The following is a 144,179-nucleotide window of genomic DNA, read 5'->3' on the forward strand; positions in this document are numbered from 1 at the left end:
GTTGTACTTGTATTTTTACCCATAATTGGGATTATTTTAGTTTAAAATCAGGCCCTCAGAATTACAAAGAGCAATTTGGAAACAAAGGGCCTCTTGGAGCTATGTTGATTTATACCAGTTGAGGATCTGATATCAAAGCTTTAATGCATTTTGTATTCTTTTGTGCAATGAAGCATGGCATTCCAGTACAATATACAATTAATTCTATTCTTTTCTCTTCAGGTTCTGTGCTATCATCAAGATATCTGTCATACTAGACTTGTATGACATGGGCTATGTCTATACTATGCACCTTTTAGTCACACAGCTGTGCCACATCAGCTGTACTGCTAAAAGGTGCGCAGTTTAGTTGCTCTTTGTCCGCAGGAGAGAGCTTTCCTGCCAACAAAATAAATCCATCCCCAACGAGAGGCGGTAGCTTTGTCAGCAGGAGAGCTCTCCTGGCAACAAAGTGCTGTTCACACCGGCGCTTTTCGTTGGTAAAACTTTTGTCATTCGTGGTGGGGTGGTGTTTTTTCACACCCCTGAACGAAAAAAGTTTTACTGACAAAAGTGCAGTGTAAACAAAGCCATGGTATTGTTATATGCAGTGTTGTTGTAGCCATATTGATCTACTAATGACCCCCTCCCACTGCTTCCTCCCACCATCCTTTCCTCCCTAAGACTAAAGGGATGGTAATGGGCTACTTCACTTTGAATGGTCCCTGGAAATATGTTTTAACTAGTTATGCTAAACAATCTCTTCCACCTTGTATTTAGCTGTGACACTCTGATTAAGTTTTCCAGACCTGAGAAGCGTTCAGTGTAAGCTCAAAAGCTTGTCTCTCTCACCAGCGGAAGTTGGTCCAGTAAATGATATTGTTAATCATTTTGTGCCAAAGAAATTCTTTTGGCCTCCAATTTTTCCTAGTTATTTTGAGGTGATGGATGGTTTTTTTCTTTTCCTTTCTTCTTCTTTCTCATGTTGCTGACAAATGTGTTGACAGTTGTTATGAATCAGCATGTGTAGCAAATCAGGCCAAAGCTTTGTGAGTGATATAGTAGACATTGTTTTCCAAAAAACTCTCCAGCGTTATCATTCTTACTTTTATTAATAATAATATTAATTGTCATCATCGTCACCACAGTGCCTGGGATCCCCAGTCATGGACCAGGGCGCCATTGTGCCAGGCGCCATACAAAACACAGCACAAAAAGACAGTGCCTGTCCAAGAATTCAGTCCTTCCTATGAAACAGTGTCCAGGTTACTTTTTAAACAAAACTAGTATATATATATATATTTATATATAAGCAACTTTTAGTGTAAACTGACTAGTTATGTTCAAGTGTCGGCAGCCATGAAGTATCCTTCCAAAGCATTGATGTGCACCAGTGACCACAGTACTTGGGTAAACTATGCATCAGCAAGTCTACAGAGGTCTACTTATGCACCAGTAGATATGCAGACGTGGTTATGCATCAGTGAACTACAGCTGTTATGTACCAGTGAGTCTTCAGAGAATTTTAAATGCATAAAAGTGATTGTAGAATAGCATGGAACATGCATTAGCAAAGTTGCAGTGAATGAACGGAGCATGGCTTTGCAGCAGCAAGAGTGCAGAGATTAGGCTATGCATTAGAAAATCTGCTGTCAACTGCTGGTTATATCTTGTCAAATCTGCAGAGACCTGTTTATGCTGCAGCAAGATGCCGGAAAATTGAATATACATCAGTGAGTCTGAGAACAAAAACTGGATGTGTCATGCAGCCTGAAATGAGAATTTCCTAACCTTGACATGCTTACATTTCCAATTATTGCATCCTTTTAAACTATTATTTTTTTAACAAAATAATGTAATGGCCTTAACTAAAACATATCATTTTTTATTACAGGGAGTCTCTGTATGGAGCATTTATCCCTCTTGAAATCCAGCCATCTTTGATGAGTAATGCAGCCCTTCATGATTTAAATGCTGCCAACAGTATGCAGCAGTTCAGGACTGAAAGTGGAGTGTACCTTATTCAGTGGAAACTACAGGATCAAGTTTATTAGTGTCCAATAAAACATATCAAGGGTGATATCCTGACCCCATTGAAATCAATGGGAGTTTTGTCATTGACACTGGTGGAGTCAGGATTTGACTCTAGGTCTCAGTTTGATCCATTGAATTGATCAGGTCTACAGCTGTGATATGGAAATGAAAAGGCATACTATGGAAAATGTCACCAATGCAGTATCGTGCAACATTGTTCATATTCTCTTTTTATCATTATAAAATCAGTAATTCTGTGTTACGCATGATAAAGGAAGGAAGAACATTCTTGTCATTGCTCAATTTTCAAAGCAGAATACATAAAAAAAATCCCAAGCAAGTAAATATAATAAAACTACAGCAGCCAGCAGAATGATCTCAAAATATGGCTGGGTAATGTGTCTAGGGTTATTTGCTTATGCTACGACTCAAATCAAGGGAGCTTAATGAACCAAAACTAAATATTAGCCCCAATAGGTAGAGATATGGTAAGGAGGCTAAAAAACCCTGCCTTTTGTTCTAGATTTACAGCTGGACACATAATTCTACCTTCAAAGAACCATGGCTCATATTCTTGTGAACGAGTATATTTTCAGTATGTAGCTTTTAGAATATTATAGTGTACATTAGGAAATACTGGGGCCAGCCATCTAATCATATTGAAAGGCAACTGGAGTAGGGCTTCACATTTTTAAAAAACAGTTTGAAAATTCAGTTTACTTAGCCTATCACCAATAGTGAAGGATGTTGAGTGGAGCCATGTAGCACAACCAGCACTCAGAAAAATTTCTGGAGAAACTTTCATAATGCTCCTCTGGACTGAGTAATTCCACTGGAAATCTGCAAACTTGCAAAAATTCAGGATCTATCCAGGGACCCTCAGCCATCAATAGCATAGGCAATGGTGAAATAACAGCAGGACATTTTACTTTTAAATGTCTTTCAGAGAAATGAGAGGAACAGATTGTTGATATTAACCTTTCTGGGAAATGCAGTCAAATTGTCCTTGAAAAATGGTAAAGAAGAAAAATATAAGCATGACTTTCAATAGCTCTTAATAATCTGCGAACTGGCCCGTTGCTAACTGTCACACACAATGTACATTTTGTTTAGTGATTTCTGTTACATTGCTACTCTCTGTGAAAACATTTAAAATAATAATTCAAATTTCATGATCCCAGTTGCATAAACACGCACACTTCAAGCCAGCAGAAAAACTGCCAAGTGTAGCAGGATCATTAAACCCACCGGTCAATTCAGGGCCTGACTAAGGAAATCATTTCCTATTTTCCCCTCATGGATTGAGAAAGTACTGTAATCAGCCAGTCTGGAAAAATAAAAGAATCTGTGCCTTATGCAGCAAAAACAAAACGGGGCAATGAAAAATGTTGAGGCGGAACGGGGGAAATGTCCAACTTCTCCTGGTTAAAGTTCAGATGGAGATCTAGAAGGGGGCTGTTGGGTTTCACATCACCATGCCTGGTATGCAGATCCATCCTCTGTCATCCTTGTGTGGACCGCAATGGAAGCCCTAGTGTAACAATGACCGACCCTGTCGTCATTGGGCAAGATCGAACCTGGAATCTCTGGAGCTAAATGCATGAGCTCTACTACATGAGCTAAAAGCTATGGGGTCCTTAGCTAAGGCTGTAGCAGACTCATTAATCTCTCTCTAAGTGGTCTCGCTGCCACTTGATGGGACAGAGCACCACACTCAGGAGGTGTTTACACTAGTTCCTGGAGGTGGTAGTTCATACCTCACACCAAGAGGCCAGGAAGCTTTCTATGCTTAAGTGGGTGGAGGTTTTTCCATTGCTTTAAAATTCTCCTCTTGGTATGAACATCATGACTAACTGCTAACTCACTCCTAACTTCCCTTTCTTGTGGAGGAAGTTGACAACTAGGCAGCTCCAGTCACATCTACAGCTGATTGCCTTTTATGGCATCTTTCAGTTGACTTTTGACCATCTTGTGACACTGAAACAGTGCTGGTAAATGATGATCTCTGTCAAGTGATAGTGGTAAATCATCACAGAAAAAGCTTCATTAGAATAAGGCAAAAGCTACCCTCTCTCTCCCTCCCTCTCTCTGCTTCACTGCAGATCTTCTGCCTGGCACCTTTCTTGGTCTCCCCGCCTCACCCTTGCCTACATATTTAAAGAGACAGCGTATATATCCTCACAGTCTCTTGCTGAAGATGGACAATAAAGAACTGCACTAATTAATTATGTTGGAATGTTCAGCAGCCTTTGTTATTGGTGACCATCACCTGTTGGTGACAATGCTGTGGTCCCTGATAGGGATGGATGGATGGGACCACTTTGAGTAGCCGGGCTCATTCTTAGGGTGGGAAGACTTAAGAAGTGGTTATTGGAACCTCTTGTCTTCAGCTAGGTATCTCCGCTGTGGGGTATTCCATTTCTCCCTTTTGCTATCCAATGTGTATTGGAAGCTAGAGGGAGATCATGCAAAAGTAGAGTCTGTGGTATCATCAGCATGCAGAGGAAACACAACAATTCGTACACACAAAATATATGGAGTAAGTGGCATTTAAAGTACACTACGATACACAATGCCTTTTTCAATTGACTTGTTATGGCCTGCCTCTTTGCTATCAGACTGTTTAGGCAACGTTTTTATTTGGCTGAGACATAGATGGTTGGAACACAATTTATACAAGATTGACAGGGAGCAGGAAGAAGATTTATGAGACGCTAGTTGGGGGTTAGTCTCCATTATTCAAAGAGCATGTCCATCCCTGATGAGACAGGTAAAGAACTGGGATGTCACTTTGGACTGTTGATTTAGTGTGGAGGCCCATGGTACAATAGTAGCCAGAGTTACCACCCTGGCCAACTTATCAGGAAAGTCATTCATTCTTATAAAATAATATATCAGATAAATTATATAAAAAGGATTGGGTTTTAATCCATCTCTAAACAAAAATCTTTGAAAATCAGCTCCTCCTTTACTTCCCTGGAGCCCTGAGGAGCATATTCTTTGTGTTGCTTCAGCACTTAATGCTATTGCAGGTGTCTAAAACGGTGTAAGGAGGATGGGTAAACAAGTGTGTAATTCCTAAAGGGGAAGAAAACTCAGAAACTGGAACTCAGCTTTGAGCAGGTGCAAAAGCTTTTTGGTTCACCTTTCAAAAAAGAAAGTATGAGCTTTATGACCCAAAAGGACCCAAAAAACAACTGCTTTGTTTGAAGCTTTGGCAACTTGTCCTGCAGGGTTTTACAACTATGGAAGCTGCATTCGGTTGCACACCATATTATACCCATCCAGTGACCTTACTACTCTTATTATACTTCAGCAATCACTTTTCCTGCATAGCTTTATAGCTATTGAGGACCCATTCTATTGCACACTATATTACACCTATCCAGAAGAGCCCTACTACTCCATTATACCTCAGCCATCATTTCTATCTCAATGCTTTTTTATGTGCATGATTGAAATAAACGAGTGGCTGGAGGTGCATGAGGGTAATATCAACACAATCTCCACAGGATTAGAAATAATATACTTAGTTTCCTTGTTTAGTCCTTTATATTTTATGCCTGTTTAGTTTTGTCGTCTATTGGTACACTCATTTTGGTTTCTTGGCTGCATTTCCAGCTTTCGGAACAAAAAGATTCTGTGGAAAAGAAGCAGTAAGTTTTGCCATAATTTATTTAGGTCACAAAATGGAACCGAGAGAGAAAAATCTGTAGCTTTCCAATGCTATTAGTTTGCTAATGATAGTCCTCATCGCATGACAGTTCTCAGACTGATAAGATACTCCAAACATCCCCAGAAAAGGAGAAGAGGTTTTCAGTGCCCCAGCTCCGTCTCTACAGCTTGTACATGTTTTCAAACATAACTCCATGCCTGCTTTCTGACAGCTCATTAAACAAAGGCCTCTTGGTGCATATATTGCCCATCTTCCTGCTGAGATTGTAACATATTTATGGTGTTTGCAGATTGCTGGCTGTTTGCTCTCCTACTTCACGGTGTCCTGCCTGCCAAATGCTTATCAGTCTAGTGAAAGGTGACAGTTTTCTCCATTTGTTTAGGGAGCAATGGTCTTGTATTTGACCCTCGGAGGCAAAAAGCAATATGATTAGAAGCAGCTCCTGCAAGCAATAGATAAAAGCAATCACACACAGAAAGACAGCATGGAAGTGCTCAAGGGAGGGGGCTGATGTTGGGGGAGCTGATAGCTCCCATTCAGGAAAAGTGCTGGCAGTTAGTTAGCTAGACAGCTGGTAACATCCAGACCTTGTGGGATTTCAACTTCAGACAAAGCAAACAAGGATTCAGGAGTGTTGCAAAGCTATCTGGAGCCGCGCGCAAGGGCGATCAGAACTACTCACTTCTAATTATCTGCCTCTTTCCTGTCATTAAACTATCATTATTACCCAGTCAAACTAATACAAGTTTAGTGAATTTAGCACCTTCTATTTTCTTTAAATCCTGGTGCCAAAACCTTGTTTTCTTTCCAAACAGAACAGATGAAGACAGATGAAGACATCCTGAAGCTAGCCTCGGTGTATCCATCTGCCATTTCAGTGTAGTGTGGAACCAGTAACAGGTTTCCACCCATGTGTCGTCTTTACTGTCTGCAGCTGAAGAATCTTTTCCATTTCACCAAAATAAAAGGAACCTGTTTTTGTTACTTCTCTCCAAGCCTGTCACTTCTTTCATTTTAAAGAAAACATAGTGGCAGCTTTGTCTGGCTGCCAATGGCTAATCAATGCGGAAGAGCTTTCAAGCAGCTATCAAAGGGGCTGTGATTTTGATCTAAACTATGTGCATGTTCCAGGAAAGGAAGTGTCTCTTTAACTACCAGTTGGGGGTTGCGTGACAATGAAAGACAAATATTTTACTGCTCCAAGAACTGTCCCGCCACTACATTCGAATAATTGCCTAATTGTCACTACTTAGGGCAGAACCAGCGCCTGTTCTCAGCCAGTGTCTGTAGCCATCTAACCTTGTGGTGTGATCTTCTCCTATCTCATAAGCTAAGTAGTGTGAGGTGGGGCACTGCTTGAATTTGAGGTGTCGAAGGAACATTCAGGTACTGCAGGCGGCCATGCTTGTGCTTTAGTGGGTAGCACCCTTCTCTACCTCTCTGCTGGGTCAGTACTCACCCAAAGAGAAGACCCCGTAGTCATGTGCCGTTGCAGCGGCAGGCTTGAGGACGAAATGTAACCCAAGGCTTGTGGTCGTTAACGATCACATGACATGTTTCACAGAAGCCATGAGGCAAAGCCCAGTGTTTGACACCTGGGTAATGTAGGTGTATTAAACAGAGTCATAGAGGTGATCGTGTCTTAGCCAAATCCAAGCATCCCAATTTGGGAAGTTATCTTCTGCCTACCTAACCCAAACTGTGGCAGTTACAGTATTCCTCTACACTTCCGTTCACGCTGACAGAGCTGCTGCGAGCTGGTAACAAATGATGTGTTCCACTCCTGAATTAGCTGCATTTCAGTAATGGGTGAAGAGATCCCTGCTTACTGGTGACCATTACAAAGTCAGCATTTCCATTAGTTTGGTATAAAACCTCTGGCACACAATATCACCTGGAGGGGTAGTATTTCCTGGACTGACAGAAAAATTGGAGTTCTACAATGCCCTTCCCATAGATGACCCTCCTCCTCAAATTCCCCTGCTTTGTGTGTGGAGGAGATAACTATACTAACATGGATAAAACCTCTGGCGCAGATTTGCCACTGCATGAACCACACATAAAAACTGAGAAGACAGGATTGAACAGCGGATTTTACTTCAGAAGGGGCATAGACTAAAGATGGGTTTAGAGGTCAGGGATGCCAGGGGATAAATTAGACAGTAAGCTCTTTGAAGCAGGGACCAACTTTTTGTTCTGTGTTTGTATAGCACCCAGCACAGTGAGGTCCTGGCCCTGACTGGGGCACCTAGGTGTTATGGTAATGCACACATTAAATAACAATAAATTCTGTCCCTGGTTGCACCCAGGCAAACCCATTGAAGTCGGGATGTAATTCAGAGCAGACTTTGGACTCTGACTTCTAATCCTGAATTAGCCAAATACTCACTGTTGTCTCAGCACAGATTCTTGGGCAAGTCATGGAAACCTCTCTGTGTCTTAAATTTCCCCTCTGCCACCTGGGGATAGTAACACCTACTTCACAAGAGGCAGAAAAGATTAATCCCTCCATAGTGTTATATAAGTGCTAGCCGGTAACACTGTTGCACAGTACTCTGCAACTCAAGAAAAAATGCTCTGATTCACAAAGGGTCATAAAACAACATACCACAAAATGCATTCTTGAGCCTTTACATACTGGATCCCAAAGAATTTCCTGTAGCCACAAACTGCAAATCACAGTAAATCCCAACTAGCTTTGCATTGTTTAATTGAATGTGATTCAGACCCTTCAGGAGAGAGTATGCTTTAGATACGCAGCTCAACACCATTCCTACAGGAGGACATTTCTTGCAGAAAGGCAAAAGTTAATTGTCATCAAGCTACTGGTAAGGACAACCTGCTTTTATATTGCGTGTTTGTTCCAGTGTAATGAGCTACCCTGTCAGTCGATGCTACTGTAAATACCATATCAAAAGAATGATTTTCTGAGAAAATGTTAAGAACCGAACAGGGGTCTTGGCCTTTCATCTTAGTTTTATCTCCACCAGTAATAATGAAGCATGGCAACTTCCTAGGAAATAGCATATTGTCATGAACAGCACTGGTTTGCCAGCTCCTGTCATCGTTGATGGATGGTACTACAGACTGAATGGGTTGTCCATATAACTATTTGTCAGCACAGTCTGTGAGGAGTTCTGTGATAACATACCATGCTAAATTCACTATCATGTCTACAAAGGAATAAAAAATGGCTCATTTGAGTCGATAGATGTCATACCGAGTAAACAACAACAAAAACAGGATACAGTTATATTGCAATCTAGCCAAAAAGATATCCTCACTGCTGAACCACTTGCTGGTAATTCAGATGCCTGGAAACCTGAGGATCTGCTACTAATGTTGAGTTGTTCTTGTTTTCTTATATTTTACTTTTCTAACACAAAGTTGTTTACAGTTTATATGCACATACAAAATCATTTTAATACTGTTATCCCTTTTGACCTGAGTGGTTAGCCAAAGTTTGGAGCTTTGCAGGTAAACAATCCTGTTTATGTACAAAGTCCTGTTTCCCTGTACACAGCAGGAATCAAACAACAGGAGACAGTTTCTTTGTTCATAGATCCAAGACCCTTTCAACCAGCACTCATCCTAAGAAGTTCCCTCTAGAGGATTTTCTCAGGGTCACACTCCCAGAGCTGTTCTTGCCATGTCTGTCTTCTCTGTCCCTGGCTGTTTCTGTGGTGTTATTCCTCTCTCTCTCTCTCTCTCACACCCACCCACCCTCCCCCCCCCACACACACACACTACCTTTACTGCAACTTTTCCAGCCACACCCTTCTCTTACATAGTTCATATTTCTGAGTTGACACACATGCACCTTTGATTTAGATGGTGACATGTACCTGTGTTTCGGATGGAGACCATTATTATTTCATAAAGGAACTTTACTATTCCTTACAGCTATCTTAAATCAAGGGTGGCAATTACAGCCTCCAGTTTCAATGAAGTTTTACCCGACCCATAATAAAGTGTACATCTGTAGTAATCTCCTATCTGTACCATTGCTGACCGTGGGAAAGGCTGCTGTTCAGATATTTTTTCATTCCTATTTTTATCCTTGCTTACCTTTTGAAAGGATGAATTGTTAATATATTTTTAGGTAAAGATTTGATCATTATTAGAAGCACTTGAAACCTCAAATTCTCTGGAACAAAGTTTTAATGAACGAGAAATAAAGTTTTTGCATAACTGAGTACCTAAATTGCATGTGCAAGTACCATGGCTATGCATACGAAGTGGGTGATTGTACATGCAAATTCTAGTTTGGCACTGGATTTTTGCGTGTGAATCTTGGGCTTCCTTTAACAATATTTCCTTTTACATTACAAAATGATTTTGGCATCATACTGCATTGGATTACATCATTTAGGGTGCAGAACAAGATTGAAAATGACCAATGTAAGGCACCATCATCATGTACCATCAACACCATATGCAATTGCCATTATTTTCTTAAAAGCCAGGAAGAAGCTGTTGTTTGCTTGTATTTTCCAGCACCCTGCAGCTTACAGGAGGTACCTACCATACTATTAGACAAATAACATACTGTGATTTTCTGAGGCTAGAACTACTCAAAAACTGCTTTCTATATTCTACAAGAGTGAGTCGTGCTAAAAAGATGAGAAGATGCACCACCTGAGTGGCAATGCTTGCAGGTATTGGGTAAAGTTTCAATGATGGCTAAGCCCCATTTTCAAAAGTGCCTAATGTTACTGTGGAGCCAGTGTCTTCGCTTCAAAGTCATGTAGGTGCTTTTGAAAATGGTACCCATTCTGCTTATTTAAGGCTTAATGACTCTTGATACTCTTGATACTCTTACACAAAGCTTCAGCAAATGTTTCTCCCAGCACAGCCATGCTAGAGTGGAAGAGGGGGAAAGGTCCTGGCCTTGCCCATGCCCCGCTCCACGCTCTTTCATGCCCTTCTTGCTGCGTTCTGGTCTTAGTAGGTGTCACAGGGTGACTGACCCTTTTAAGAGGAAGCAGGGGCCAGTGCACCTGGACCTATTACCTGCTGCCCAACTGGGGCTTAAGGGGAGGCACATGGTCCTTATAAAAAAGGGAATCAGGCAGACAGCTGCAGACACTGAGAAAGGCTCCTGCAAAGATCTGTTACATGTTGACCTCTGTATCCAGAAAGGATTACCCAAGGAACTGCTGAAAGGCTCCTGAAGGAAGCAGCTGGGGAAAAAGCTAGAAGATCTGCTCTGATCAGGAGTTACACCGGTCTTCTGCAAGGTCTTTGATAGGGAAAAGGGTTTGGTCTTGAAAGCAATAGCCAGGGAGACCAGACTCCAGGGGACTGGAAAAGACTCCAGCAAGGGCTGCGAGTGGCTTACTACGGCAAGGAAGAATTGTAGAGACCAGACACAAGGGGAGAAAAGAAGCCCCAGGACTAAGCATTGGTTGTGTTTGATGCCAATAAGTTAGACCCTGGGAGAAGGGTATTACTGAGCAAAAATAAAGCCAGAGTGGTGATTATTTAAAGATCCCCTTCAAGGAGGCAGGGCTGCTTCAGAGCCACTTCTGGTCTGTAGGAGACACTGCAGGGCAGACATGGAGGCAAACACCAGCTCTGCCATCTCCTTTCTATATTTCCTCTGACCAACTGGGGTTGTTTTCAGAAACACCAGCAATTCCGTTTTGGGCATGTTAAGTTTAAGCTGATTATGAAACATCCAGGGGCAGATGTCAGAGAGGCAGGCTGAATGGCAATCTATTTTTTCCAGGAAATACTGTAGATAGGAAACGCCTCACAGTTAGAAACCCCCAACTCTGCATCTGGGAGAATAGGAATTGGATTTTCCAGATAGTTTACTACCCAGGATGGCTCTGCTGATTGAGAAACCTTATTTTTCACCTCCTTCACAGCCAGGGCATCATGCTGCAAAAAAGATGCAGTTCTTCACATTCTAAGCACAATTTCTGACACTGTTGCTCTAGCCTCCTCCCTTTCCTCCTCCTGTCACAGATCATCTCAACATAAAGAAAACAGATGCAGGAGAAGGGGTATTCTGGAGCTACCCTATCCATAATCAAGGAGAAACAGTTATCAGAATGTCTACCAAGGCCATGATTAGAATGGTCTATCTGCTGTCAGCATTCTCTCTCACCGAGGTCTGTGGCTTGCTGGGTCCATCAACTTCTGAGGCTGAGCAAATAAAATGGAACCCACGCCCTAGTGGGAGAAAAGGTGGGCCTCAATCAGAGGAGTTAATGGTCTGGCCAGGACAGATATGTAATCTTCACTTCCTGTGTCTCCAAGCCCAAGCCAAAAACAAGATCTAGAGTGGGACCAGCTTTATGTACTGAACCAGTTGTCATATGGGTTTAAACTAAGGCTAATTAATTCAGTCTGTTCATTTTATAGAGCCTGGAATGACAATAAATCTTATCTTTCATTCATCCAGGAGAAACCTGAGTACAGAATGGAAAAGAATGTTGGTGTAAAATTTACTAAGGTCTGTTTGGATTCACATGTTCATCTCCAGAGTTAGCCAGGTCTGCTAATTTAAGAGTGAATCTGAGACATACCACACACATGGAATCCTACAGAGCTGTTACACTATGCCTCTTGTTATCTTAAGTGGGAGAGTTGAAATAAAAAGTAGAAATGTGATCAGTTGTTGGGCTGATGGACTATTCCAGGGGAAACAAAGAAATGGCCCAAAGTAAGATAGATACTAAAGATATTGTAGTGTGGTCACACACAGTATTTAATCATGCATTTCCAATATAAACACAAGCAAGGAAGACAGCTTCTGTTTTCTACAGGGCATCAGTATCCCATGTTTATGCTGTCAGACTGATCTCACCGTGTTAAATTAGATATATGAGATTCAGAATGATCTTTAAACAGTGATTTTTGTACTGCATCAGCCAGAATACGATCAAACCAGTTCCTTCCTAGCAGGTATAGACTTTAATGGGAGGCTTGTAAAAAGCTGGAGAAGTCTAAAAGAAAGTGGTTAAAGGTGTCTGCGTTCTAGCTGGGCATCATTTGGGAACCATTTTGGTTAAGTACCTTTTTATAAAGATGTAGCTCTTACTCCATGCAGTTATAAACAATGGCTATCTCTTAAGGTGATCATTTACAGCAGTCTGTGTTGGTGTATCTAAATGCCGGTGACAGCAGGGGAAGGCTATTCAAGCTGTTCAGATCCAGCTCCTTGAAATACCCAGTCACACAATAGAGTCATTGTTTTGGGAGTGTTAAGAAGCACAAGGCTCAAAATGTGGAAAAACACTTTTTTCTTTGTATTGTAAAATGCATAAGTTAGCAGAATTAGAAGTTGCCCCTTTCACAAAGCTGGTTGAAAAACAGTGACAAATTCAATGAAAGTTTACTGATTTCCCCCCCTAAATTGTTGACATTTTGATGACATTTTTCAAAATTAAAAGAAAAATCAACTCACCTTTCTAGCTGGTCAAAAACCATGAAAAGAAATGCAAAGATTTTTTGCTTTAACAATCCAAAGGAAGAAAGGGAAGAGCAGAAATGGGAGCTTGCTAGTGTGTAACAAACACCTGAAGGCAAAGAGGGACATATACAGTAGTAATTGTTTTGATAACTAACTACCTCTAAGGGTGAATGAAATGATTGCCTCAAAGATCCCTTAAGGTGTTGGATTCAATGAAGTCACCTTGCGCACATGCACTAAAGAGCTATAAGTGGATAATTTGTCAGACAATCTACAAGGCCAGCGGAATAGAGTGAATATGGGGGTTGGATCATGATCCATGTCAACATGTCGGCAGTACAGTCAATATAAATAGTGCCTTTGCACTGCACATGCGCTAGGGATGTTGCTCCACTGTCAACACAGCATGCTCCCTTGGACTGCTGACTTTGCTTGCCCGCTCTGTGGATTTCTTATCTCACATTCCTGTTTGGTGCCAACCATCCGCCTATTTTACTTTGTCCATTAACTGTCTGCTGCCTCTGCCCCAGCAACCCATGGCTGCAGGAGGGGAAAACGAGAGGATCCACATGTGACAGTTTGTACTGCAGTGTGAAATATTATGTTAAGGCTGCCTGAAGAAATATGAAGAGTTGACCTTTGACCACCCCCTCTTTTCTTTGATGACCCTCAAATCTTGCGACTCACTGCAAGGATGAATTTGGTCAGCTTGTTATTTGGCTGGACCGTATCTGTCTTTGTAATTCAGCATGGTGAGGACTTAAGGAGATTCTTACAGTGAGAGAAATTATACGTGCTGTGTAGGTAGCAGCCAAATAGATTAAGATTTCCACTGTATTGTACACATAGTATGGACAAACAGAAACAAATGGATTCTCAAGGTTTAGCAGCTAATATATATTCTGTGAGATCACTAAAGCACTGGTTATGTGAAGTGCCCATGTCGGTTTTGGTTTTTTTTTCCCATAAAGGTGAGTTGTGTTTTCAACAATCCACTCCACTCTGCTTTTAAGGTACTGGAACAGAGACCTTTGTTTTACCTATTACATCTCTATTATGAAGACAAGGGTTGAAACATACTGTGCCAACATAAAAGCTGGAACCTGCATCAACCACTCTATAGAAGGGGAAAAGAGGTTGACATTTTTGGCTCCAAGGTTCCCCATGGACCAGTTGTTTGATCATTTGCTTTTCCAGAAGGTTAGCTATCAATAGTTGAAGGACAAAGCAGCAATTTTGTTAAGATGATGAATCCACCTACTTATCATTGGGATATTCCTCCAAACTAGGGAAAACGATGTCTAGGGCAGTGTACTATTTAAAAGAGCTCTTTATAAAGTACAACCCTAGAAGAGACTATTTTAAAGGGGGATTGAATTCTTTGCTTGGAAGTCATAGTATAGCCATAGATACATAGATTTTATGGCCAAAAAGGAACGTTATAATCATCTTAGGCAGAGCTCATGCATAAACACAGGACTTTGAAATTTCACTAGTAATTCCATATTTAATTTAACATTACAAAACATCAGCTTAAAAAGTGTAGGTATCTTCAGAGGCTGCATCCAAGGGCCTTTGTGCATCTAAACAAAAGCTTGGGCCTCAAGAGGTAAAAAAGCACAAGTGTACTTGGAAAGATAGATGAGAAACTAGTCTCTTTGGTCAACCACATCCTATCCAGGACATGTGCCACTTCTGGAGATTTGCATTCAAATCCTAGCTTAGCTAATAAATAATCATGGGTTTGGCAAGGTGGGTGAGGTAATATCTTTTATTAGACCAACTTCTGTTGGTGAGAGAGACAAGCTTTCAAGACACACAGAGCTCTTCTTCAGTTCTGGGAAAGGTCTAGGACCAACACAGCTACAACTACCCTGCATACAACAATGAGTTTGCCAGTCTAATCCTAGTCCCTAGTACAATCTGGCATGATTTGCAGTTCCTGTTCCAGAGAAGTCCATGTCAGGAATAGCAGAGTTGGTACAGATCAGGCAGGAAGTGAACAGAAGAGGTAGGTAGGGGAATTTGCAAAGCACTAGCATGCACTTTGTTTGCCTCTACTCTTTGTTACAACATCCTCACAGTGCAATCAGTTTCTGGATCAGTGTAATGAGTTCTCCTTGTGACTACCCTCGAAAACCATGCTGAAACTTTAGTTATTGCAGAATGTGTCTACTCTATTCCCTTACTCACATAGAGCACACTATACTTCTGTTCTTTGTCTTCACAGACTTCCAATGTTGTTGTTGTCTCGTCCCACAATAATCATATCAGGCCATGAAGTTCAAGAATGAATTCAGTAACTCTTATAGGGTCTTTTAAGAGCTTGATATGGAATCCCAATTCATTTTCAGATGTAATTCAAAGTGTTGGTCTTAATCTATGCAGCCTTACATGGTGTAAATCCAGGCTGCCTTGGAGACCACTTCTGTTCTATCCCCAAAATTCTGCTCACCTGACCTTTCAGAGTTAACAGCCTCCAGATTTTAATCCATGGGACTGGAAAAAGAGTATTCTCTGCAAGGGGACCTCAGCTAAGGAACTTGTTCTTCAGCTTATCTGACAAATCCTGAGTTTCTTGATAGAGCTAGTCAACAAAAGGTATGTCTTACAAAAAAACCTGGACCCCTCTCCAAGGTTTTCATTTTTTTGAAAACTTTTGAGCTATATTATTCTCCAATGAAAACAGTGGGGGGAGAGTAAAAAAGTGAGAAAGTAGGTTTCAGAGTAACAGCCGTGTTAGTCTGTATTCGCAAAAAAGAAAAGCAGTACTTGTGGCACCTTAGAGATTAACCAATCTATTTGAGCATAAACTTTCGTGAGCTACAGCTCACTTCATCGCATCTGAGCTGTAGCTCACGAAAGCTTATGCTCAAATAAATTGGTTAGTCTCTAAGGTGCCACAAGTACTCCTTTTCTTTTTGAGAAAGTAGGATTTCCCCCACAGTTTCAAAATGAAAAAAAATGCAATTTTTTAAATTGTAAAAATATTTCATTTCAAAATCTTGTTGAAAAATGAATGATGCCAGTAAAGCTATTTTCTGAAAAAAAAATTATTGTAGTAAAAACCTCACTTTTCCATGAACATCTTTCTAAACTGTCTTGTGTTGGCCTTTGGGACCCACAACAAGGCTTGCATATTTGGCCAGGCTTTTTCTGCGGGGGTGGCTTATCTGGATAAGTTTGTTTTGGAGGAGGCTGTTCAGTTCTTTACTTTTATTTGTTTGTTCATATTGATTTACATCATGGTAACATTTGGGGCCCCATCTGCTATCTGATTCTTAAACAATTATTAAGACATGGTCCTTGCTTTAAAATGCCTACTAATGTTTTGTGGATTTTTTTTTTTTGGTATTAATTAATCTAATATTGTACATGCCCCTACAGTGCATGGAAGGCTTATTTAACAAATGAATAGGACACATTCAGATCATTTCATTGTCAGCATTAATTCACTCTACCAAGTGAATTGCACATCACTTTTCTGAAGCTTTGCTGAACCTGTTGTCTCTGGGAACCGGTCTGGAAATATCATGAGATCAGGTTTTCTTGAAACCTTTCCTAAAATTCCTCTTTCAGGTGGACCAAAACGACTGTAATTATAATCTCTTTCAGAGTATTCATTACTTCTTCCCTGGTCAAAACCAGAAAGTGCAAAAGCCAGTGATGCAACAATCAAAAACAAATAACCAAACTTTGATACTTCTCTGGAAGAGTTAGGGTTCAGTTGTGGTTGAGTTTTGGGTTAAGATTTTGCTTGATTTTTATTTTAACCATCCTTGGTTCCAATGCTAAGCATTCAGGAAAATGGCATATGGACCCCCAATCATGCAAAGGCTTATGCATGCATTTTTGAGCAACTATCATTTGGATGCACCAATGGGAGAATCTACACACAAAGAACAGGACATTCAGCTGGGTTAAACCACTGTAGCTGTACTGACTCCAATTGAGCAATGTCCATTTACACCAGTTGAGAAGCTGGTTCCAAATGTCCAAACAGGTTTTCAGTGATTAATTTTAGCACAAGTGATTTTATCATTTGCACACACAAAGGAAAATGTGTTTGTGCATTCAAAATTGCATGTGCACAAATGGCAGCTAGAGTGAAGTCCCTGTGGAAACTTGGCCCCCACAAGTGGGCAGATTCTCAGCTGGTGTAAACTTGTGTAACTCCGATGGTGTGATGGTAATTTATACAACTGAGGATCTGGTTTAATGTATTTACTTTTATTACTGACTTAGTGAATGAATTGTATGGCAAGATGACTCTATTTACTGGTAATCACATTGACTTCTAGGTCTATGAGATTTGACCCAACAGGAGTTTTGCTTATCTAAGGACTGTAACATTTGGCCCTTTTGTTTTTTAGGTTATTGACCACGTTGCTAAAATGCTTTTATAAAAGAGCAACCAATGAATGTCCAATACTGGGAATTACCCCTAATCCACCATCCATTAAATACTGGCATCATGCTAGATCCAGCAACAGCAGAATTTCTAGTTCCCATGGTGAAAATCATTCAACATCTTCACTGTGAAATAATTAAGATAACAAATGCAATGACAGATAAGTCCCATATCATTGCTTCCTAATCAGCACATTACTGGTGAATAACCTACAGCTGTGAGACGTCTGGAAAAACCTAATAAGGGAAACACATTCTTGTCTTCAAAAAAATAACTTGCCAAGTTTTATGAGCTTGGCAAGACATTAATTAAAATCAGTGGATGGCAACGACAGGGATATGGAGCTCTCTACTTCTGGGTCACAGATGGTTACCAGCACCATGTAATAATTGTGCAGTGATTTACATGAAATGAGTTGGTAGTCTCAGTCCAGTTTTGAGTAGACAAGTGATCACTTCATAAAAATGCCTATCGTAATTGGCACTAATAGTCAATCTCAGTAAAGGGATCAAGGACAGAATGGCTTTAGGGCCAGTGTTTCAAAGATATTTAGATGCCTAAAGATGCAGACAAGCACCTAGTAGGATTTCCAAAAGCGCCTACACTGGTTAAGCACCTAACTACCATCGAAGTCAATGGGTGTTAGACACTTAGCCTGTTTAGGTGCTTTTTGAAAATCACAGTAATGTCTAGCGTATCTATATATGCCTAAATACCTCTGAGGATCTGGTCTTAAACTACCTTTCTAGAATGCAGCAATCCTATTCTGAACATTATCTGATGTTCCAGTAGCCATCAAGCTTGGAACATTTTGAATTTTTCTAATAACTTAGCAGCTCAGTGACACGTTTTTCAATGTAATCTTCTGCACAGGCCTTACTAGCAAGTGACATTGGTATGAAGTCTTGGTATGAGGAGCAGCAGGACTCTTGGCCAGAGCTCAGATCTCTGATAAGCAGCATGCTGCAGCTCTGCAATAAAGAGTATCTAGTGTTGTTCTGTACTGTTTCTGTTCAGAGTTCTGCCTACTTGAAAATAGCTTTTGGACTTGCTTGTTTGAGACCATCACTGAATTCTACTGTCCTATCAATTGTAAAATAGTGGGTTTAATTCAGCCTTGATGTAACTTTGTGAATTTCATGATAGTTCCACCTTTAGGCCAGGACTGAATTTGGTCAGTCCAAGTATCCATTTCCCTTCAATATCTTGTTTCTCAAGACAGTATTCTGCCAAGGACTCAGTCCATCTCCTACTGTGGAATGATTCTTTGATTTCTTTGCTGGAATCCTGAGAACCATCCCAATGTAACCTTCTTTACATCCTTCATTCAAAGCCTACTGTCCTAGCAACCATCCTTATAATCAGCAAGATCTGGAGGAGGCTCTCTTCAGAGCTCTTTAACATTAGTCCTGTTATCAGCTGGAGTGATTGCTGCTGAGTGATGCAATGCATCTTCCTGCAGAGCTACATGGGCTGCCTTCGTCCTGATGCCAACCCAAGGAGAAAGAAAGCCTCTCCATCTTCTTTTAACATATTAGTTGTAGCCTCTTTCATAGCATACAACGGATTTTGGTGCAAAACTACAAAACTGAGTTGCTTATCATCCTTTAAACCCCGGAGGGGCAAATGTTTCTGACATACAGGGAGCAGTGTGATTACAGATTGAACCTCTGGGCTGCAACTGTCCTAGGAATACTGCTCTCTCTTAGCAACACATTGTCTGCTACTAGTTCTCTGCTTGCCAGTTAGTTCATTGTAGGCCTTTTTCTACATTCCATTTTAGTGCAGTACATGGATTGCAGCTTGTCCTTGGCTTCTCTCTCTCTTTCTCTCTCCATAATTCTTGGAAATAACAGAAACAAACAGAAGTAGGCAACTGCACACTTGGCCAGTGGGATCAGAGAATGCCCACTGTGGAATAGTTGTGCAGGGGATAGGGCCTTCTGCATGCAGATTTCTAAAGCAGTGTTTGGTACTGGTGGCCCAGAGTGCACTTTGGCTAGTGTGGCTTTCAACCGGAAGTCCAAGACATGGAATTTAGAACTTCTCTTTACATGCAGTGTAATTGTGTGTTCTTTCCAACAATACGGGTGCAATTCAGATTGGTGTGAGGCTCTTAATTTGACCCCATAACTTGTAGGCTGCAAACATTTAAAGGATACATGTTTGTTCTTGGAATGCAAACTCCAAGACAAATAGATTAGCTTTACAATGTGTTTTTTGTAAATGACAAAAGAGTTTCTTTAACTTCCCCAAAACTGTGCTTTATATTAAAACAAAGAAGCAAGTGCTTGCTCTTTATCAAGATTAAAACACACGCACACACACACAACCCCTATCAACTCCTTCAGTCATTAAATCCAGAAAAGAAGTTTTCCTGTAGCAAATCTTTTCACTCTTTCAGTTGCACTTCCTGTCACACTTATGCTATTCCTTTATGCATTCAGGGCTCTTGTTAGGAAAATGGAAAGTGAGTTAATGGGGAGTTCTCAGATACTTTTCTTATGTGACTAATGTTCCCCTGGGATGGATTTAATCGATCCTACAATGAAAGTGGTACTGTTTTAAGATTTTCTGGCTCAGATAAACATCTTTAATCACTTTCATGTTGAAATAAAAGGAGCTTGGGAATGTGAAACTTCAGTATACTCTGATTCCTGAAAAGCGAACTTAGGAACACGTTGCAGATCTGTATATAAATCATCTTGCTAACATTAGACGAAGGGATTCCTATATGGCTTTCAGGATGCTTTCATGTAAGTAGTTCCTACTCTTGCAGCTAATATATTTTGCACATGTGAGTTGCTCTTTGCATGGCGAGAATGCAGCTGCACAACTTCAGTTTCACTCTGAAGCTGAAACTGCTCATTGTCGAACATGATGTTGCAGATCAGTCTGAAGACAAATTCTGAGGTTTAACTTAATGGGAAGCCTGCCAGGCAGCAGAGACTTAACAGGGCCCGTCTTTCTCTCCATGTGCATCTGGGACGCCCATTGATTTTAATGGAGAAAAAAAATAACCTCCTTAACAAACACATAATGGGGTGAGATGGTATCAGGCTTAATTACGCATGTCTGTGCCAAGCAATGCCCATGCCAGCAGGTGCTGTTGATAATATATTATCTGGAATAAAACATTACAGGAAGAAGAATTTGTATGCGACCATTCCCAGAGCTAATTAGTAGTCAAGGCAAAAAAACCCCCAACAAAAAGCAGTACTGCTGTTCCATAGCTTATTTCCCCTACCACATGTGAATGATGCTATTTCTACTGCAAGCAAGCATCCCTCTTTGCCTCCTGTGCTCTGTTATGCAACGCAGAGGAGCCCTTTCTGTGGTTCCGTTCCTCTTGCTTCCTAGCATTAACAGTGATGGCTGGAACATGGCAAGCAGCAAGTTTGCTAGCTTTCACTCAGAGCAAAAGAACTGCTGTCGCAATGTGCTTTGTGGGTGCTCTCAGAATGATGAACAATAAAAATGTGAGTCTAATGGTAGCTCTTTGGAGGGTGGCTTTAGTGATAAGTGTTTTTGCTGAATGCTGGGGAGACAATGAACCCAGTCTGGATCCCACTTGTGCCATTTTTACCCTGCTGCAACTCCACTGGCTTTAGCAAAAGTAATGGTAAAAATGGCAAAGCCCCCACTGACTTCACTGAAGCCAGGATTTCACCCCTGATTTACAGCAGTGTAACTAGGAGCAGAATCAGGCCTAATAGTCTTTAAATCTCAGTGCACTGTAATTTTTTTAAGTTGCAAAGCAACATCTATGAGTTATAGATGTTGTTTTCATGCTGCAGCTAACTAAGAATACCTCATTTCTGCATATTGTTAAAAAAAAATGCATGGCCCTTATCTGTCTTTACAAAGGGTTTGGGCTTGTGTTGTGTCTGATGGTTGCTACACACCCAGAACTCTGGGTGATTTTAGTGTTCTGTTTCACTAATATATATTAATTGTCTAGGGATCACAAGCAGTCAGAAGCAAAACTTACGAGGAAGCACAAAGTCTCACTGAGATGTCACGTGAAAATAATTTTATCCCAGCATCTCTGCAATCATTCCTTTCTGTCGTATGTAACATACTCTCCATCCATGAGAAATATACATGTTAAGAGAGCCTTATTCCAGCGTAATCCCTTGCTGCCTAGAAGTCGACATTCATTCGCCTTCTGCTCTGGAGTTTCTGCTGAAATTGCTTCATTATTTAAATCCTGCTAACTGCAGGGCTCGGAGGGGAATTTTTGCAGAAGAAAAAGAAAAAGATAGTTTGTTTACTGCAATACAGCAAGGAGAATGTAACAAATGTTACATTTCTGTGCAATCTGCTGACCTGTCCTTGCCTCAGTTCTTCTGTCCACCTGGCATGTAACCTTCCGAGACACCCCAACATTTTATGAGGACTGAGAAGCCAAAGGTGTATCTACCTATCTCTAAGCTCCGTAGAGGGCCAATATAGGTCCCTTGTACAAAATAGCCTCTTTGCAATAGGATATTTACATATATGTCTCCCACACCACCATCACTGGCTATTTCAGTTATTAGATCCAGTCCTACTGGCTATTCCAGTTATTTGAACAGCTTCTTCCCTGCCCCCTCCTGCCGAATTACTTACAATTTTAGTTTAATATATGTTACTTATTGCACACAGCAGATAATGCTACCAATCTTGCTGCTTCCGTGAGCAATAATCCAGTTCCTTCATTGAGATAAACGTCTCAGTCTTCAGTTTATCCACTTCAGAACCAGATTATTATCTCATAAAACTGTTGCGATGGTGCAGTTAATTCTTGCTATTATTTTAGAAGCCAGAATCATAATTTTCATCATAAAGATTTAAGTCCTTTTTACTTGCTTAAAGTTTTCAAACTATGGGTCATATCCTGCTATTGATTTTTACGCAAAACTTCCAGTGTTTTTCATAGTAATTGGCTTCTTTTCTCTTGTGATTTAGGGCTGCAGCATCAGAATGATGCAATCACATTCCTAATACAAATTTATGAACTTTGTACCGTCGAATTGATGCTATAAAACAAAATCATTTTCAGTCCAAAGGGCATGTATGGGGATAGTTGACAGACCTGTGCATCATTCAGCAAGCAACAATTTTTCTTAATATCAGCCAGTGAAACAAAGTTATGTGTGAGTGATGTTGCTATTATTGAACTGATGGTAAACCCAAGTGCTGTACTGTTCTCTCCCTGAAATCATTTGACACAACAGTGGCGTTCATGTTCAAAAGCTACAAATCACAAGACGCAACCTCAGACTTCAAAGGGAAATTGAAATGTCCAGATGAATGTCAAGATGAAAGTCCAGATGGAAAGTCAAGCATGCTCTAGTTGGCTCATCAGATAACTATGGAACCATGTGCTTGTTTGAATTTTCTCCCTATCTCAAAAATAAAGTGTTTGTTCTTTTTAGGCTAAGATTTCAGGTTTTTAGTCCCGCCAGTGAAAGGCCTCAGTGGCATCTAGTCAGTGCTCAAAATAAACAAGAGCTCATGGGAACTAAGTCCTGCCTTCTTTTTTCTTTGCTTTCAAAAGAAGCTTAGCATATACACTTTTATGTTTATATGTTGTTCCTGTGTCTTGAAGAAAGTAAAAAATAAAGCAGGCACTCAAGGAATAATGGATAATTAACCACATAAAGACGAAAGAGAATAGAGAATTAAGCATTTATTTGAGAGTCCACTCTGACCTGCTCTACACTGCACATGTTGGGCCAGATTCTGAAGAGCAGCTAATCTGCACAGAGCACTGTTCAATCAGGGAGATGGTGTACAAAGATAGTTTAAAGATCATCTTATCACTCCCTTGATGCTGCTGCGAGTTAGTGCAGATTTGGTCCCTCTGCATTGTATTAGAGCAGCCTGAGGATTGCTCTAACTCAGGCTGGCTACAGTGGCCCCACCAGGTCAAAATTGAGGAGCAGCACGGCACAGGGCATCCCAGCCATTGCCTCTTTCCTCTTACACCCCTTTTTCTCTATGATATCAGAAGCAAGGAAAGGGAGAAGTCGAAGATTCTCTATGCTGGTTCCATGATATCAGAGAATCACTTCTGATGGATCTGCTGAGCAGGGGACTACAACTTCCACCAGCCTTCTCCCACTGCACATCTCCTTCCTCCTGGCTAAGCATGGACTAGGTTTCCCATCTCACCCTCCCCATGTCACAGCACTTCCCTTTCCTGTGGCCAGGTAAGGGGAAAGTGTTCAGCACCAGCAAGTGGCTGCATTTTTGGAAGCAGTGGCTGCACGGCTAGCCAGGAGCTAGAAAGAATTCTGGATGCAGAGAGGAATCTCCAGGAATTGGATAGAGAACTGCATGTAGAACAGGCTGTGACTGCTGGACTTTACAGTGGGGGAAGGCCTGTGCAGGACTTATGGGGGAGCACCAGCAGCTGGCCAGGGAGCCAATGCAGAGGGTCCCCAATGAGAGACACTCACTGAACCTGGTTTGGAAGCCCACAAGTGCCTTTTTGCTTGAATAGAGACTGGACTGGAGTGGGCACCCCAGGCACTAGGCCTGAAGAGCCCTGACTCGTGACTGGACTGCTCCAGGGACCCAAGCAGCAGCTGCTCTTGCTCACTTTGAACTGTAACTGTTTGAACCTCTGTACCTACAGTATCTGCAACCTTTTCTCTTTCCTGCCAGCTGACATCAAATGCCCTTTCTCTTAGGCCTGTGTCTGAGGGATTATTGGGACCTGCCAGGGCTAGTGCCTACAAGATCTAGCTGCTGAAGCATGTACAGTGCTTGCCTCCAAATCATGGTATGCCTGGCACAGTACTGGCACCTTCGGGATTTGGTGTACAAGCAGGCCCAATAATTACACACGCTTATACAGGGTTACCCACACAGGATAGTTAAGGTTGCTTTAAGGATACATTAAGCTCTATAAAGCATGGATTGTGTTTTTATTGTGTGTGTGTGTGTGTGTTTTTATTGTGTGTGTTTTTATTGTGTGTGTGTAGCACAATGGGGCCATTTCCCTTGCTCAGGTCCTCTAATTATTGCAATTCATTGTGAGTGGACCTGGTAGTGATGCCTATAGTCAGGGTTGCTGAACAGTTCCCATTATAAGACCCTGTGTTCAGTTGCTTTGACTTTGCCAAACTTTAATGGTTGGGGCTGAAATTTTCCAAGCCAGTTGCATGTCCCAGGGCTGAATTTTTCTGGAATATTTCAGCTAAAGTGGCCCAGCCACTTCTGAGAATGACATTGTCCGAAAAGTCTTAAGCTGGTCTTTCTGCCTACAGTTATACACATAAAATTAATTATTCACACAAATTTGGTATGAATTCATAGAGTCATAAATTTTAAGGCCAGAAGGGACTATAGTGATCATCTTGTCTGACTTCCTGCATAACACATAACAGGCCGCAAGATTTGCTTGTGTAACTTCCTATTTCAGGTTCAATAGCTGTGGTTCAAATATAAAATATTTTTTAGAAAAATAATATACTCTTGAATTAAAAAATCCAGTGGTGAATTCTCCATCACAACACTTAATAAGTTGTTCCAATGGTTAACTACCCTCATTGTTAAAAATGTGCACCTTATTTCTAATCTGAATTTATCTAGCTTCAGCTGCTGGTCACAGGATCTTTCTATATATTTGTCTTCTAGGTTGAAAAGCCTTCTATTATCAGATTTCTGTTCCCCAAGTCCGTAGGTACTTCCAGACTGTGATCAAGTCACGCCCTAACCTTCTCTATGATAAATTAAATAGATTGAGCTCCTTGCAAATTTCACTTTATAGGTATCTTTTCCAATCCTTTAATCAATCTCGTGACTCTTCTCTGAACCCCCTCCAATTTATCAACACCCTTTTAAAATTATGGTCAACGGAACTGGACACAGCAGATTCCAGCAGCAGTCTCACCAGTCAAAAACACAGAGGTAAAATAACCTCTCTACTCCGACTCATAATTCCCCTGTTTTATGCATCCAAGGATCATATTAGCCCTTTTGGCCACAGATTTGCACTTGGAGCTCATGCTCAGCTGATTATTCATCATGCCCCACAGAAGTCTTTCCCAGGATAGATAGATTCCCCCATCCTGTGAGTACATTCTTGGTTCCTAGATGGATGACTTTACATATACTGAAACACCTGTTTGTATGTGTTCAGCTCACCAAGTGATTCAGATTGCTCTGCATCAGTGACCTGTCCTTTTTGCTATTTACCAATGTTTGTGTCATCTGCAAACTTTATCAGTAGTGATTTTATGTTTTCTTTCAGGTGATTGATATAAATATTAAATAATGTAGGCTATAAACTGATCATTGTGGACCCCACTAGAAAACCTCGGAAACTTTTAGAGCATGATGGCAAGGTCCACATGAACAGTTACTGTGTGGCAAGCTAGTGCACTATACATTTATACGCCAATTTTCCACACACCAACTGGCTGTCTAAACAAGCTCTCAGACTGAAGTCCCCTATGAGGACTCAAGGGTTTTTTTCCCACACAGTATAGATCAGTGGTGCTGGAACAATTTTTATAGTGGGAGTGCTGAAGGCGAAAATTATGTATTTGGGTTGTTATTACTACTTCAAGCCAGAGGGTGCGGCAACACCCACAGCACCTTTAGTTCCAGTACCTATGGTATAGCTAGGAGCTTAAGGAGCTGGTCATCCTGTTCTCAAGTGTGAAGTGGTGTTCTGTAGAAGATACTAACTAGTACCTCATCTGTTAGGACACTGATCCATAAGCATTCAAGATAATTTATTTCCAATTTATCAGTGATTCAGAAACAGAAATGCCATTTAGGGGAAGAGGCAATGCCTGCTGCCCTTTTGCCCACTCAATCTTTCCTAAATAAGTGTCAACCAGTGGTTTAACATTCCAGTCATGTGAATCATCCCACCAGTTTTAAGTAATAGCAACTAGGTTGAATTTATGCTCATAAATGAACAATTCCAATTCCTCTTTTTTGCTACCCAGGCTTCTGACATTTGTGTATAGGCAATTAAGAATTTCTTGTCCTCATGTCCATTGGTTCCTTGATTAATTTTGCTCTTGACATCTTGATTTTCTGCTAAATGAATGCTCACTTGGTTTCCTCTTTTCACCCTCCCCTTTTGTTATTAGTTTAACACCCTCCTAACTATTCTAGCCAACCTGTCTCCTTGCAGATTGATTTTCCTTCTACTGAGATGGAGGCCATCCAAACTGTACAGCCCTCTCTCCCCATAGAAGGTGGACCAGTGTTCCACAAAACCAAAACCTCTCTACCTTACACCACTTACCTAGCCAGCAGTTCACTTCCAGAATCTTCTACCATCTCTCTTTGCTCTAGAACAGGAGAGAGCTCAGAGAAAAGCATTGGATGTTCCTAGGGAGACCAGATGTCCTGATTGTATAGGGTCAGCCCCAATATTTGGGGCTTTTTCTTATATAGGCACCTATTACCCCCAATTGCCGTCCCAATTTTTCACACTTGCTATCTGGTCACCCTAAATGTTCCTCTCCTCAGCATCCTGGGGACTGCACCAAGTTAGATCCCTAAGTGCCATTTGCAAACAACAACCTGTAGATGCAAATTTACAGCTGCTTGTAGAACATTTGGCCATTATTATTTTTCTTCATTGCAAAACACTGTTTGCTACCTGCTGTGGGATACCCACGTACTTTGGAACAGATGGGCTTCAAATGAGCCATATCGATTTCTTCCAGCTGAGGATCTGGCCCTTTGGGTCTTATTCCCCTCTCACTTATAGTGATGTAATTCAGGAGTAATTTATGACATTACACCAAGTATAGAATTGGTGTTAGCGGGAGGGAGTCAAGTCTTCTGTCTGCAAAAATCATTTCAATTATTTTGGATCTACAAACAAGATCCTCAGCTGGTGTAACCTGATGTAAATTGAAGTCAAGGTAACTATGTCAGTTTACCTCAGGACAGACTATAGGCCAATATGGAGCTGCAAAGTAGGAGTTCCGTGCACGTCAGCAGGGCTTTCCTTCATTATGCAAGGACTGGCCCTTCAGTAATGCTGAGAGCAAGGGTTGACAGTAGTAGTGGGTCAGATTTCCATTGTGTTTTACAACTGTGAATGTAGCTGCCCAAAGATCATTGTTCAAACAGAAAGTATTCTGTTGTATAATATATTGTAATGTCTGACACTGGGGAACAGTTCACTAGACCAGGTGTCATACTAAATCTTGTCCCTTTGTAACGGTAATAAGAAACTAATTGTTTCACTGCAGTGGGATGAACCTGTCTGTGAAATGTATCAGATGTATTGTGCTGAGTAATGCCTGTGAGAGGACCAGAACTTCAGCTGGCATAAACTGTCAGAGCTTCATTTAGGCCAGCTGAGGATCTGGCCCTATGTGTATAGTCATGCTGAGTAACAGAAGAAAAAGAAATGTAGAACAGAAGAATCAGCACAGTGATATTTCAGGACAATACTGGTGCGCGGGGGATCAGCTTGTCACTTGAGAAACACCTATCAAACTTTTGGAGACCGCTAATAATATGGAACAAAAGAAAAGCACAAAATACCCCACACCCACCTGTACTTTCCTTTAACCACGAAGGATATTTACAGGAAAGAGACATTTCTTAATAATGACTTCAGTAGTGTCTTGGTCAACACCAAAAAAATGGGGATTTACTGCTGAAGAAATTAAATTAACAAATCTTTAAGCAAGCCTGGATATAAAAACAGGGTTCAGAAACAGGGTGGGAGGGAAAGAAGGTTAGGGGGCATAAAGTCTGGTTCTTCTTCATTTGTCTCCCCCAAGCTTCAATTAAAGATGCCAGGAGTTCCCTCTGTTTGGACTTATGGAGCATTTCTGTTAATGAGTGGGAAAGAGTGGATGGCTCACAGGTGCAGAAGATATAGAGCCATGCACTTATCTGTTACTCAGACACTTTGGTGATGACCAGGATAGAAAAAGAAAGATGGAGTATTTATTTATGTATTCATTCATTTCTCTATTCACTTTAAATTTCATATTAAAATTTTTAAGGTGCCTATGCCATCCCCTGGGTACTTTCTGGGTTTAAAGTGACACTTCCTATGGAAAAAAGACTAACCACACAGGTCTTGTCTACACTCCGGGGGTAAGTCGGCCTAAGTTAGCAACTCCAGCTACATGAATAATGTAGCTGGAGTTGACATAGCTTAGGTCCACTTACTGCAGTGTCTACACTGCACTGCATCGACGAGAGACGCTCTCCGGTTGACTTCCCTTTCTCTTCTTGTTCCAGTGGAGTACCGGAGTCGATTGGAGAGCGATCTGCAGTTGATTTAGCAGGTCTTCACTAGACTGGCTAAATCAACCCCTGCTGCATCCATCACAGCAGCATTGATCCCTGGTAAGTGTAGACATGTCCTAAGGCTTATAGCCAGATCCACCCCCAACAAGTGAGTCTGCTGACCAGTAATTTAAAATAAAAATATGCTCAGTGCCCCCTATTCCCATATCCTCAGCCCTCCCCAAAAGCCCAAGAAAATAGTCCAGCTTTGAAACATGGCTTGAAGGTCAGCTGATTGAGCCTATTTTAGATCAAAGAGGGGAGTGAATTTGAGAATCCAAGGACCTTCAACACTCCACCAGCAGTCTCCTCTCCTTTTAACCAGTGCAAACATCTCTGTCAACTGTTCTTTCTGTAGAATCACACAGGAGGAGATACCAGATGGACAGAAAGATAGACTAATGTCACTAGATCAAGTCTAACCCAAGTTATAGTGACTGAAGTCTGTTGCCATCTTGACTGTGGCCTACAAAAGCCACAGCAACAACAATTGCCATCTTCTTAACTTAATTAGCTCTTACTCCACACCTTACATTATCCTGATTCTCAATGACAGCTTGGGCCGCGTCATTGACATGTTCTATATGGGAAAAATGATACATTTATTATAAGGAAAATGTCAAAAGTGGTGGCACAGATGATGGGCCCAGCTAATGGCAGCATGGCAGCTATGATGTGTTTCCACTGCTGCAGGAGGCATGGGAATGGAGTGAACATGGATAAGCCAGGATCCAAGGGCCAGAGTTTTATTATTCCCACAGATCTCAGTCTTCTGCAAGAACAGGTGGCCAAGTCCCCTAGCTGCTGCATTCTGCCACCACTCCTGCACGCCAGTGTGGGTAACGTGGCAGCCAGAGGAAGGTCTAGTGTGAAGGGCCATGCTCTGCTATTGGTTGAAAAATGAGTCTCTGGTCCTATGTTTGAGCTGACTGCAAAAATGCTTCAAAGATTTCCTTAGGCCTCTTAGGGAACAGTCTCCGGAGAAATGTATTTCTCTTTGAAATAGACATTATTACTTACTGAGTTGTGAGGAGAAGACCAAGCTAAAGGGACCGAAATGTTTGTTACTGAAGTGGTCCGTTTAGTTTAATTTTTCCCTCTGTCAATTATCAGCCTTAAATGGCAAGACTCACACGTTTTTGTCTCCAGCAAATTCTACTGTAAACTTATTCACCTCTTCATTAATGGCTTCCTAATGATCTTTGTGAAAGATTGATATCAGATACTCTTTTCAACATCTCCTTCGTTAGATATTTTATCTTGACAGCTCTGCCTCCTACAGCTGGCAATCTCCCAGTCTCTACATTTTTGACTCTCGCAGGCCTACCATGACTAAATGTTATCCTGTCAACTTTATACTCAGGGTTATCATTCTATGGCACTGTAACTGCCATTTGTCAGCTTCCTACCTACAGCACAGGAGAGGCTGTGGAACAGAAATATTTACAATGCCACATTAAGTTCCCTTTAAGCTGCGCGGCTGCGTGGCAGCCTATTAAGCGCCACACAGGTGCCCAGGGCAGCAGTGGGGAGAGATGCCTCTCCCCCTCCCCCAGTCCTGCTGTGGCCAGGGGAGAGGCACCCTCCCCGCAGCCCAACCCAGCCCAGTCCTGGAGCTGCTGCGGCAGGGAGAGGCGCCTCTCCCACTCAGCCCAGGTGCTGCTGCAGGGAGAGAGAGCTGGGGGGAGTTCTCTCTTCCTGCTGTAGCCCTGGGGCAGCCTGCACCCCAAACCTATCATCCCAGGCCCCACCCCAGAGCCTGCACCCCCAGCCAGAGCCCTCAGCCCCTGCACCTCAACCCTCTGCCCCAGCCCTGAGCCCCCTACTGCACCCCAAACCCCACATTCCCAGCCCAGACCCCACACCCCCAGCTGGAGCCCTCACCTGCCCCCCTGACCCCAACCCTCTGCCCCAGCCCTGAGCCCACCCCCACATTCCGAACCCCTCGGCCCCACCCCTGCCACATGAATTTTGTTATGTTCATCAATATGGAGGTGATGTGACCTCCATATTGGTGCACATAACAAAATTCATTCACACATGGATGGGAAAAATTAGAGGGAACACTGACACAGTATAGAAACCAAAAGCTCCGAATTCAATATCAAATTAGCCCACATTAAAAGCTCACCTCAGGTTGGCTTACCAAAATGGAACAATTGTTCTACTGTACCAGTCCAGATGTTCCAGATGGCGCACTCCATTTAAGTGCATACTGTCCTGTTCAGAGCGCAGGTGCCTGAAGCATTACCATATTTCTCAGTAAGATGTACATTTATCTACCTAGCTATACAAAATAGCTGGCCATTCTGGAGACAGGTGAATCAGTCATTAGAGATGTGCTTGCCCAAAAATACACGCCCACCTTTTCTATTTGTAGGCGGTAGAAATATATGTTCTTATCCCAGGCAGCTGAATTTGTTGTTTATTTTGTAAAGCCTTATGGATAGTGCCGATAGAACCGCCTCTCAATTCAATGGTCATATCCTGGATATACTCCAGTGTAATACAGAACCTGTGTGCTTTAAAAGCCCAAATAAACACACAAGCTGTCGTATTGCACCAAATTCATCCACAGCGTAAATCCACTCAAATCATTGGAACCAAGCCTTCCTACATGGAGTGACATGTTTCTGAGAGAGTTGTGATTTTTTTTTTTTAATTCAAACTTATAGGCAGGAGGGAAAACTTCTTTAGGAAATGTGATGGTTCCTCCTCCTTGGATCCAAAATATTTATAACCAAAAAAATCACAGATTTTTAATTCTTTGAGGCTGAGATCCACTGTGTCTATTTCGCAACAAATTCTGCACTTGCTGAAGCATGTATTGTGCAGCTTCCCCCAAAGCAGTGTTGTCATTGTGTAGCATTTCAAATGGACGTGTCGATAGTATAAAGCAAATATTGAAAACGTGTTTAATTAGAAATTATTTACAGCTACTTTGTAAGAGGCCTGTGAAATTAATTGTGGCTGGAGGAAAATTAGAACCGAAGTAGCAATGCCGTAGAGCTAAAAAATGTCAGTCAGCTCCATAATGAAAGACATGAGTCTGTTGACCTATAATGAAAGATATGAGTCTGTGGGGGCAGGACATTGGAAAGGAGTGCTACTAAGGAAGATATGGTTCAGCTCTGAAATGCTGACAAGTCAGAATAACATCATTTTTTCTAATCAGTGCCAAGTTTTAAAGTCTTCAATATTTGGCACTCATCAAGAAATCAAATCATCATCTTTCTTCTGAATGGCTGGCATTTCTGAGAAAGACCTCAATTTTTCCGTAGGCGCCACTACAAAGAATACTAAAGATTTCTTAACTTTTTCCCTCTTTTCAACAGTGTGTTGTTGGGAAAGAGGATGATGTGTCTAATAAGTGCCTCTGTGTGTGATCATAATGAAATAATCTCCCAGGACAGAATCCCTGTTACCCGGTCAGACTGTTTGATACAGGTTGTCAATTTAATATATACATACATATAGTTTATCACATATTTATGGCATTCCTTTGATGACATAGCTATTTAATAAATTTAACAATTTATTAAAACAATTTAATAAAAGACTTCCCTTCCCACACACTCCAAAATACTTGCACAACTGTCCTCTAAATTAGCATTATGCTGGAAAATGGGGGGAGGAGGATATATGCAGTGTGTGTCAGTCTGTGTGTGTGAGTGCAGGAAAGAGAGGAGAGTGCTATATCACTTATGAAAGGATGTGGGATAATTCACTGGTATCTAAACTCAGTAAAATATCTTTTTGAAAAAATGTTGGATTATCTGTAAATCTGAGTCACACCATCTTCAGACAGTCTTTTGGCAGAGTTCACACTGCCTATGTGGAAATGGCTAATAAGGCCCAAGCCTATATCACCCTCTACATATGTATTTTAGACATTCTCTCTGACAAGATTTCTATGAATTTAAAATAGGAAACAAAGATAAATATTGCAAAAAACAAAAGCATTTTTGCATTGACATTTTTCTTAAGGTTATGTCTGTAGACAATATATGAAAACTTTGCACACACACTCTGCTCATCACTACGGGCTAGACTGTAGCCCCCAGCACATGGTCATGCCATTTTGGGGAAGGCGTAAAGTGCCTGGACCCGACACCTTTGTGTGTCCCAAATAAGAGAGATGGAGTGCAGGACTATTACCAAGTTTCTCACACTAGTTCAGTTCCTGGCTCTGTCACAGACTTCCTGTGTGATCTTGAGCAAGTCACTTAACCTCCCCATGCCTCATCTCTAGTTGGGGAAAGTTCCTTTCTCCCACCCTTTGTTTGATATATCCATGTCAATTGCAAGCGCTAAAGGGGAGTGACTATCTTTTGCTATGTGTACGTGCAACTTCTCATACAACCTTGGTTGGGCCCTGTAAATGCAACCATAATGTAATATAATGTAAATAATAGAGCTAGCCAAAACACTTCCAATTTGGAAATATTTTGGTGAAAAACAGGAATAATTTTTTTCACATTTTCTCAATTTCCCCCCCCCCCCCCATTTTTTGACCAGCTCTAATAAATAGCAATAATAAGTGGCTTTGGTTTGGTAGCTCTTCCATTGTTTGAAACTCACAATAAAGCTAATGGGAGATTTGGGTGTAAAGTGGCAACAGAACTCGTTATAGTTTGCTACAAATGCAGTGCTAAGTAATTTTGTTAAAAATATCAGGGTTCGAAACATGTGGAGAAATCCGTCCCGCACCTGCCAGGAAAAGGAATTTTGTAACACTGGTATTAGTAACAGTTCAATTGTCAGAAACTGTGTCTCCAACCAGTTTCCCTATGTCCTTTCTCATTACTGCTGGAATAACCATTTATATGCACACTAGACGCTTGTTAATCAAGGCCACTTACCTTTTTTTTTTTTTTTTTGCTCCGAAAATTCCCAACCTGCAAGACAAATAGTACAAATGATACAGAGGTCAACCCAAGCAGGACAGTTCTGTGTGTATACAGCCAAATAAAAACAGACATGGTAAGAACATGGATATAAAGTTCCTGAGCCTATACCGTTTTTTATATACCAATGTAATGAGTTCTACTTTCGCCAAGAAATTTGACTTCAAATTTGCAATCGCTTAAAGTGTTTGTGTGCATGTTAATGTTAGGCTAATATTGTATGTTGACTTCATATACAAGTGGACAAAATGTAGGGTGATAACGGAATAATATGTACAGTGATATTAAACAAGATTTTCAGGATTACCTTCCCAAATGGTACAAGGCCAGCCCACCTCCTGCTGTCAAGACCTCCCTCTTTCAAAGCCCATGGCAACAATCTAATAACCTCACAGCTTACAAACTGCCGTGGAGTGTCTCAAAGCGGGTTAAAAAACAGGGAAAGGCTCTCCACTGTTCAGTTCCTACACAATTTGTCCTTTAAATGAACCCTAATGTAAAGCTATCGAGCAAAGGCCACTGATTTGCAGACATATTATGACTAGAGAAAAAAGGGAAGGATCCCAGAAAATCTGGGCGTATGGAAAGATAATGTTTGAGCTCACAAAGATCGAGTTGTACGTTGAAAATGTTGTTTTCTAAACTACTGGATATTCTCTTTTTCTCTGAAGGAGCTAGGTGTGGGAAATTGAAAGCAAGGAATTTCATGCATAATATATTTTCTCCTACCCTTTACAATTCAGTGGTACTGAAATGACTGGGGGCAAAGAGGCCTTGGCAAGTGCAAACACAAAGTACCATCCTCATCGCTGATTCTGTTTAAAATCATGATACTCCCAGAATTAGTCAGTGAGTTTCAGTCTCAAATGTTGACAAAATATCTACACTTGAAAATTACTTTCAGCAGATGGAAGGACACTAATCTCTTATTCTATCACACTACGCATTTTTGGATTGCATTAAATCAATAGCGTCGTTTATGGCAACCTTTATTAATCCAAATAGAGCTCACAAGTATTTACTAACCTCTTTTGGTTGGTGCAAGCTTGTTAATGCACCTCAGTTTTGGCCTAAGGGCATCTATTTGCTTTGTAGTGAGATCAGATTCATTTTTTATGTCCATGTGTTATGCCCCTATTTTCATCATAACTGAAAATATTCCCTAGTAAGTGGACCTAGACCACCCAAAGTTATTTCATTCAAGAACTGAGCTGTCTTCAAACATCAGCGGCCTCTAAAGAGAAGAGGTCAGTGTGTTAATTCACCACAGCCACCAGATTCCTAATCCTTTCCCTTTGAGAGCTGATAGGCATTTAGAAAAGACCACCTGTGTGTAAAGTTGTTAGCATTTATTTTTGTCCAGAAAGGCGTGTTTGGACAGGGTTATCATAGACTCTGGACTTTAGAGATTCAGAACCAGACCCCCAGAGGAGATCTATCTTTATCCTACTCTGCTTGAGTGTCAAGTGTTTTGCTCCTTATCTTGTGCCTGTGACTTTTGCTGTAAACTGCACACTGCATTCAGAAGGAAACGTTATCCACTTGTTGGACATATCCCAACCTGTGGCTGGTAGCTGGGTGACGTATCAGGAGTGCTCTCTACTGTGATTGCTGTGGCACTAGCAACCTCAAAGGTGTCAGGGAGGCCATGGCAAGGGAGTAGGGGTGCAGAGCTGGCTGGCAGTGTAGGGGAGTGCACAGTGCACCCCCTTATGTGTGGATACACTTCCGCTGTGCATCATGGAGACCTGGGAGGGATTGTGCTTCCTCACTCTCCCCGTGCAGCTCTGTACTTCAAAGGCACAATTTGGCTTTGTGTATAGACTATACACATGCTGTGCAGATGCATCAGTTGTATGAGACAGCTATAAAGGGCTCAGTTGTGCCTGAGAAGCACAGCCTTGAGTGAGGGGCCATTGCAGAGATCCACCACCCAAGGCTCCCTGGCACACAAGTGGCGTGTTCCTGCTGCTCCAACCTTTCAAAGGCTCCACTGGCGCACCTGACAGTCTCTGCTGACCAGTACATAGGAGTGGCGGGGTTGCAGCTACCTAGGGTGACCAGATAGCAAGTGTGAAAAACTGGGACACTTTTTTTTCCCGGGGGGACAGATATAGTTGTCTATATAAGACAAAGCCCCTAATATCGGGATGTCTGGTCACCCTACAGCTGACCTCCATTTCACTCCTCCCCACCTTCCTTGGATACCCACAGGGGCACCAGGAGAGAACAGTGTCATTACTTGCTAGGTCACTGCAAGAACACAGTGGGGAAGACTCCTTACATTAACCCCCCCTTTGTGCACCATGCAGTAGCCAGACTAAAATGAAATCCTTTAAAATATTGAGCTGATTCATCATAAAAAAATATATCACAGTGATAATAGTGATTAATGATTGTTCAGGGGAAAACGGCAAATGTTCAAAAGTGGCATCTAATACTGCATCCACAATTTTGTGTGAGCAAGTTTCTATGCAGGCACTTTTATATTCCCAGCCTTCCACACATGCAAAAGCTTGGAATTATCTGTACAGATTATATTTGCATATGCAGATTTAGTATTGAGAAGTCCAATTACCTGATTTGCATGCAGAAGTACAATTTACACATGCAAATCTGTGTTTGGCTCATGCTGAAACTTTGATGCAAAATAAGTGTATCTCAGAAATTGGGCACATAGCAAATTTTGAACACAATGGTATAGGCTAGGCTTATGAAAATGAGCCCTCAAAATATAGTGTAAACTATATTTCATGTACATAATGACTGTTTTAGAGATAAATATACATTACATCATTGCAAGAAATAAATATTCCTTTGTTTAAATAAAATATAATTTTATATACCAACGTAAAACATACACAGTTGACTATCATACATTTCTAAGCTGGTCCTTGACAGATATATAAGTTCCTTTCCTTTTGCAAAACTCTTGGAGTGCCACAGTGTAAAATCTTAAATTAATATTTCCTTTGTCATACACCTGCTTTTTTTTATTCTACTTCCTTCTTTTTGGGGTTTCTCTTCTATCGACCTCTGATATACAATAGACTTCCATGGGATAAGAAATCTTGCGGAAGTCAAATGCATGCTTCAGGTTCACAAGAAATATGCTCTTTAATACCGTCCTCTGAGTATGGTGAATTCTTCTTTTATAGGGTCTATGCAGTTTTGGACATGGATTTTCAGTGCTTTGGTAGTTTAACTGTTTATAGGATTGATTGTTTTCTTTGCAGGAAATGTATGTCAGGAAGTGAATAAAATTACCACATACACAAAAAGAAAAGGAGTACTTGTGGCACCTTAGAGACTAACCAATTTATTTGAGCATAAGCTTTCGTGGCTCACTAAAGCTTATGCTCAAATAAATTGGTTAGTCTCTAAGGTGCCACAAGTACTCCTTTTCTTTTTGCGAATACAGACTAACACAATTGTTACTCTGAAACCTGTCACATACACAAAGATGCAGCAGTTTCCACATACAAATGAACAAAGGCCCATATGACTGAGGACTTCCAATATACAATTTTCAAAGCATTTTATTTGAGCATATTAATTGGATGTGGATCTTGATTATTTTCCCATGAAATAAATTTAAACTTTATTCACACTTGGGAATTGATGCAATCTCAGAGAGGAAAAAAAGTGATTTATGTATAAGTGCTCTTAAAGGGTTTGAAATCTGTAATTTAATCTTGTAATCGGATGAACCAAGACAAATGAGGCAATTGGCAAATAGGTATTTTAATCACAATACTACCAGAAAACCACACAAAATAACAAACACATGCCAGATCTACAAGTCACATTCATTTCAAAGTGCTGCTTTAATAAAAGCTGGCTAGCATGTGTGTGATTGAATTACCTCCATATTTATATGTGCTGCATGCATGTAGTATTTTCAATCTCATATCAAGAACACTGCCTCTAAATATGGCAAAGGCAAATGCCTTTGCAAAGTATTAACAAAAAAGACAGTATCTATTACATGCCTTTGTTATTAACCTAATCATTCTTTCATGACTATAAATTAACCCCTTCAAGGCTTTGCTTTCAGTAGGGGATATGTATTTTCCTCTGATGAGTTTTTTTAAACTTTTCCTGAATTTAACTAATCCCAGAAGCAGTTTCATCTTGTAATAGTTCCAATATCTACTTCCAACTTGTAGTCAACATTTTATGAAACAGTTCCTATTGTTATGAAAATGTTTCTCCAGGCTTTTTGTTATGGGCTTTTTTTTCTAAACCCAGCTGTTGCTGTCTTTGCATTTTACTGTTCAAAGGTCAGGTCAAAGGTACTGAATGGTTGACCATGGCTATGTTGAGTGTAAGTGAACCCAAGAATGGCCTCTCTGATTGATCATCTATTTAAACAGTGAGAGTGTTATGCCTTTGGATTAAAATGTAACCTAGGGCACTGGAAAACTGGAGCCACAAGCTGTTTGTGAAATATGCATAGAAAACTTTCTATTGCTTGCAGTGTTTGATGTAGGTCTGAAATTCAGTGTGAGCCTTTTAGGTCTTCTTCCCATAACCTTTGTGAATATCTTTTTCTTCACTTATGCATTTGCTATACACGTCTCATAATAAGATAATGCCTTTAATACAGTGTAGTGCTGAAGAGCTACTGTATGTGCATAAAGTAAAATGTAGGGCATTCTCTCCAACATGTTACCTTCTAAATTAAGATTTAGAAGAAAAAAAGTTTTCCCATGGTATTTTTCAAATGGAGACTTTACCCGAGAGACGGCGAGATTTCCAAATTTACTTGATTCTCCATAACTGTTTGCTAATATTCATGATCTGAAACCTGTTCTTGTCAGAAAAATACGTCTTTTACATTTTACGCATGTTACGGTAGCTGATCTTAATTTTGGCTCTCAGGTTTTGATGCAGTATATTGCACCAAATGTGAAACAAAGGGAAAATCTAACAGAGATTGAGACCATCAAGCAGAATAAAGATCAGTGTTAATGTTCACTCCCACCTTATGCTGTGTCATTATTTCTGCAGTTAAGTAGTTATAAAATAGATTCAGTGACACTAGCACCTGTGCTTGAGCATCACAATCCCACTTAATGAGACCTTCTTTGATGTAGCAACTGCTGTTTTTAGCAGTTTCTCTTACTCCTGAAGACAGGCTAAAGTCATTCTGAGCAGACAGAGCATCGCTTTCAAATTATTAATTTCAAACACTGAAAATGTCTCAAGCCAATTGAAGCAGCTGGGTTTGGAATCAGCCCGTTAACAAAATATTTCTCATAGATTTTATGTTGCCATTCCGTTCTAACAGGCAAGAAGACACTGGTAATACGATGTGCTATTTCTTGAATGTTTAAATAGAACGGGTCTGATCCTGCGACGTGGCCATTTGAAGTCAGGTTAAAAAGAGTATTGGAGTCTTTAGTACTTCATTCCAGAAACTAACACTGATGTTGTTTTCTTGCCCCCTGATTTTATGAACATGGATGTCAAGGGGAGCAGGATTTGACCTTATATAATTTCTGCTGAGAATGCTATAGTAGTTAGTTATGACAGCAATGCTCCCTGTCTTTGAATACTCTTCCTTCCCACTCCGAAAAATTACTATGGACCTGATTCTTCATTGCCCTACTCCATGCATAGTCATTTTCGCCAGTGCAAAGTGAATGCAAAATGCGAACATTCTGATTTGTTAGCATTTTATACCCACATTGCCTGGGTGTAAATGGCTACTCACAATGAGGGCAATGGAGAATAAGACCATATATTTTTATTTTCACTGCTGGCATCACTGAATGTTAACTTGCATTATTTGATTAGAGTGGATTTTGTGACTCGTGCATTATTAAAAGAATCTACGTTTAGCTAACTCTGATATTACATCAAAAAATCTCCTTGCCTTGCAAATGCTTTCCAGATCAAAACCAGGCTTTTGGAGTCTTTATTATTAATTGCAGAAACTGTTTCTGATTTCTGTCTCTTGGTCCTTGATTTTGTCTGTACTGTCCATGATTTCCTGGTACAGAGTTTGGGGCAATGGAAAAATACATGTTGGATCAAAATGTAATAAATGCTGAACAATTAAGAGAGGAAAGACCTTGTTAAAATGTACCTCGAGCTAAATATTTGCTTTTTAAGAGCTCTGTGAGTAAAAGCAGAATAGTAAATGAAATGTATTACTTAATACAAGGGTCCATTTTACTATATGACATTCTTTTGAAGAAAATAAAGCATAATCCAAGAATGGCTTAGAGTTAGGTTCTAATTGCTCACACAAGAAGAACACAGCAAAATCTTCCTCCTTTGCATATATGGGGCAGGCTGAATCCTAATGACTCCTGCTGCTAGCACTGGCAGAAGATCTCGGGTGGAAGCATAGCCATATGTACCTTCCCTCTGTATCTGCTAAGAGCTACAAGACTTCACTGGGGCCTTCTCTCCACAAGATGGCCTCTTTCAAGGTTGTAATAGTCACTGCCTCAGAGTATGTTCCCCAGATATGTTTCCCAGGACCACCTTTTGTGGAAAAGTCCTATTGAACCGATCATGTGATTAAGCTCGCAATGGGAATAGTCACAGGACATATGTTAAGCATGAGCATAAGTGTTTTGCTAGATTGGGGCCAGAGCAGGAGCAAGTTTTAAACCAGTAAGACTCACTGTTCATTTGACATGATTTTGTAGCAGTCAATCGGAAGCTGGACACACAACAATCCCCTTACTATAGGTTTCTTTAACTGCCCAACAGAATTCTATAGAAGCAATAGACTTTTCTGCTACCCCATAGAGAATGATCTAAAACCTATATGTTTTTCTGTTCAATTCTTTAGACCTTCCCCTTAAAAACACTCCGCTACCTCCTCACCCTTCATGCAGAATGCTTCCAACAACTGCTTCTCATGCGGTGCATGTTTGTACCCCTGTGTGGCTATGGCTCTCAGAGCCACAACTAGAGCTGGTCAGAGAAACTTCCACAGAATTATATTACACCAGAATATGCAGGTCCATTAAAGTGGCAATGCTTTGTGAAATCAGGTTGATTTCACTAGAATTTAATTTTGGAAGAAAATGGCGGGAGAGAAGGATTCAGAGACTCTAAAAACGTCATACTTTGACATTTTCAGGCCAAAATGTTTCAGGTTTTTTGTTTTTAAATCATAGAATCATAGGACTGGAAGGCCCCGTGAAAGGTCATCTAATCCAGTCCCCTGCACTCATGGCAGGACTAAATATTATCTAGAATCTGACCATTCCTGACAGGTATTTGCCTAACCTGCTCTTAAAAATCTCCAATGATGGAGATTCCACAACCTCCCTAGGCAATTTATTCCAGTGCTTAACTACCTTGACAGTTAGGAAGTTTTTCCTAATGTCCAACCTAAACCAGCCTTGCTGCAATTTAAACCCTGTTGCTTCTTGTCCTATACTCAGGGGTTAAGAAGAACAATTTTTCTCTCTCCTCCTTGTAACAACCTTTTATGTATTTGAAAACTATCATATCCCCTCTTAGCCTTCTCTTCTCCAGACTAAACAAACCCAGTTTTTTCAATCTTCCCTCATAGGTCATGTTTTTTAGACCTTTAATAACTTTTGTTGCTCTTCTCTGGACTTTCTCCAGTTTGTCCACATCTTTCTTGAAATGTGATGCCCAGAACTGGGCACAATACTCCAGTTTAGGGCTAATAAGTGCAGAGTAGAGTGGAAGAATTGCTTTTTGTGTCTTGCTTACAACACTCCTGCTAATACATCGCAGAATGATGTTTGGTTTTTTTTTGCAATGGCGTTACACTGTTTACTCATATTTAGCTTGTGGTCCACTATGACCCCCAGGTCCCTTTCCGCAGTACTCCTTCCTAGGCAGTCATTTCCCATTTCGTATGTGTGCAACTGATTGTTCCTTCCTAAATGTAGTTCTTTGCATTTGTCTTTATTGATTTTCATCCTATTTACTTCAGACCATTTCTCCAGTTTGTCCAGATCATTTTGAATTTTAATCCTATCCTCCAAAGCCCTTGCAACCCATCCCAGCTTGATATCATCCACAAACTCTATAAGTGTATAATTAATATTTGTTTATAATTTTTTAGATTTTGTATAATATTATATATTATAAAATGTGACAATTTGCGATATCTGTACAACTTATGAATTCTGGTTGATACTGTGAAATTGTTCTTACAAAAATTGCTATATCATGGAATGCCTCTATGTTTGTGTGTATCCACTATAGCTGAAAAGCCTGTAAGCACACCTTTCCCAGACTAGATACAAGGGAGGGTAGTTAACCTTAATGACTATACTCTGGCCAGTCAATAGGTATTCTAAGGAGGTTGGCTAGAGCTGGGAGAAGTCACTTCCTCCAGCTTGTCTACATATGTTGGGGTTTGGAGAATGAAAAATTACCAGCAGCAGGGCCAAGGATGCAGTTGTTAGTGGTGGGTGATGAGACATATAAACTTGAGGAACTTATAGACCCACATAGGAAGCTTTTGGGCAGGAGCAAAGGAGAAGAGTTGGTCATATTTTTGTATCAGTAGGGGGAGTAGTTTTGTTGTGGGTCCAACTGAGGTCAGTGAAAGCAAGCTGACCTGGACAGAGAAGTTCAAAAGTCAAGCCATGAGCTGCAGCAGAAGGGTCCTTGATACCCCCAGAGAACCTCAGCCCAGAGAAAGTTCCAGAGTGGCGAGGAAACTGAGGGAGGAAAATGTATGTAGATTTTATCATTATTGTATACACATCTGTATTTCTTGTGCTATTAAGAAAGAGAAGATGGTGTTTTAGAATCCTGTGTAAAGTTTGTCTGTATGTCATGTCTGACACCTATCATGGGCACTTGAAGAGTTAATCTGTGGGCCCAGAACACCCACGCAGCTGGAGTGATGAAAGTGGGTATGTTTAAGCTATGGGGAAGTCTGAGGAGTCAGCACTTGTAACAGGGGTCACAGCTCTCAGACTGTGCCTAGGGACACCTGAACTCAGTTCAGACTCCAGAGGCTTAACACACACAAGATCCTGTGAAATGGGTCCTCTCACAGCAGTCTGGTGAGTGACCAAGAGTGTGTGCTCAAGTGGATCTGGGACATAATATAATACAAACCTTTTTTTAAAAGTCAAAATCAAATAAAAATATTTTGATCGGGCCTAAGCAATTTTTTTCCTCAAATTTCCTTTGCTAAGAATTTAAAATTTTTTAGTTTTTGTTCCAAGTTGGAACAAAACCAGATTTCACAATCTCAAAATCCTTCACAAAATGGAACTTCCATCCTCTGCACTGTAGTACTTACCATAGAGGAATGTCCCTCAGTACGCTAGCTTCCTCTGCTCAAATGAACTCGATGGATTCTCTTTCAAGGAAGAAATGAGATGACAATTTGAATATTGTCTTTGAATGAACTCCAAAGAGAGATCAGGAAGTGTTTCCCAAACTTGATTTGAAATGTAAGTATTACGCTGGCTGAAAAAAAAATCAAATCAAATATTCTAATAATACAATTCACCAGTATAGAATGAGATTAAAAAAACAGAAAGAGAAATATATGAATATCCCTATTCATAGTCTTTTATATAGTCTTTTAAATTTTCATTAAGCATGGAAGACAATGAATACCAAGGGATTTAAAGTGTGTATATATATTTTTGCAAACCTAGCAACAGAGATAATAAGTTATAAACCCAGTTTAACAAGGTGGGAATTGCTTTTCCTTTTGAAATTGGTATGTAACATTTTCTTTTTGCAATGTCCTAATCATTTTTCCATTATTATCTTTAGTTCCATAAGTATTTTCTAATCTTTTTATATCAGTCATTTTATTCTATCCCACTACCAAATGCACCCCACAACATCCACACCACATCCATCCTCACCCTGATATATTTGCAATTCTTTAAAGAAGGGTCTTTTAAAGGTTAGTAGTGCTGCATACTTTCCTATTTCAAACCATGGCCAGAGCTGGACATTGATCTAATGGTTCAAGAGTGCCTTTTGTCTACTTCTTTATTTCCTTCAGGGGAAAAGAAACTTTGCTTTGGAGGAACTTTAAGACACTCACTGCTGCTCAGCACAGGGGTAATCCTGAACCTTCCCCAGAAGTCTTAGAGACTAAACCCCCACATTTTATTTATTTATTTATTTGCAGTGTGACGCTCTCTGCTTATCTAACCATTGTTTCTGGCCCAACTTTATTCTTTCTGATTTCAAAATTAATTGTTAATGTAATAGTGAATAGTGTCCATCAGTCTTTGGGATTGCTCACTATTTTATTATTGTATTTTAAACTGTATCAAACAGTTGGATGTATGCTATAATTTTAAATAGTTCTCAGAAGTGACACAGTTGGGACACTAGCTTATTTGCAAACGTAAGACCCATCGAAGTCTATAGCAAAATTTCCCTTGTCTTCTGTGGGAGTTGGTCCAGGCCCAGAATTAATAAATTAAATAATAATAAATTAAAAATAATGATACAATAATAAATAATAATAATAGTTAATAACTACTGCTGCAAACTAAAGAATAGGATTTTCTATAAACAAAACTTCCAGGGTTTAAAATCTTTTTGCTGGATCTAAGGAAAATGAATTTACTCCTTAATTAACAGAGAGGCATGGCATTTTCCATTTTCTCATTGCTACAACGTACTAGTAAATTGCTCAGATCTAGGCCTTGATCCAATGTCCATTAAAGTGAAGGAGAATCTCTCTCCTTGACTTCAGTGAGCTTTTGGTCAGGGCCTTACACTGTATCCTATTCTCCTATTACTGAATCAACAAACCTAAAAGCAAGCATAAATGGAAGGAAGAAGGGTTCTGCTTTCACATGGTTCCTTATGCTGTACACAGCTCAGTTGTTACAGCTGAATATATAGAGCTACACACAAGAAGCCATTTGCAGTGCACAGCAACAAGAAATTTTATTGGTCCCACAAAATCCAGGAACAATGCTGCATATTCTTGAGAACCATTTACTGGCACCTTATCTGTTAACTATTGATCTACATATATACAGATCTCTCTTTTTTATAGAGCACTCCCTGTAACATCAATCATCAAATACACAGCCTGAAAACTGGAGGTTACACAGAGGAGCTGAAAATCCCCTGAGTATTGTCAGAGGCCAGGAAATTCCCAGAAGATTTTGGTGTGGGTACTTTGTGCAGTATAACATCATCACAAATTGTTTGTATTTGTTTATTTTTCTATGCAGTCCTCAGTAATAACGTGCCACACTCTAGTAGTACAAAGAGCAATACCACGATGGAAGTCAAGATTATTTCTTATTATTATTCATGTGTGCAGAGGTGTGAATGGTGATTTCCAAAGAAACAAGATACCATCCCAAGGAGTTTATATTCGAAGGGGCAGGGCTGACACAAATGAAAACTTACCCTGTAATAGTAGCATAGGATTTTAATAACGAGTAAATCAATTTTTTCACACCAGGAAACTTTTATTGAAGGGCAGGATTATCAGCAAAGGGTCCAATGTCCAAACATTTGACATTTGAGACACTTGGGGGAGGTTTCAGTGACCCATTTACTCCCAAAGGCAGGAGTAAAATAGGGCTTGTATGTCATTTTTATGTTGGTTTTCATGCCTATCAGCTGCATTGGCAATATCTCTGCTACCCAGGATTATTTTATAACATTTATTATCCTCTATGTCCTGTTCACTTACACTATATAGTCCTGTGTTTACTCCATCTTTCCCCCTGCCCCACTCTCTGATTGAATTAGTACTCTGTAAAGTGCAGAGATCAGACCTTGCATGAGCCTGGGTCATCCACTATCTTTAGTAGAGAAGACAACATAAGGCCCATGCTGGGTTCCTGCAACTCTGAGTGTGTTTGAGGCTTTAACTGCAAATGAGCAAAGAAATTAGATCAAGGAAGATCAAATCAGAACTTCAGTTCTTCTAAAGACCAAAGGCCTGCTAACATAGCCCTCCTCAAGCCATCTGACCTCTGCCTTTCCCTAGAATGTAAAGATCTGGTTATAAACACAAGATTAGTTTAGGTAGGATGTGTGATGATGTAAACATGGCCCACAATTAATCAGGCAACTCAGGGATTAAAAATTGCAGTAGGAAGAAGCTGTGCAGGTTGCCAATCAACTCCAGCTGGGGCTTGTTAGGGAGCAGTTATAAGAGAGGGGCTGAGGCAGAGGCGCTATTAGGAGATAGATTATATTGTAAGAACAGGTAGCTGGACTTTGTCCTACAGCCAGTGTTTGAATATGCTGTGCTAGAAAGGGGGTGATTATTCATTCTGATGCCTGGCCCAGAAACATAGTGCTGGTGTTTTTCAGAGGGATATTCTGTACCAGGGAGACTATTTGAATAAAGACAAACAGCTCCCTATGCTTAGAGAGGATGAGGTTATTTTGTCCTAAACCCATGGGCAGAATAGACACTGAGCCTGTATAACCTAAATAGCTGGAAGGTCTGTTCTCAAGTAGATTTATATAGCTGAGATTTTTTTTTTTTAAAGAGCTTGTCCGCATGTGTGGTGGCCTAGTAAAGGTGTCTCAGGCAGTAAAGGGTATAGGGGTGCACTAGAAGCTGGTAATAGCTGAAAATGAGTAGATAAAAAGGGTTTCTAGCTAGGTGTTTATCTAGCCCTCCTTATGGTCTAAGTGTTATGTGAAGGTGCACACAGAGCCGCTTGCAGCAACACACAAAGAGCATAATGAGTGTGTCTGAATCAAGATCAGGGAGGCAATTCCTACCTTGAGGAGCCTCCACTGCATAGGTAGACATCCACCAAACCATCTATAAGCCTCTCTCCTCGCCTCATGAGAGGCCTATGTCATGGGGTTAATCTAGACATTTGGACAATCATAGAATATCAACGTTGGAAGGGACCTCAGGAGGTCATCTAGTCCAACCCCCTGCTCAAAGCAGGACCAATCCCCAATTTTTGCCCCAGATCCCTAAATCACCCCCTCAAGGATTGATCTCACAACCCTGGATTTAGCAGACCAATGCTCAAACCAAGTGGGGGCCAAAATGGTGTCACAAGAAGAATCTGTGGAATGACCCCCAGCTTCCAGGCCACACAGGAAAGCAGCTTCAAACATAGGGTCCATTTTTAATAAAACAGAGCTGCCAGGCAATATTATATTTTCTTATACCCCGAGTGATCATGTGGGTAAGACTTGTAGTCAAATAGGAGTTCTCTTCCTGATTTTGCAAGAGACATGCTGTGGGATCTTGGGGAAATTACCTAAGTTGTCTGCGCCTGTTTTTCTGTATGTGAAGTGGGGATAATACCTGTTGTTTCACAGGGATGCTGTGAGCAGAGTTGCATTCTGCCACTGTTTTTCCCAAGAGAGCTTTGCTTCAGTGAGTTGCCTCAGCAGCTATAGGGTGGAAGGGTGCAGACGCTGATACAAGATAGGAGTACACAATTCAGTCAGCTAGACTTCATAATCCATGTTCCCCAATGTAATCCTGTCAGACAAAATATCATTAAAATCCCATTTAGCTCCTCCAACTCCTCTTCTAGACTCATTATCTAAAGGCTGTTTGAAAAGCAGAATGGATACCACTACAATGTAGACTATCTCAGAACTTGGCTGACAGAATCCTGTAAACAGGACTCAGAATCCATGAAGAGCAACCAGTCTATGCTGGACTGTCCCATCACCACCAGAAAGGGTCCTCAGTGAGGTGCAAACAGCACAATACACACACACACACACACACACACACACACTGCAGTATGAAGTTTTAAAATTTATTGTTATAGCATTAGCCAGAGGCCATTGTGCAAAATACAATCTGTGTAACATTTAAATAGACAACTCCAAAAAGATGCCAACTAAAAACACAAGAGTAACCCTTCCCTAACATCAGTTACACCTTTAAAATCCACATACCTAATGATAATATGTAGAAATATGCTCAAGTATTCAGCCCAGCCTATCCAATTCAGGTGTACCTGAATATGGAAACACTGTTCTACTGCATATTAACAGATGAAGGCTTCAGAGGCAACAAATCACTGACAGCTGCTGAATGCAAACAGCAACAGGAACTTACGTGGAGACATTATGTAAATTCCATACCTTTCCCTCAATTCAAGGGCCATCATTCATCTTAAGTCCCAGAGTTCACTATGTTCCATATAAATGAGTTCCACCACTTTATTGTGGAGAATTATTTACATATTGCATCCTGCATTTGGGCCTTGGCCCCCTGAGAGGTATGATATGCTGTGCTTAAAGAATCAGAGGACAGGTGAATTTTCTGCATGGTATACAACTTTGCAGTAGGTGGACAGGGCTGAGGGGACTTCCCTGACCTTTGTCCATGAGGCTAGATGCTGTGGTGGTAACCCTGGTGACTGGTAATTACTAATGTACTCTCTGCTGCTACCACTGGAGATTCTCCCAGAGTCACCAGTGCAGACAAAGTCACAGAGAGGCTAAAACTCTCACCCTGCAAAAGGCTTGTTTACCAGAATGCACAAGTCCCTGCAGTTCTTAGCATAAAGCTTGATTGCCCACTTCATGAAGCTGAAAATACCCCAAACCAACCAGTCACATTTATTTAACCTAAATGTTATCTCAGTCAACAAATTAGAGTAACTCACCTGCCACATATATCATGTTGTGAAAACATAACGAGATGGAAAGCACATCCAATGTTAATGTTTCCTTCACTCAGTAAATGGCTGCTGTTTGTTGTAGCATTTGGGAAGCAAGCATGATATGATAACTCACCTTGAACAGTGTGATCTCTCCCTGAAACATGTCATCCCTTCACTGGTCAGGCAGTGCCATAACTATTCAGATTAAGTTTGGAAAGATGACCCTTTCTTTACAAATCATTTTTACTCAAGCAAGGACAAGTTTACAGTAAAATGTTAGGGAAAACAAATAAAAACTAAACATAGTTCTAGAGAGCATCCAGAAAATGGATAGATATGACAGAGAAATGTGCTATATATGTCTATTATCCATCTGTTATTCTGCCGCCTTCTCATAGCAACATTGCAGCAAGATGCCATCTTCTGGAGTTTTGACTGTTCATGAAATGGAGGTGTGAAGACACTAACGTGTTTCATGCATTTTAGTGCAATGTTAATTTGATGAAGGGAGATCCAGGCACAGTCTCACTAAAGTAATGACTTGAGGTCATCAGTTCCATTGCTTCCAAACCAGCTGACTCCTCAGAACAGAACAGATTGCTCTTGTCAGCCACATGGTGTTTTAACGGCTGTGTCAGGATTTTCCTCCTCCTCTCTATTACTGTGCGCTGTATATTTTTGCAGCATATGCTGCAGAGTGCTACACTGTGGCAGGGTGAGGGTTATACTTGATTTACAGGCACTCTAGTGTGCCTGTGCATTGTTTCTGCAAATCTGAGAGCCAACCCTAAAAGGCCAGCAGCGAAAGACAAAAGAATAAACAAAAAGAAAGAACCTCAAGACGAGAGACAGTGCGGCAGTGTTTCCAAATCAGAGGCATATTCAAGATTCGGGGGATGAAGATGTACAGTCTGGTCCTTGCCAGCACAACAAGCAGCTGGTTAGTGAATGGGGATTTTGTTAGGTAGAATGAAAGAAAAGGAAGAAGTAAAAGATTTTCTTTAGCATTTCAGAAAATTACATAGGCTCCAAAGCTGCATTCACCATGGGCTCATGTAGTCCCACTGAAGTCAATTACTCAGATACTTAAAGTCAAGCACATGCTTAAGTGTTTTGCTAGACCAGAGCCAGAGCACTCAGCACCTTGCAGGATCAAACCCTCTGGCAGGTTCATCTGCCTAACCAAGCATGTGAAAAAGCTCTTGTAGGTTGCCATCACTCCTTAGCGAAGCTCCCGTCATGGCTAATCTGCTGTTAAAAAAGAGTGGGGGCCTTTTAGGAATAGGAATTCCTCAATTCATTAATATGAAAGTGATGAAAGGAGACAGCCACAACAACCTCCGCCCAGACTCTAGATGTAAAAGAATATAGTGTGTATAATAAGGTGTATTAGCCTGTGAGTAATTTCTGGCAGAGAAATAGATTTATTATTTTTTGGTTTATAAGAACAACATGCCTGCCAGTTCAAAAGAAAGAAAATAAGCCAAGCAGGTGTCATTTCAGATTGTAGATGAGGCTATAGGGAATCTAAGATTAACTACAAATAGGCTGGAAATTTGGTTCTTTAATCTTAAACACCATGTTCAGTAAAGTAGATTCCAAACCTGCCTTAGCCTGTTTAATTAGGTTCCAGCAGTATTTAGGACTAATTAGTCCACTCTCATTAAAAAACCTGCAGGGTGGGAGAGAGCGTAATTACTCTTATAACTCTGTGAGATGGACTTTGCAGAGGTACTGCATTTTTCCCTTTGATGGGAGGAGACACTAAGTCATTCACTGACTGCCAGCCAATATTTGCACAAGTTTGCTTTCCTTTACGCTGTGTAGCGGATGGTCAAATATTTCCGCTAGTCCACAAATCAGTCGAGGCTATTGCAAATGGATACAAGTGTGTTGCTAGTCCATCTTTCACCCTCTCCTCTGCATGCCTTAGATGAGTTGCTCTTCTCAGTGTAGCACTGGCAAGGACTCCAAACCTGAGAGATGCTCAGTGTCTCCTCGAAAGGTGCAGAGCACCCCACACCACTGGGTTCTGTCCTGCTCTTAGGAGGCAACCAGCAAACAAGTGATAGAATAATTTGCTAGAGTATGCCTTCTACGCCTACAAAAAAACTACGGCAGGCAAAAAATACGGCAAAAAATACTCATGCTGTTTGCTTGCCTACCTTTTTATTACCAAGATTCTTAGCACTTTTCCTTATAGGTGTTTCTGCAATCTTTTTAATTTGTTCTTTTTCTTTTTTATTTCTCCAATTACTTTTCATACTAGTTGCATAGAGGTATTTCCTCCAGAATTCTATCAATAGCTCAGTGTTTTATATACTTTACATAACTATTTCTGAAGGTCGTCTGGAAGCCACCCCTCTGATCTCGCTCAAACCCACACTTCTTGGCCATGGGACAGTGTCAGCACCACAGTGTATACCAGAGGAGTTCTACAGATTGCTGTGTGCTGGAAGAGTTGCTTATCCCTGGGTTCAGCACCTCACTGAGGTTAGCCCGCTGTATTCAGAACAGTTTGGTCTTCAGTGAGGACGACCATAGTTGCCATCGTTTTTCACTAAGTAGCACACGAAAAGGGAAAGCCACAGACCTACAAACACATTTCCACAGGGGTGTTGAGGAGAGTGATCACTGTGGGAATCCTATTGTCTCCCATAAGATTCAGCCTCTGCTTTTCTTTTGTTTTTATTTTTGTTCTAGATTTACTATATATTTTTTTGTTATTTTTCAAGTACTCTGAAGTGTGCCAGGTAGCTCGCAAAGCAAGATAACACATGGACTCGCTCTGCCCAGAAGAGCATACGGTCTTGCTTTAGCATGACACACTGATAGAAGTGGAAGGGGAGACAACAATAAGATCCCATGGTTACTCAGTAGGGCATGTACACATTCTGTTTGTTCAGTTCCTTTGATTATATATCCTACCTACCCCAGGGCAAATTTCCCTTCCGCAGTGGGCCCTTTAGAAAACCTCAGTAGTGCATAGTAATCTTAGCTTCAAAAACAAATGAATGAAAATCAAATGTCTTTATAAAGAAATAACAATTGAGGTTTATAATAGCACAAGAAATCCTTTTCCAGCAAGCGGCGTACATTTTGTTCAACCTCAGAAACTTTCTTGTGTGCAAATTTACTGAATGAACTCCCAGTTTTAAGAAACAAATATGTTTCTTTACCTTTCCTTGGACACATGTATCTTCAATGTCAACTAAACAGAAGGGCTCAGACATCTAAACCAAGGTTTCGCTTGGTACTCTATACTGTTTTGGTCATGAGGGAACAGCAGTGGTTCAATGGAAAATAAAAAGTTCCCAAGTGACCATCTTAAATCAGCGGACACAAGTGAGATCTTTAAGCCAAGAGAGAGAGAACCCATTCAAAAACCATCACCAAGCCAAATGAGCTTAAGTCTCATAATATACAATAGGCTGCATGCTCTAATTTTTTACTAAGCTTCATTGTGTACTAATGGTTGTGTTTAATGGTTTATTCTTCTTTTAGTAAAATTTAAAATCCACAAAGCATATCCTTCTTGTTCCATAACACAACATTTATAGCCCTAGTCAGGGTGAAGTGAGCAAATTCCAAAATTTCTGTAAGAGAAATTAGGTCGTATTTTTAACTTAAGTTTTCCATTTTAGAATATATTCAGCCTGATTCTGCTTTCCGACTTAAGTCAAGAACAAGTCCATTAAAGTCAGTGGCGTTACAGAGGTGTAAGTTACAGTGTAAGTGAGATCAGGATCAAGCCTTCTGATTATCTTTCTCTCTAGTGCAAAATCCTGACTTCAGTGAAGTAAGTCAGTGGTAAAACTCCTGCTGATTTCAGTAGGCCAGAATTTCACCCCAGAGGCCTGATTTATACCAGCTAGGGTGACCAGATGTCCCAATTTTATAGGGACAGCCCCAATTTTGGGGGCTTTTTCCTGTATAGGCACCTATTACTCCCCACGCCCATCCCAATTTTTTACACTTGCTATCTGGTCACCCTAATATCGGTGTAACTATTGATTTTAATAGAACAAATTCTGAGTTACACATATAAATGAATGCACTTTCAGTTTCTGACTTCTGTTTTCTCCAGATGCATATTACAGGGGAATATGTATTTTGTATTTAGCTGTGATGCTCTGGTTAACTTTCCCAGATTTGAAGAAGAGCTCTGTGTAGCAAAAAAGCTTGTCTCTTCCACCAAGAGAAATTGGTCTGATAAAAGATATAAACTCCCTCACCTTGTCTCTATTACAGGGGAATGCAGTTAAAAAGTTTCCTTTTGGACTTTTTTATTGGCAGGTAAATGTTGAGCAGGGAATACCTGCTGAAACCAGTAATACCTTACCTCTGGGTAAAAAACTCAATGAAATCTTTTTAAGTTACTAATATTTTATTAAAGATGAACAAAATCATTACAAAAATATTAAACACTTGGACCACTGATATAGGCCTCAGTTCAGCAGTCCATTCATCTTCACCAAGGTCTGTGTGTCGTGTATGTTTTGCTGAACTAGAACCATAAAAGAGCAAAGGGGGCAATGCAGCCCAATGGCAGAATGGAGTATGCGTTGCAGTAGGAATATGTATTATTTGTGAAAATCAATGCTTTTTTTTAAAAATCAGCTCATCACATTTGGCCCATCAGATAGCTCAGCTTTTAATTTAAGACTCCTATTGATTGGACAGCCAAATTAGAATCCACAGAGCTAATCTGAAGATTTGCAACGTGTTGACAATATGGGGAAATAGGAGACAATACTTAGCTTTTATAACATTTAATTAAAACTTTTAATTAATCCTCACAACACCCCTATGAGGTAGGTGGACAAAGTAGTGCTAACCCCATTTCAGAAACAGGAAGGTGAGTGGCTTGTCTAATGTGACACAGTAAGACAGCATCAGAGCACAATAAGGACCTGTGGTCTTTTGGACTGGGGCAGTGAATCAAGAGCTGTAACCAACTCCATGGCAGCCCCCCGACTCTGCCATGTTAGGTGGGCAGAGCAGAGAATCTGACCCTGGGACAGATCCTCAGCTGGTGTACAGTGCCCTACGGATGTTAATGGAGCTCTGACAAGTTACTCCAGCTGAAGATCTGTTCCCTCTGTTTACCTAAAAGGGACACTGAACCATTTCACCCTGGATGTTTACATGCAGTATCCTTATGGGATCCATGGTCTACTTACATTTTGGTAATGGTATTTGTAAAGGGCTTAATACTTCCTTGTAAAAATATTGTTTGTTTGATTCTACAGCACCCTACACAGAGCTACTATTGCTATAATTATGCACAGGTTTCTGAGGACACATGCAATATTTTGTTAGGAACTATTTGAAATCTGCTTTAAATTTTAAAGAAAGCACAGAAAAGGCACCCTTCAGTGGTGTTACGTGGGATTTACCTTCCCCTGTAAAAAGTATATTCAGGGCCAAACCCATGTTTTCAGTGTTTAAAGACTAACCTTTCTGTGTCATAACAGAACTTGCTTCCTTGTACCTATTAAACTACATTGATTTTTTTTTCTAGAGATGTCTCTGGGAAATTACGGAGCATAATCTGCAACTGTGAAACATATAGGTGAGTAGATTAAGATAGATTTCCTAATTTAAAAAAATATTTTGATGGGGTGGGAAAGGGCAGCTCAGTGTTGTCACCTGTGCAAACAACCCACTAAATGCATGACTGCTCTCATTGCTCAAAAGAGCGGGACCCATCAGCATTTACATTAGCTCTCAGCAGCTACTGTAGGCAGAGCAGCTGCAGGAATTCATAGATCCATCCTGTGCTATACTGGTTGTTTAACCTTTACATTCCAATTAAAATCTAAGTCTTCATTAAGTTCTCTCTGAGCCAGCCTTCTTCTCTTAAAGATCAACTGCTTGTCCTCCAAACCAGTGGACCAGCAAGGAACATCTGCAGCTCAAAAGAAATGCATATGCAACAGTGATCTGGGGATTAAAGGTCAAGACTTCTCCGACACTGAGGATCGTTTCTCCTTTGCAGGGTGTCTAGTGTCTTTTACATCCCATTGTTAGAAACCCTATCCTTCCTGCCAAGCTCTTGCCTTCTCCATCAGTCCAACTGCTGCAGCCTTGTGCAGAACATTAGCAAGCTGATGGTTGCTATTTTCACACAGCGGCTGTCCACAAGAGCACTGGTGCTGCCTGAGGCAAATAATCAGACCTTTCCCTCGGTCTCTCATTGCAGAACAGAGGGAGAGGATGACTAGAACAGCTGCAGCGCTGGCTCGTTCTTGACAAATGGTCCTGTCACTCTTCTTATTGATTAGCAATGTTATGACATTTCCCTTCAAAAGCACAGATGTGGCATGAGCAGTGACAACAGCACGGCACTGGGAGGGAAAATAACCTTTGCTGCTGTTTCCATTTTCCTCTCTGCATCTGCTTATATTCACCATGATGATCTCACTATACTGACTGTTCTCTCCAAAAGTCGGGGGAGGAGGGGAAGTCTTTCCTTGGGTTACAGGCAAATATATTTCTTCATTTCAGGGGTTAGAGGGATTGCAGATAACAAGCCACATATACCAGTGGGTACCAGTGAAGTCAGCTGAGTTAGGCTGATTTAGAACTAGTGCATGTGAGAGGAGAATCAGACCCAGTGAATTTGCACTTCATCTCAGATTCTCCTTGCAATATTAGTGAGCCAAATTCTGGTCTCAGCTATAGTGGTGTAAATCCATGGTAACTCCAAGGAAGTCATTGGGCCCAAAGATCGAGTTCAGCCAAGTTATGCTCTGTGCAGGACTCAAGTGTGTGTGGGTGGGTGGGACAACGGTGGCTTTATCCCCCCCACCCTGATGGTGAGGTTGGCCAGAGGCCAGTTGGGGTCCTGATGCAAGTTAGAACAGCCTCAGGGCAGGTTAATTACTCTAACCTGTGCCACCCAATGAAACCCAACGAGCTGTTACACTAGCTGGGGATCACAGGAGGGCAGCAGTGCTCTGGCCACATCCCCAGTACACTCCCTTTGAGAGGGCCTGCGGGACTGGGGAGATACACCAACTTCGCTGCCTGTATGGCACTTGAGGATTTTCCCAGGTTGTGGAAGAATCCAGAGCTGGCTGGGTAAAACAGCTTTACTCTCCCTTGGTACCACTAGAGCAACTCAAAGGGGCACTAGCAGGAACTACTCACTTCAGTAGAGTTACTTCAGTAGAGCTGAATACCCTGCTGAATATCTCCATCATAACTAGTTCCACTGATGCAATGGAACAAGGTGGCCCAGTATTTACAGGTCATTGGGGATTAAACAGGGTAATTGACTGAGGCTCAACTAGTCAAGATGGAGATGACAGGATGGACTTTTGGGTTTGGTCAAGCTGCACTCAGTGCACAGGACTTGAGGAGGGGAACAAAGCTCTTAAAGGCACCTTTTTGATTCTCCGATCCTGGAGGCTTAAGTTACAGCAGCCTCTAGTTTTGCTGACATGAGCAAAGGATGACCTGGAATGTATCCTGTTGGGCCTGGGCCCCAACCTCCTGGGATGCCCTGAGATCTGTGAGGATTCATCTGAAAACCTCAGGACCCCCAACACTCAGCAGGGCCTTTCTCCCAGCCTGCTCCACAGGTGGCAAAAGTGCGTGCCCAGTTGTATGATACATGGAAATATCTGCATATATGAGCTTGTGGAATTTCCAAGTGTCTTTAGCCTCCCATCAATTTTGTAAAGAAAATACATGATCTGACCCTTATTCAGGAAAAACCCTCTTGACATAGAAGGAAGTGGCAGCCCCTGGGGGGCTGCATCGGGTTTCTGAAATTGTATGGAGGGCCGGTTAGGGGAGGCTATGCCTCCCCAAACAGCCAGGCATGGCCCGGCCCCTGCCCCCCATTTGACCCCCTGCTTCTCGCCCCCCTGATGGCCTCACCGGGACTCCTGCCCCATCCACACACCCCCTGTTCCCTGACAGCCCCCCAGGGACCTCTGCCCCATCCAACCCCCTGCCCCCACTCTCGGTCCCCCTGACCACCCCTGGACCCCCTGCCCCCAACTGCACCCCACCAACTCCCCCTCCTTCCTGATTGCCCCACCGGGATCCCTGCCCCATCCAACCACCTCTTCTCCCTGACCACCCCCGGACCCCTCTCCCCTAACTGCCCCCCCACCCCATTCAACTCCCCTCTCCTTCCTGACTGCCCCCCCAGGACTCCTGCCCCCATTCAACCCCCCTGTTCCCTGCTCTCTGACCACCCCGACCCCTATCCATGCCCCTAACCACCTCCCGAACTCCCCTGCCCTCTGTCCAACCCCCTCCCTGCCTCCTTACCGTGCTGCCTGGAGCACCGGTGGCTGGCATCGCGGCTGCACCAGGACAGGCAGCAGCACCGCACCGCGCAGCACAGAGCACTGGGTCAGGCCGGGCTCTGCAACCCTGCTGCCCAGAACATTGCGCCGCGTGGCGGCATGGTTGCGGGAGAGGGGGGGCAGCCTCACAGGCCAGGAGCAGGACAGTCCTGCGGGCCACCGTTTGCTCACCTCTGACTTAGTCCAACCTCATATGAAGCTCTTCTACTGCTTAATCAGCTGTTTAGATGGAGAAAAAAACTATTTTCCAGACCAAAATATTGTTGAATTATAGATCCCTCATCCACATTTTCTACACTGGAATTGCCTTGATAAATTCCATCATGTTGACCATGCCTTACAGTTACAATTTGCTTTTTGGTGCATTTAAGGAATCTCTTTACCATTTGAGGCAGAAAAAGAAGTACAGATATATCCAGTACTCTGCCTTTTAAAGAAAGGGTTACTATTGGCCTAATCCAGAAACTTGATTTACTTGAACTTGAGCTACAGCAAAAAGTAAAGCATGTGTGTGGTGGTATAGGCAAGGAACGGACAATGAGAAGCATATCCATGAATGTTCCCTAGAATTCATGCAGCTTCCAGTATAGTTTAAAGGGGAAAAAAGATTTATTCTGGAGGAAAAAAGAAAAATACAGCACCTTGGGCCCTTAGGGGATGCAATGTAGATTAATATGAGTTAAATGGAATGTGACCAATTTGTAAGGCATTTGGTTTGTATCTTGCAAAATTGAAGAAATCATTTTTCCATGCAATCAGAAAAAGCCGTAGGCTACAGGGCTGTAGTCTCTATGCCTGCCATCAGCCACCTCTCTTAATATGCTAGAGTGTTCTAGACGAGTTTATATTACCTCCAAAATCCAATGATGTTATAAATTTGCCTATGTGACACTAATGTCACCTTTCTTTGGGAAAAGCCTCTCTTAGTTCAAACATACATATAAAGCTTTTGTGAAGGGTATCATCTATTGTAGTGTAATATTTTGCCAGCAGGTTTTATTTGTCCAAGCTAAGCACCAGAAGTTGCCAGGCTTCCATTCATCAGAAGGCTGTGAGTGCATTCTGGCTTTTATTAAAAAAAAAAAAATCTTGATTCTTATGATGGCAAAAATTATCCAGTTTTCAGTTAATAAAAAGTCCTAGCACTTACCTATGTAAGTTTTCACTTATATATTTCAATTGCTCAACAAAGGTATGTAATGGAGTTATTGTCATTTTATCAATAGAAGAGCTGATGCAGAGAGATTAGGGGAGGTCCCATGGAATTCAGCAACAGACCTAGGAATAGAACCTAGGATTCCCAGTCTAGTACCCACTGGACCACACTATGCCCCTTTAAAGTTCTACTGTCTTACCAACCAGACCAAAATGCCACCAAATCCTACCTTCTCCACCCTAAGCCAAGGAGTATTTGGGAGAACACATCAACTTAAATATACACACCTCTCTTCTCAGCCCTAAATCAAGGGTATAAATGCCTTCAGAGCTAAAATGACCTGAAGAAAATGTCCAAAAGCCCTACATCCTGCAAATAACTTCTTTATAACCTTCCTAAAGTTAAGAAAACAACTACCGATGATTTGTCTGGCAGTCATCCACTGGGGTGTATGGGCAATATCACTCAGGAACATTTGGTAGCTATAACAACAAGATGTTCTGTAATTGTTACACTCATTTGTTTGACTAGGTGACAGGGAGGAACAAATAAAGGTCAACTGTTTAGATAAAAAGATGCCAGCAGAGTGTTTTAGAAGGACAAAAATAATAGCCCCAAATCCAGAGCAGTGGAGCCAAAACTCATGTAAAGGCCTTTGATCTTTTAGACACAGAGGACAGAATTCTCGGGCCTAGGCGCCTAGGTGTCTGCCCAATTCTACAACTACTTGGGGAGCAGCAGCACCGACCAGCTTCTCCACCCTCCCTCCACAGCAAGCATGGTGCACTGACAGCGTTCCCCCCCTCCCACAAGCCAGCTTCCACATCGTCCTCTCTTCATCTCTGAGTGCCATGGGTGGCTCTGCACCACAACATGCCATACTGTCCCCTGCCTGGCGAGGCATGCAGCGCAAAAGCAGCATTTCCACTACACTTGCGGCTCTGCATATCCAAGGAGTGAACCGCAGGATCTGGGCCTTAATTCATTAATGTTGTTCAATGTTTTGAAAATGTAAAGTGCTAAGTATTATGGTGATTTACTATTATAGATGCTGTAAATTTCCCAGGTTTTTAGGCAATACCCTTGGATAGTACATTGTGTCCTTCACACGATGCAGCACACTCGGCTTGACTCGCCCTTCACTTACACCAGTTTTATACTAGTGTAACGATTAGCTTCAGTGGATTTATTCCCTGTTCACACCAGTGTAAGGGTTTAACTACACTGGAATCACTACAGAGGCACAGCTGCAGCACTGTAATACTTCAGTATGGATGCTACCTACCTCAAAGGGAGAGGTTCTCCCATCCGCATAGGTAATCCACCTCCTGAGAGGCAATAACTAGGTTGATGGAAGAATTCTTCCACTGACCTCATGCTGTCTACACTGGGGGTTAGGACGGTTTAACTATGTTGCTCAGGGGTGTGGATTTTTCACTCCGCAGAGCAACGTAGCTGGGTCAACCTAACTTTTTGGTGTAGTCCAGGCCTAAGTGAAAGGCAAATTGGGCCTTGAATATCTGTTAGTCCACAAAAAAAATAATGAAAGAAGCAGCTGATACTGTCTTGGTCCTTTAAAATTCTTCCTGTCCTTCAAGGAGAATTGCATTGCATAAATCATGTCTGTAAAAAGGACATCCCAATCCTGCAATAGAGAAGGAAATTAAGGGCAGATAATTGGAATCATATCAGTTTGTATCACACCATGGCCTGTGTTTCAAACCTCCATTTCTTTCCTTCTGCATTTTGGCTTTTTATTCCAAGCAAATGTAGATATTGAACCACATGCGCCCTTGGGATAAGGGAGTGTAACTTCACTGAATTCACTAGTCACACCCCTTTGTGGCCAGGTTGAATTTGGCCCTTTCTGTCTGGGGCCAACTATTTTCCAGAACTTTGCCATTCCCCCCGCCCAAATTCCAGGAAATATCCTATTGATCTTTACAGTGGCAACCCTGCTTTAAGCCCAGTCAGTGGAAAGGAACATTAAAAAGCTTAGATGTGGTCGGCTGTTTCTTCAGAGATAGGGTTGGGATGACAATTGAGGAAATTATGGACTAACTCTCTTCCGAGTTCAGCTGAAAACCCTTAGAGTTTGGGAGGATAATTCAGCCACAGTTAGTGTTGGTGTTAAGCCAAGGCCTCCCAAGCATGAGCCCTGATGGTCTAGTGCAGGAGCTCTAGTACCTTTAGTGATAAGAGTTTCAAGTAAATTAAAGTTGTAAGTAAATTAAAATACTTCTGGCAGCTGAATTCCTGCAGTAATCTCCTCTCCCACCCATTCCCTTGAAAAAACAACAAATTATAATCAAAAGGGGGAAAATGGTGCCTCCTTAACCTTTACAGGTCAGTTGGATGTGTACAAATCAGACAAAAAACCAAACCAAAACACCGTCACCACTACAATGTCTCCTGCCGACGTGCTGTCAATAGCAATACCACACAGTCTGATCTTTCTGAGAATCAGTTTTGGGGCCAGAACATAGGAGAATTCTAAAAACAGTGCATGAAAAATGATGAAAGTTGCTTTGAAGTGAGTCCGAGAGCTGTAGTGCTTTCAGCAGCTTCCACCTAAGAAGGCCTTGAAATTCTATCTGCAATAAGTTACCAGAGGAAAACAGCTGGTAGGAGCTGTTCAAGTGGAAACAATACCCAGTTCATAAGAGATCAACATGATGGAGAGAAGTAGAATGAAAAAGAAGGTATGGAGGAATTACATGATGGGAACAACTCAAACTGCACTGTGCCAGGACTAAAGATAGCTGGAGAAACATCACCTGACATAAGAGAAAATGGACTGTGAGAGAACAGAGATTTAGGGCTTCATTATTCTATGGCATCTGCATTCTGTTTGGTGCTGAGAAGGGAAAAGCCAGTTATGGCTCCCTGATTCTGTACTGGCTTGGCCCTGGCATCAGAGCAGCCCAGGAGCATAAGGGACTTTACACCAGTGATGGGTTGGTATAACAGCGTGGCATTCTACCACACCTGTCCCTCTTCTAATATGTCCCCTATGGTGAAGCGAAGGAGCAGTTGGCATAAGAGCTGTTCTGCCCGCTTTAAAACTTGGCCAAGCATTTCTTTTCTCAAGGGGATTCTCTGCTGGTGGTCCTTCTGACTCCTTTGTACCACCTGAGCAGTGCAAAGGGGATAGAGTGTAAAGGAAAATCTGGCCTGCAGTATGCCAACTGCTAACAGATGTAGGGCCCGCTTCTGCTCTTACCTACACTGGTGTAAATCCAGAGTAATTTCAATGAAGACAATGGAACTACACAGATATGAAATCAGGATCAGTCCCCTGTGCTACATATATTGTTACAACTCAAAGGAAAATATTATCAGCAGATTATTCTATGTGCCGAATGCTGTTCTCATTGACAGTGGTGTAAATCTTGGGTAAGTCCATTCGCTCCCAAGGAGTTACTGCAGATTCCTGCTAATGGAACTGAAAGCAGAATTTATCCCTAAGAGTACGTTGTTGAATAAAAATTAAGCCAAGCCTGTCAAATGATTTTTCATGCTTCAGCCTGCTATTTGCTAACCCACTGCCTATTGCCATTATCGATGGAGACTCAGCTTTGGTCAGAACTGACACAGTATTTACCAAAACCCTTCTTCCCTTCTTACCAGTCCAAAAACAAAATTCAAAGCAGACTTACCAGAGAATACTGATTCAGAAGTTGGATGGCAGGGAACACTCACAGATTCTCTCAATCTCTGTGGGCCTGATTCTGCTTTCACTCCTAATTTGCACCAATATATTTAAATAAAGAGAGCGATGCCGGTGTAAAAGCTGTGTAAATAAGATGAAAATAAGGCTCTGCATCCTGGCCGTTAAATTACAGCAAAATTTGGAAAGGGACAGACTTAAACCCCAGGCAACTGCACCAAAGTCAATGGAGTTGTGTGGAGTATAAATAAACTACCCTCCTGGAATAATGCAGGAGCAAGGAGCAGGGAGAGAATTGTGGTTTCCTGACCCACAATTCTTTCTCAGGGATGCTCAGAGGACAGTGCAGCTCCACCCCTCACTATGGCCTGTGTTGTAGCATAGTCCAGTCCTAAACATAAAAAACTGGCAGCTCTACTCAATTTAGACGAGTTCTGCCACCTATACTCATGCTGAATAATACCTGTGAATAGTCCTCCTGCTTTCTGTGGGTTTACTTAAGTAAGATATTAGTCAATGTAAGGTGGTAGAATCAGGGTCTTAAATAATTACTGCAGCTTTTATTGCTTAGTTGTACATAACTACAAAGCAACACGGACCCTGATCTCCTCTCACTTGAATTGGTTTCAGTAACTCCTGGTTTATACCAGTGCTGGGACCCGATCCAGCCCCCAACACAATCAATGGGCGCCCTTCTGTTGACTTGAATGGGTGTTGGATTGGGTCCTAAGTGAGAGGAGCATTAAGCCCATAGGATCTATGTGATAGCTCTACTGAAATCTTACATTAGGAAGGAATGGAAAAAGTATGCCCCATATGTATGATAGGCAGGGCAATGAAGGCACCACAAGTGATGAAAGGTTAAGTAAAAACCAGTGGTGAAGTATCAGCACCCCCAAAATCAGTCTTCCCTGGTGGGAAAATCAGCTAGCAGTTCACTGGAAACTGTAACTTTTCTATAGAATTTTGTACACAATTTAATGGTGAATCATGTCCCTGCTATAGAATTCTGTAAGTCGATTCTTAAAAGCTTTGGGGAAGATATCATTCACTATTAAATTCATAGTTTAGGGTGGTCCCTGTCCTACTCCCAGCCATCTCGATATAATTCATTGTTTTATATACCTTTATGTCCCCTGTTAATCGTCTCCTCTCTAAACAAAATAATCCTAATGAATAACTTTTTTAATCTCTCCGCATACAAAAGGCTTTCCATTTTGTTTGCTTTCTTAGAAGCTTTCTATTGCTGCTCATTCTTTGAGAAGGCATGATCAAAACTGCACATGCTATTTAAGATGAGTGGCGTACGTAACTTAAGGTAACATAATGTCATTATAATATTTTCAGTATTCTTTTCTCCTAGCACAGTCTAATATCTGGTTTGTTTATCATTGCCTGCCAATGCTGATTCAGTCAGATGCTTTTACTGAGCCACTGACTCTGATGACCAAGTTATATTTTGGTTTTTACTCCTGAGTGCTTAGGAGTGACAGTGTTAGTGAATAGTTGAAATTGTTGCTTCCTATGTGTGTTACTTTGCATTTGTCTCTTGCCTACACTGAATTTCATCTGCTTAGGGCTTGTCTACCCTATGCAGCTTTTTGCGACAAGGCTGTGTCCACACAGCCTTGTCGCTAAAACTCAGAGTGTGAGAACGCTCTTTTGTGGTATTTTGTCAGCACTTTTGCCAACAAAATACTTCCAGCCCGGCAAGCGGCATAAGCTTTGTCAGCAGGAGAGCACTCCTGCCAACAAAGCCACATACACACTGCTACTTGTATCAGCAAAAGTTTTGTCTTTTGCAGGGGGGCTTTTTTAAGTACCCGCGAAACACAAAAGTTTTGGCAACAACTGTGCAGTGTAGACGTACTCTATCATGCTGGTCCGTTGCCTAATTTGAGACCTGATCCTCACAGGAACACTTCTCAGCTCTTACAGAAATCAGTGAGCGTTTTGTGTGCTTAGCATTAAGCACAGCATCTTTCAGGATCAGGCTTAATCATTAGGGCCTCCGATGAAGTGAGCTGTAGCTCACAAAAGTTTATGCTCAAATAAATTTGTTAGTCTCTAAGGTGCCACAAGTCCTCCTTTTCTTTTTGAGAATACAGATTAACACGGCTGCTACTCTGAGACCTCACAACTTATGTTATTCACTAACAAAAATAAGCCATAAATCACAGTACAGACCTGTTCTAGCTCTAGTAATAAAGCGTTAGGCACAAAGGCAACCCCATTTCATCCATAGAGCTGTTTAAGTTACCTGTTTACAGGATGGTATCCAGCAAATGCTGCTTGTTTTCAGGTTGTAACCCCTAAGGTTAACCCAGCATGTCAGAGGACAATAGTAACCAGACACTCATAGCTAAGCCTTAGGGCTCAGTTCTACAGCTGCTGTGTGCACAAAGCCCCTATTGATTTATCAGATCCACAGGCAATAGGAAGCAGGCCTGATTCTGTCTCAATCAAGAGTGACTCCCTTCAAGTCAGTGGGGTTAAATAAGAGTAAAAACATCATAAAAGAAGAACGATTGCAGGGCCTATTATACCCTATATCTTAATCTTATTCCCACATGTGCAAAATGATGGGGAATATGCAATGTGATAAAGTTTAGGCAATGAATGCCAAAGCCCATGCTACACAGGGAGTAATCATTTACTGTGTGCATATACATCATGGTGAATATAAAGAAGTGCAAGGCATTGTGAATGTTTTTTGTTGAATGATCATTTGAATCTTAAAACTTTAAGTGACCTCAAGATAGCATTCTGCCTTTTCAAAAGCGTCCTCTGTCAGGAAACCTTTTCCCTGGATTTTTGAAATCTATTTCTTTAATTGCATTTTGTCACAGTACAATAAAGAGACCTTCAATAAAATGAAATATTACACTCCAGGGTCCAAATTCTTCATTGGTTTGTAAGTGGAGTAGCAGTCCTTTCTGCTTTGTTGAAAAGTCTTGAATAGGACATGAAATATTAAAGTCCTGTCTACTTTAAATGATGGTTAAGAGAGAGATTTTCAAAGTTAGTTATATGCATTTGTGCATATACATTTGAGAACAGCTAACTTATGCATACAGATACCAGCTTTGCTCTCATACATAGACTATTTGTCTGTATGCATAAACTGGATGCAGGCTGTATGTGTGGTTACCTTTGAATATCTGACCCTAAAAATTTCATTTTGTACAGACTAAAGGTTTGCATCAATGCTCCTGAGCAAGACTTTCTTCTCTTCTGTTCTACAGTGTGCTGTGCACTGACTGATTACTGTCCTCCCCCAAAGGAGGCTGCATTTCAATGGAGTGATGTCGTTTTTTAACAACTCTGGGAGCCTCAAAGATGAAAGGAAAGGAACTGCTGCCTGTAAAATGCCTCTTCTATGGCATTCCATACAAAACTGGAGTGCTTTCACACTTCAAAACAAATAAACAAATAAACCGCCCAACCAGCACCTCCTCCCTTAGACCTAATGACATGTGCCTGTCATCATCCTGTTAGCTTATTTGTTGTACCCCTTCATCACACCTCTGTTTTTATCTTTGTAGACAGTCTAGTTTTGTTTTTCTTTTGGGGGGGGGGGGCCTCTCTTCTGTGATGGGGTAAAACAGCCAGGAAAGGGTTAAGGGCTATCTTCAAGTCACATGACCCAGCAGGGAATTTAAGGGAAGGATGTGACCTTTTTCTAGGGGAGGGGGCAGAGAGAAGCAAGGGAAAAGCTTCTGGGACTGCATTGGTCGGAGGAATTGCTTTGTTTTTGTGTTTAAGCGATCAGTTGTACTCTGAGGCAAGGGTCAGAAACAGAATTGGGCATGGCACTGGTTCCTTCCTGAGGAGAGAGCCCACTAGCTTACACTTTACGTGTGGGCAGTGCCTACCACATTGTGAGTGCTATCTCAAAAATAAATAGATGTCAATATACATTACCGGGGTACTATACAAAATGATATTGTTATCCTACCAATCAAAGGAAAAGGAAGGATTTGTGAAGAACTCCTTTCTGCAGCTGAAAATATGGATTTAGTAATATGCAGATGGGCTTGACTTTCAAAAGAGCTGAGTTCCTAAAACTCCATTTGAAGTCAATGGGAATGTCTCTGAAAAACAGGCCCATCTTATCCATTATCATTGACATCTATTTATTTTTGAGATAGCGCTCACAATGTGATAGGCACTGCCCACACATAAAGGAAGTGTAAGCTAGTGGGCTCTCTCCTCAGGAAGGAACCAGTGTCATGCCCAATTCCGTTTCTGACCCTTGCCTCAGAGCACAACTGATCACTTAAACACAAAAACAAAGCAATTCCTTCAACCCATGCAGTCCCAGAAGCTTTTCCCTTGCTTCTCTTTGCCCCCTCCCCTAGAAAAAGGTCACATCCTTCCCTTAAAGTCCCTGCTGGGTCATGTGACTTGAAGATTGCCCTTAACCCTTTCCTGGCTGTGCTAAACTAGGGCCAGATTGTTACACTTACTTATGATGAACAGCAATTCACTCTGAATAGTCCCACTGTAGCCAAAGGGACTTGTTTGAATAAAGGTATCTGGCACTTAGTTAATTTGACTAGAAACACTTTGCTCCCCTTCAACCAAAGATCTAAGATTCTTCATGTATAGGTATGGCAACTAATGCATAGATGGGCAAGTGGGTGATCTCTCACCTAAGCCTTTTCCTGTCCACCAATGTGATGCCACATCTTTTTCTGCACTGGAACACAGTTTTCTACGAGCATCCTGAGAGTGACATGGTAATGCTATTTATTAAGGAGATAAAACAACACTCCTGGAAGTAAGATCAAAAGGGGTTATTGTCTTTGTTGGAATGTTGCAGTGTGCTTCTGCAGTTTCCACAGTATGCATCCAACGAAGTGAGCTGTAGCTCACAAAGCTTATGCTCAAATAAATTGGTTAGTCTCTAAGGTGCCACAAGTACTCCTTTTCTTTCTGTGGTAACTGAGCAGCAGTTATACAAACACATTGTTGTGGTTTTTTTACCTCCGCAGCTTGAGATGTATTTCACTTTTCTAAAGTACTTTCACATACTGTATGCAGTTTTCTCTATTGTTGACCTCAAGCAACAATAATTTCCTTGGAAACTAGAGAGATTGTTCTACACAACTTTTGGCAGGAAAGGAAGTAAAAAAGGTTGTCATATCAAAGAGCCTTTGAAAGAGGATTGAGATCGTGGTTTGAATGTATTTTGAATAATTTCTCATCTGGCAACATTTTTTCTATCCTATTTTAATGGGTCTAAAACTCCTTTTGCATTCTGCAATTTTTCACCTGACATGAACTAAGGACATTCCATAACCACAACCATATGAAATTGTGTTAAGATTATTATTAGTGGTAATTATAGGATTCATTTGAAATATATTTTCATGTGCTTTGAAAGCAGTTAAAAGAAAACAGAACTAATGTTAAAAGCAATATTATTATTATTATTTTATTATTATTTTTATTACAGTAGGACCTCCTAAAGGCCCAACTGAGATTGGAATGCAATTGTGCTAGGCACTGTGCAAATACATAGTGAGAGACAGTCCCTGGACAAAAGTGCTCATCATCTCTATAGACAAGACAGCCAAAGGGTGGGAGGTGAAGCAGAGGTACTGTATAGAGAGGTGAAGCGACTTGAGCAGGGTCTCATAGTAGGTCCATGCCAGAGCTGGGATAAAATACAGGCCTCCCAAATCCTGATCCTATACTATACTGCACTGCTTCTCTCCACACGTACGCAAGGCAGAATCAACACAAATAACATGGTACAGTAGTATCAACATAAAGACCATCGGTGGTCAGTCACTGATTCAGACAAATACATTTCAATGTATTGAGACCTAATTAGATCTCTTTTTAACAAGAGCCTGCTCCAAAGTTCATTGAAGTCAATGGCAAGACTCCCATGGTTGTCAATGGTCTTTGGATCAGATCCCAGTTGAATCTCATATGGATCTGATAGAAAACAAAAAGATGCACAAGAAAATCTGTGTGCTAAGGTATAATGGACCAAGAGACATGTGAGCAGAGCTGGGCAAATAATCAATTTTTTGGTTCAGTGACTGAACCAAAAAATACAGTGAGAAAAGCATCTTTGGATTGAACCAAAACAAAAAAAAAATCTACATTTCTTGGCAAAACAAAAATGTAGAAAAAATAATTTTTGGTCTTTTGAAACTTTTTTTTTTTCACTTTGAGTTGTTTTTCTTTTTTACTTTTATTTAATTATTTTTAAAAGTTTAGGGAAATTGACAAATGAAACATCTTTCCAAAATGAAAAATTGAAACTTATCATTTCAGAAATGCTGAAATTAACCATTTTGGAATTTTTAAAAAATCCTTTTTTAACTGAAACTATTTGCCAAAATCACCCCAAATTCGCAAATAGTTGTGGTAGCTTCAAATCTGCATTTTCCAGCAAAACAACTATTAACATGCAAAATTTCACCTATTCATGAGGTTTTCAGTTAAAAAGAAGAATCTATGGCTACTTTCATTAGCAAATGGAAAAATACAAGAGAGTTCTTTTCAATGGTTCATTGTCAAAATGGTACAATGTATCTAGTGGGGTCCTGCAGGGTCAGTCCTGGGTGCAGTACTATTCAATATTTTCATTAATGACTTAGATAATGGAGTGGAGAGTGTGTTTATAAAAGTTGCAGATGACACCAAGCTAGGAAGGGTTCCATGCACTCTGGAGCAGTGGTTCTCAACATTTGGAAAGATCATTAAGTGGTCCGCTGAGACCCTCAGCCATTTTCAAGTGGTCCGTGGAAAAAAAAGTTTGTTTGTACCATTAGCTAACTATTGTAAAGTGGTTTGGATAAAAGCACTATATTAAAAAAAACTTAATAATAATAAACATTTTTTTGGTTCTACAAATAAACGCACATAACTCATATTTTAATATCAGTAGTCTTACCTTTCTAATGTGATGGATGTGCCCTTTCTCCCTGGCTGCCGCAGCCCCCGAGCTGGGGCTGGGAAGGAGGGGGGGTCTCTCCCCCACCACAGAAGCCACAGAGCTGAGGCTGGGAAGAAGGGCTGTCTCTCCCTGGCAGCCGCAGGCCTGGAGCTGGGGAAAGTCACCCCTTTCTCTGGCTGCCGCAGCGTCACACATCCCAAATTCCCCCAACCCCCTCTTCTCACCTCACTGCCCCCTCTCACTTACTCCCTATTCCCACCAAGGCCACCCCCTCACCATACATGTGCCTCTTCTCCAGGCACCTAATTAGTGGAGCCATGCCTGCACTGGGTTCTGGGTGCCACACTTGAGGAAAGATGGGAGAGCAGAGGACAGTGACAAAAATTATAAAAGGTTTAGAAAACCTGGCCTATGTGGAAAGGTTAAAAAAAACTGTGTATGTTTAGTCTTGAGAAAAGAAGACTGAGGGGGGAAACTGTTAACAGTCTTCAAATATATTAAGGGTTGTTAAAAAAGGATGGGGATCAATTGTCCTCCTTGTCCCCTGAAAGTAGGACAAAAAGTAACTGCTTTAATCTTCAGCAAGGGAGATTTAGTTCAGATATTAGGAAAAACTTTCTCGCTAGAAGGGTAGTTAAACTCTGGAATAGGCTTCCAAACAAGGTTGTGCAATCCACATCACTGGCGGTTTTTAACAACAGGGTTGAACAAACACACACACCTGTCAGGGATGGTAAAGTTTAGTTGGTCCTGCCTCAGTGCAGGGGGCTAGACTTCATGACCTCTTAAGGTTCCTTCCAGCCCTACATTTCTTTGATACTAATATACAAAAAAAAAAAAATTGTGAAATGTTTGAGGCAAGCTATTTTATCAATTGTATTGTAAAATTTACCTTCAATTCACTACCCACACACACATCACTTCATTTCACAAAAAGGTAACCTGATTCTTTATTGCACATAGGTGCTAGTATCTGTTCAATTTGAAATGCATTGATGGAAAGCTATGAGGTTATCTGTCCTCTAAGCTCTCTGGAAATGATCCAGTCTTTCACTCACCCAGTGTATGTGTTTCTGGGTGTTGAGACTGAAGAAATGCATTGGAACAAAGAGATTCAGAACCATGACCTCAACTCCAGGACACACTTGACCTTTACAAACCAAGAACTCCGAGAGGAATTTTCAAGCCAAATACCCAGTTTTTTTTAAAGAGATAAGTATATTCTGCACAGCAGACCCTATATCTGGTCATTCAGTTTCTGGCTTCTCTGAGGTGGCTACCAATGGGAGTGCCAATTAGTGCTAATTGTGAAGGCGGTTTTTGTGATGTGGACGCTTGTCTTCGAGGTACTGGACTCAGACCATCACTCATGTCACACACACTGTAGGCCACTAAACAGCTGTTAGATGACCTAGAGATGAAAGGCTCATATCCCACAAGCAATCCCCAGAGCCATCCTGTCTCCATTCCCTGAATTACTATATAAATCCTGATAACAGCTAAACACATTGTAAACAGGTACAACTGACTCTCTGCTGCCTCCAGAGAGCTGCCACTCTGATGTGATATCTCAGCTGGTGCTCTGAAAAGCCCATGATATGGTATCTGCCTCCACCCCCGCACTACTGCAGGGCACATGCCTCTTGGGACAATGACAGGAGGGGAGTGCTTTTGTAACCGTTTTCATCGGAGTGTTAGTAAGACAGATGGTTCCCTTGGACAGTGATTTTACTTAGAATGAGGTAGACAATGAGGAGAAACATTTGAACTGGGTTTTTATGCCAGCCACACACAGACACTGGATATGATAGTGCCACGGATAATTCTCATCAATATATGAAGGGCTGGACTGTGGCTGTGAAGCCAAACAGCAGTCCAAGGGTGTGTGGGAGCCTCGCTGCCTCAGTCAGGCACACCAGGCTGAATCCTCAGTGGTCTAACTTGACATAGTTAGCATTGAAGCAATGGGATGGTGCCATTTGACAGCAGCTGAGAAGCTGGCCCAATATGCCCTGGAGCACCAGACACACTTGGACTGCAGCGATCTTGCCACATCCTTTCGTGTGCAGCATGTGCTCCCCCACACCTGGAGGGGCAACCAGTCCATCTTCTTTCTCTTCTTTGAGAAGACCAGTGCCACTGGAAGTGCTTACTTGGGGTAGCCTTTGCTCAAGGCAGCACAAGGACTATGCCTGTGCCAACCTCCTTCCCACGGACTGAGTGGGAGAGAGAAGTGCTCCGTTCTACCACACCCTTGCTCATCTGCCCTGGGCTAGTCACAATCTAGCCCTTAGTGAGTCCAAATAAAAGTGGCTTTTATTTCTTTGCTTTTACAAGTGTTTAAAGTGCAGCACCTAGTAAACAACAGAACCCAGTTAAACAGGATCTTTGTATTATATAGTGAGAGTAAGGAGGATTAAGGATTTAATGTCCTCTTGATTTACTGGGAATTTCTTCAGTTAACTCCCCTTCATGCAAACAGATCCCCTAGTTAATAACTGTCTGTGCTGTGAACATTTACAAGTAAATACCAGTAGCTCTGCTTTCTAAAAGGAGAGATTTGGGGAGTTCATATTGATTGTGAGCAGCTTGCCATTTTTATTATTATATTATTTCTTTAAGATCTTCTCTTAAAATATTTTTTTCAGTGTATTCTGTTCAAAATTTGGTATCACTATGTTGATTATTTAACAGTTTAATTTTTAATATTTGTGTTATTTTAATATAACATTTTTAACAAATAAGGGCTCCAGCCTGCATTCCTTTTGCACCCAAAGCTCCCATTGACTTAAGTGAAAGATCTGGGTTCTATAGCAACAGGGATGTAGCCTTAAAAGAGTGCATAATACTATGTACATCATTCCATAATGCATACAGTCTGCTTATAGATTTACTAATACAACAAATGATAAATCACATTCACAGAGGGAAGCGATAGAAAGCATCAGATATTTAACTCTTTGTCCCAAAACCTTATGTGGAAAGCTGCACAAACGGTTTCCAATCCCTTGTTCAGTAAAAGGGAATCATGGACAGCCATGGCCAGGATATGTCTGGGGGACATTTCCTCAGATCCCTTTCAAGTACTGCAATTGTTTTTGTCTTACTGTATTATCACAGGCAATGTAGTAGCTCCACCACCTGGAACTTTTAAGAATTGCAGTTATTTTGCTTTTCTGAGGCTGCCAGTTCTTTTTCAAAAGAAATAAATGTATTTTGGAAATGACACTGATTGTAATGCAGCGGCGTACATGTAAGTTTGTGGTAAGATCCATCTGTTCCTTGGAGTGCATGCTTTTCTTCCTCACAATGAAAAAGAAGTCTTTGGTTTTCAGCTGTTTCATCAGAATCTGTTACTCTAGAAAACAATCTGAAGTATGAGGGCCAGAATTGTGACTTCATGGATCAGGACACAGAGCAGGCGCTGTGAAATGACATGCAGGGTCTGACTCTGGTTTCTACTGAAGTAACTCCACTGAGCTCAGTGGATGTTATTTCTGATTTACACTGATGTAAACAAGCACAGAACCAGACCAGAAGGGAAACAACTTTTGATAGATCACAAATACACACAGCCTTCTAAGTATATTTATCTATTTATTATTTTAATTTTTTTACACAATGCCTATCACAAGCTCTGTGCATCCCACAGTCCATAACTGTAAAGTTCAACCAGCAGCAAATCCTACCCGGCATAAAACAGCCAGTCTGAGAATGCCATCGCACCAGCCCAGAGCTCCCCAGCTGCTCAGCCCAATGTTGCTTTAAAAAGGTGGACTTTGCATTGTGCGCTGAAGGTCAACAAATCTTGGCGAGTCAAATGTCCTCCATACCCCTGAGTAATCTGATCTACTAGTTACCCACAACAATTTACCTCAGTAGGTCAATATCCTTTGTCTTATGGCTGAAGAGACAGAATCTTCATGGCCCTTTCCAGCACTTAAGACACTCCTCCCCCTCCATGCCACTGTTCTTCAAGGTCTCAGCATTATGCTGACCCTCCTTCTGGTGGAGAAAGACTAGCCAGTACTGCCTCTGAAACTTGTCAATACTCTTCCATGCTTTCACCAGAAAAGGTCACTAAACAACAATGTAAGACAGTCCCTAACCTCCATCCCCCTGATCTTATGATCAGCCTTTACGATGTTTAACTGGGTTAAATTCAGTCTTGCCTGATCTCTGATCAGTATTTTGTACCTCTGCTATAGTATGGAAGAGAGAGACCAAATCCTGCAAACCCTTACTTGTGTGAGTAATCCCATGGATATAAAAAGGGGACCAAGAAAATGAAAAAGAATCTTCTCTAATTGGGTTGAAGATACTCTGATTCCAATGGTTCCGCTTCTTTGTATCTCACACTACATGTAACGGTGTGTGACTCTAACACAGCAGGTAGTATATATATTGTGTGGATATGACCCACGTAACACACACAGAGCTGCATATATGGCCCACAATGGTAAATAGGTTGAGAACCAACTGGTCCCTAGCCTCACCTCTCACTACCCATTGTTGCAGATAAATAGAAGACTGTTTGGGTTAGATACAGGAGACATAACTTGATTCTCTCAAAGAGCCCTATCCTCCACCACTGAAGTCAATGAGAGAAAGATCAGTCCCAATGCCACCTTATGTAACATCCATACTTCTGTAGTGCTTGTCATCTTCACAGCAACTCCTGAATTGTAAGCAGTTTCTTCAGAGCAGAGGAGAGCAGGCTCTTGAAATCATTCAGCAGTAACAACTGTTTCCTCAGATTCGCTGTCAGTGCTAACACTGTGTCACAGAACTCTAGTGACGTGGGACCTGGCAGCCCAGGGAATGCTTCTCTGAACATACTCCTGCAGGAGTCAATTCATTTGGATTAGAAGAACTGAAACCTCTAAGGTACATTTACAAGTGTTGGCACAGAGACAGCCCCTGCTCTCTTCCATGCAAGGTCACCCAATGCTTCCTCAGGTGACCTCTTTTCTTCAGGCCACAGGATTCAGCCTCTGCCCAGAAAGATCCCTACCTCCCACTCTGGATGAGGTCAAGTAGGCTCCCGGACTGGGATTTTTTCACTGGATGTTGGGGTGGGGGAATGGGAAGGCTCCTCAGCCAAACAGGGTTTATGGGAGAATCGGGCCACCAAGATCTCATGATGGTGTCTATGGTAAGGCTTAAGGAGGTGTTGGGTATGTATGGATAGGGGCTTTTCTCATAAGGTATTAGTGTGGAGCAGTATTCTATCTGACCTTCCAGTCTCTTTAGCATTGCTTTAATTGTTACCTTGCTCCAGTGGGTCGGGCAGGAAATAGTATTGTGATACTCTACCCCTTGGTCGATACTGAACCAACGTCCCAGCATGATGTTAGGAGCAGAGTTATGATGTACTTAAATACATTTGTACTGAAGCGCATACTTAAGTATTTTGAATCACTCAACACACTTATATTTAAGTACTTCAAATATTCTCATTTGTATTTAAGCACGTTTTAAAGGTACTTAAAGCATAAGTAGCTTTTTAAATCTGCAACTACTTTTTCAAAATACTTTTCTGAAGCAATCACATCCCTCGCAACCGTCCCGGATTCTGATTGGCTCCCAGAGCCCACTGCCGTGGTGTGGGGGATTCAAGTTCTGGGTTCCGTCTGCCACCGTTTTTTCTGTTGGCCTTGCTGTGGCACCAGCCCAGGAGGATGGCAGCCCTCCCTCCTTCACTTCTGGTTGGTCACTGCAACCAGCAGTGGAGAGATTTGCTGCCCGGCCTGACCCAGCTACACCAGAAGAGTGGATAAGTGGGAGTTGGGATGGGGAGGCCAGTGCTGGCAGACACATACCTCTCTGTGTCCTGCATTGAGAAACAAGCCCAATAGCTGCATACCCTGCAGGGAGGGGTGGGAAACACCTAGCAGCCACTAGGCATGCTCCAGTGTTGCCACTAATTTCTATAGCTCTCATGATCAGGAGGCCGCTGTATCTGACTCCTTCTTAAGAATTGTTAGAATGCAGTTCCTCAGTGGTTCATCGCATGAACAGGATCAACTGAAAAGATAACCAGCAGTTACTAAGTTTGTTATCAAATTTCATACCACAAGCTTTGTTCCTGTGAAAAGACTATTCAGTAGTGCTGGACAAATCCTTTTGCCAAGAAGGAACCGTTGTCAGGTTTGAGATGATGCTGTTATTGAAGAAAAATACCCATTTCATGGAATGATATGCTGTCTGTACATAATACCGTGTGTGTGTGAGTGTAAAAATATAAATAAAATGGAAATGAAATATAATACATTTATTTACATGTATAAGAGATTTCTTGCATTGTTATTCCATGCTTATGTGTGTATACAAATAAAATTTAACCATTGCTCTTTGTTCTTTCTCTTCCACTATGTGCTTATGTTATTTAGCCAGTTGTCCATATATTGACCACACAATCGCAGAGAATACAGGAGTTGAAAGTACTTGCACTTATACTTATAAATACATAAGTGCTATTTTCTCAGCATACTTGTACTTATAAGTACTTCTGTGAGGGTGTACTTGGCACTTATACTCAAGTCCTTTTTATCAGTACTTATGGCAACACCGGTTGGGAGGCATTCTGCACTTGGAAAAACCATTTTCAGATAAGATACAGAACACAGCTTCCAACCTCAAGCCTCAGAAAAAGCTTAGTGGGATGAGCAAGCCTGGTGGTTGCTTTACTTACTTTATTTTATGTATTGCTTTGCCTAGGGTATATACCGATGACGAGAGAGAGAATTAAAATATGTTAATATTATTTCTGCAGGAACAGTTATTGTCATGTGGACACTGAATACCTAATATGTGACTGCAAACGCGTATCCTGTCCACATGCGCATCCAAAAACTTGTAAAGAGGAGGAGTATGGCAATCCTTACCAGACAGTGCAGCAAAGATCCAGCCTGTAGAACTGTCAATAACTCCTCCAATTATGTGCCCTCTCCTGCAGGCCTTTAACACCAGGATAGAGCAGGAAGGGAGTGAGGGGGATAGGTTACTGTCCCCTCCAGCTAGACATGCCGGTGGTAGTGGAGTGGTTCTGAGTGGGTGCAAAGGCTGCATACCCAGCAGCAACTAATTCCCAACCCTATCCCAAAGTTGGTGGAAGAAACAGATTCTGAATCTACTGTGATTTTAGGTGGGTTCAGGATTCCAAAAGAACTCTTGCACAGTTCTAAGATATCTATTAAAGTTCTGCAGAACAAGAGCTATGTCCAACTAGATTAAAAAAATCCTAGATTTTAAAGAACCAAAATTACCAGAGGCTTATGCTACTAGAAAATTTCTCTGTTATATATTTGCCAGAGAAGTGACTACATAGACAGATGACAAGCCATTAGAGTCTATATAAATAACCACTAGGGAAAGCACCTGCTACAATACAGAGAATGTTGTTAGAATTGAAAAGATATGATTGAAAAGTAATTTATACTCCAAACACGTGCTTATAGAAGATACACTGTCCAGAGCAGACCTCTGTGAAGAGGAAAAAGGCACACACTGACAAATGAGAGTAGTTAATCCTGTAGAAATTATTGACATGTTACACTGAGATCAGGGAGAAACAGATTTGAGAGGCTACAATACCTAGGCAGAACATGAGCAGTTTGTTTCAATGAAACATGATTTAACTATGAGTCTATTCCCCATCTCCCATACCCACACACACACACACTATCCCAGAACGTACAGAAGCTTTCATTTATGTCAGTAGAACAATAAGTACTGGGCCTAATTCATCAATATTATAATTTCAGTTATTAATCTGGCCCGTTGTTGATTAAAATGTGCCAAAGAATGTTAATGGCAACTTGAGTTAAAATTTAAATTAAATAATACGATAGCCTTTCCATCTTTCATCTCTCACACATGTACATCTGAGCAGGGTGCAAGTAGCTATAGCAAAGGAACTTGTTTTTTTCTTTTTAGGGCAGTGAAATAATTGGAGATGGCTCAATCTGCTCATGAAAGCTTTCCAGTCTACTCCTTCCCTATTGCCAAAGGTGCAGGTGATCTATCTAGCTCCCATTGACATCAATCGAAAGATTCCCAATGAATTCAGAGGGAGCTTGTCAGGTCCTGACTTTGCATATGTAATGTCAAGTGTGAGTGGCCTTCCATCAGTGATGATGGAAGGAGTGAAATACCCTATTCCGTACAATTCAGCACATAGATGGGATCAAAGCTTAAAATTCAAGCTGCACAGGGACAGTGTAGAAAGCCTTCTGATTTAGACAAGCTGAGCCATAGAAACCCTTGGTCCTCCACAGCCAAAAGAATAGAATCACTGGAGTTTTTCCCCAAATTGTTTTAGTTTGTGACTATGTATCTGATCAGCTCCCAACCCCTTCCTCAGGTATCTTTTTTTCTTTCCCTTTAATTTTCAACTGCAAAATCTAATTCAGGGCAAGTGGACAGTTTGGAGCCACAGAAATGGATTTGGATTCATTCTGCCACGTGGTACTATGATGTCAGAGAAACACTGTGGTAGTTTGGGGATCTACCTATGTGAACTTATGAATTCCAGTTTGATTTTATGAACTCTGTGTGCTTATTGTCTTATTGATATCCTTCACTGTATCCTTGCATTATCTATCTTGTGTTAAGAGGAGGGGACTGACACCTGGGGTCTGTTCCTCAGTGGGACAGACATTAAGGGCTATCAGCTATTGAATCCCTTGCCCTAAGAGGACAATGGAGACTACCTGGAAGGACAGTGGGTTGGCTAATGATGGATCCACCCCCACCCCTTTGAAACCAAGGGAGGTTATGCAAATGAATGCAATATGGCTGGGGCATGAGGTCTCACACCAATACTTATATGCAGAAGGGCTTCTGTGTGTAGATGAGAGAGGAGAAGACCAGACTCAGAATACAATACTGGACAGGAGGAGAAAGGGTGCAGAAAAATCCTGGACTCCCTGGAAGACACTGACTAATATCCAAAGCTCTCTGTGGGAGTGAAAAAAATGAGGGAAGGTCTCATGTGCAGGAAAGTATTTTTTTTAATGTTTCCATAGATCTATTTATCTCTTAGGCTTTGTTGATGAGTAAAGTGTGTGTGATTTAGAAGTGCCTTTGCAAAGTCTCTGTTGCTTTAAGTGTCAGAAAATCCCTGAAGGGGAGCTACTGATCCAGAGTACCTAAGAGGGTGGAGCTCTGGAGGGGGCATGTGTGGGGAGCTACTGGGGAGACTTGAGGGTCTATGCTGGTCTTGGGACCGATGGCAGCTTGGCTGAGGGGCCCCACACCCTAAGAAGGGGTACCAGCATTGGAGTCTGAACCCCATGTGTGTGCCTGAAAGACCAGACATAGAGCCAGTGTCTGGATGCTACTCAGACTCAGTAGTCTTAAAAGTACATGGGACTCAAGATTTGGGTCTAATATAGTAACCCAGTGACCATCCACAAGGGAGAACTCTTGGTGCTGTAACAAACACTGTTCACTCTCATAATGTAGCACATGTGGATTTTTCCTTTATAAGCCCTGATCCAAAGCTCACTGAAGTCAATTGAGAGACTCCCATTAACTTCAATGGGCTTCGGATCTGGTCCTTGATACTTGCTCAGAATAGAGCTGCCTAAAAGATGGATGAGGGAGCTTTACCTGTGGAAGTTTTTACAGCCAGAAAGAGAAAAAAACATTTCCAAAATAAAAAGAACATTAAGAATTTGACTGCTGTCTGCAAGCCAGACAGGAATATACAGAGCACTTCATCCCCTTTGTGACTGGGAGTGAGTCAGACAGATGGATGATAATCAAGCAGTACAAACAAAAGAACACAGGGATGAATAACCTTTAAAGTAGTACATCTGAAAAAAAAAAAAGTCTTCTGATGTTTAAACTCCACTAGTGAATATAGATGCCAAAAGCATTTTAGGAGTAGCTCAGCAATGACTGAGTACAACATTTAATTAAGTGATTATATAATCAGCCCTCTCTTTTATGAGGCAATAATTCAATCCTCAGGTGGATAAGCTATGAGGCCGAAGGCCGAGTAGTTTATCACAATGAGGGAATCTGATTACTGCCAAGGGAAACAGGGGAAATGATACCACTGCTATAATACAAGTTTAATTAATACAAAATTAATAAGCTTTGGCTTTGTTTTTAATTCCTAACAACACAGACCCTGTGAAGCTCAGGAAGCGAGATGGTGGTGTCTTCCATCTTCTGTCTGGAGACTGTGGTTAGTTAAGCCTGCTCAGAATGTTCAGGGTATTAATGATGTCACACAAGTTGATTTATTCTGGGGAGAATTATGAGAGTCATTTTATTACAGAATGAAATAACCCCTGTGCTGGATTCTAAGCAGACAAGTGGATCCATGTGTATTATTCAATAAGTGAGAGATCAGCCTACATAGCTTCATTGCTGGAACGTCATTCATTAGATTATTTATTTATTTTACTAAGCCCAGAGGCTCTGCTCAGGATAGAGGCCCCATTGTGCTAGGCACTGTAAAGCATACAAGAAGAGGAGGAGCCAGATCTATAGCTGGTGTAAATTCCCATAGCTCCATTGAAGTCAGTAGGTTTAAACTTGTGGAATAGCTGGATCCAAAGGGTGGAGGTGCATACTAGCAAAGTGATCAGGATGAGATAAGGCACATGTCATGTTCATTCCATATGTCCTTTTTCCTTACAATTTTGTTTATACATTTGTTTTATTTATAAAGCAAAAGTAGCTTTAGGAGTATGATATTGGTTATTTTTGGACTCAGGCTTGAAGTGGGGGAGAGGAACGGATTGTTGGAGTAAGAGAAGGGAAAACTGAGGAAGAGAAACATAAAGGGAGGGAAGGGACAGGGATGACAAAGAAAAAAGGAGAGTGAATTGGGATAGCCGATTGGATGCAGTGATAAGAGAAGGGAGGGCTGAAGGAGGAGCAATAACGTATATCCACCCAGTAAAGGAGAAAGTATATGCAGAGTGCCAGTTTCAGAGTTGCGTGAAAAATGACATCATGGGGGTGTGAATGCCTTCCCAACTGCTGGTGCTGTTCCCCATTTGGAGGGGTGGGAGGGCCCAGATTCAGCATTTCTGAAAGTGACCCTGGACTAGACCCCACCTTTGTTAATAGGAACAAACAAACAAAAACAGAAAACCCGCAACCAGCCCAAGCTGTGGGTATGGTTCACTGCAGCAAATTCCACTTTTTCCAGTACTGGATGTTTCTCAAGAAGCACCATAGTCTGAATACGTGAGATGCTGGATTCCCAATACTCTGGCAGAGCAGTTCAATGGACAACATACTGTGTATTCGTTGATTCAGTGCCTTGTAATAGAGCTAATATGTGTTACAGTGAAACCTGTTGGGGAAAATAGCACTAATATGTACAGAGATTGGTTACTAACATGGAGAAGAAACTATTAGGCTGCCATCATTTTATGGGAAAGTGTTCTTAATAGTGAAGGGAAAGGAGTTTATGTTCCATGTAGAAGAATCCCCGTAGCGCAATTTCAGCTTATTAGTGCTAAATTGGCCACAGCAAATGAGCACTACCATTGTCAATAACCTGGCATTTTATAAGCACATTGGGGCTAAGTTTTAAAATTTACACACATAAAACTGTGATGTGGAGGATGTGAAGAAGAAAACCAGCCAGCATTCTCGGTTTCAAAGAGCACAGCAGAAAAGAACTCTCAATGATGCACACACAAGCACAGTGGATTTGCTTTGTTCTCTGAGTTTGGTCACTGGCAATGAAATTTGAGGTTTGTATACAGTACTTGATATCCTTTAACGGGGGCATTAACATGGATATACAATAGCAGCTAAATAATGTAGAATTTAACTCTTTTAGAAGTGAGGTGGAAACTCTGTCACTTGAATAATTTTAAACTGGAAAATGTGGTAAAAGGCACTGGTGGATGAATGGACTGGAAGATTACCTAGGTGGTCTTCCAGTTCTGTTACAACCTGGCCCAGTATCCCTCTGTATAGATACCAATCGACTGTGAGTGAACCCAGTCTCTGAGTCTGGGCAGAATTCACTCAGTGCTACTAGCTTTGGATCAGTTATGCTTTGGGACTCCCAGGCTCAGATCTCCTGTTTGACACCTTTTCTTAGGATCTGAGACTCCACAGTTCTGCCAGCCTAGATCCTGAAGTAAGTTTCTCAGATCACCGACGCCCCATCCACAGGCATTTACACATGGCCTCTCAGAGCTCCACAAAGGCTGTGGGCACTCTGGGCTTCTAGTTTAGTCCCTTCAGGGAGAATGTGGCAGGAACACAAGCTTAACAAAGGAATTTCTTAATTACAGTCACTTTACTCTTAAAAGCAGATCTTTGAATAATAAACAAGTCCTCTGTGTGAGTCTGAGGTATGTCAACTGTCCCTTCTGCCCCCTCTTATTCCTGCAAGTCTTTCTTACATGTGTTGGTCTGCCTTCCTGTTCAGAGCGGAACCCTTTCTTAAGTCGTCTCTATCTCCTTTTGCCAAGTATTCATCTGGAAAGCTCCGGCCCCTCCCCTAGACAGACTGGCCCCACTAGTGTAGAAAACCCATTGTTCCATAGAGGTGGGCCAGCAGTTGAGCATTATTCAAAGATGATAGCCCTAGATTGCTGTGTTGATGGTTTCTCTGTGATAGACCTTCAACGAGAAGTCAAGCCCCTTTTCAGGGCAGGGTAGCAATCTGGAATGTAGTACAATAAACTGCCCTCAGGTAAGTTTAGTCATGTGTTCAACACATAATATAAAATAGTGTTCATAATTTGATACAGACATATCCAACTCTTCCACACTGCAATTTCCATAATTCTGTATGAATCTAGATGTTCTTTCCTCTTTAATCCTGGGCTATTGGAAGACAGTAGCTTCAGAACAGAGGGTCTCATGAAATTCTACCTCACTTTGGGGTCTGATCCTTGTCCCACAGAAGTCAAATATTGTAGTTCCCTTTTTAATAAAAGAAAATAAAAATGAAAAATTCTGGGTCAACCCTGAGCTGGTGTAGAAAGGAATCAATGGAGCTTGGCTGATTTTTTCTGTGGCTGTGAAAAAAGTAAGGAATATTTCTGTGACTGGGTTGGTGGGAATGGTAGGTTGGAATAATCTAACTAACAGAATGTTACAGACCATAGAGTGACTGAAATACTGTCCAGATGCAGATCAAGGTGGCATTCCTGGAAGCACACTAGGTTATTAGCATTTTCTAAATCCAGGATGTTGCAACTCCCATTCAGTTCAGCAAATTCTAAATTTTGATAGTACCATCCTCCTTTTTGTCCTATCATGAAATCCCATGGAGTTTTCCAGGAAAAAAGGATCACCCAATAGTTCTCCTAACTTTTGTAAAAACAAAAGGTAAAGCTATCCCATATACTTAGAATATTTACTAATGAGAGGAATTCAGAGCGATGTCGCATAGTTAACATTCTTCCCTTTGAGTCTCTACTATACTCAAAAAGAAAAGGAGTACTTGTGGCACCTTAGAGACTAAAAGTCCTCCTTTTCTTTTTGCAGATACAGACTAACACAGCTACTACTCTGAAACCTGCTATGCTCAGAATTCCATCTTGGTATCAGGTGGTGCTTGGGGCAAGTATTACTGGTACCTTCTTTTACAAGAGACATAGAAACAAGGTCATTAAGGTTCCCACAGCTCTTTTTATATTGGAAGATGTCCTAAATGCTAGCCTCATTGTGTCACCCACACAACATACTACAATGAAGGGAGAGAAAGAAAATGGCAGTGGAAAAAGGAGAAGAAAAAAACACCCTCTGAGATGTCCCTGGTTTTCCATTATGTCCATCTATTTAGACTCTAAACTCCTCACAAGGACTATATCTTCTTTTGTGTCTTGTGTATATTTAGCATGGAGTACGCTGCTGGCACTTAACTAATAATAAATACAACAACCCATTCTGGATGAAAATTGTGTAGTACACAGGGATGATTAAATAGCTGCTTGTTACTTTCTGCCTAAGATTTTGCAGAGTTATAGACCTTCATTCTGGAAAGTCATGCAAATGAGCTCAGCCCTGGCATGAGAGAGTGTGACTTCCAATTAAGTCCATGGAGGTACATCTGCTTACATTAATTCGATCCTACATGTTTCACAGATTGTGTCACCCCTTGTTCTGATAGCTGTGGCCACTGCATTCTTCTTCTTCAGGTGTGTGAGCAAGCAGCCTCCTCTGAGATTGTGTTTTTCTGATCCAGGAAGCAGTTGGTAGGAATCAGTCATAAACCTAGCAACAGAACTCGTCCTTTCTACTACAAGCCACCAATTTAGTAAAAAGGGTTACTCCCAAAGGCAGATCTCCCTTACTTCAGGATACATCTCTGGCCCTGGGCAATCTTGAAGATACTAGGGCCACAGTACTTTCGTACTTTAGAGTAAGGGTAAATTTGATCTCCTACCAAAATCCATCAAAACACAGGTTTGATATTCAGCTTTAAAAAAAATTATTACAACTTTCAGTATGGAATAGCTCTTGCCTCTCCATAACCTACCTGAATTAGAGCCTCCCCTCTATGTGAGTATTTTTCATGTGATATCTTCCAGCACTCGGAGGGTGTCCACAGTTCAGTGGCTCATGATTAAACTCTGTTTTGAGTGACTCTGGATCTGGAATCTTGATATTCATGGGATTTCAAATGTCAATCTGACAATCAAATGACTTAAGTAGCATTGGTAGGGCCCCAGGAACATCATGAAACTACACATTCCAGACATCAGCTTCCGATTGCCAGTAAATATACATGCCATCCAGACTATCAATCAAAAGACAAGCTGTCTGATATATTGTTGTTGTTCTTTGGGTTTATTACATTTAAGCACTTTGGTTGTCCTAAGCCTCTGTAAAAGTTCTAATTTGTTACTTGGATTTTAAAATGCATTGAGCTTACCAGATACAACATCTAACTATGCTAACGATGGCTGGTTTCGGAACTCCCAGTAGAATTTGTATGCAATTAATGTTCTCCTCCTCTGAACAGAAAACTAGAGGTTTGCAAAACACACCATATGTTTGTCAGTTTGCCAATGAATCAAGATGTTTTTGCAGCCTTCTGAGTTTCAATAATTAATGGTAATGTCTAAAACCTAACCCACAGTTCAGGGGCTGAGAACAGAACCTTTGTGATGGCTAATGTTGCTCAACATCATCATGACTAGATATTTCACAAGATAAACTGGACATTTTTAGTGACTCCCCTTCTCTGTTCCTGTTTTTCTCCCCAATCCCTTGCTTCCATGAATAGACTCTTCTGGGTGCCTTGCAAACACTCCAAGTAATGCTATTACTCCTATTCTTGACTTAGGTTTCGGATCTAAGCCCTCGAATGTTCAATCTCCACATACAGTCTCCCTGGGCTGACTTGCTGTTAGTAGTTAAATACTTTAAGAGTCTGCAAATATCTTTTATTCTCATCAAGTGGCTCATTATTTGCTTTAGCAGACTATTAACAACCAATAAATCCAACCGAGTTAATCAACAGAATAAATCAGTAGGGCTTAAAATTTTATTCATAAGCAATCTGGCTAATTTTTTGTGAGCCAGGCTTTTTTTAAGAAAATTGTTGTTTTAAAATTTAACTGCTTGAAATGTTGATCCAGAATAAAAAACTACACATTAATACCTCATATATATATTTCCTTTTAATTTGTACGATTCTTCTGAAACTTGCTTTCTATCCACAATTTTCCAAGAGCACTTTAGCCCTAGCTGAGTCTTAAGATATTAGAAGTTTTGAAAGGCCTTTGATATAAACATTTCATTAGCTTTTTGTTATTCAAATTAAGGTGTGTCTGCTTTCATGGATTTCCTGCTGATTTGACCTACTCCATTCCTGTTTGTTAAGCAGATCTAAATTTACAATACAAGATGTCTGATATAACAACATAGTATGAGATCCCCAGTGTGTCTGAATTCTTTCCAAGGTTGCACTGCCACAGAGAGTGCCCTAATAATAATACATTTTCGATGTAAGCAGAGTCAGGATGAGCTCCACCCTGACATCTGGTGGTGAGGTGTGGCAAGTTGTGGAAAAGAACTTCAGGGGCTGATCTCATTTGCATAGGCACACCCGCCCCACCTAGAATGAGGCCATAACTGCCCAAATGGTCACTTTGGCTGTTGTGGGATCCCCAGTGTCTCTGTTATTGGGGCGGGAAGAATAAATTGTTATTACCCTGATTATGGGAACTGTGCTTGGAACTGTACTTGGCCTTTTGTTATGATGGAGGGACTCACCATCAACTAAGTAGCACTCGCTAGGCAAGGGACATGGGTTCCAAAACTCTGTGAATTGAGAGAGGCTTGAGACAGGTATTAGTAACTGGTGGTGTGGGCCCCTTTGTGAGGGCCTGAAACACCAATTGTACCTCTGTCTCTCTCCACTGTGGAATGTCAGAGCTAATTTTGGGTCTATTAAGAGTCTTGCTACAGGTACTGTGCTGAATTCACTTTGGCCTTATGGTGCACCAGCACTAAGGCTCCCCCTACTATGAGCTGGAATCACTGAGCACTGTGTCAAGTAGTGGGGAGCCGGAAGAACTAGAGTGCAGTGGTGCTGTTCGTGGATAGGCTGGCGGAGTGTTCGTGAGACGGCGAGCTGTGCAGGGCGGAGCCATTTGTGAGACAGCGGCGTGTTCGTGAGACGGCGAGCAGAGCTGTTTGTGAGACGGCGGAGTGAAGAGTTCGTGAGACGGCAAGCTGTGCAGATCGGAGCCGGTCGTGGTGGAGCACAGCCCTGTGGGGCAGTCAGCTTCAGGACACCTAAGGTGCCCCTTACCTCTTTCCCCCCACACACAGGCACATTTTAGCCAGACTGGGGAGCAACACTCTGCAGATGAACTTTTGAACTCTGGGGCTGGACTTTTTGAACTTTGGGTGATTTGTGGATTGCTGGACTCAAGAGACCTTTGGGTTCTGGGACTCAAGAATTTGAGGGAAAGGATGTGGCCCAATTTTATGGGGTGGGTCTTTGCTCATGGTTTGGTTAATGAACACTAGTTGTGGTGTTTCCCCAATTTAATGCTGATGTCGTTTACCTCATGTTATTAAAGATTCTCTGCTACACCAAGACTCTGTGCTTGCGAGAGGGGAAGTATTGCCTCTTTGAGGCACCGAGGGGGTGTGTAAGATTTTCCCAGGTCACTGGGTGGGGGCTCGAGTCAGTTTTGCATTTGCTTTGATGAGAGGGAACCCCTGTGTACTGAACCCGGCCCTTGCTGCTATCAACTTGGCCTGGCAGAAGGGTTACATTTCTCTTTCTGAATTACACAACTAAGCTGAAATTGACTACTTTTTAATTTGGTTCTTAACTAACTCCTTTTAATCTTATTAATAAAATACCTAATTTGTATGACCAGTGAATTTAATTTATCCTTAATTTGCCATATAAATTAGCATATTTTAATAACTTGATTGATTTACCCAGTGCATCGTGGTACTATAGGAGTCATAATGAAATGACTAACCATACATATGTCTTAGTGCTGTAGTAAGTCAGTTTGGTAATAATGACCCTTTTTGTTTGTAGAACACTTTTCATCTGTGGCTCATGGAGCACTTTAAAAGAATAATTACCTTAAAAAACAACCTTGTGAGGGAATCAAAGGATACATAGGCAGGCCACTTCACTCACCATTGACATACACTTATCTCTGGGACGAGAGCTCTTGTTTAACAGCACACAGCAACACTATACAATGGTGTTAAGAAGATACATGGAAGAATACTGTATCAAGATGGAACTCCAAAAGGAATTTATGTCAGATACGTCGGTTAATGCCCAGTCTATTGTAAAAAATGGCTGTGAGGCTTTTAGTGATCACAAGCGTGAAGAATTTTAATTTAGCATCTTATCTGAAAGGTGTTGCCTTCAGCAGCATCCATGATGAAACATCCTAGCTCAGAGAGAAAAATGCCACCTATTGAATCCCAGCCATCACTTCTTCCAGCACCAAGAAAGACCTCTTATTCAAATAATGACTTGTCTGCACTGGGGCTCTTAGCAAGTGCAGCTACTCTGATTTAGTGACACCACTGCTACCCCTAGTGTAGACACAGTGCATTGGTGTGAACTATAACTGCACCAACGCAGCTTACCCCAGTTTGAAGCTGGTGGGTAGAAAACCCAGTGTAGGCAAAGCTGCAGTCCAGTCTTACTTAGTTTTTAAGAAAGGATGAAATCACAGCACAAACCAATATCACTACAGTATAAACATGACCACTGCCAAACATATAGCTTATTTTTTAGATTCAATATGTATTTAGAAAAATATACCTAATACATTTTCAAAATATTATTTTTAAAGGTTCATTTAATAAGACTGGTTTGGCAGCCTTGTTGTTATGCAATATGTTGCCATGGGCTGGTTCAATTTTTCTGTCAAAACCATTTTTCAAGAGAAAATTGGGGTTTCAACTAAATGAAATTTTTTCCTGAAAAGTATGTGTTTTCTGTAGAAAATGTGGCCCTTTCACTGAAAAAACAAACAACCCAAAATGGAAAACTTTGGGGCAAAGGTTTCCCGAAGGTGGGACCCCATAACAACATTTCCAGTATATGTCTGAGACAGTACTTCAGCATTTGGGCCGGGCTTCCAATTCCTTTGAAGAAATGCAATCATTCAGACTGGAAACATTCACTTCCCCTGTACTGAATGCCTGAGAGCTTTTATAGCGTATGTTCCATCCTGACTCAAAACGTGTGGTGAAGACATTGGGTTGAGGGAAGACAAGGCAGGCTTCAGCTCTGTCCCTTTAAGAAAAAACTAATCTCTATGGCTGGAAGGGAGGAACATCAAGGCAAATGCTGAATGTACAAAATCAGAAAATATATTTGTGAATGAATTCAGAACTAGACTAAGAATTTAGGCTCCACCTCTGCAGCTGACACAATGACAAAAGCACACTGCGCAGCCATTACATGGAGACTGAGGGGTTTCAGGGTCCTTAATAACTCCCATTCCAGGAGAAACAAAGAGCTTCGTGGAGGTGACAATGGGGAAGACTGCCAGCTGCTCCATTGCATGATCAGTGACCAGTCCCTGGAGCAGTGTTAATAGCAGATGAGAAGGAGGCTATATGGCCTACCCTCCAGCCTATGGGGGAGTGCTGCCATAGCAACACCAGCTGTGTAGAATAGGATAAAGATGCCAGCTGCGACTGACTGATTTTTAATTGCAGTGGTAAGCTCCAAACATAGGAAAGTCTCTGTCCCCATGCCCAGTTATTATTGGATCAGTGAAAAAATATGTAACTGTCCCTCACCCTGCAAGAGAGTTGGTAATACTATCGTTAGCTTACAGCAGCAGTATTAGCAGACTCGTGTAGAAGGCTGTGAATGCCAACCAAAGCTAACTCAGATTTCATAGAGTTTAAAGCCAAAAGGGACCATCAAATCATTTAGTCTGATCTTCTGGTTAAGCTTTTAAACATTTCCCAGATAACCCTATATTAAGCCCAATGACTTTAGTTAGACTAACAAGGTGGGTGAGGTAATATCTTTTATTGGACCAACTTCTGTTGCTGAAAGAGAGAAGCTCTCAAGCTACACAGCGCTCTTCTTCAGGTCGGGTTAGACAAAAATATTTCAGGCCTTAGGAGACTAAACTGTTATGTGCCACCAGCAGAGAACAGGAGAGGTATCTATTTATTTCAGTCCCCAATCACATAGCTAATGAGCCTTTTTCTGATCTCATTTAAACTATTTTTTACTCCACTGCAACCTTACTGACCTTAATGAAGTTCCTCCCGTGACAAAGTTCCTGCTCTACCTTGGTGGGTCTTGTGCTCATTGGCGGATTTGCTCGCCTTGGAGCTTCACAGCAGTTCTCAGTTTGGCCATTTTCATGAAGCCACAGTCCAGGTCAACTCCTCCTGTGTCTCACCAGGAGTTGGGAGGATTTGGGGGGAACCCGGGCCCGCCCTCTACTCCAGGTTCCAGCTCAGGGCCCTGTGGAATGCAGCTGTCTAGAGTGCCTCCTGGAACAGCTGCACGACAGCTACAACTCCCTGGGCTACTTCCCCATGGCCTCCTCCCAACTCCTTCTTTATCCTTACCACAGGACCTTCCTCCCGGTGTCTGATAATGCTTGTACACCTCAGCCAACAGTCCGCGTTCTCACTCTCAGCTCCTAGCACCTCTTGCTCCCACCTCCTTACACACGCCATAAACTGAAGTGAGCTCCTTTTTAAATCCAGGTGCCCTGATTAGCCTGCCTTAATTGATTCTAGCAGCTTCTTGATTGGCTGCAGGTGTTCTAATCAGCCTGTCTATCTTAATTGTCTCCAGAAGGTTCCTGATTGTTCTGAAACCTTCTCTGTTACTTTATCCAGGGAAAAGGGACCTACTTAACCTGGAGCTAATATATCTGCCTTCCATTACTTTCCTGTAGCCATCTGGCCCGACCCTGTCACACTCCTCATTTTATGTGGAGATAAGATCACAATTAGGCTCATTATATTGCTCTGGAAACCCATGATATAATTTACCAGCTGCAGTCATCTTCTGCTCATCATCACACTGGCATAAATATGGAGTAATTTTGTCACCTTCAGTGAAGTTACCATATATTTACGCTCATCTCACTGAATTTGTCCCTACATCTCTACACGTTAACTTGTTAGATCAAACCAGACTCTTGGTATAATTGTGCACAGCTATTTCGTGTGTATGTGTTATCCAAAATACATGTCTCTTCTCCACCAACTAAAATTGTATACAGTTTCAGAACAGGGTGCTAGCCACTGTAAAATACTTCACAAATTATTGTCTAATGAATGTATCATATGTTCAGTTTTGCTGCAAACCCCTGGCTTTGTGTTTAGATTGTGTATTTGGTGGCATAGAGAATCGGTAGGGCCAGCCTCACAATCAGAAGACTCCTGCTTTCAAGTATAATGCATGTTTCTCCGACAGAAATGTAATTAGCAATCATACCTGAAGGGCACATTACAAAATATAGTTATCGTATATCCAGAGAGTCTATTTTAACTCTAATAACCCATTTCAGTATATTTACCAATTATCATGCAATGACAGAACAATTTACTGTTTAAAACAGAAAATGAAGTCAGGGAAGAAAATTTCATCTTTGAGTTTCCTTTTTTTTTTTTACTCTAAATGAATCCCCTTTTTCCCTCCAGAAATCACAAGTGATTAATTTATTTTCCAATAAAAGCCAACCAGAGCACAAAATGAAATATATGATACTCTCTCATGCAGGCGCATGCGTACACAAACACACACAAACAAATGGTTACTAAAGTCAGTGCAAGGCTTAATATTGAAGAGAAATTTCCAGCCAGCTTAAAAGCTATTAGTATTGGTTAGAGACTCACAAAATGATTTAGCAGAATTTTAAATGACTACTGCAGCAGCGTGTTCCACACTAGAGACTGAGGCTGTTGTTAGAAAATGCTTGTGAACATAATGCTATTTTGAGGGATCTCCTGATTTGTTTCTTTTAAAGGATCCTAACTTTTCCTTTACTCACCATTCGTGCTGTGCCTTTTCAAAGTTTATTGTTAAGCTTTCTTCTTTAAAGACTCTTTTAGGTATTAATATAAATTAACTTAACCACTACTCTTTAATATAACCACATCCCTGTTCAAATAAGCAGTTTCTTAGGGATTTTTGCAATGGGATCATTGATGTTTCAAAGGGGACATTCCTGTAATGTGTGGCTGTCTACGCATTTTATATCAGGTATGATACACAGCCTTTCTGTTTGGTCCTTTAAACAGCTTATTCTTCTGCAGTGGAGCTGGCTGTGAGAATTGAGAGTGAAAACTTGAAAATCCATAGGCCTCTGACCACTTCCTTTTCTGTAACGCAGGAGGAGAACTTTTAACAACTCGTATGCTTTTCTGCTCCTCGGGCCTCCCTTCTTGCATGACGAGAAATTTTCTCATTATACCACTAAAAAGAGGGGGGGCGGAAATCAAGGTACTCATAGAATCATAGACTTTAAGGTCAGAAGAGACTATTATGATTGTCTAGTCTGACCTCCTGCACAACGCAGGCCACAGAATCTCACCCACCCACTTCTGTAACAAACCCCTAACCTATATCTGAGCTACTGAAGTCCTCAAATCGTGGTTTAAAGACTTCAAGGTGCAGAGAATCCTCCAGCAAGTGGCCCATGTCCCACGTTGCAGAGGAAAGAGAAAAACCCCCAGGGCCTCTGCCAATCTGCCCTGGAGGAAAATTCCTTCCTGACCCCAAATATGGCGATCAGCTAAACCCTGAGCATGTGGGCAAGACTCACCCGTCAGACACCCAGGAAAGAATTCTCTGTAGTAACTCAGATCCCCCCCATCTAACATCCCATCACAGGCCATTGGGCATATCTACCGCTAATAGTCAAAGATCAATTAATTGCCAAAATTAGGCTAGTCCATCATACCATACTTACCTACCATACCATACAGATTGTTGGGTTTGGAAGATGTCTAGAAGTTCTTGTTTTCCCTGGCCAGTGGAGATGAAATATGTTATCAGCCTTGGGTTCAAAGGGTGAGCATGTGATAAGAGGGATGGCCATTCACTCTTTGGATGCATCTTCACTAGGAAAAAACATGTTCTCCATGTGAGTTAGCTAACATGAGGTAAAATTCTAGTGAAGACAAGGCAGTTTGTAGTTTTCCCTTGAGTTAGCAGGTCAAGTTAAAGATGGTGAGGGAGTCTAGGATTTACCTTGACCTGCCACTTATGGGAAAGTTTAAAATTGCCTTGTCTTCACCTAGGATTTTACCTCAGGGTAACTTGAGTAAGAACATATCTTGCCAGTGAAAAGGTGGCCTATGACAGCTCCTCAAGCTTTCTATTCTGTTTTACAATTCAGCATTGCTGGCAGCCTGAGAGGAGGTGCTCCTTTCTCACTGCTTATTGTTAGTCAGTCACCATGATAGAGCAATGGAAATAAGGAGGGAATTGGGAGCCAAGATGAAAAGGTTTGACCATCTAAGATCAATATGGACCAGGCTTTGGGTCTGGAAAAGTACAGCAAGAGAGAACCCCACCCTGCCACTGGGAGAATCTCACCCCCGTCCCTCGTGAGCCCACCACACACTATGAAAATGGGTGGATTATAATAGCTTGTATGCAATATACATACTCTTCCCCCTTCTCCTCTGCTCTCATATAGAAAACCATCTTAATTAGATTGGGGCTTTTTTAAGTCCATGTAAAACAGGGAGGATTTTAAACCATAATCTATCTATATGTGGCCAGAACTGCAAAGAATCCGTCTCAGGAGGAGAGGAACACTGATGCCTCACACTCCATGAACCAGTTGCCCTCAATAACAGAGCAAAGACTTTCATAAACCCGTAAAGCTGTACCTTTATGCTCCTGCATCTTGCTTCTCTCAGGCGATGAGCTATAATCCCAAATCAGATTGGCACTTATTGCCAGCAAGCAAGCCTTCATGCTGAACAGGAGTGGGGCGCTTATCTTAAATGGAAGCAGCTTCTTCAGAGCTAGTTATTTTTGCCACATTATTATTTGTACCGTCCTGACTCCTACAAAAAAACCCATCTGACTAACGTGGTGATGCTGTCTGGCTCTCCCCCTGTTCCCAGCTGGTGCCCAGCCTGCCTCCTGATACCCTCTCTGGCCTCTTCCCTCACTCAAGAAGCTGTATGCTCAGTCTGGATGATTATTGCACTATCTCTTCCTTCCCACCTCCATCTAGCTGCACTTGCATGCAGTTCAGAAGGCATGGTTTAAGCAAATGCTGGATAAAGTCCGGCCTGATCTAACCATCTTCACTTTTAGTTTAGGACAATAAGAGGATCCATGATTGAAAGAAGTTTTCAAATCTAGCTTTTTTTCCCCCCTATTGAAAATGGGACTAGGGAAGCTGATTTTGCCAATGATTCTTACCTGTATATGTGCAAAGGGTCACTGTGGCTTAGTGGTTAGGGCAGGGGTGGGTTGGGAGTCAAGACATCTGGGTTTTAAACCCAACTCTTTCATTGATTTGCCAGTTCTCCATCATATTTGATGCCCTCACAGGGATATTGTGGGGTTTAATTAATTCACACTTATGTAGTACTTTGTGATTTTTCAAACGGAAGGCACTATGAAAAGGCTTTGGATCAGACTATATAAAAACACTAAGTATTGTTACTGCGTGACAGCCCAAAGGCCTGGTTTTTGTCGGAGGGAGGTGCTGGAACACTTTAAAGTGTGTAGAGCAATGTTACCTGAAAAGCCTTTGTAGAGATTTTCTGGTTGACAGTGTATTTTTATATATCTATAAATGTGCAACAAAACCATATCTTCCTCTTACCAGCTCACCCACAGGCAGTGGACCTCATCCAGAATTGCCTGGGTGCGTTGCTCTCGCAGAGACCAATGAAATTCACAGAATTCAAAAATCCACTTTAAAATCTACCAACTTGCCAATTAGTTAAAATAAATCCAATGCAATCCAATACCCCCTTAACTTGTCTCAACATTTTCCTGAGGTAGGTGAGACTGTTCAATTTCAGAAGACGAGCTCTGTGTAAGCTCGAAAGCTTGTCTCTCTCACCAACAGAAGTTGGTCCACTAAAAGATATTACCTCACCCACCTTGCCTCTCTAGTAGCCTGGGACCAACACGGCTATAACAACATTGCATACAATTTCAAACCTGGCTGAGGACCAGTGTCTGGTTTCCCTGCCCCTGAATGAGGGGGAGTCAGGGCTGAGCCTGTCTGGAAAGAATGTGTAGGTATCAGAGCGCCAGTGGCAAAACAAACCTTCCCTCCCATGGCAGGCAGCACTGCAGCTGTCCCAGGACTTTTCAAAGTTGCAGCATGTGTCATGGGATTCACTCTGGCTTCGCCAGTTCTATTTTTTCACTCTTATTCCTTCTCCTTTTTTTCTTGATACCCTGGCACAATGTAACTTGTCTCGCAGCCAAAGCCAAACAAAACTGTAATGAGCATCCAAGGCATCCATCCGACATTAGTCCAAGCACCTCTTTCGGGTTGTACTTCTTTCTTTGCTAAAGTACATAAATACTGTATTGGAGGAGGGCTGAGGTATGGTACTTGATCACATGACAGAGAGAACTCCAGGTTTTTGGATCTCATGCAATAGAGGGAGTTTTCCCTCTTCATTCTTGTAATTGTGTAGCTACGTGGCAGGATCACAGAAGAGAACCTGACCCTTTGTTTTTGCTTGTATAGAGTTCCCACACAGTGTAGTCTTGGGCCACATAAGCATTTGGATAATTCCAGCTGAGGACTTCCCTGGCATAGGGGAGCCTCTGAAGCAGAGGGCATGAATGAGAGCATTGTTGTGCTCCAGCAATTAATAGTATGTAGTCAGCCCATGCAGGGCCATTGCCAGTTGGCATAGGTTAGAGCAGCCCCCAGGTTGCGCTAATCTATGATTGTTGGGGTCATCACTGAAATAGCTCCTGTTTGGTGATTTTGTTAGCTGATTGTATTATAGTTTCATGTCTAACCAAACTTATGCAGGCCAAGCGAGAGCTCCATCAAAAGTAGCATGTGTGGAATCTTACATTAATTTCACAAATACATGAAGGGGCATACTGGCACATGAGGGGAAATGCTATATATTCTCAGACTACAGTGCTGCAAATTGGTTGCCAGTTAAAATCAGAGATCTGTCAGGGAAGATCCTCTGAGATTGAAGCAGACGTGAAAACCTGAATGAATGGCAGAAACACAAAATGCACTCCTAATTAGGAACTGCTTATATACAGACTCTTATATGTTAACATTTCAGCTTTTTACCATGGTTATTGGGCTAATACGGTCTCTTTTGCCTAGGGATATGTTCATTTGGTTTTTATGTTGCTACTTTTCATTATATGATTGCTTTTCAGATTTGATTGATAATTAAAGTGAGAGTTTTTATAGCAAATTTTAGGACTCAGGCATATTAGTGGATCTACAGTATGAAGGAGTCCATTGAGTTTTGACTTATTAAATACTTTAGAAGTTTAGTTTTGTAATTTAATTGGGAATCAAAGTAATATTTCCCCTTATAGCCTGATTCTACATACAGCTTGCTAATATTACATGGTAATATTTGTAATGATGATTCCATACTTTTGAAAGACGGGACCAGATTCTGACCAGCCCCCGCACAAGCGCATAAGGGGAAGGACAAAGGGATGAAGTGCCATAATTTTTCACTCAGATAGGAACTAGCCAGAATCCCAATGAGGAGCATAGTCCCTGATCTCTCATCATTCACCTGTAGGCACTTGTTTCCTGAAAGAGAATGAGATGTGGGGTGGCACCAGGGTGGATCCACTGCCCCCCAGCCACACTGGCCAACAGAGATGGCTGAGAAGGAGTTGCGCTCTCCTCAGGGTTTGTGCAATGGGTACAATTCATTCCTTGGGAGCTTCCAAGAGGAAATCTGGCTCAGTGAGGCAGAATTCTTCCTGGGGACTCCAGCTGTTGTGCACCCTCCTATATCCCTCTAAGTTGCTTGTTGGTGCCTAGCATTATGTCTATCCCACTGCTTGCTGTATCTGTAATATCTGAGAGTGTACTATTGAAATATAAAGGCTGCATAACAAACAAGAAAGAACAGGTAAAACAAACTTCCCACCTAAACCCACTCAGGCAGAAGTACGACACAGCAGGCAGGCAACTTGAAGGCAAGGGGGTAACCTGTCATTGGAAAGAATCATTTTGGATCCCCTAGTGGACAAAGCTAATATCAAAGAGACTATCAAAAATAAACATATCTCTGTTAGCAATAGTCCCTTTTGGATACTCTCTCCTTACCCATATATCAGCTCCGCTTCTTGTCATGTTTTGATCATTATGGCGTAACCCCCATGGCATTTCTTTGGTCTTCACAGGAATAACTAAGGTGTCCCTACAATGGATCTAATTTATTGTGTAGCTATTTTGACCTTAAAACAAATATGAAAAACCATAACCCGTTGCTTCTGCTGAGATTCTGATCTTGGTTGCATATTGGTGTCACTGCATACTGAATCCATTGGCCACTGTAACTGAGAGCAGGATCTGTCTCATAAATGCTAAGCTCTTTTTGTTCTGTATTTGTACAGCACCTAGCACAATGGGGTCCTGGTCCATGGCTGGCACTCCCAGGCAGTACCACAATACAGGTAATAAGTGTCACTAATAAAGAAGAAGCAGATCTGACTGAAATGTCCAGAACCTGGTGTGGGAGTGTGGAAGCTCCTCCAGATGAAAAGTGGTCTCTCTCTAGGATCTAGGAAACACTTGCAGCAACAGGGTAGTGATTTTCTCCTCCTCACCCATTTTCACCTTGCCCTGAGGGTCTCTGCTCTCTGTCTGAGGGAAAAAACCTATAGTAGCTCCTCCTCCCACCCACCTTTTTAATTTTTACCTACCAGTGGTGAAAAAAGTGGCATAGCCATAACCACTCCCCACCCCCAGTCTGAGCACTGAGGCTTCATTGACACGGAAGCAAAGCAGCCTCTAAACAGGACAGTTCAGTAGGGCCATCTAGGGGATAAGACTTCCCAGAATAGGGGCTAACTCAGGAGATCAATAAGCTGCCTGTCCTGGTGAGTCCCACAGGGTATGTCAACACTGCAATTAGACGCCTGCGGCTGGCCCGTGCCAGCTGACTCAGGCTTGCAGGGCTCTGGCTGACGGGCTGTTTAATTGCGGTGTAGATGTCCCTGCTCGGGATGCAGCCTAAGCCCTGGGACCCTCCCCCCTCACAGGGTACTAGAGCCCGGGCTGCAGCCCAAGCCTGGACTGCCTACTCTGCAATTAAACAGCCGCTTAGCTTGAGCCTTGGGAGCCTGAGTCAGCTGGCATGGGCCAGCCACAGGCATCTAATTGCAGTGTAGCCATACCCATGGGATGGACCTTGCTTCCCCTGAAGCTCACCTCATTTCATCTAGCCTCACTTTATAACTCTTTATTGTTCTCAAAGGTCGTTTTGAAACGACCACTGCTGGCCTTTTATTTACTGTCAAGTCTTCCTACCCTTTTGGTCCCAATTTTTGGGGCTCAGTCCTCTAAATACTCATTACTAGCATAGCACTTACTGTCAAGACTAGTCCCATTGACTTGAAAGTGTTTGCAAGATCAGGCCCCCTTTTCCCTCAGTGCTCCCATTGTAACAAGGTGGTATTTCATTATATTGCATTTGGTTTTATTCTGTTGTACAGCATCTTGGGCCCTCTACTGTGAAGGGTGAGAGGAAGTAAATTGTTAGTATATTACAGAGCGGCCCTAAAGCATCAGACCAGTCCAGATGCTCTTTGGCCAAATGGTCATGCTTTCTTTTACCCTATCCAAAGGCATTTCTAACACCCATTTCTTTTGGGTGTCTCTTCACCCGAGTTCAGCAAACAGTATCTGATTGTTAGTAACTAAATAGATTCATATATAAACCCAGAAAAGTCTCTCTTCTTGGATGTAAAATCCAGAAGACAGCCAGGCTGCTCAAACCTTGTGGTTTTCATTTCAGACCTGCTCTCTCTTGATTTCTATAGTTACTAAGCCTCTTTCTAAAGCCTTACGTCATCTCTAGTGATTAAGGTCTCCAGGAAACACAAAGTTTTTCCATCGGCAGCATCTACTCCAACAGTCTTAATCTTTGGTAAGGCCATTTTTATGGACAAAGAAGCAGAAGCCATCAACAAGACCAAATAGGTGGAAGAGCTCAATACAAACCCAGGGGGATACCTATCCAGTGTAGCAAATATCCCATGACGTGAAATATTGCTTTTCACTCTGCAGCCAGCACCCTGCACATCAAAAAGCATTTGCATACAGGCCTGAGCAAGAGGCTTCCGGAGTGTTGTTCAGAGACTTACAGAAGCAAATTAACTGCTGTTTATTTTTGCCACAGCAAAGAATAAGCTCCTTCTGCTGCTGCTGCTGCTAGTTCATTAGCAAAAACAAATCTCCTCTGGGCAGAAAGAGAAAGGAACAAAAATACCATTCGTTGACACTGTCCTTCCCTGCTGCCCAATAAATAAACATAACATCTATTTGTCACCATGGAAACACCCTCCATGGTCCAAAGCACGCAAAGCGGGGTATCTGAGAAACCCAGAAGTCTGAGGAAATGAACAGCCTAGCATGTTATGTTGTGCCTCTCCTTTAAATAGTCTGATTGGGGGTGGGGGGGAGGGTGGTTTTTTTTGGGGGGGGGAGTTTGTTTTTGTTTTTGGTTGTCTTTTGTACAAACGTATTCAGTTTAGAAAGGGCAACATGTATCCTGGAGACATACCTAAATTTTTGCATAATACTCTGCCTCTGTCACAGCTACTTTCTCCCACCCCTCCTCCTCCTCCTCCACCACCACCACCACCATGTTCCCCATCCCCAGAACAGCTCTAAATTACTGGCTTATCGGTACATCTAAAAGGGGCTCCTTCCGACGAGGACACTGAATTTCTTATTTTCATCTTATGTGACATTCCGTTGAAAAGCCATTTCCAGGAGCAACGTATTTAAACTGACAAAGCCATTTATTTGTCCACATTTGGTTGTGGTCCACACATCGGTTCAGATTGTCCACTGGAGATCTTTGCTGTGGAAGGGCGCCCCCCACACACACACACTTTCTGAGTTGGGCAAGTGCCACCTCCTAGGAACTGTGCATCCATTGTGGAAGTCCCTCCATGGCTTCTCCAGACATTTCTGGCAGCCAGAGAGAATGAAAGAGGTGCCACTCCCTATGGTGCCATCCCATTTAGGCTCCCTGGCTTCTGTTTGGAAATCTAGGCAGTAAGTAATACATTTAGGAGTTAATTGCCTCCTTCTGCATCCCGTGTGGCTTCTACTGAGCAGCTACAGCATGACCCAGCCCTGTGGATCCCAAAGATCTATAGATTTGAGAGGATGTGTAGCCCCCAAAATCTGCAGTTCCCCACACCACACATACTCCTCCCAATTACATTCTCCCGTCAGAGGGGCAAGTGAAGAGAAAACTCAGAGAGGTTTCCCTCTGAGCCTCCTTCCAGACAAATTTCCATGGGCTGGGAAGATAATCTGGCCCTCTGACATTTTCTTCTATTCTGTAAGCATCTCTCGGATACCTCCTTATATAAAAATGTGCATGTACAACTGTACACTAACACTAATATGCACAGAGAAATTCCAATGCAAATATTAATGACATAAATGTAAACATGAATTCAAAAACTTTAGGAGCCTTTTTAAGAACTTCCTAACATTTCCAAAGCTAGGAAGCTTTGGACAGGTGAGACATAAATCAGTTCAAGAGTATAAATTACTAGTTTCTGCAATTATACACATTCTCAACTCCCCACACATTCTTCAGACCACATTTCCTATAACTATGGTTTGTCAGCTCAAAATTAGGGGGTCTGATTCCCCTCTCACTAATATCAGTTTTATATTGTAGTAACTCCACTGACTTCACTGCAATTACTCCTGATTTACACTAGTTTCATTGAGAGAAGGATCAGACCCTCTTGATGTTTCTGTCTTCTATTTTTGATTACCATTAAGACACAACATTTTTACAAATTTTGCAAGATGGTGGTTAAATAAGGAGATAAATGAGCATGACTTTCCCTCATAGCACAGGGTCTCGCGGCATTTAATTCTTTGAGTAGGGCAGTTACAAGCTCTAGAGAACTGTTGCTATCAGATATTTCTACCAGCAGTTGTAATTGGGGGTCTTTTAAAATTGTCTTCAGGCTTGGCACCTTGGTTAAGCTGTTGTTCCTTTATCATCTAAGTCTAGGGGATCCTATAGAACATGAATATTGGGAGCCTGGTCAAAAGTCCATCGGGCGAGTGGAAAGAGATTCCCCATGATTTTAGTGGACTTTGGATCTGGCCCTAACATATTTGCAGATGAGATCCTCATCAAATCCCTCTGCAGATATCTCCATCTGTTCATTGGGAATAATACAAAACCAAACAAACCTGATTTTAAGAGGTAGACACTTGAAAGGCTGGTCATTAAACTACTGAAAATATATGGTAAGACCCATGAACTATTTCATTTGTTAGAGATGGGTCCCATGCCACAGTGTATGAATCCAAAACAAAATTCAGATCTGATGTCCACCTAATGTCAGGGAGGATTTGGATCTGCATTTTGGGTTCAGTCTCTTCTTTAGTGCAAACTCCCACATCAAGGCAAACTTCCCGGTGTTTGTTTCTCTTTGTATTGACTCTTCTCTTTCCCTGTTAAGTATATTGTATTTTACCGTCTCTGTTGATGGATTTCTTTATTTTCTTTGCACAAATGGATCCTGCCTTTTTAACCTACTTTTATTTCTCTTGAACAACTACTCCCTTCTTCCACAATGTAATTCCTTATTCTCTGTCTTTACTGACCTTTGCCTTTTCATTCTGACCTCATTTTCTTCTTTCTAGGCCTGATTCTCCTCTCTTACCAATTGTACACTAGATTAGCTATCCATTGGCTTCAGTTCAATTATTCCCCATTTAGCCCAGTCTGAGAAGAGAATCAGAATCTTTGTGTGTGAGCTTCACACACCTATTACTGACTTTCTTCTCTTGCACCACGATATTGTGCTACATTGATTTCCCAATTTCTTTTCTCACCAGCTAACAATTACGCTTTCCCCCAAAGCTCCAAGAATAGTTGAATGCTCCCTCCTCAAATAAGATTCTAACATATGTTTCACCATCCTTCCTTTATTTACGTTAAGCCAAAATATGTAAGTCTAATAAGTAATAGGAGCCATGAATGGCATCCATGATGAAAACAAAATAGACATGAAGGTGGGGTGGTAGCATCATGGGTTAAAGCATGAGCTTTCACCTCTGGAAAGCTTGCATAAAAGAATTTGGTGAGGCTACAGTATGTAGCAAGTGAAAATAGGTTTGCTAATCTCTTGCTGATAAATCCAGAACTGGAATGACAGAGGCAGTACTGGTCAGATTTAGGTACATTGGCCAAACTCTAGGTAATAAAAGCTTGTACGGCATTTGCATGCACTATACTTGCCTTCAGACAGCACTATTACTTCCACAAGCATTAAAACTAATTCACTTTGATTACTTTTTATTAAAAAAGAAAAAAAAGTAAGAAAAATGGCTCATTCTTTTAGCCTATGATTAGGAAGTAGTTGTTTATTTATAGGGCCATTTGTTGCCTAAAACCATTTCTTTTACATAATTGCTTCTTCAGACTGTTTGCTTATGACGATCAGAAAATGTATTTTGGGAGATTAGGCTATTTATACTTGTGCAAATCTGAGCAATAATTCAAATAAAGTAAGGTCAGTTTAAATGAATACCGTGCCAGCACAGGGATAAGTCTATTACATTAAAATCACTGAACTTAAGAATCTAACGATCATGTACTTATAGGAAACATCTCCCATTTACTTATTATGTCAGTGTCACACAAATGAAATAAAACTCCCCTAAAAACTGGATGGTGTTTAATACACACTGGAAGGTCAGACAAGAACCGACATGCAGTTTGGCAGTAAGATAGTGCTATTTATATTGCTCACTGTAATAAGAAAATAGCCAGGTGACTCAAAAGACAATAGCATTAAACAAGGATAGATAGCCAGCCAATTCAGGGTGTTTTAACCCCCAAATTGACATATTTGAAAAACATGAAACAGAATAATAATAATTTTGTGATATACAATATTGGCCTCGAAAAATATTTGACAACTCTGCCCGTAATCCTTCTGGTTAAATTTTTCATTGCCAATAATATTCTTTACCAACATTTGCACACTCGTGCTTAAATTTACACATTTTAGTAGTCCCACCGGTTTTAGGATTGGGGGCTTTACTCTCTTTTTCTGCTTCATGTGCCAGCCCCCCTTTTTTCTAATGTATTCATTATTTGTAAGTAATTGAAGTTGGAGGAATTATTTTCAGGTGGTTTGCAAACTGTTTATGTTAACTATTTGCTTGCCTAAATCACCCAGCATTGTCTTTGCTTCCTGTGTGAATGTCTGAAACTTTTTACATGAGAATATAGGCCATAATTCAGGAAAACACTTAAGCACATATTTGAAATTAAGCATGTGCTTAAGGACATTGCTGAATCAGGCCCTTAATGAATAACAGAACAAACTGCAGGATGAATATTTGGCTGAACAATAATTTCTGCTAATGTCTGAACATTTCAGGAGTCTTGAACATATTCCCTAACTAGTAAGATGAGCTCAGGAACAGTAGTGAATTGAACTCTGGGCTCAGAAGTGTGAACTAATTCTTGAATCAGTTTTTTTTCACAAATTGACCCACTTTAGGGTGGGATTTTCTAAAAAGCTGACGTGAATTAAGAACCCAAGCCCCATTGAATTTTAGTGCTCCTAAATCACTTTGGCTCATTTGAAAATCTCACCCCTAGTCCATAACTGACTTCTCAATGTCTCATTGGAAGATAAATGGTGTAGTATATGAGGAGCCTATGTGGCTTTTCTATCCTTTGTTCATCAAGATGAGACAACTCATAATTTTTAAACAAAATTGAGTTTAAATGCATTTTCTTGATGCATCCTGCTTCAAATATCCCCTAAAATGTATCACTTAAAGCTAACATTAAAAGGAAATACTATTAGGAGGGCATAAGGTAAGCTCATTTAGTTGCTCAAATTGTATAACACAATGAATTAATATGGTAATATGTCTTTAGAGACCAGGAGTAGATAATAGAGGTGAGCAGAGGTTTTCTAACTTGGTTTTGGAAAGGCAAAAGCAATTTATCATTATGTTGCAACATTGGAGGAAAGCATTTCTCATTTCTCCTGACTTCATTTCTGAAAAGCTTTTGGTTGCGTTTTTAAAAAATCAGCTTTGGAGGTTTGCTTTCTCTATATCCAGAACACAGCTGCTGTTGAATTTAAGACACTTTTTTCTTTCTTTCTTTTTTTTTGGGGGGGGGGGGGGTAGTAGTAGCAAGCGAACGCTGAATGTGTTTGATTTTAATCCAGCTCTTGTCCTCTTTAAAAAGTTGCAAAGTAGAAGGCTTTTTACTCAGTTGTTCAAATATCTGCCAGTAGTGTAGGCAAGGAGGATGAGAAAACTGATATTTTCCAAAACAAGGTTCCAATCCTTGACTTCAGTGAAAGTATGCATGAAGAAATGCAGGATTGAGACCCAACCACAACCACTCTGCTATTAATAACCTATTGACTTCCTTCTATATGTCCAGATGAATGCAAAATTTCTACCTTGCTTCACTCAAGTCTTTTTACGTCTTTTCTTTTATATACACTGTCTTATATTGGGTTCTTTTTAAAGAACACAAAACAAACCTATTTTGAGGGAAAGTTAGATCTTATCCTTGGGAAATCTTGCCTCATTGCTAGCTGTGTATTAGCCTAAATATAGCCTACCCTGTTCAACATTTTTTCTCATCTAACATTTAATTAAACATTAAAGAAGGGGTGGGGAGGGGAATCCTGGGTCTAAATCATCTCTATTTGGCCAGACTCTCTAATTATTTACAGCCATATTGGATTTTTTTAAAGTATGTAATAACAGTTTAGAACAGGAAGTGAAGGAAAATATTGGATCCAACTGAAACGGAAGGAAAATTTTAGCAAGGCAGAATGTAATTAACCAAACTGGAATGTGGTCAGATTCAGGACACGGGAGTTAGTATTTGGGCTAATGAAAGTGCCTCTGTGGAAAAGAGAAAACATTTAAATGAAAGAATAAAATAGTTATATAAATATACTAACTAACCCCAACTAACCCCAAGAAAGTGCCTATATAATTTGATGTTCTCTCTGATTTTTTCAACTCTAGGCAGGGGAAGGCTGCAGCAACATTGCCAGCTAAAATACATTTCTTTGCACTGTATGTGCTCAGAATGGGGAGGAGAATGAGAAAGCCATTCCCCACATATAGGCTGTCACAAAGTGCTCCCTGTTTAATGGTAACATCTTTGGTCCACATTATACCTACAGGAAGCCTAATAAATTATGCTCCAAAAATGAAATAACAACTCTAGGGTGCTATGGGCGTTAAACATAAAATTAATTACAAGGCACATTTACATACTGAAGTACCAGTTTATTGACAAAATAATAATCTTTGAAGAGACTTTGACATAATATTACTCACAATGTATATGGAAGCACAAAAATAATTTGCAATCAGCTTCTCAAACAGCAGTTTGCACAAATCAGCAATGCACTCCAGCTATAACCAAAGGCTCCTGAACCATGGGGTGTCTGTCTGTCTCCGTGTCTTTCTCACTTTGTACAGATAGCATTCTGTATTGCTTGCTGGGAAATTCTGCAAGACATGACAGAGGGAAACACAAATCTAAATATTCTTAAGGCTATACCAGATGAACTCCAAGTAGAGAAAATGCTACTTCCCAGATACTGACCATCAGAAATATAATAACTTTCGTGTTTACCTTCATTCAAATGTGCAGCTTTAAAATGTTAAAGGTAAATACTGATATGTAATGGTTCCTTTGAGAAAATTAATAATACTTATGATAATAAATACAGCATGGTTTTATGTAGTCCCTTTCATGCAAAGAATCAAAGCACTTTATAAATGTTAGTCAAGCCACACAACGTCTGGGTGAGGTAGATACATGTTATTATAACCATTATACCAATGGGTAAACTGAGGTACCAATAGTTTAAGTGTCCTGCATGTGTCACAGACAGAGTCAGTAATAGAACCCAGGAGTAATGTTTCCCAGAGCTGTGTGCTAACCACTAGATTACATTGCCTCTAATTCACCTTCTGATCACGTTAAATACTATTTAATAAATGATCTTTAATAAAGCCTCAGATCACTTGAACCACACAGACTGGCAAATGATAAATGGACTGCTTCAAAGATGCAGTTCATAATCAAATCATAAGTATAATTCAGCTTAATGGAGTCATTGTTCTTCTGTGCACCACATACATGCCTGGACACCATTCTGTCTGATTGAGTTTTCCAGGAACTGAAAGGTATGGTCTTCCAAAAGTCAAAATGTGAGCTATCCTGTTCAGTAGCTTAAGCATTATCTGCAGATGCACAAAAGCACACTGGCAAAGCAGTTCAATGAGTGAGGTAGGTGATCCTGTAGGAAACCTTCAAAAATTTTCTCTGATTCAGCTTTAGCTGTCAACAAGATGTCTGTGTCCCTGTTGATTTTAATACATGGAGCAAGTTGGTGCTGGGATCTGAAAAAGAAGCTGCTGGTTCTGGGAAGTCATTTTGTTGCAAATAATGCTGCTGATCAAAGAGAGCCATACGTAGAAAAGGGCTAAAGAAAGGATAGTAGGCAGTAGTGCACAGATACTGAGTCACACCAACACAGAGATCTGCACTGAAATACCATGGGCCAGATCCTCAGCTGGTGTAAATTGGTGTAGCTCTGTTGACTTCAGTGAAGCCACCTCGATATATACCAGCTGAGGATCGGGCTCTAAGATTGCATTCCTCTGAATTATTGAAGCCAACTGACAGGAACCACTATAGCTTACTGTGTTCTCCAGGGGAGAAAGCAAAATGGAGTTTGAAACATAAGCCAGAGTAGATAAAATGGCCAACCCAGACTTCCTTTACTGGAGTATTATGGTATCTCCACTCCAAGCATTGGACATGACCCATTACATTTGAAAGGAATGTTTTTTTCACCGCCTTAAAACTAAGAGGCATGCTACATCCCAAGAGATCTATGAACTACAGGACCCTTGTGCTGCCCTGCTTGGCCAAACTGCAGTCCAACCTGCAGACGTGTTTAAAGGGATAGGGATGGAATTCTCTGTGGTAAAACCTGACTTTAGACCAGAAAGAAGTACTTCAAAGTTGTTCCAAGTACTGTTTCCCAGAGCTGTGTGCTTCAAGGGTGGTGGTGGTGGGTTTGTTTGTTTGTTTTGTTTTAAATACATGACTAAATTAGTGCCACTAGCCCAGAATTTCTTAGCAATATTACTTACAAACTGGTAGAGGAAAATACTAGAGGAAAGTATGTGTTGATAAGGAAACAAAATTTATTTTCCACTTTCCAAAAGTGTGGATTTGTATGGTTTAATAAACAATAGTGAGTGAAATAACGGGCCAAATCCCATATGCAGTCTTTTTTTTTTCGGGGGGGGGGGGGGGAAGGACACTCATTGTGGTAGGTAATAATTAGCACAATTACTTTAAGAATTAGAAGTACCTTGACAATGGATATATTATATATTGCTGAATGAGGCAGATAGCTGTATTTGATCCACATTCCAGACATGTTACATTAAATAAAAAGGCCTGGAGACTTCTAATCCACATCAAAATAAAACCTGAGTGATGATTGCAACAGTAAATCAATGAGAAACCAGTGTTAAAGCACATCTAGTACTTTGGAGAGATGTCTCTGACACTCATCAAAAGCCAAAGTTTCTAATGAATGTTCAGTATTGAACAAATTGTTCTATTTAGTTCAGTCCTGTGTCACAATGATCCAGTATGAAAGGAACAAAAAATTATGTTTTCATACCATTGGCCTCCCCTGGACGTGCTTATGCCTCTCTAGGATGTGTCTCCTTAGAGAGTCAGAACCTACAATAATTCTGAGAAACAGTACATCACTACATGCTCATCCAATGGGAGATAAATTCTAGTGGACTGCAACATTCCAATTCACGGTACAGACTTTACAGCACACACACTACGATGGGACTAATCGGCCATATTCAATTATTATTTGTATTACAAGAGTACCCAGAGGCCTCAATCATGATGGGGCCCTGTTATGCTGGACACTGGAGAAGCACAAAATAAAAGTCTCTATTCCAAAGAACTTAAAATCTAAATTAAAAAAAAAAAACTTGGTAATGTCTAGGAATTGGGTAATACCCTTTCAACCATTTATGAGCTCTTTTTTGGGCCTCCGGGTCTACTGTTGCAGAAGCCACCAGAACCTAGCAAAGCATTATAATTTCACGTTTATTGTGGTAGGGCCTAAAGGCCCACCAGAGTGCCTAAAGCCCGTTGTGCTCGAGCCTGAACAAACACAGAGTAGGAGATAGTCCCTGCCTCAGAGAGCTCATAACCTAAATAGACTAGACAGACATGGGCTGGGGGAACGTGTAGAACGCACAAGTGGAGTGAACAATGTGATGGCAGCAAACAGCATGTTAGTTCAATTTATTTATTTAAACCTGGGGAGGGCAGGGAGTGTTGCTCTTAGGAAGGGATCGGCTAAATGAAAAGAAAATAGAAGGGGAGGGGCAAAGAGGAGGGGAGAAGGGGGTAAGAGGGACAGTAGAGTGAGGCTGTGAAGGAGAGAGAAGAGGAGGGATGGAGCAAACAGCCAAACAACACTGGGCAGAGAAAGTCCAGTCAAAATTGTAGAAAGTTCTGTGAACGTCTGGAGATCCAGTGGTCCCTGCTTTGGCTGTTTCTTCCCCTACTGGCTGGATTCTCTGGCCACTCCTTTTTGTAGTTTTCTCATAAGCTGGGGGAGACCACTGGGGTCCTAGTGACCCCAGAGTGTGTGTCCAAAGGTCTGCACTAGGTCCAGAGGGATGCTTGAGCAAATGGAGACCCCCTGTCCCCTCAGTGCTGCAGTCCCTGCTCTGGCTGAATCTTTCCCTGTTAGCTGGCAAGCAACAGGGTATATATTTAGCTTGGCCTTGTATGTTTGAATATAGTTAGTTAAGATGGTTATTTGGAACCCAACTGTCTCTATGTGGTTTCCTCATTTTGTTAACATTGTGTAGAGAGTAAAGATACAATTGTCACGCCGTCGGGAGGGGTTTATGGCTGTGAGTGCCAGCCTCAGAGCAGACACCCCAAACTGGTGGTACGTTCTATAATTAGATTTCACCAACCCCATAACAAACGTGAACTCCTGGATCACTTTAACAGTCTTACCATGGAGTCACAGACCATCCCTCCGGGCTCTCCAGTCTATCTTCCGATCCAGGCAAGCTGGGCTTAATGATAAATGGTCACGTACACTAAAGATCACAAAAGATTCAGATTGCTCCCAGTCCAAAGAGACCAGTCACTTATTCCACATCAGATTGTACCTTGGATCTCACACCAAAGCCAATGTTTGTAGCCAATCCTATAGTAAACTAACCAAACATTTATTAACTAGGAAAAAGAAATGAGAGGGTTATTTAAGATTAAAGCAGGCAACATACATACACAAATGAGTTACAGTCTGTGGTTCCAAAAGGTGACAGAAATATGGTAATCTGCCAGCACCGACTGTCTTGTTAGGGTTGACCCTGGGGATCTCTGCCTTTGTTTCCCAGTTCCAGCCGTGTGAGTGTCCAAACAGCAAAGAGATGAAGAATTTTCATGTCAGCTGTCTGTATTTCCTTCTTCCAGTATTCAAGTTGTTGGGACGAGCTTTCCTGTACGAAGCAACCTTCATGGGCATGAGAGGCCCATAGCCCAGTCTATGTATTCTGATGCTTCTCAATGGCTTTCTTAGTTTTGATAATCCTTCTTGGTCGGTGGGAGAACCCTTCTCCTGCCTGAGTTCACAAGTTCAAAGCAGGCATATTTAGAGTTATAAAGCAAAACTTACATATTACTTTATAACATGTGATACAGACATTACAAGTAAGATTAATGCATGCAGCAACTTACAAGCATTTTACAGAGTCTAAACACTAAACACATCCTTACAAGTCTAACCTGTATCTTGAACAATACTAATATACAGGTGAGCCAGTCTGGTTTCCAGCTATGAGTTTGTCAATGCTCAGCTGAGCCTACAGCCATGGCAAGAACAGGCACCTGGTCCACTAGCATCATAACAACTTCTATCAAGCAAACACAAGTGGGGTTCCCTCATCAGCCATTTTCTAGGAGGAACCACTGGTTTCACTTGAAAACATAAAAATGACCCCGCGTTTCATGAACCATCTAAGAATAACTTCTAATGGCTCTGAAGTAATTTTAAAATAATTTAGAACTTCTAAATTGCATTCTCCCATCCCAAATTAAAACATTTGAGTGTGTGTTTTCATGTTTATTTTAGTGCTTGCTATTTTTGTAAAATCCCTCCTTTTGTGTAATTGCTGCCTGCCTCCAGTGCTCTCGGGGTGTTACACAATGTGCTACTGTCATGTACATTACTCTCAATAATTTGTGTACAGCCAGATGGAGATTTTCCTTGTTGGGAGCAGGTGGAAATGAAAAAAAAAGAAGTTCTAGTAAGAAATGCTCTTCTTTTAGTGGGTTTAAAGAAAACCCAGGTCATTAAAATGGGTGTCACACCTTAGCAGAGGAAAATGTGATTATTTCAACATTTGTATTACATTTCTTAATGGATTAGACTGCAAGATCTGACGCAATGAGTAATTTCATACATTGTAAGGCCAGAAGGGATCACTGTGATCAACTAGTCTGCATAACACAGGCCAGAGGTGCTAGCATCAAGCCCATCACTTCAGATGAACTACAGCACATACACATTTATAGTAAATTGCTCTTTCTTTGCCTTCCCCACCTTGAACTGAATTTAACATCCATGAAAGGGGCTGACACTGGGGAGAAAGGCCCAAACTTTCAAGCTTAGGGCTAGTCTACACTAGGAATTTACATTGATATAGCTACCTCTCTCAGAGGTCTGAAGAATCCACATCCCTGAGAGATGCAGCTATACCAACCTAACACCCGCTGTAGAGAGGTCAATGGAAGAATTCATTGGTTGCCATAGCTACCACCTCTTGGAGAGGTGGAATACCTTTCCCAGTGGGAGAAATCCCACCCACCCACCCACCTTGTCCTTGTAGCTAGTGTCTACATTGCACAGCTGTAGCATTTTAAGTGTAGACATACCCTTAGTTACCTAATCCATATACAAGCACCTATTGAAAATAAGTCCCACCTTCACTCCTTCCAGGGGACTTGTGGATCTTCAGAACCTCTGAAGATCAGGTCACTTATTTAGATGCCTAAATATGGATTTAAGGTGCCTAGTTTTAGGCAGCCATATGTAAAAGTTTGGGTATAGGGTCCTCTATCTATCGACAGAGCCTGTAGAGGAACTGCCAGTGTGCCTTAGCTGTGCCTGGCAGGTACCACCTCTGAGGTGAGAGGCTAGGTCAGTTATTCAGCCCTTGTCCTCAGTGCTGAGACTGCCAACAGAATAGCCCTGCCAGCTGTGATGATCTGTCTTTCCATTTCAATTGAACCTTCCCAAGTTTCTTTTCCTTCTAGCTAACTTTGATCTTATTTCCTCCAGCACACCAAAAGGTCTATCAGTAGAAATCCCACCTTTAATCTGTTCGTTATACACGTATTTCCATATTACATGCTCATGACCCATTTTATCCTGCAAACTTTACCCTGATCCAACATCATCTTAATTCTTTCATTTATGTCCTAGACAAACAAAAGCAGCTGTTTTTCATCTCCTGTTGTAACTAGTTCAAAACTTTTCCAACATTTATTCTGTCATTTTAATCTATTGTGGAGAATGAAGTAGCCAGACAGATGCACAATTTATTTTTAGGATTTCTGATTTGTAAGGTGCAATCTTACACCTTAGAAGAAAAAGTGCAATCTTAGAATCATGGAACTGGAAGGGACCTTGAGAGGTCATCTAGTCCATTCCCCACACTCGTGGCAAGACTAATTATCTAGACCATTCCTGACAGGTGTTTGTCTAACCTGCTCTTAAAAATCTCCAGTGATGGAGATTCCACAACCTCCCTAGGTAATTTATTCCAGTGCTTAACCACACTGACAGTTAGGAAGTTTTTCCTAATGTCCAACCTCAACCTCCCTGTCTGCAGTTTTAGCCGATTGCTTCTTGTCCTATTCTCAGAGGTTAAGAAAAACAATTTTTCTTCCTCCTCCTTGTAACAACCTTTTACATACTTGAAAACTATTTTCATGTCCCCTCTGTCTTCTCTTTTCCAGACTAAATAAACCCAATTTTTTTAGTCTTCCCTTATAGGTCATGTTTTCTAGACCTTTAATCATTTTTCTCGCCCTTCTCTGGACTCTGACCAATTTGTCCACATCCTTCCTGAAATGTGGTGCCCAGAACTGGATACAATACTCCAGTTGAGGCCTAATCAGAGTGGCGTAAAGCAGAAAAATTACTTCTCGTGTCTTGCTTACAACATGCCTGCTAATACATCCCAGAATGATGTTTGGTTTTTTTGCAACAGCATTACATGGTTGACTCATATTTAGCATGTGGTCCATTATCACCTCCAGATCTCTTTCCACAGTACTCCTTCATAGGCAGGCATTTCCCATTTTGTATGTGTGCAACTGATTGCTCCTTCCTAAATGGAATACTTTGCATTTGTCCTTACTGATTTTCATCCTATTTACTTCAGACCATTTCTCCAGTTTATCCAGATCATTTTGAATTTTAATCCTATCCTCCAAAGCACTTGCAACCTCTCCCAGCTTAGTATCATCCACAAACTTTATAAGTGTACTCTCTATGCCATTATCTAAATCATTAATGAAAATATTGAACAGAACCCGACCCAGAACTGATCCCTGCAGGACCCCACTCGTTATGCCCTTCCAGCATGACTGTGAACCCCTGATAACTACTCTCTGGGAACAGTTTTCCAACCAGTTTTGCACCCGCCTTATAGTAGCTCCATCTAGGTTGCATTTCCCTAGTTTATTTATGAGAAGGTCATGCGGGACAGTATCTAAAGCTTTACTAAAATCAAGATACACCATGTCTACCACTTCCCCCCTATCCACAAGGCTTGTTATCCTTTCAAAGAAAGCTATCAAGTTGGTTTGACATGATTTGTTTTTGACAAATGCATACTGACTGTTACATATTGCCTTATTATCTTCTAAATGTTTGCAAATTGATTCCTTAATTATTTGCTCCATTATCTTTCTGTGTAGAGAAGTTAAGCTGACTGGTCTGCAGTTCCCTGGGTTATCCTTATTTCCCTTTTTATAGACTGGTATTATATTTGCCCTTTTCCAGTCTTCTGGAATCTCTCCCGTCTTCCATGACTTCTCAGAAATAATCACTAATGGCCCAGATATCTCCTCAGTCAGCTCCTTGAGTATTCTAGGATGCATTTCATCAGGCCCTGGTCACTTGAAGACATCTAATTTGTCTAAGTAATTTTTAACTTGTTCTTTCCCTATTTTAGCCTCTTTTCAGCCTACCTCACTTTCACTGGCATTCACTATGTTAGATGTCCAATCACCACCAACCTTCTTCGTGAAAACTGAAACAAAGAAATCATTAACCACCTGTGCCATTTCCACATTTTCTGTTATCATTTCTCCCCCCGCCCCCACCATTGAGTAACAGGCCTACCCTGTCTTTGGTCTTCCTCTTGCTTGTAATGTATTTGTAAAATGTTTTCTTGTTACCCTTTGTGTCTCTAGCTAGTTTGATCTCGTTTTGTGCCTTGGCCTTTCTAATTTTGTCCCTACATACTTATGTTATTTGTTTATATTCATTCTTTGTAATTTGATCTAGTTTCCACTTTTTGTAGGACTCTTTTTTGATTTTTAGATCATTGAAGATCTCTGGGTTAAGCCAGTGTGGTCTCTTGCTATACTTCCTATCTTTCCTATGCAGTGGGATAGTTTCCTCTTGTGCCCTTAATAATATCTCTTTGAAAAACTGCCAACTGTCTTCAATTATTTTTCCCCTTAGACTTGCTTCCCATGGGATCTTACTCACTAACTCCCTGAGGTTGCTAAAGTCTGCCTTCTTGAAATCCATTGTCTTTATTTTGCTGTTCTCCCTCCTACTGTTCCTCAGAATCATAAACTCTATCTTTTCATGATCACTCTCACCCAAGCTGCCTTCCACTTTCAAATTCTCAACCAATTCCTCCCTATTTGTCAAAATCAAATCTAGAACAGCCTCTCCCCTAGTAGCTGTCTCCACCTTCTGAAATAAAAAATTGTCTCCAATACGTTCCAAGAACTTATTAGATAATCTGTGCCCTGCTGTGTTATTTTCCCAACAGATGTCTGCGTAGTTGAAGTCCCCCATCACCACCAAGTCCTGTGCTTTGGATGATTTTTTTAGCTATTTAAAAAAAGCCTCATCCACCTCTTCTAACTGGTTAGGTAGTCTGTAGTAGACCCCTATCATGACATCACCCTTGTTTTTTACCCCTTTTATCCTTACCCAGAGACTTTCAACAAGTCTGCTATTTCCATCTCAATCTCAGTCCAAGTGTATACGTTTTAATATATAAGGAAACACCTCCTCCCTTTTTTCCCTACTGGTCCTTCCTGAGCAAGCTGTATCCTTCTATACCAATATTCCAGTCATGTGTATTATCCCACCAGGTCTCTGTGATGCCATCTATGTCATAGCTGTCTTTATTTATGAGCATTTTGAGTTCTTTCTGCTTATTCCCCATACTTCTTGCAGTATACAGACATCTAAGACACTGATTTGATTTCCTGCCCCCCAATTCTGTCTTGTCTCTCCTTTATCCTTGCTATAACAGCCCATGCTCCCCCCAAATTCCAAGCCTTCTTCCAGGTCTTCATGTTCTTGACTTACCTGGGGGTTTGGTCACCTGCCCCCTTCGACCCTAGTTTAAAGCCCTCCTCACTAATTGAGCCAGTCTGTATTCAATTATGCTCTTCCCCTTCCTCAATAGGTGGACCCCATTTCTGCTTAGCAGTCCTTCTTCCTGGAACAGCATCCCATGGTCAAGGAAGCTGAAGCCCTCCTTGCAACACCATCTTTGCAGCCAGGCATTCGCCTCCAGATGAATAATAATAATTCAATAATAACTGAAAATGTCATGGAAATTGCAGTTCATCTGCATGACTATGAGAAATATGATCAAATAAGACAACAGCCCAGAATATACAGGTAGATCATCGATGACAGGAGAACATTTGCCCATGTACTATGACACAAAACTGTTATGCAGAACAATCCTATCTATTCTTAGGATTCAATCCCCAAACCCTCCAAACACAGCAGCATCCTCTAGCAGCTGATGAAGATGAAATGTCGCTATGTCAAGAGTCTTCTAGTTTGTTATACTTTTGAATTGTAGTTGATTTAAAATAAACCCAGGTGTAGGACACAAACATACTTTTTTCTTCCATTATTGTAACTCATAGTATTGTTTTATGAGAAGTATTTTCCAAGAGAACAGCTCAGAAAACAATATGCCCTTTAATCATATGTGTTACGTTATTAGCTACTTTAGTTGCATGTTGCAATTTTAAAAGGCTTTAACTTTACAGACAATGGATGGGCTTATGAAAATGAAAGCCATAGAAATAAATCATCCTTCAGTAATGAAAAAAAGAGAATGATATAATTTCTATTTGTCAGGGAATAATGATGTCACCATCCATTTATCCTCTGCACTTAAAGGTTGAAGCCATTCAACAAATCTCTCCTGAGCCACATACATCTGTTGCTTTAATGGTGGCTACAGCAAAGCTTTCTGATTAGTTCACACATCATTCATCAATTAGAGCAGAAGGCAAAAGTTATTTCTCCTACCCACAGTGCTTCATTAAAAAAATAACCTTTAATGTAATGAATGATGGCAGAATCTAGAAATAAATAAGATGAGAGCCAGTTCTAAAGGAGGTCAGTCTTTGAAGGATTCCACCTCTTTTCTAGGGTGCAGGAAAATGAGGATGGATGCATGGCTTAAAATATGGTGAGAAATTTGTCCTATGTTACAGCTTTATATTGTATTTATTAATGCAACTTGATACATATACCACATTACATGCAATTTTACCCAAAAGGTAACAAAACAATAAAAACAATACTTAGTGCTTACAGAGCGACTTATATCCAAAGGTCTCATAGAGCTTTGCAGGTACTAATGAACTAATTCTTACCTGACTCACAGATGGGTTAAGTTATTTGTCCAAGATTGCTCATGAAATTTACAGCCAACACAATATATTATGTTAAGGCTCTGTCTTGAAAGCACCTCAGAAGTGCTTACACAGCAGGGATGCTAGGACACTATGAAGTCAGACTAGACTTTGCACTAAGATGACTCCCTACCAGTAGTGTTGTGCACTGAAGGATCATGAAGCACACAAATGATTTTCTTAAATGTTTAAAGTGATGTTCTGCTCCAAACTGTTTCCTGAAAACTGGCTTTGCAGCATGCCAGACGTATTGTCTCAGTGACCACTTATATCACATTTGCTCAATTTTTACCAGTCAAAACATGGGATTTCTCACTACTGACCCAGCAAACTCAACCAGGTATGTAAATATTGGGTTGTGTTCTTTCCAGCTGTCACTTCAGCAGTCATAAAATTAGTGTGAAAAAAGAACCTGGGGCTTGATCCTTCAGTCCTTATTCAGACAAAACTGCTATTGAGGATGGCAGGACTAGGATCTTAGTTGACAAGTCTGTTCAATGATGCTCAAACCAGCATAGAATCCTGCACTTCTTCTGTAACAAGGGCCTCTGGGACAAGGAAATAAACCTCTTCCGAGCACGTCCCTGAGTCTGTCCCCTACTACACTCTCCCTACCTGCATTGGCTCTGCAGAGCTACGATAGCAGGAGTGTAAAGCATAAAAACTGTGCACGCTCACTAAAGACAGGGAACCTGATTCTTCATTGATGCCAATGGAATTACATTGGCATAAACTGGTGGAAGAAGGCAGTCTTGCTTTTCAGATTCCAAGCTGAATTGATAGGGCTGGCAGTGAGGAAACAGTCAGTGGAGTGACATCAGTGGAAAAATTGACACTGCCTTTTCATAGACTCATTCTCCCTCAGAAAAGGAATTTATTGTCATGATAACAGAAATGCTGACAAAATGATAGCCTCAGACTGAGCCATTGTAATGACATTTAGGGCTTGATTGCAGTATGGGGGAGTGGGGAACTGCACCAGCCCAGAGCGGGAGGACCCAGAAGGCATATGTTGCCACAAGAAGTGAGAGTGCCTCCCAGAGCTCCCAGGTGCATAGACTTAATGGGATGCAGTGTACTCCCTCTGCATAGCCACCACCCTTTCTGGAGTGCCATGTCCCCTCCAGGGTGAGAGTGGGAGCTGTCCCTGCACTCCCAAGAGTGCAGGGACTGGAATCCTGCCTGGCTTTTATACAGGGGGTGTCATGGGGAGCTTTCACAACTCACACTGTGAGAGCACTAGGCAGTGCTTGCACCCAATGAACAATCTGAATAGACCTGCACGTGATATTCGCCCCAAGTCTCAAACCCAACCTTGGATCTGAGGTCTGATGCATTTGAAATCCTCAGTCCATGCTTCCAAAACATTGACAAACCTGGTCTCGGCAAACCTTCCTCCTTGGTGACAAGTACCACTGGGGGCGTTAATGGCCACTAGAGAGGACTCTGGATTTACATCTCATCTGTGACACCAAATGAAATTACAACTGCTCATGTCCAGCTCCCACACAAAATCTTTCTACTACTGCATATAGCTGTAGGGACTAAACCTGCATTAGCCGGAGGATGGCCTTTATCCCGTGATGGGCTCTTCCACCTCTAATTTCTATGATCACCAAAGCAGTTTATGAAATACAGTTATTTAATATCGATCAGCCTGAGTTTTCATGGTACCCCTGGGTTACGGAGCATGCAGAATACGCCACCCACAAATGTGGTCTTGTAATATATCAATTGCACTTGCTTTGTTCCCATTTGTTATCTATTGATTTGAAAGCCTTTGAGACAACCAGGGCTGAGTTTAGTAAAAACCCTTTGTAAACAAGACTTTTGTGTCAGCGGAACAATACAGGTTCAATAGCACTATCTATTTGTGCCCATGTCTGCACTTGTGCAAGCGGTGACTTTCAAAAGCTACAGGCACAGGCTAGTCTGTACAAAATACGTTTTAAGAGCTGACATTAAAGTTAACGTGGAAGTTCGGAGGTGCAAAATAATTTAAATGCACAGAAGAGGTAGCAATAACGTTTCTAAACCGAGGCAGTGAATTATCTATCTATGAAATATTAAAAATGCAAAGCTGACTCTATTTGCATTTGGAATGCCCCCTAGCTGTTACTGAGGAGGAGGAAATTGCTTTATGCTGAATTCAAGGGCATACTACTTAGTGCTGTATTTAAGTCAAGGAGGACTATCACTCATTTTTATTCTACCACTTAACTTGTCTTATGTAATCTGTCTGGTAGCCATGTCAGTTGCTTATATTATTTTCAATCACAAGAAGAGAATATATAATTCAATCATTAAACCTTTATTTTCACCTGCTTTGAGATCTCTCCCAACCATAGTGCTACATGTAAATAATTATGAGCTGTCATCAGCCCAGGCGGGCGATAGGACTAGCAGTGATGGGCAGCACTCTCCGGAAATCACTTATTGGTAATCAGGGAACGTGGTTGAACTTATTCCCCAGTTTGGAAATATGATGGACACTTTGAAACAAATGAATGCAGCCGCTGTCAGCTGGTTTGACTGCAGACAAACAGCCCATTCCCTTTTACGAGAGAAGAGTAAGTTACCAGGGCACAGGGATCAGGGCTGGCCTTACCATGAGGCGAACTGAGGCGGCCGCCTCAGGTGTCAGACTGTGGGGCGCGCCACTAGGAGTTTCAAAGTTTTGCCCAAGTGAGGGGGCATAAGGGCGTCATTTGAGCTCCCCGCCTCAGGTGCCAAAATGTTGTGGGCCAGCCCTGACAGGGATCCAAACACATGAGGGCTCGATTAATAAGAACGGGTGAAATCCCAGACTTCGGTGAAAATATTTTGCTATATGTCAGACCCAAACAGTTTGAGTGTGAAATGTGCTAAATCACCTTGCTTAAAGGACTTCCTCAAGCCAGGTAGAGTTAAAATTAGACCCCCTGACCAAATTCACTGGTGCATCTATGCCAGCATTAACTGGGGTAGAGTCTGCTCAGGGCCCTGGCAGCAGAAAGTTCACCAAGGGAGGAAGTTACAGTGGTGCAAAAGCAGTAAAGAGCCAGCACATCCCAACAACTTGGGGGTACTGGATGGAAATGGGATGGGACTGGGGTAGCTAATTAAGGTATTCCTCGGCAGCCTCTCTTGGAGTGGGGTTCTGGTGGGATCTATCTGTAAACTAGATCTGCCTTCCTTTGTCAATAACTCCACTTGCTCTTCTTAGGACTGAGACCCTCTTGGGGCTCCATCACCAGCAGCAATGAGTCTGCTCCACCAAGCTTCGATTTGTTTTGCTGGTGCACATCAGAGAACTCAGGTGTGTGACCAGCCGAACACCTCAAAGAGTGAACAGATTGCATTTGCTGACTTTACACAAACAGACCCAGTGGGACGGTGCTCAGAGCCCACATATTGCAAACAAACGAATGCGTTTGTCTAGGTAACTAGTAAGATCTCAGATTATTGAAGTAGAAAGTATTTTTTAAAACCCAGTACGTTTTATCTGATTGTGCTGTTTGTTTAGCTTTTGCATGTCTCTCACCCTGGACAGTAAAAATCAATGAAACTTTGATTCCAATTTTATTGACAGTCGGTTTCACATTCAGGTTCTCACGGCTGCAGTGTGTTTGGGTTTGCAACCCTACAGGAAAAATGTTTATAGAAAAACAATTATTTCCACTGGAATTCAGGTGGGGGGGGAATCAGGCATGAAACTATTTTTATTGGTCTTAAATTTTGCTTGTTTTTTTTTAATAAAAAATAAATTTGGGGCCAAATTTGAGTTTACAGTATCCCTTTAAGAGTGAATAGCCTTATCCTTAGGAAGGCCACCTCGGGGGATTTTCTGTGCTGTCAGTGAATCTTTTAGCATGGAGATTTATTTAAAATAATTAATCCAGAGTTGTTAAAAAAAAACACCAAAAAACAAAAAAAACCTTGTAGCAACCAGGGGCATATGTGGGGCATTTAAACCCAGCTGGTTTTAAGTATGAAAGCCTGCTGGCCATGTATTTCCAAAACTAGGTTTGGTGATTTATTTGTTTGTTTAGATTTAAATACTATAACATAAAAGAATGCTTATCTGAGCTCTCAGTACTGTTGCTATTAATTAAAAGATATAATGCAAAAATATCTGGAAACTCCAAAGAGCATCATATTTCCACCCCAACCAATCCCAACCACTAGTCAGCAAACATAATACAAATCAAATTTTCCAACTTCTAATATACTCCTCCAATAAAAAGAAAAACCCCTGTCTTCTTTAGCCAACCTTGAATGCCTTTTCAAACAGAGAGTGACAATGGGAGATGGTACCTGGTCCTTGGATCTGGATCAGGTTAAGATTTGGCTCTGCTACATAAGGACTAAGGATTGGGTTCAGAACTGAGAGAAAATCTTGTGGCACATTCTCATGATATTAGAGAAACAAGGTGAGTGAGGTAATACCTTTTATCGAACCAACTTCTGTTGGTGAGAGTCAGCCCAGAACAGCAGTTACCTCACAAAACTAAAAGTTGATCTCATGAGATTTGTCTCAGCTTTAATTGTGGAGTTCCTGCATGAGATTACCATCACCTAGCCTGAAATCTCACAAGAACAACAATTTTCACAAGATTTTGGTCATATTTGAAATAGAAGCAGGAAAGAAAAGAAGGAACCCCAGGAACAAACCATAAAGGTGAGTGTGGATCTGGGAAATAGAATCTTAAATTTGAAGGGATTTGGATATGAGCTTCCAGTTATGACTCATCAATAATTTCCTCCAATCTCTGTACTTTTGTGTCTGAAGTGAGAGCGAAAAGCAAAGAAAGGTGACTGCAAAGGTAAGTGTCTAACTATCTTTTGAATGGATATCAGAAGTATGGAAAAGAAGATGGCTAAGCCGGAGGTAGTGTAGGTATCATCTGTGCTAGAGAGAATCAGAGAAATGAATGGGACTTAAGAAAAGAGTTTAAAGAAGTGAGAATCAGCACAGTGGAAGAGAGGCAGCACTATAAGTGAAGAATAATACTGTGTCTGCAGAGGGAGATTAAATATTATAACCACAAAAATTTGACAGCTGCTGCTATTAGAAGAATTTTGGCAGCCACAACAGAAACATCTTGCATCAGAGTTAAGGACAAAAGGGTTGCTAAGGGATTCCTTATTGTAGTTGCATTGTACTGTGCAGGGTGGTAAATCAGGAAGTGTTACAGAGAACATTGCTTGGTAGAAAAAAGTCAAAAGATTGTTCATTGGAGATTATTGTGACTTAGAAAAATTTGCATCGAAGCTGCAGAAAAGTACATCTTTAATGCTTAGCCATGAGACATTTTGTTTAAATATTAAAGGGGAAAGTTATCCTGACTGTTAAATCAATAACAAATCAGGCCTGGAAATTGTTTTACAATCTCGGACTCTGAGCCCCTTAACTGCTAGTGTCATAAATGATGTCACATTTCAGCAGTCCTGAGGCTACCAATACTCCAATATGCCAATTTTAATTAAAAACTTTCATCTGAAATACAGCCTATCATTTATTGATGGCGAGAAATGAGCTGCTAGAATGTTGTGCTGAGCAGAATGGAGCATCCTTTCTTTTATAGTTAGTAAACTGCACTCCTGCAGCAGATCTGTCCAAAGACTGCCCCCTCCCACTCCCCATCTACATTTTCCAAAGAGAGTTGAAATGGGACTTTAATAGCTCTTAGGCCTTGTGCTGGCCCTCTGCACATCAGTGAATTTCACCCACCAATGAAAATCACAGCCCAAATACATCACGTTCTTATTTTTGCTCAACATGAGCCTCATCTATATTCCACTGAAGTCAGTGGAATTTGCCTTCAACAGGCTACGGATTAGGCCTTAAAGTATGAATTTCATCAAGCATTAAGGACTCTATATTGATTAAAATCAAGAAACCATTTAGCGTCTGATTGTGATTTACACGAGGGTCTCTTTACACCACTCAGTGGGGGTAAATGTAGAAGGCTGGTGACAGTGTGATGGGGGATTTAATCAAACATTTTTTCACCTCTCAAAACAAAGTTCTGTTCATTTCCACCGTACCTGGGCAAAGAGTCAAGCCGGGGGAGGGCTCTCATTGCCTAAAACTGGTTCATCTGCTCATGCAACATATATTTGCTACTAGATACACTTAGGCATCTAAGTCTTTTTACCTTAAAGACCGTAAAAGAGAATTGGTTCTGGAAGCAATTGGTGGTAGGACTGCGGGATGGGAGAGGCACCTGCAGAGCAGGCCCCATGTATATCAAAATTCTGCACCAACGGCTATACAATCTACCTTTTTTTTTCTTTTTTTTTTAAAGGAGCCACACAATTTCCTAAATTGTGCTGAAGCCAGGCTGAGCTTCACTTGTGTGCAGTTTAGGAGCTCTGCATAGCAGCATTGCTTTTCGTCCTACACTGTCCCGAAAACACATTGGAGAGCAACTTAGGATCTGTACAGGAGTCACAAGCTGCTTCTATGCAGAGCTCCTTAGCTGAGCTGTAATGGAGCTCCCTTCCTGTGGGCCTTAGGAGTGTGACCTAGTCGTTACCTCCTCCTTCAAGCTGTCTCCTGCTCACTTCATGTTCACTAGTGTTTCTGCCAGATCTGCTCAGCCTATTTCACTCCAGCTAAAGGGAGGCTTTCCCTTCATCTGTGGAGCTGGCATTCCAGTATGCAGTGGTAGAGAGCTTCCCCTGCTCCCCAGCTGGCCCCATACTGTCACAGTGGTTCGGCATGTGTCATCCAGCATTCCTCTGTAGGGTGACCATCCGTCCCGTTTGGGACGGGACCATCCCCTTTTTATGCTCTGTCCCGGACATCCTGACTTTTTTGGACAAAACCCGGCATTTATAACGTTTTCTCTTCCCAACTGATCAGTTGGCAAGAGCAAACAAACAAATACTCTTTTACCAAAAAAAGGCAGGCTGGGGGGTGCAGAGGAACACTGGGGGGAGTGGCAATGCGAGATGCAGGGAAGTGGGGCTCAGAGGGGTCAGCCCCAGCCGCAGGAGGCACAGAGCTCTGGGGGCATCAGTCCCAGCCCCAGCCCCAGCCCCAGCCATGGGTGGCACAGGGCATAAAGCTGGGGGGTGTCAGCCCCAACCACAGATGGCATGGAGCACAGGCGCTCAACACAGCACCAGCCGTGGCTGGCATGGGGCTCGAGGCACGGGTGTCAGTCCCAGCCGCAGGCAGCGTGGAGCTCGGGAGCAGGGGGGTCAGCCCCAACTGCAGATGGCACACAGCACGGAGCTCAAGGGGGGGGAGCCCCAGTCCTGGGAGGCGGGTGGGGGGGCCCTCTGGCAAGCCCTGCCGGTGGGTGCGGGAGGAGGCTTGGGTGAGTCCCACGGCCATCCCGTTTTTAATTTAGTAAATACAGTCACCCTATTCCTCTGGCATATACAAAGACCCAGTATGCATTAGCAGCACCTGTTTTTCACTTTGTGGTGCCTTTTACAAATTATTTCAATAAAACTGGAGATTTGTAAATGATTTTCGAATCTCCACAGGTCTTTGATGAAAAGGTGTCATGCACATTTTGTACTTCAGAAAATGCTCATGGCCAAAGCGATGGGAGGGTTTGTTGAAATAGGAAATGTTAAAACAGAGACTCCAATCAATCCAAATGTTATCTATGAGACCATGAGCAGCGGGTGAACCACGGGCTCGGGGAGGCTAGCCCACAGCCTGGCCTACCCCTTCTGCCTGAGGCCCCGCCTCTCCCACCCCCACCGGAACCCAGAGGCTCCCTCTGCCCCGGGCAGCAGCTAGCCCCACGGCCAGAGTGGTGGGTAGACCAGCGGCATGAGCACCGGCTCCAGCTGCCTGGAGTCCCTAACCATAGCCCAGCCCCCACTAGCTCCAGCCCAGGGCCCTGCCATGGGGGAAGACTCAGAGCCACAGAGCGCTGGTGGGAAGCAGGAAAGGGTCTGGAGGTGGAGCGTGGGCCTGTCTGTGGAGGCTCAACCTCCCCTGGCCTTTGATACCTGCCGCCCATGTAGAAGACCTATGAATCGGAACAGTCTCTCTCACTAACTGTTATGTGTCTAGTTCAAAAATCCCTGTTGTAGATCCAGATCAGAAGCTCAGTCCCCAGGCCAGAACTATCACACGAGATCCATGACTGATAATTAAGTGCAGGCTGAAGTCAAAGAAGCCTTTTCAACAAAATCTTTCCAGCACAGTTGCAATTACAGGTGCTTAGGCAGTAGGATTAACCTATGAAAAATGTCAGACATATCTGACCTTTTCGGAGATTTCAGCATACGGAAACACTGCCAAATCAGAATTTTTTACATTTCTCATGTCCAATACATCCCATGAAGTAGCTGAATAAAACAGATCTACATTTATCCACCAAACCAGAACAAATAAAAGGATTTGTTTAAGCTCTTTATCTTCTATAAACATATGAAAAGTATCCTTTCTGCAAAATTGATGCCTACCTATAAATCCTAGCTTTAGCTGTTTCCTTTGCTTTTATATCTGCCCTAGATCTGTCAAAAATGTTTTCACAAGTACAGGTTGACAAGAAGTTAATCCAAAAAAGACAATGTCTAATTGGAACAGGATACACATTACCCAGCCATGCCATTTTACAAGGGGAAAATAATGCTTTCTAGTTCACATGTTACAGTAATTCCCCTAGAGGCATTATATTGTTTCTGCTAGATCAGATTTTTTGCCTATGTACCATAGATCTACTTACAGCAGAGAAACTAGAGTTATTCTGGGAATTTACACAAAAAGCTTTTGTGAAAAAATTAAGGTTTAAGAAATTGTATGTGCTCCCCTGAGACCTTTCAGCAAATATATCTCTGTAACTTTACCTCTGCCTTTCCGTGCATAGGAGTTGATAAAAGCAACATATATTGAGCTAGGATATACTTTTTCCACACAACCCACAAATTAGCCAGTGGAACTCATTGTCACAAACTATCATTGAGGCCAAGGGTTTGGTAGGATTCAAAAAAAGGGATTTGGCATTTATATGTATTATGAAAGCATCCAGAGTTACAAGAGCAAGGCATTAAATAAAAACATTTTGGAAGGTATAAAAAAAACTCTAATTTATAGGGGTTACGTGTCTTTCTCTGTAGGCAGATTGCTTCACAATTACAAAATGCAAGGTTTCTTGCATCTTCTCCTAAGCAGCTAGTACTAGTCACTGTCTGACACAAGATACTGGACAAAATGGACCACTGGTCAGATCCAGAATTGCAATTACTAGGTCACTATACTCCTAGCTGTATTCTGTTGAGATGATTACTCTTAATTGCTTTATCTGAAAAGGGCAGTAATAGGATATTAATCTGGTTATTTACTTTGGGCAACTGTTCCTATGAGATAATATAAAGACTACATTTTGCTGGAGCCTTTATATGAGAGACATTTAGCTAATTGTATTGGCTCTGATGAGGCCCCCGATTTCACTTAAATGAAAACAGAAGTAAAAGGAATGGATCGTTTCATTATGAGATCCAAGGTTCTGCATTTTGTCTTCAAGAAAAATTATTTTCCTCACCGTGTAAAGGTTACACTTTAAATTACAATGTAACTTTTTTGAGCTGTGTTATCTGAATTTGCCTGCCTTAGCCCCTGGAGTATGCCATGAGCCAAGACACATAAGTAATATGCAACACCTAATTGATCCCAATTGCTGTGTGCGGCTCCACAGTGATCCCCTGGCCAATTACTTGAGCATGTGCAGTAGCACCAACAGGGGAGGATGTATTGATACCCATAATGGCAATAGCACAAGCAGCAATGGCTGTGAAGGTCATGCCCTGTGTGCTAAATAATCCCTGGGAACGCTGCAGTGATGGAAACTGCTCCCTTATTACTAAACACAATATACAAGATTCAAGCTTCTTGCTCCCATCTTCAAGGCCCTTCACAGCTTTTCACCTCTTCTTTCTCCTTTCCACTCTTGTTTCTTCTTGCATCCTTCCGGCCCCCATGCCAGCACAGACAACCCATTTATCCACACCTAAAGCATCTTTACACCTTCTTCTATGCTGCACCCTATCCATGGCTCAGTTTATAAACTGCAACGTACCCACAGAGCAGCTCAGCTGATTGCAGCATGCTACACTATGGGATGTGCCCCCAGAAGATTCAGCGCCACACACAAATGAGTATGGGGCATTACAGCAACCACATTGTTATTTTGCAGTGTGGCTAAGCTAATTGAGAGAAGGAAATCTAATGCAGATTACCTGAGATAATTCTGCACTGAAGATGCACCCTAGTAGGCTGCAAGGGAGACCCTCATATACATACTCTAGGAAACTAGGACCCAGATAGTGTCCCTCCTCCCCACCCTGTGACCATGGGGGAAAACTTCAGGGAGGTATCGGCCAGAGTCTCTAGCCGGTAAGAACAGCTGCCGGAGAAGCCAAAGCGGGGATGTTTGGACACTCAGAGAACTTTCTATAGTTACTTTCTCTGCCCAGTGCTGATTGGCTGTTTATTCCAACCCTCTCGCTCACAGCCTCTTCACCTCAGTTTCATTCCACACCTGCCCCTTCTACTTTCTTCTCCCCTGCCCTGTCCCGTGCCCACCCTTCCCTTTACTTTTCTTTTCTTTCCACTTAGTTGATCCCTGTAGTATCTTACTGATTAACAGATTGCTCCCAAGAGACTTCCTTGAACAGAAACTATGTACAGCAATGAGGTAGCAAAACATCCTGCGATCCTGAATAGCTGCAGCATGTGACTACCCTGTCCTGGGCTTCTTTGTTTCTCTATAGCAAACATCATCTTAATGAGACAAAGCACCTCACACGTAGGTAGGCCCAGGACTGGTTGCTTGACTCTATGTTCTCCCGCACTCTCTGACACTTAAATACAAAGGAAAAATGACATAACCAATGTGCACTCGCCCACCACTGGCATTGTTCCTGTGTTATAGTCTTTCACAGACACTTTTCACTTTGCCACTCTTACATGCTCCTTACAATCCCCGCCCAAGGAAACCCACCAAAAATTGTGGAACTAATATGCTGTTTGCTGCTATTAGATTGTGCAGTCTCTTGGTGTGTTTTACCCCTTCCCACAGCCTGTGTTTGTCTGGTCTATTAAACTGTAAGCTCTTTGGTGCAGGGACCATCTGTGCCTCTGTTTATACAATACTTAGCACAATTGAGACCTGTTCTCAATTGGTTCTTAGCCACTACCATAATACATGTGATTATTAGTATTAGTATTAATATCAATATTAATAATTAATACTAATTAATAGTAGCTTACATTGTAAATCCTCCGGTCAGCAAAGCCCTTAGCACATGATTAACTTAAGGCACATGCCCAAGTTCCAGTGGACTGCTCGGGCATTTGAAGATAAGCCCATGCATGAGTGTTTAGCACTGTACCTTGGGCAGCTTCAGATGGTTGTGTACATTATGCTGCAGGCCAAAGGTTAATAAGAATTCTGTGTGTCCACTGAAAGAAAAATGGACCCTGTACTTTGGATATAGAATTCTCAGCCTGCCAAGGCTCTCAGATCCATGACACAAGAAGGGACAATCAGACACCCTGATTCATAAAATAACTGTTAGATTTGTTTGTTTGTAGAATTATAGTAAATAAATGCAATTCCTAGATTTTGTTTCTCTACCTATAAATTTTATCTAGTGATCATTTCTAAATTTCAGTATTTTAGACAACTGGCATACAATTAGATAATATCACAGTTGAGCCTGTATTAAATATTCATTTTCTCTATGTAGTATATGAAGTATAACTATTTGAAATCAGAAAATCTACAGTGTTTGTGAAAGCCGATAAATGATGAATAGGGGGCATGAACATTCATTAAAAAATCTAAACAAAAAATTATCTTTGCCTTATCCCTTTTGATAAAGCCAGCCCAGGCCCTAACCACAATGAATACAATAAAAAATAGCAGTAGCAGAAACTTTAAATCAATTTCCTTAGCATAAATCAAGATTTATTACATGTTCACTTTCATGATTACACATTTCTGATGTAAAAACAAAGTAGAATAACACCAAGGAACTGCAGGGAATTGCAGCTGTATTCGGAAGGCCTTCAGAAAGATGTATCCAGTCTTGCCCTGTGCTCCTCTTCCGCTGTTGTGCAATTTCAGTCAATGAAGCTCTGCTCATTGACACCAGCTGTGAATCTGGCCTATCTCTATATATCCACACTCTGTGCTTGGATCTTCTATATTGTTTAATTTGATCTCCTAGACAACTTTCATAACACGTAATGTACTTACAGTTGCATTCTGTGAAGCTCTCAGCAAGCAATGCGGCAATAAATACCTAGAATAATTGTCAAGCTAAATGAATCTCATTTAATGTAAATGGTTATTGAAAGTGATTTTAGTTCACCATTAAACTAAACAGAACTGCAATCAGAGTGTTTATTTCAATGAGAATTATTGTACTCAATAAAATCTCTAAGAACTACACTGCTCTTTATTATACGAAGTAAAGATCATGATTAGTGAATCTGATGTTTTCGACAAAGCCCTAACTTAAACAACAGCATGAGGTATTAAGAAGTAACTTAAATACAAGAGGCCAGATTCATCAGTACTCTGACTGTTTATGTCATTCAGAGCAGTTGCAGGCCTAGTTTAACCAACCAGTTCAGTGAAGCTGAATTGATAGCTGCTTTGCATTGCCAAAGCAACACAAAGCAGCTGGATGGTACTAATAGGGTGACCAGACAGCTATTGTGAAAAATTGGGACGGGGGTGGGGGTTAATACAGTGGTGAGCTGGAGCTGGTTCCCACCGATTCACTAGAACCGGTTGTTAAATTTAGACACCCTTTTAGAACCGGTTGTTCTGTGAGGGACAACCAGTTCTAAAAGGGCTTCTAAATTTAACCGGCCAAAAGTGGCGCCTTAGGCACCAACTTCACGGGTGCTCCAGCCCTGGAGCTCCGAAGGGAAAAATTTGGTGGGTGCAGAGCACCCACCAGCAGCTCCCCTCCCTGCCCCTGGACCCGGCCCCGGCCCCAGCTCACCTCCGCTCCACCTCCACCTCCTCCCCTGAACGCGCCGCCCCGTTCTGCTTCTCCGCCCCCCACCCCAGGCTTCCCGCGAATCAGCTCCTCGCACGGGAAGCCAGGGCAGGGAGGTGGAAGTGAGCTGGGGGATGGGGGGGCGGTGAGGAGGGCCGCCCGCGCCGCAGCAGGTAACCCGGGGTGGGGGGGGGTGCGCAGCGGAACCACTCCCCGCCCCAGCTCACCTCCTCCACCTTCAGCCTGAGCGGGAAGCTGCCGCTTGCTTCTCAGCCCTCCCCCACTTTCAGCCGAAGAGTGGATTCGCGGGAAGCCGTGGGGCGGAGAAGCAGGGCGGGGCAGTGTATTCAGGGGAGGAGGAGGAGTAGAGGTGAGGTGAGCTGGGGCCGGGTGGGGAGCTGCCGGTGGGTGCTCTGCACCCACCAAATTTTCCCCGTGGGTGCTCCAGCCCCGCAGCTCCCAGGGAGTCAGCGCCTAAGGCGTCACTTTTGATGTGATCAGTGGGGGAGCGGCCGCTCCTCCTGCTCCCCCACCAGCTACGCTCCCCCACCTCTAGGAGCCAGAGGGACCTGCCGGATGCTTCCTGGGAGCTGCCCCAGGTAAGCACCTCCAGGACTCCCCACCTCGCCCCACGGCAGGTGCCTCTGGCTCTTAGGGGTGGGGTGGGTACCCACTACGGTGGCCCACAAGACCCTCCTGCCCGGTTCTGGGGGCAGTCAGGGGACAGGGGAGAGGGGTGGATGAGGCAAGGGTTCTGTGGGGGGGGCATCAAGGAACACGGGGGAGGAGGGTTGGATGGGGTGGGCAACAACCCCCTCGTGGGGTGAGGAGGGAACCCGTTGTTAAGATTTTGGCAGCGCATCACTGGGTTAATAGGAGCCTATAAGAAAAAGACCCAAAAATCGGGACTGTCCCTATGAAATCAGGACATCTAGTCACCCTACATACCAATGAGTCCGACCCAAGATAGTCTAGTTTATAGTACCATATGGTCATTTACACACACAAATGCAAACACTATTGAAACTTAGAGCAATTATCTGTGAGTCAGTTATTGTAGCAAGCAATACAGAGGGTTAGTCTCCTTTATCTTATGTAGAAAGTTGGGAACACTGCATCACACTGAATATGACTAAAATAGGACTGTACTCGTTATGGCTTGAGAAAAGCTTCATATCATAATCACAGTCTACATCAAATGTGATTTCCTTTGCAGAACTCTATTGTAGACCTCAATCCATTAAGTTTACCCTTTGTCCTGCAATGCTGAGACCAAACAGGCCAGCAAGAACAAATTTCTCAGAGTAGGCTAGGGTTAGGGTTAGGGTATAGTCAGATAGTGAAAGAGTGCTCTAGAGGCGGAGTGACTGGCTGAGGGGATTGAGAACTGGTATAAAAAGTCACTCAGCAGTGGATAACTGATTTGAATCCAGCTCAGTATGCTAGTGGCCAAAAAGGCATTAACTAACTGACAGCTGTTCCACAGAAATGAGAGGGCAGTTTCTGTCTCTTAGGTCCTTGGCTAGTCAAACTGCTAACTCTTTGTGGTGATAGTTTTGGTGAGACATATACTAACACTCTTAGATCCCAATCCAAACAAGCACTTAAGTACATGCCTAGATTTAAGAACCTGAGTGGCCACATTAACTCCAAAAGACCTACTCAGATGTTTAAACATACACGTGTGTAACTGCTTGGCTAGCCAAGGACCTAAGAGACAGAAACCACCCTCTCATTTCTGTAGAACAGCTGTCAGTTAGTTAATGCCTCTTTGGCCACTAGCACACTGAGCTGGATTCAAACCAGTAACCCACTGCTGAGTGACTTTTCATGCCAGTTATCAGTCAGTCAGTCACTCCGACTCTAGAGCGCGCTTTCACTAGTGGACTGTAACACAGTGTTATACCTCCTATTCAGCGAAGTAAGGGTGCTGCACATGATGCTCCAGCCTGGGTTTTTATTATAGTTGTTAACCAAAGGTCTGATCGTTATTCACTTGGCGGAAGATTGGGGCCCAAGTCATTTGTGGTACAGGACAGCACAGTTCATCTTTCTTACCACCTCAGGCCCGTGCATAAAATCAGAAAAATATTTCCTCCTGCTATAAGAATTTCTATGTCTTGGGTGTTACATCACTTGAATCTTCTCGGCAATAACCTTCTGAAACTAGCTTGGCATAGTGCGAGGAAGTAGCTTTGATCAATCTTAAATCCTCAGCCCTTGACACTTTAATCAAAATAATTTAAAATTCTATTAAGCACAATATGCAGAGCGTTAACACGCTGAACCAGTGAGTGGTTAGGCTGTAAGAGATGAGTGATATACCTGAGTAACAGCCATGGTAGAAGGGCTCTTGTATTTTCTCCTTGCTGAATCATGGGAAAGAATGGCACAATTCCTCTCTCTTTGCCATGCTAGTGCTTGATTCAAAGGATCTGACAAGTATCCACACTTACAAACATTCAACTCAGAACTCCTTACAGACGGAAAGTGAAAGCAAGGGCACTTTTCTAAATGTCTGATTATCTAGGAAAATCTGGGTGACATAAAGGTTATGAGTATTTTATTGTGGAGTACATAAAATCTGTTTTCTCATGAAACATTCAGTATTCAGTGGAAAATACAGTGGGGAGATTTATATACACAGAGAACATGAAACAATGGGTGTTACCATACACACTGTAACGAGAGTGAGCAGGTAAGGTGATCTATTACCAGCAGGAGAGCGGGGGAGGGGAACCTTTTGTAGTGATAATCAAGGTGGGCCATTAATTCCAATTCAGCAGTCTCTCGTTGGAGTCTGTTTTTGAAGTTTTTTTGTTAAAGAATTGCCACTTTTAGGTCTGTAATCGAGTGACCAAAGAGATTGAAGTGTTCTCCGACTGGTTTTTGACTGTTATAATTCTTGACATCTGATTTGTGTCCATTTATTCTTTTACGTAGAGACTGTCCAGTTTGGCTAATGTACATGGCAGAGGGGCATTGCTGGCACACGATGGCATATATCACATTGGTAGATGTGCAGGTGAACCTTGATTATCACTACAAAAGGTTTCTCCCCCCCTACCCCCCCTCCCGCTCTCCTGCTAGTAATAGCTCACCTTACCTGATCACTCTCGTTACAGTGTGTATGGTAACACTCATTGTTTCATGTTCTCTGTGTTATAAATCTCCCCACTGTATTTTCCACTGAATGCATCCGATGAAGTGAGCTGTAGCTCACGAAAGCTTATGCTCTAATAAATTTGTTAGTCTCTAAGGTGCCACAAGTACTCCTTTTCTTTTTCTCTCTTTTTAATCTGTCCATTTTCTCCCTCTGGACCTTGCTGTAGCCAGACAGCCAGCCCCCCCACTCTCAGACCAGCATTGCTGGAAACACAGGAGGAAGCAGGAACAGGGCACTTAACATATATTCCAGCACAGCCTTTGAAGCTGTGAAAGCACAGGTGTGCTGCTACAATGTGCCTCTGGGAACAGATACAACGATTAAGCTCACAGCAGGCAGAGGCCCTGTGACAGACATGGCTGTTAGCCCCTACTAAATAGCGTGATGCACACACACCAACATCCTAGGTGGGAAAATATTTACCCTGATAAAAGAAATGTCCAGTAGTCGAAACTTATTGTTTCTCTCCTTTGCAAGTGTAAACTACTCTTGCGAAAGCTGGCGTCACCCCGACAGACCAGCCTCAATTTGGCATAAGAAAGGAGAAAGAGAATAAAGGAGTACAGAGGTATAAGTAGGGGACCTACAGCACCATGATTTTTGAGTGCTTTTCACTATCTATCTGCTGGTCAGATAAGTGACAGCCTCCCAAGGCTTCTGCAGCTAAGAGGGTCCCTACGCCTTGTCCCTTATTCGTCTTTCCGTGGAATTGAGTGACCGATCCTGGCTTGGCACCGCTGGAATCGAGAGATGCAAGGAGGGTAAGAAGCACCCACACCTGATCTCCTATCTTTAGTGTACACATATTTTGAAATAGAGCTCTATACTTTGTTTTCTTTCTTTGGGATTGTGGCTTCAGTTTTGTAACTTGTTTGTGTGTGTAACATCTCTACATTTAAATAAGTAGGCACTAGCAATTTTGTAACCACATGATTAGAATCTAGCTTAATAAATTTTTGGTAACCATTTATGCATAAGCCTGACTTGTTTTCTCTGGTTTACTGTAAAGCAGCCAACACAATTAAAGAACCTCAGCCGTTTTGGCTCTAAAGCCTGGCCATTAGGTGAGAGTACTAAGAGCCTAGCGTTGAGTTGTGCCGCCTCCACGGGGCAAACTCTTGGGGCACCTGTCAGTCAATCCTGGCTGCCCGCTGCGAAGGAGCTCTGAGCTCTAGCAGTTAAAGTCACGGGTGTGGAGAGGCTCTTAGTGCTGCCATTGGGGCACCTGTCAGTCAGTATTGACTGCCCGCTGCGAAGGAGCTCTGAGCTCTAGCAGTTAAAGTCACGGGTGGTTAGGACCTTGGGGCATCCGTCAGCCTAGCCCGGGCTGCCCGCCGCGAAGGGACAGTGCATCCTAGCGGTTAAAGTCACGGATGGTATAAACGGGCATAGCTGGCACCTCACCAAACATCCTTGGCCGTCGGCTAACACTTGCTCTCCTTCTCTTCTCCTTGCCTTCTTTTTTTTAAGTCTGGACACAAAATCACACTTGGCATCCCAGAGAATGTTGCTAAGAAGCTGATCTTGTCAGGTGGTAGGTTTAGAGTAGCAGCCATGTTAGTCTGTATCTGCAAAAAGAACAGGAGGACTTGTGGCAACTTAGAGACTAACAAATTTATTAGAGCATGAGCTTTCATGGGCTACAGCCCACTTCATTGGATGCATAGAATGGAACATATAGTAAGAAGCTATATATATCTACATACAGAGAAGGTGGAAGTTGCCATACAAACTGTCAGAGGCTAATTAATTAAGATGAGCTATTATCAGCAGGAGAAAAATAATAGGTGCTAGGTGTCTCTCAAAACTCCATTAGCTCAGGTGTGATTTGAGGGCATTTAGGTACGATCAGCTCTGAGACCCATAAAGCACCTTTTTGTTCATGTGTGTGTTTACATTTGATTTTTACACTGTGTTTAATCTGAATAATGACAGGGTTTTTACAGGGAAAGATTAGTATTTGTGATTTTCATCAGATTTGATTGGCCAGAGAGATGATGTAGTAAGCATATATCTTGGCCCATACCATTTTGGTGTTTGTACACCAGGCAAAGTCCACTTCCCTCATAGCAGCTGCACACAAAAATCACAAATCACCCACGTAATTCTTCTGTGTTTTGAGTAGAGTTCTAGCTGTTTACATTTAAATAATGCTTTTCATAGCGAGGCACACAGATCTTGACTCAGATCTCAGACCTCAGTAAACTACCACACACAAGGTCTCACTTTTAGCTCATTGTTTAGACTAGAATGAAACCAGATGAATGTAACACAGAGAGACACATTTCCTAAAGCATTCCATAAATGGACTAATATTAACTTTGCAGACAAATGGAGAACGATAGCATGGGGAAGTTTGATTTTACAAATGAAAGAAAAAGGAAAAATGTTATTACCAATTCAAATAGATCACGAGCTCATTCTTGAACTCTGGTCCAGTAGTGCAAAAGGGTCACAGTGAAACAGCCAGAAGGTATATAATTTTTTACCATTAAATTTTGTGCTGGAGAAAAGGTAATTTGTTATGATCCCATGCATATAGCAGTAAAGAGAAGGCAACAGGTTATGAACTCTGAAACTTTCCCACAGAGAAAGAGAGAGAGAGAGAGACCATATCATGACATCTGGTAACATCTTCCACCTTCAGTGCAGACAAAAAGAACTGATGGCTCTGAGCTATGGTGTGGAGTGCACAGATGTACAATGCTAGATTTTGTGGAAGAGGTTAAAAGCTTTCTAGATCTCCTTAATTCTTTCCTGAGTCAGATTCCAGGTAGGCCAGTTTGACCTGAAAAATATGAATCCATGCAAGGTACTCTGAAGAGAAGGTGTGTAGTGTGCTAAATACTACCTATGCTATCAGTTTTAAATACTCAGGACAGGGAACCTAGAAGTCAATGAGGATTTTTCCTGAGAAGGAATGAGGCATTTGGTCTATGATTAACTTGAGCTAAAAATCCCTGTGAAAAAATATCACTAATAAAATTTCAATTTTTCTAACATTTTTATAATCACGAATTCTCAATAATGTACAGTACATCTTACATAACAATAAAACAACCACAATACTCCATGTGGTAGACTCATCATAAATTTCTACCAGGAATACCATCATAAACTACCATTTTCCGTTATAAAAAATAACCATTAAAACCCAGACATGCACAAACAAGGTAATCTGCCATAAATTGTGAAATGGTAGAATACTACAAATGTAAATTTATTCCACTCCCGTTGCAATGCATGTAATTTCCATAGCTTTATTAGAAATCTTGCTGGTGCGGTAGTTTGGCACTAGGTTATAAATACAGCAGGAATGAGTCAGCATGCAAATTCCTTCTTTAGAAAACAATCTGAGTGGTTTTATAGTCCAAAGCTGTTTATTATTTTCTAAGAACAGTGAGGCAAGTTCATGTTCAGAACCTGCTGAGAGAAGAATTCACAAAACATTCTGGTATGAGACGGGTTGGGGGGAGGGTCTCTGCAAAAAAGCACCACCCTAGAATGGTCTCAAATCCAACTTTTAGCTACTGTATTTTTTTTTCTGCTACACTGAGTCATTAGGGTCCTCATGAGATTGTCAATGCATGCACTCCTCTAATGAAGTGAGAGCACAGCTAATGCTGGGAATTGCATCTCCTCAATGAATGATGGGGCCTCTTAATACCTAAGCCACACAAAACAAAAAATATCATACAAAAGCAACCCAATTTTCCATTTCCCTGGTCCAACCATCTTTGAATAAGAATGAGTGGAAAAGATATTTTTGATGAGTCCAGACATCTTTGTACTCTGCTGACTCAAAAATGGTTTTGTTTTTACATAACAGATTGCAGCAAGCAAGTACTTCCTAATATGATCCAATAATGTTTCTTAGGCACAATGACAAATGTGAAAAGCTATTTGGTGAGTCAAGACTGTCTTCAATTTGCGTTTTGTACTGGGCTGAGAGCACGGTGCCTAATAATAGGTAATGGGCAAGATTCTGAAGCTGGGTTGGAGCCTCTTTATTCCATTCTAGTGGTGTGAAAGGCAGTGGTGTTGGAAGAATTTGTATAGTGGGGGGTGCTGAGAGCCATTGAACCAAACTGTAAATCCTCTATATAATGGAATCCACTTCAAGCCAGGGGGTGCAGCAGCACCCTGGCTCCCCTAGTTCCAGCACCTATGGTAAAGGGGCTGTAAACTAGCTTCCAATTGTCAGCAGAGAATTCCCCTGGTACAGGTGAATTTCCTGCTGGTACATCTGCATTCCAGTGAGGCCCTGCAGCTCTGTTCCTGCACCCTCTCCTCAGGTACAGGGCAGAGAGAGGGCATGTGAGGGTCAGGAAGGAGTATAACAAAGTGGAGCTCTGCAACAGCGGTCCTCATCTGGCATAGGGTTGATTAAGGACCCTGCAATCAGGGCACAAATTAGAGCTGCCCAGAAGCTGTTCTTATTCACATTGGGGTTGGGGCTAGCCTGGGAATCTGGGAGCTGGAACCAGCTCCTTGATGTTCCCTCCCATGTCACCCCTCTCCTGTACAATGAAGAATTTAGGAGCAGGAGAGACTTAAGTCCAAAACCAAGTCTGGCTAGAACCATCTGGGAATTTCTCACCAAATCAATTCCCTGTCATTGCAGAGGCCTCGGGCACTGGTTCACCTTTGTCCCTCCTGTCCTCTGCCTGTGGCACACAATAACTTAGTCTCCAGAAGGCTGTAATACTTTAGTCTAATCCAGGTTACTGGGTTCAATGAACAGGTTATTGGGTGGGGCTTAGTGGCCTTTGATGTACAGGAGGTCAGACTAGATGATTTGGTGGTTGTTTTTATGACTCTGACTCAGTCTATACCAATAATTAATAAAGGAAGCAAAATTGTAAGAGGGGAGATAACAGAGATATTTTGAGAGTGAGGGAATCAAGTGAAAACATCAAAAGAATTATTATCCTCATATAGAACCCGGTTCGGCTCCCAGCGAAGTCAATGGAAAGACTCTCAGAGACATCAGTAGGCATAAATTCTGGAACTACGGGTGCTGGTGCAGCACCCCCGGCATGAAGTGGTGACCATCATACACAGGGTTTATAGTTTGGGTCAATGGCTCTGAGCACCCCCACTATACAAGTTGTTCCAGTCCCTGTCAGTAGGAGCTGCAGCCTGATGTCATTGAATGTCATTTGGGCATTATCCTGGCTCTCACATTTTGTACATGGTGTAACCTGTGGCATAAGCCACAGGGCCAGGGCTAAAGCTGCCGGGGGGGAGGTAGGACAACTTTAACTGAATTTCCAAACTTTGTACAGGTTTAAGTCAGAACATAAATGTTTTACTGTTAGCAGGGTGGGCCTCCCCACCTAGCATTGGCAGTAGCCCCACCTGGTGGTTATGGGGTAGGGGAACTCGGCCCTCCCACTCCACCAGGTTCCCCTACCCCATAGCTAGGTCTAGCCTGTGATGCCAGGGGCTGTTCTATATTACACTGGTTTCAGAGTAGCAGCTGTGTTAGTCTGTATTCACAAAAAGAAAAGGAGGACTTGTGGCACCTTAGAGGCTAATAAATTTATTTGAGCATAAGCATATTACACTGGCAGCAGTGCTCCCCCAGTGACAGAGGATCAGGTGGAGTGGAGTGATCCAGTCCTACCCCTTCCACCCAAGGCCATGTCCTGCATCCCATCTCTCTCAATCTGTGTCACACAGCCTAGGTTAGCAGGCAGGCACTACTGGGGCCCATGTTTATGCCACCTAAGGACTCTACTAAACTGGGGGCAGTTTTCTGATCTCTGTGCACTGCTTCAGTGTCACAAAATGGCTGGACCAGGGTGAGGAGTTAGGCCTAAGCATTTTATTTTTATCTATCAATGTTGTATCTTATGCAATCAGAAGACTCCTTTTGGGAGGTGGGGAAGTGCTCAGAGGTACACTAGAGCTTTTCAAATTTCAGTTCAGTTCTCAGCCTGCTATGGCCTAAAGTGGTGAGAATGTGGCTCAGCAAGCCAGCTGAAATTGGCAGGTTTCCATCTCTAGCTCACATATGTGCTAGTGTTTTTTCAGGCTTGTTTAGCGAACGTTGTGATTTCTCACCCCTTCCCCTGAATCATAGTTTAAGATCTATCATTCAAGACGGCCTGATCTTGAGCCATGTACATATATCACATAGAACATTAAAACCTGACCTTTTATACACAGAATAATAAATACCTGTGAGTCACTTGCAAGGTAGTAACTCACTGATGTGGTTCAGCAGAGAATAAAAGCAGAACCTCAACAAGAAAATCTTCAGTTGTAACCAAATCTTGAGGGGCTTTGTAATCATACTTTTACATTTAGAAACCTGTAAAACCATGTAAATGCATTTCAAAATGGGGATGATATGTTAGTAAATGGAAATGTGGCAGGAGGGGTGCCAAGTGCCGATGTGTCCGCCTGCACAATGTAAGGAATTGTTGGATATGTGCTATGACCCACTAACATCATCAGACAGCTGGACTGTTATGACTTCAGTTCAACAAACAGTGTATCACAGTCATCTATCAGCTCTCATTGTTACCATCTGATTCAGCAACCTTTCCAGTGGCATTGCTACTGTGACACAGCAGACAGCTTTTCAGGACTTCGTTGCCTTTAGAGGTCTTCTATTTGGTGTATAGGGTCTGGTCCAGGTCTTCTAAGATGAATGGATGAAGCATGAGTAGCAGGCAGAGAGGAAACCCTCTGTGTCACAAGCAGCCTCCAGGACTTGAGAAGTTAGCCCTGGGACCTACAAGAAATATTGGTCCCCTTCAGTTTACATCAGGCAGCAGCTCTCTGTGTAGCAAGCTCATGTGTAGCCTCTAGAATAAAGCACAAGGAGAAATATTAGCATGATTTAAAAGGATGGCATCCGATGGTCCAGTCTCTTGAAACTTTACCACCATTAGGCAGAGTGGTATTTGCAAAGAGAGATCCTGAATCCAAAAACAATTATACATGGTGATTATACAATAGCCACTCACCCACAGAGTTCCCAGTTTTGTGTATTCAGCAGCACACATTTTATATTACTAGACATTAGAGCCCATACCCTTCCCTTTACATGTTAAAGGGCCTGGAGGAGGAGGAGGACAGATCCTCAGCTCATCGGCCTTTGCTGCTCCATTACATTTTCCCTGTTGGAAGCAGTGCTGCGGCAGCACAAGAGGCAATGGAAATGCTTGCCATTGCCCGGATACTATTTTCTTGTCTATGCCACATGCTACTCTTGGCTGAGTTCCCCAACCAACATCCCATAAACTCTGCAGGGACACTGTGAAGGGGAAGGTACTGCTGGCTGGGCGCTTGCGTGGGTAACATGCTACCTTGAGGGGATGCCAAAAAAATCATTTATACAGCCCAGAGAAAAGATAACTAAGGAGCCTTCTCCTGGGGTGAAATGTTGAAGTGAGTTACACTCCATCACAAAGCAGGCATAGAACTGCGACATTTTTTTCTTTTTGGTAGCAGTGAGGTTACAGGGACTTCCCATCACTCAGCTAATCCACCCCCCCCAAATATATGCACCCTGCAGTTTCATACAGATATATATATATATATACACACAGTTCTATCTGGGTGCTGGAACAATTTGTATAATGCGGGTGCTGAGAGCCAGTGTACCCCACTGTAAACCCTGTATATAATGGAAACCACTTTAAGCCAGGGGGTGTGGTAGCACCCCTGGTTCCAGCACCTATGAGCTCTATCCCACAGAACAAGAACGACCTTGCCCTCATCTTGTTATGCAAATACAACAGTCATCATTCTTTTAGAGCACACTCCCTGGGCTTCAATAACGAAAATCATTATGATTCAAAATTCATGATCTATTTATTCAGTATTGTGTTGTGCTCTAGTGCCAGGTGGATTACTATGCCTTTAAGACTACAATCTCTTTGAAACAGAGACTGCTATTTGCTGGCACTGCTCTTCTATTTTAAAGCATCATGTACACAACTGTAATGATCATGTAAAGTTTAGTAATATTTACAAGATTGGGGGAAAAACTGTAATGCGGTTAATAGAAAACACAAACATCCCTTTACCAACTGTTTTATTCTTTTCCAAGTCTTTCCCTCATTCTATAAAATTAACATTTTTTGTAGATACAAAAGACAAAATCATAAATTACTGGATTTGGCAGAGAAAGGCAGAGATGGTGGCAGGGCACAGCTGGAGTGTTTGAAATGTGGCAGTTTTCTTCTGGGCCATCATTTTTGCTGTTCCTTTGGGTACGTGCAGCTAAATGAGGATACTGCTAATGCCACATCCATGTAAATCTCAGAGTAGAACTGTGGGCAAAAAGGAGTGTTTTCTCCTGTACAGACTGGATTTCTTCACATCATCATGGTCTCATCTCAGCAGCTCACATGCCATTATGTATCCATGTACTGCAGATCTTTGCATTTTTCATTCTGCATCAGGCTAACAATATGCACTCACTCCCATTGAAGATCCCTGGCAGAATAATACACCACCTGTTCAGGGTTTGGATTTTTTCCCCCTTACTAATTAAGCATTTAAATTGTTTCCCAACTAAATTGAATATCTTTTCTTTTCTGCCCCATCCCTTGGCTGCACCTTCATAGACATTTTCCTTTTGAACGCAAATGAAAAAGAAACCCTCGAGCATAAGTGGGCCTATAATTTTAGCCAAAACAGCCATTAGTGCTGAGCTGAGAAATCATGCTCAACTCATACTGAATGACTATATGAGGTACCAAATGATGGGGAACAACAGATAGGAGCACTAGCCATGGGGCCAGAGAATCATCAAAGAATGATGGGAGGGGCCAGGAGGGAAGGGCAACACTGTCATTTGGTCTAATCAAAGCCTATTTGTTAACTAGTTTTGAAGCGCTGATGACTGTATAGCTTACAGAAAACAGGCATGTCCTAAATATGGAGTAGCTGTGTTATCTGAATATATCCTGCTGGGTTTATAACCATTTAGAAACATGGTAATTAGAATTGTATCATATAGTACTTTTTCTTCTGCGCCTGGAACAATGGGTCCATGATTTGCAGGTCCTATGTGCTTGCAATACAAATGATAAATAATCAGAAAAATAACAGTTATAAAGGCCAATTCTTTTTAAAAAAATGAGTGTCTAGAGTGAGCTACTAATCCTCAATGTTCAGCACTTTTGAATATCAGGACACTTATTTAGTGCCTAAATATGGACATTGAAGCCTAACTTTAGTCATTCATTTTTTTAAAAAAATCTTCATCGAAGTACATAAATAATAAAGATGGGAAATTAACTGGAAACTCTCTTGTCAAAATAAACCCAGGATATTTAGACTCAGAATAATTTGGGTACCAAACACTCGTGACACAACATTAATTTTTTTGGGGGGAAAGACCAGGCAAACTAACACAATTAACAGGCCCAGCCAGGACCTAAAAGTGCAAGGATAGTGTGTTATTTGATCCTTCTTCAGTGAAATGACTGACGACCCTGTGATTAGTGCTCTACCCTTCAATTTAAGAGACCAAGTTTTGATTCAAATCCAATTTTTCATTCCAGGGCAGCTAGCCATGCAGTGGGAGAAACTACCTTACTTCACTCGGAGTGACCTTGCTCACCAAGTTAGGAGGAGTAATAATAGGCTCTACATGAAATCTCATCCAGCAATCCTCATCTAGAAGATAGGTTACCAAACAGAACTTATACAATCGATCAGTTTTATTAGTCTATCTTAAGATTCTGCTCTAAAGTGTCCCCAGATCCACAGAACACAATTCTGTCCCATTGTTATTCAATGACCAACTCCATTATGCTTAAAGCAGGTTTCATAGGGCACTGCTGAAATTCAGCCACCTCTTTGGTGGAAGGCATCATCCAGATGGACAGCCTGCACATCAGTGGGGAAAAAGGGAATATTTTGGCCTGGAACATTGGTGTAAACGCTAACTCTTAAGAAAAAGTGCCTTGGCTCCTTTAATGCAGAGCAAACAAGTCCTTGGTTTCAAAGATCACAAGCCTGTTCCTGTTCCCATTGAAATTCAGAGCAAAACTCCAATGACTTCTGTAGGAAAAGGATTTGTCCTTTATTCCCAAGGAACCACATACAGTTAGCAGCATGGAATTCAATGGAGCTACTATACCATGGAAGGATGAGAGCAATCTCCCAAGGATTTGAGCCATTGCAAACATAATACTTAGCCCACTAAGCCATGCCCTCCAATGCCCAAATTGCATCATAAAATTATTCATTTTGTACCAATTAATTAGTGTAGTTATGAGGAAAGTCATGCAGTACTTGCAGGCTAACATTTATTGCTCAGTGTGTCCTTATTTTTTTATTCTGATTCCCTGATGCCATTAATAGAGCTGTTTGTGAATCTTCTTTATGCTTCCAATCAGCATGTGCTTAGTTACAAGTCCATTAGGGCCCTCTCAAATTATCCCACTATATGGTGTGAGTAAACAATAGATGCTGTTTTCCTGTGCGGGTAGGTCTCCGTGGATAACCTAATGAGATTACATCTATGCCAATCTAATACTGTTAGAGCAGAGTAAATGAAAGCCCTGTCAGCTAGGGCCATGAATTTTCTCACACCAGCAGTGCTTCTAGGGTTAAAAATAAAACGCTGCCTGCATTTGTTGCTGAAATGGTGAATAATCTAGGAAGCGATTACATTCTTATAACCAGATTTCTCTTCTCCAGAGGTATCTCTCTGGGAATGTTTGAGAAGCTGGGGAAAGCAGTTGCAATTCTCTTGAAAGGAAGCGAGCAAGGGGTAAATCTTGGAAATGCCAGACCTAAAACACTGACCTGGAATTTATTCAAATGCCTTTCAAGTCTAATGCATAAAGCCTGGTTATTCCATCAAAGTCACTGTGAATCAGCACTCACTGCTTAAACATGTGAAATAGCCTGAGCTCATGTAGAACATTTTGAGCTAATGTACATAACTTAACAACTGACCTCCCTACCCTGTTTTTCTCAGTTTCCTCTAATGATGTGGAAAACAGGTTTCCATTGGATTCTGGTATTTTCATCTTCCATATTTAAAAAAAATCCTTTCCCTAAAGAATACATTGACTGGGAGGGGAGCGGGGGATTGCATAGCACCAAAATAAAAAAATCAGTATTTCATTCATGTTAAAAAAACTAACAAACAGGGAGGCCTGGGCACAATAATAGCCATTAAATGGCTACGTAAGCTACTGAACTATTGTTCATTTATTTTTTTTCTAGAGCAGTGCTGGACCTGATTCGCTGCATAACTCAACAGAGTCACACTGCTGCAACACTGGAGTAACACAATAGGTGAATCAACACAGTTCCACTGTCTACGGAACTGAGATACTCGAGACTGAGTTACTGACTTCAAGGAGAGCAGGACTGGGCCCTGAATGTCTGTCTATTCTTAGCCAAGTGGCATTTTAAAACATTTTTTTTCAGTCCTAATCATCAAAAACAATTGTCAGTAAGGTAGTGCATCTACTTACTTCCTGGGTCATCTACTAATGCTACATTTTCTGCTTGTAAAACGGATTTTTCATCCTGCTTTCAATTTGTTTCCACCGTTTATCAGCAAAGATTCATCCTTACTTTGTCAACCCTTACACTTCCCAACCACACACCCACTGAAGCTGCCTTTCAAAGCCATTGCATTCTAATATGCTTTTGGTATAAGTGCCACAACTCAGGTATACGAAACTGATACAGAGAACCCAGTACTGAGTACTTCAGTGAACTCTGCTCTAAAGTACAAAGATGGGTTGAACTTTCTGAGAAAGACTGACATGTAAGTGGCAGTGGTATATCAATTTCTAATCAATATTAAACCTCTAACTCTCCAGATCAATCACAGTTGCAGGGTAATGTACAGCTGGGCATACTTTCTAAGCAGTACAAACCAACAATGGTTTCACTGAACATTCTTTAACTCTGTTGGGCTAGAAATCTCTGCATCCATGATATTTTCAACCTTGCAGTTCAAATGTACACTCACGGTTAGATATTAGGACTATTAATAACCAATAACCTCTTTCCCCAGCGTAGCACACAACACATCTCACGGGTCTGATATCTTTTCCATAAACTGTAATGCTGAGGCAACATGTTATGCAGCCAGTGCCCGCTTCAGTGTTAGAGTCCATCCAGGAGCTTTTAGTATTGGGATGTGACTATAGGGAACAGAATTGATACTGGGACTGCTCAGTATTGCCTGATACCTGACATTTAAATGGGACCATCTCACTGGTTTTGGTACTAACTTATGTGGAAGGATTCTCCAATTGTTTTCTCCTAGAGACCCTCAGGAAAATGATGTGGATTTCCGGACAGTATCTCAGTGAGACAAAATAACCATCTCCAAATGGTTCCCATATAGTCTGGGGGTGCTCGGCATCTCACAGGAGACAGCCCTAAAACCACATGCAGTGGATGGAGTTGCACACCTGTGCATGAAGATGTTGGAATTTATCCACTGTGCAGATGTAGGTGCAGGAGAACTGTACATACACCCAGAAAAGAGGGCAAAGCGCTTGGGAAATGAGGCCCTGTGTCTCTGGAAATGGGAGGCTATGAGTTGCGCTACTCATCTTCCAAACGCATTGCGGTCTAAAGACTAGGCAGCGACATCGTAGTCTGTCCCTAGTGAGGGGTGGCACATGGCTGACTGTCACAGCATTCTGTGGCAATGCATTCCCTGGTTCTTCCCTGACTCCAGCGGGGAAGGAATCTGTTATAGGCCTATACCAGGAACAGATTACTTCCCCCTCCATGCCTGCCCATCTCTGCTGATCAGCGGACTGAGTGGGTCAGAACCACAGCTCCACCCATTCCCTGTCCCTGCACGGTCACTCCCATCCCATCTGCTCAGGAATAGCTATCCTGTGGAGATACTGTCCTTGCCAAGTGATTGCCCACAATGCAAATAGCCCATGTAGGGGAGTAAGCAAGGTTTCCTTTACTCCCCTGTGTTGCATCATAAGGACTGGGCACAATCCTGCCTTAAATTATCTAACCCTATCTTAGCATAACACATCAAAGAGTGAATGATGTTTTTGAATGATTTACACTATAACTCATACGGGAAATCATCAGTGCTTATTTCCCCACCAAAAAGACTTTTGTTGGTTATCCTTCAGTAAACATACTGCAGAAAAATTCATGTGCACCTATGAGAACTGTAAGATCCTAAAGAAATGGACATTTGAATTTTATCTCCACCTCCCTCTCTCTTATGCTATTTCTCCTGCTGTATTAACTGGGAGAGTTTGTTAAAAACATCACTCATCACATCTGCCTCTAAGTGCCTTGTGCTTGGTTTCAAAAGTGTATTTAGTTCTTGACATTGAATGGTTTTATGAGAAAAAACAATGAAAGCAGGTAAAACCTGTAACCATCCCCAGAGGGGCAGAAGTCAAATGAGAGAATGCTGATGTCTTTGAGTTGACTGAGTCACAACCGACAGGTCTTAATAGAGTAAGGCATTCCAGAGACTGGTGTCAGAGGCTGTCAAACCTACCTCACTAACACCAATTAACTGGGAGATAGGGGATCTTAGAGTTTGGATCAAAGCCTTTCTTGTCCAGATGAAAGATCGCATCAGCTTTGAAAGAAAGCTCCAGATGTCTATGGGGGAAAAAATTCTTCCATTCAGCCTGTTTTTCAGTGAATTTTGAAACATTTCAGCATGAGGAACAAAATAACGTCCCTGCTGGAAAATGTGTCAGATGTTTCATTTAAAAACAATATTAAGCAAGGAAGGTTGTAGCCAACTTGGAGGGAATGTTTGATCCTGTCCCAAATTTCCATTGCTTCTAAGGCAGGGAGATATTAAATCATTCTTACTAATCAGTTCTCCATTTAAGAACAAGCAACCTTTCAAAAAAATCTTTTTTTTTTAAACTTTCCTTCATGCAAGGACTTCAGGAGATCAGCATACAGCTCATGGTACAGCAAACCACATCCGGAAATAATAATCTCATTG

At 41.7% G+C, this 144,179-nt stretch overlaps 1 long non-coding RNA gene across 1 annotated transcript; it reads left to right on the forward strand.

Moving 5' to 3' along the window:
- Positions 1–8,434: 8,434 nt before the first annotated feature.
- Positions 8,435–64,974, forward strand: LOC311517136. The gene is made up of 3 exons (XR_014710611.1): positions 8,435–8,517; positions 53,796–53,846; positions 64,670–64,974. It is a non-coding gene; the product is annotated as an uncharacterized lncRNA (long non-coding RNA).
- Positions 64,975–144,179: the final 79,205 nt, after the last annotated feature.

This window comes from Lepidochelys olivacea, assembly GCF_965140295.1.
Source record: "Lepidochelys olivacea isolate rLepOli2 genome assembly, chromosome: 2".
Taxonomy (NCBI): Eukaryota; Metazoa; Chordata; order Testudines; family Cheloniidae; genus Lepidochelys; species Lepidochelys olivacea.